This window comes from Planococcus citri, chromosome 2, assembly GCF_950023065.1.
Source record: "Planococcus citri chromosome 2, ihPlaCitr1.1, whole genome shotgun sequence".
Taxonomy (NCBI): domain Eukaryota; kingdom Metazoa; phylum Arthropoda; class Insecta; order Hemiptera; family Pseudococcidae; genus Planococcus; species Planococcus citri.
In genome coordinates this window covers 67,071,421-67,210,775 of record NC_088678.1, presented here as the reverse complement: position 1 = coordinate 67,210,775, position 139,355 = coordinate 67,071,421, and the positions used below count along the sequence as shown (strand labels likewise).

Genomic DNA, 139,355 nt, shown 5'->3' with positions numbered 1-139,355 from the left:
CCATCAAAACCCTGCGAATTAATTTCATACGATCATTTTCGATCTGAAGAAGATAAACGTCTAGCCCAACAATGCAAATCCGCATTTCTGCCAATGATACGCGTCAAGTTTCTGGAACATGGCAAAACACTCGTCGATAGTTTACGTTTGAAAACCGCCCAGTTATTTTTTTCGAATCGCCCGAATCCACTAGCTACATACTCAATATCAACATTTCCTTACTTTTGCTTCAATTTAAGAAACATAACTATTCGAGGGCTAGTAAATTACCAAGTGCTTAACAAAACCGCCGAACCATTCGTTTATACCCTGTGGATAAAAGATATTCTAGGAATTATGATTTTGGATTATAATTCAACAGTTGAAACTCCGATGCAGATGAATTTCGTTGCGGAACACATTTCCATATCGATCGACTTGAAAAAAAATCTTATCAATGTACAGGCTCAAAATTATTGGGTGGTTCGAGCCGCAGAACAGGCATTGTTAACTGACCATCGTTCGGAAATAATAATGCAACATGTGGAATCAGCAATCGCAACGACGTTGATGCCATCGATGAAATGTAAGAAACACTTCACGGAACTTGATAATTATTTGTACTACCAACGCATAAGTGAACGCAATAATGAAATCAAATTCCTCAAAATTTTGCAACAGACAATTATTGAGGGTAGAAAGTAACTATTCGACTGAAAATGTAGAAAGAGAGAGGGTCTTCAAAAAACCATTACATATCATTAAAAAACAAAAAAACAACCCCCTAAGAGAATTTCCTGCATTCAATTATTCCTTTGCATCTCAGCTTCAAAATCATCACATTAAAGCCATAAACGGGACAATATTTTGAAGCAGGACAAAAACAAGGCTTTTGGACAAAATATATCTCAATGTTTGAATTGGGAAAGGGTTTAAAATTCAAGTCAGAATTTTTTTAGCTAAAATTCTCAAAAAAAAAACTGAAAAATGAAGAAAAAAGGAATTCTTGAAAATTTAGGTAAAATAACTGGACTTTTTTTGCCAATTTCGAAAAAAATTATGGACTTTTTTTGTCAATTTTGAAAAAAATGGAACTTTTTTGGCAAATTTAACAACAAATTACGCCTTTATGACAATTTTAACAAAAACACGACTATTCTTTTCAGTTTTTTAAAAAAAATGTTTTTCAAAAATTTTGACAAAAGCAGAATTTTTTTGAGACTTTTGATAAAAGACAGACAATGACATTTATTGAAAATTTTTTCAAAACAGGACTTCCTTGACGATTTTGGAAAAAATTTGACTTTTTCGAAATCTTTGACGGAAAATAAGCCTTTCTAGTAAATTTTGATTTAAAAAAAGCAACACTTCTTCGATCATTTAAAAAAAAAAAAAAAAAACCGGGCATTTTTAGACAATTTTTCCGAAAACCGGACTTTTTTGAGAATTTTGGCAGAAACGGGACTTTTTTTTACAATTTTTGGCAGAAAACAGAGAACTTTGTTCACAATTTGGTCCAAAAAGCAGGATTTTTTATGGAAATTTTGACAAAAGTTGTGACTCTGATGATATGTCATTTTGGCAGAAATGGGACTTTTTGACAATTTTGAAAAAAATGAAACTTTTTTGCCAAATTTAACAACAAATAACGCCTTTTTGACAATTTTAACAAAAACAAAACTTTTCTTTTTCAATTTTGAAAAAAAAAAATTTCAAGAATTTCGACAAAAGCAGAATTTTTTTGGCATTTTTTGAGAATTCTGCAAAAACAGGACTTCCTTGATGATTTTGGCAAAAATTTGACTTTTTCGATAACTTTAAAATAAAAAACAAGCTTTTCTAGTAAATTTTGATTTAAAAAAAGCAAGACTTCTTCGATAATTTTCAGAAAAAATAGGTCATTTTCAGACAATTTTTTCTAAAAACCAGGACTTTTTTGAATATGTTGGCAGAAACGGGACTTTTTTCACAATTTTGGCATAAAACAGAACTTTTTTCACAATTTGATCCAAAAAGCAAGATTTTTATGAAAATGTTGACAAAAGTTGTGACTCTTTGATAATAATTTTGGCAGAAATGGAACTTTTTCGATAGCTTTGGCAAATAAAACTTGACTTTTTGACAATTTGGAAAAACAACCCAGCTTACAACCAAATTTATTTAAGATTTTGACAAAACCAGGATTTTTTCGACATTTTTGACAAGAGAAAAGAACTTTCCTGACTATTTATAGGCCAAAAAGCAGGATAACGAGCAGAATAGCAGGACACGCGAGTAAAATGCAGGACAAAAGTAACGAAAGCAGGAAAAGCAGATGATTTGAGCAGCCGTATCTGTCCAATAAAATTTCTCAGCAATCAAAATGGTGTCTAAAAAAATTTTAGAAATAAAAAAAAATTTGGCTAATCAAACAAAACTACATAACACAATAGGGAAAAAAAGAGGTTAGGGAGAAGTTTTCCAGTGGGTGTATCAAAAAACAAAAACTTCAAATTAAAGGTGATAAAAATTGGTAAAAACACATTTACTTTACATCTAGAGCTTTCCTCAAGTTTTCAACAGTCATCTTCGCTTCTTCAGTGGAAGAATAAATCTATGATTGGATTTAAAAAATTACCTGCTAAATTAATTAACTCAAAAGATCAACTAATTTTTTTAAAACAAAACTCTCACGTTTTCCTGCAAATGCAAAACTTCCTACAAATCATCCCCCTCCCCCCATCACCATCAAACCTTTCAATTGCACTACAAAACTTGGCAAGCTAGAAAAACTTGGATTTTCGGGATTAGAAAGATCAATTTCTTGGCCAAAATTCTAGCTCAGCGTCGAAAATGGATAATTATTTATTTATAAAGTACTAACTAGCCAAGTTCATAGTGACCTATGCATTTACATGGTAATTCTTTTATGTCGACAGTTGGGTTGATCAAAAACCAAACATATAAAATTTATGACATGGAATCACCGACAGGAAAAATGCTCGATAAAATCGCGCAGAAATCTGACTGGAAAACAATAAAGGAGATGCTCAGCGAATGGGTGCCATTCAACGACGAACACATCAGCAATCAGACAGAACCATACGAGTATCATGTTTCATTTCCAAACGTAACAATCAATCTGATTTCGAGAAGACCTTATCCAGAGACAATTCAATGTCAATTCCCCAACAACCTGACTGTAAGTTCAATCTCACCTATACCTTCAAAAAGACCCTTATCATTGGATTAAAATTACTCTTGCAATTAAAAATGCATTACAGATGAGACATGAAATGAGGGTTGCTCCAATAAGCAAATTTCGTTTGAGTAATAAACGAGGGAACGGAATCGATATAAATTTCCATGCTAATTTCACATCCATAAGTTTTTCTCAAATTACTCCAAATGCATCTAGTGACAGTGACAGCTGCGAATATTATTTACATAATAATGAAGATATCAAAGTAAGTATAGGTAACATGAGAAGCAATAAACTTGTTGACTTTCAAAGACAATTAATCGAGAAAAAAATCATTTCAGGTTGAATTTTCACCAATAAAAAATACCAGTCGAGACACAGATGAGCTCAAACTGAAGAGAAAAATCGATACTGCGTTGATCTCAATGGCTAAGGAAAGAATTACTCAAAATATCAAGCCACTGGTTTGTGTTCCATTCAGAGTATGTTCTCAAGTAGTACAAACAGTCGATGATTTTTTCCAACGCTTCCTCGATAATGTTTTGGAAAAATGTTCGTTGCGAAAAAAGACGAAATCAAGATGAACCATGGCCATTGGAATAATAATCATTTGCCTGCTCGTATCTCACTCTTAATCTTATTAGTGATGATGAAAACGATCAAATTAAAACCTATCGATGGTTGATTTTTCGAAATAGATATTTTAAAAATACTATTCAAGTTTAAGATTTGAATTCAAAGTTGAGTTAATATGTATAATTTATTGTAAATATGTACATAGATAAAGTAATATGGGCAAGTTTAATATTTATAAGTAAGTACTTTGATTTGTACATATTTTGATTCAATAGACAGTAAATTGTCAACTTTTTTTTCAAAAAAAAAAATAAAATAAAAAATTACTCTTAATTTTTACCTTTTAATATTTTATACCGAGTTCCCCAACCCAAGACTGATGGAAAGTACTAAGCCTGGTAATCCAACAATTCAAACTGCGTAAAAGTTAGTAGGGTTGCCAACCCTTAAAATAGAAGGGGAATTCAGGATGGGCAAAACATGAACACAAACTTTTCTGGACAATAAATTGCTCTTCAATTTCAATATTTCAATTTTATTCTATTTTACAGATACGTATTTGGCATCAGCTGATACAATAATGCAATTGAACTCGACTGAGACCATACGCAATTCCATAATCGACATATTTCAAATCTTCGAAACGACAAAAATTTCAAAATTATTCGACGAGAATGAAAATCTCAACACAACTGTACATTTTACACTCAAAAATACGACTCAAAATGTTCATCTTCACCAGCTGCATGTTCACAAGCAACGATTCCCATTCCTGAACATGTATTGTAATTTCTCCAACGGTAATTTGGTAAATTCAGCCTCGCAAAATATTCTTAGAATCGTCATAAATCACTCAGCACAACTATATATATCACACTGACACATTGATTTCAGCACTTCACCGCAGAGGAACTCACCATCTCTATTAATGGAACCATGCAGAACCCAGACAACTCATCAAAAAACCATTTCAGTTTAAACTGGACAGCAACTTTGAAGGCAGTCCTCATCAAAATTACTGGATTATTCACAAACCTTTCGAATGAAGAATTGCCAATTGATGTTTCCTTTCGTAAATTCTGCGAGGTCAGTACAACACATCAAATCATCAAATTCTAGTCGAGTATACCTTTTTTTTATCTCATCACATTTTAGGACTTCCCCTACGAAATTTACAACGAATCATTGCACAGTTCCAAACCAGCAATCGCAGACCAAAAACTCATGGAAAAATCTCTGACACCTAAAATGATATCCCTTGTACGTAAATACCTTATTACACGAGGCAGAAAACTCTTAAACGAATATTTTAGACAAAACCTTCGAACGAATTACTTTTCAAACCATTCGAATCTTTTGGAAAATCACCATCGATACGAGTATTTCATACCGAACGTATCCTCCATCTGGTTCGACTTGACCAACATCACGATCTTCGGACTGGCGAATTTTAAATCATTCAACGCTGTCGTTAAGAAAGATGACTCTTTTATTGGTGCTTTGTTAATGAGAGATATCGAGGGAACCATGATTTTAGATTACGGATCTTTAATCGAAGCACCGATCGAGTTGAATTTCAATGCGAGTTGCATCGAGATATTGATCAAAAGGAGTGGTGATCGAGTCTATGTGGAAGCTCAAAATTACAAAATCACTCCGACCATGAGCGATCATCGATCTGCTGTTACAATGCAACGTATTGAGTATGCAATAGCAGCGTCGATGTGGCCATCGATGAATGGTAAGTAAGTGATAACTGATTATTTTTTTTATTAAATAGGTATGTACTACCTATCAGAACTCTAGATAGGTACTAATATGTAGATTTCTTCAAAAATGTATACAGTTTTCTGGAAAGAACACCAGTTAAGAAGAATATATGATCCAGAATCTCCACATCGAAAAACCGACTGGAACACGATCGCACAATTATTCAACAAATCAATCCCATTTGACTACAATCCTCCGACTAACATAACAACCACTGTTGTTTCCAACTGCATCGAGCAAAAAGCACAGAAATTCGACATTTCATTTCATAATATGACCGTTAAGCTCACTTTGGGCAATCATTATCCAAAAGAAATCGACTGTGAATTTCTCCACAGTCTGAAAGTAAGTTCAACTTCAATTTGCATAACATTTATATAGGAAATGTTTTCGTTAACGATTAAAATACTCGTAATTATGTGTTACAGGTGAATTACGAAATGAAAGCAAATCCTACTGAAAACATAAGTCTCCATAATAATGGCAACATTATCAGTATCAATTTTCACGCCAATTTTACTTCGATAATTTTTTCAACCACAGGATCAAACAATTCGAGGATAAATAACACCTGCGAAGTATATAACATACCAATTCAAGATGATATTGAATAAGATCCCTTGTTAACAAATTAATAATGAAATCATTTCGAAAGTCATTGAACTGCCTTAGCTCATTCAAAAAATGAGATAGGTAGGTATTAGACTTCGAAATTTCTTAGACATTTGGCCGAAATAAATATTTGTGAGGGTATGCGACATCAAAATTTTTACCATTCGGGACTAAAATTTAACATGTTTCGTTCAAAAGAGGTGACCAGACCAAGCTGCTCTTCTACTTCCTCCTCCCCCGCCAACAAAAGTTCTACTTTTATGAGGAAGATACACAAACATTCCTCAACAATTTTCAAAAAAGGAATTCCTCTTGAGCCATATAGCATAGTTTTTTAAAATTAAAAAGCATGAAAATTTCATCAACGTTCAACGATGGTGTTCTCAAAAAAAATTTCTACATTTTTCAACCCTTTGCGAAGTTGTGTTAAAATTTCTGCATCAAATTGGTCATTATAATTTTTTTCTCTTGAAAAGTTCATAGTTTTTTTATAGTTTGAAAAAAAAACTTTCGAAATTTAAAGCATTTTTTGAAAAATTTGTTCAAAAAAGTTTCGAAAAAATGTTTGCTTTTTATAAAAATATAATAAGTATGTGTATTTTCTCTCAATAAATTTTCAGTCCTAAATTTTTCACTTTTCTTCAAATAAAATTTTTGAACGTAAATATCAAACAAAACGTCTCCAGAAATTTATGAAAAAAATTTCATGCAGCAACTAGAAAAATCCAACCCACAATAAACAAAATTATACTAAACTACTGAGAATTCTACGCAAATGTTTCAATCTATTTTTATTTGTGGTAATTTTAAGAATGTTCCCAATAATATTTATGGTACATAGAAAGGGAAAGAGAATAAAAACAACTTTTTCTTCAAATAATTTTCTCAAAGGACACGAAAAATCTAGGAGCAAATTGATCAAAAATTTACTTTTGAATTGACACCCTTGTAATTTCATCAAATTAACCATCTAACATTATCAAAAATTTCAATAAGTCCCAACTAAAATATTGGTGCCCAAAGTTCACTCTATACAAAATTTCTGGACGAAACTGAATATTTTCTAGAAGTTTCAGAGTGGTCTAAAAGTGATTGTGGGCGTCGTTTGATGGAGTTTGAGTACTTCGAATTGGAGTTGAGAGGTATACTTCGTGAGACTATTAACCAATCTTTTTTAGGACCCGTTGGAACATAATTCTCTTTCAATCCTCGTCAAAAAGCATCACTTGTTTAAGATTTCTGACATAATAACGGATTTTAAGCATTTTGAGTCATTAAAACAAGTTTTTTAAATCTTTTTTTTTGAAACCAAAAGCAGTTGTTTTTGGTCTTTAAAAACAATTTTTCAAGTCATAAGAACAGGTTTAACAATTTTTCAAGTCTTGAGAACAGGTTTATAGTAAAATAGAGGAAAGATTTTAGTCGTATAAACAGGTTTTGAAATGTACAAACAGGTTTTATTAGCATAAAAATAGGGTTTTCAAGTCAAAAAACAGGGTTTTTTTGCAATCATAGACCTAATTTTTGCAGTGAAAATAATTTTTCAGGCATGAAAAAAAAAAGTTTTTCAAATCATAAAAACTGGGTTTCAGTCATTAAGAAATGGTTTTTAGACATTAAAAATGGGATTTTAGTCATTAAAAATTGGTTCTTTTCATCATAAAAACCATTTTTCAAAGATTTGTCAAAACTCCATAAACGGATTTTATAACATGTTACGTACATCCAAAGAGGCCAATTTGGAGGATTCTCTAGTTGGAAATAAAAATGCACTTCCTTGCAGCTGAAAAAGTATGAGGACCTGAAGAGTAAAAAAATCACTAAAACTTGGTTTTCTCCCCTCAAAAATTCTCTAAAGCATTCATTTTTGAATAATAATAAACCAAATAAATCTCTGTATAACTTTCGATTTCTTATCGATTTATTTCTATTCAGTTCATCTCCTCTACTCCCCCCCTCCCTCCTCCCTAAAATTTGTACACAATCTCATGCGAATTTCGGGTCAATGACATTCATTCCTTCTCAAACACTTCAAATCGAACACCAAATCAAGTCCAGGGAGAGGGGATTATCAGCACACAACACTTCATTCAGCTGATACGAGTAGAATATTTTATACATTCACAATTCAATAACACTCTGAATAAAATTTCAACAGCTCATCCGTATACCTCACATTCCACGCACATTTCACTTATCTCCCTCCTTTCCTGCCCTCAAAACACCTTAATACCATACATAACTTCACTTCGAAGAAAAAAACAAGCCAGGTCCGGGGGGACTTGGCAAGTGGGTTCCCCACATTTGGATTTAAAAAAATCCTCTTTTGTTCGAAGAATTTTCTATGCAACCAAAGTGATTAATTTTTTTCAGATTAAAATTAAAGTTAAAAAAACCAAGTATACTATAATGGGAAACAATTAAGTGAAACATAATGGATAAATTGAGTGCTCAGAATATTTTTGTTCGACTTGATATTATTTTTGCAGCAATGTTATGGCTATTTCTCTGTTTTACCCTACACAGGAATAAATACAAATCCAAAATCGTTAATTCGTTAATAAGAGGTTTTTAAAAATTCAAAAATTTGAAAACAAAAACTCAAAAAATTAATACCTATTTAATTCGGACTGGTTTTCTTTTCTATAACATCGTGGGAAAGAAAAGAAAAGAAAAATGAGATGTTATTGTGAATATTTGAATTTATTTTCCAAATTTTTAGGGTCCATAATTTACAACTTTTTCATAAAATGTTTAGGTACATAAATAAAAATATCGACGAAACAAGTATTCGCAAATTGTAGTAGGTTTTCGAATTATTTAACCTTAAACAAACGTTCAAGACAATAAAAATTAAAAATCTTACAGTGTCTTCGATTTTAATCGAAGGAACAAATTGTTGGCTGATAAAACCGAAGTTGAAAATGCTTATCAAAGAGCTTTGTTGAAAAAACTGAAAGTGACTCGGCAAGTATAAAGGTGTCTTATGTGTAGCGTAATACGCAACACTTAAGACACCTTTCTAAATAACGTGGCGCGTCAAGGAATTCTCCATAGCGATTTTAATAGGATTCCCTTTGGTGGGGGAACCTTAAAAATCTGTTTATTTTGTACCGCAATCACATGCAAATCACATTCACAACCGAGACCGAAGAACTCACGAGTCATTAACATTTCGTAAAAACTATAATCTCGTTAATCTCGAACAAGTAAGCCGATTCAATTTCAAAACTACGACCTATAAGGATACCCAACGATCCGAATCCGATAAATATATTGATATGTTTAGGCGAAATTTCGATCTAAATATTTCTCCGAGGCGATTAAACGCATATGTCGAGTCGAGTGATCGCAATGATTTAAAGTTGAGCATCATGAATTGCAAAACAACGATTTTATTTTTTCTATTATACACCTTCAAAAGTACGTACCTAATTATAAAATTCATTTTCCATTTTTTCAATTTCATAATCATTTTTATCTCTGTTTAATAAAATGCAGATGGGTGCTCTTCATTGTCAACCCAAACATTGCCCAAATATGACATGACCGAAACCCTAAGGAGCTCTATTAACGCGTTATTTGAAAATGTTGGGACCGTGGCTGCGGGAAAATTCATCAAACAGATGGAAACTCGTCATACTCGACTCGACTATCCACTGGAACATGGAATCCTGCTAAAAGAAATTCACGCTTCGGTGATGGGTTCGGTGGGCCGGAAGTTTGATTGCAATTTCCTCGATGAAGATTTGGTAAAAATAAGTGATCAATTTTCCAATAAATAATTCGAGAATTTGGCTTCAATTTTAAAACATGAACGATTCATTTCAGCGCATAAAAATCGACCATCTTCATACAGAAGTAATCGGATTTATACGTAAAGATGGCCACTCAGGTAGTTTACCACCGATGACGGTGAATTTCGATGACTTTTCAATACACATGAGCGATCAACTTTTTATCAATATTTCATACTCGAAAGCAGAAATGAATTTCAACGTAAGTATAGTTCAAAAATGGAAATACGTATATCGAATAACTCCTAATAAACTGCTCTAAAAATATTATAATTTCAGGAAAGACAAGAAACAAGAGGAAGTTTCTGGCACGGAAATTCGCTCACAGACGAACAAAAAGAGCAATTGAAAAAATCAATCAAATCAGTCCTTCCAACGCTGGTCATCGATACGATTAGAAATGACGATCAATACGCTGAGACATTGAACAAAAGCATATTTCGTTGGCCCAAAAAGGATCTCGAATCGACAGTGCCCGATTTCCAAGACTCCGAATCACAATATTACTATCTTATTCGTGAAGTCCCATTCCCATTATTCAATCTGAAGAATATTGTGATTCGAGGTTTATCGAATTTCGAATCGCTTAAATCCGATGACCAATTAGACGATCTCGCCCACGTTTTGACCATCGCAAATGTTCGAGGAAGTTTAATGGTAGATTATAAAGCTGTGAATAAGACATCGTCCAAGTCTTCCAAGTTGGACTTTACAGCAGATCGTTTGGTCATAACGGTAAGCTCGAATAAAGATCGTGTTAACGTCGAAGCTCGAGATTATAGGATTACTCGGAGTGAATCTGATGTTCCGTTGAGTTTTGATCAATCTGCGATGATGGTGCATAATATCGAATCGGCCATTGCGTCTTCTTTGATGCGATTCAAGAAAGGTGAGTCATTTCCAACACTCGTTTCATGTTCTAATTTCCAAAATAAATGAAGCAAAAATCAAAATAAGTTCAAAATTTCCATCAATTTTACTAATTTTCTCTTAATTTTATAAGTTTTTGAAAAAAGGTAATCCTGCCCTAATTTCTCTCGACCTCATCGGTTCGTTCTGTAACCCTATTTTATGAATTAATATCCCTTTCATTGGGTTCACGAATTTTCGAACAACCTCAGCACTTAACAGAACTACCTCTCCCCCCCATCTCTATACATTCGTTTCATTTTAAATCAAGTACTTAATCAATTTATTAATTTTGCGATGTTTTTTTTCGCCTTATCAAAACAGTTTGGTGGAAAGAATCCCAATCGTTGAAAAAATACGATAACGAAGCCCGAGTAAGACACTCACTGGACGGAATCGTGGGCAAAAAAGGACAATACGACTACCAAATTTCATTCCACAACATCACCGTAAAACTGGTCTCTGGTACTCCTTACCCTCAACAGATCCACTGCGAATTTCCAAACAGTTTGAACGTAATTAATTATCAATTTCACCTAAAACCTGAACTTAGATACTTTTAAGCTTTTATTTGGAATTTTGTCAAATCTCCCATTGTATGTTTACTCATCAGATAACGCATCGAATCAACGCCAAACCGATGGGACACCTGCGTTTAAATAACGAACAAGATAGCACGATTGATATCAATTTCCACGCCAATTTCACATCCATAAATTTCATCGTTGCCAATCCTAATAACTCGAAGGAAACTGACACTTGCGAATTTCAAATACATCCTAATGAAGATATCAAAGTAAGCACATTTTTTTTTCAGAGAAGCTCAACTCAAGAAAGGGAAACTTCTCAATGCGATTGATCATCCTGTACCTTATTCAATTTCAGGTCGAATTGCCTCCTAAAAATGCAGATGAAATTAACAACAACGAGTACAAACTGAAGACTAAACTCGACCAGACATTGACTTCAATGACGTCAGAAGGTTTTACTCGCCGTATAAAACCTGCGGTTTGTTCGCCGTTCAACTTTTGCACAAAATCAGCCAACGTATTCAACGATTATTTGCAGAGTTTTATTAAAAACGTGATGAAAAAATGTTGGCTCATAGGAAATCCTAAACAATGAACGGAATCTGCGACCAAAAACCAATAATGTACGTTGAGCCTATAAACGTTGAATACATTTTGAAATGGTCGGAATTTTAGACGAATAACTTATTCATTGTATGGTAAACCGACCCGACCCTACATGTCTAATTGTCTAGTGAGATATTATTTTTATGGTATGTTAATTTAATATTTTTAAGAACGTATTTTGCAAGATGAAGATTAAATTCCGGTCTGATGAATTTTATCGCATGATTAAACCGATCAAAACAAAAATGAAAATAAATCTCTTGGAATTTGAACATGTGTTGGAGAAAAATACAAGGTGGGGGAAAGAGCACAAATTATTAAATCTTGAAAAAAAAAAAAAGGTCCTCAACCCGAACATTTCCAAAAAAATTCTCTTCTGTCACTCTGAGATTTGAAGAATTACAAGTAGAATAAAAATTACGTCTTTCTGAGAATTTGAGCTAATATTATGATAACAAGATTATTACTTGCAATATCAGCTCTTCATGATTAATAGACGGGTGATTAAAAAGACCAATACGTAATTTACTTACTTGTTTGTAATTCATTTGAGCACTCTTATGGTATGGAAAATTCAACACTCACCTGAAACAGAAAAATGATAAAAATTGTCAATTAGTTCATGGAAGAGTTAAAAACAGCTGTGAAAATAATTGTCAAATAATGAACGTAGATACCTATTATGTTTTTGGGTTTTAAATAAAAATAAAAAATAGATTGTGCTTAAATAATTTGTATCCATTTATTACACGAATTTAAGGAACACAAACATCAAAAATAAATAACTTAAAAAAAACGCAGGTACATCTTTTCGAGAAAAAAATACATATAAGACAAAAGTAAGTAGGTAACTAATAAGGAAGCCACCAAAAATTGTACAGAGGAATGAGGGGGCGAGAGGGAGAGAAAAATGTTGGGTTTTTCAACACTTGAGATTTTTCAAGAGGGGGCGAGGTGAGCGAGGCAAAATTTTGTATTCAAATTTTTCGCTTTATCAACGATTTTTTTCAAGCAAGCGGATGTTGAAAATTTAATTTCATCGTTTCAGTTTTGATTTTATTTTCACCTTCAAGGTTCTTGCTAATGGGATGAAATTGGGCAAATAAAGAACTTTTTTCAACATGATATTTTTTCAAAAATGTAAAAAAATTCAATGGAAAATTTGAACGACATTTGAAAAAAATAATACGTATACCAATTTTTCGAAATAAGACGACGAGTTTTAAAGTAAAATAAGTAAGAGATAAAAAACCCAATTTTGTCATTTAAATATTTTCGGATTTAAACTTTGACATTTCTTGAATTTGAACAAAAAGGTTTCTATTCGAAAAGAGCAAATGGCCCGAGCGAAGCGAGACCAAAAGCTCTCAAAAATGTGTAATTCAGGTTCTAAAAAAGTCGATAAAAAACGAGCCCATTTCTACAATTCCAGAAAAAGGATAAATAAATTCGATAATTTTGAGTCTGATAGAAAAAAAAGCATTTTATCAGAACACAAAAATTCTGCTTGTTTGGATACCCAAGTCCTTTCTTTTAGGAACCTACAATAAAATTATGGGAACTTTGCGGAAAAAAACCATACATTTTGAGAGCTTAGTTGTTGACTAAAAGACAGTAAATTAATCATACCTACTGTAGAGAGAAAATTCATATTTCCTCGTCCTCCTTCTGATTCCATTTCTATTCAAAAGTTAAGCTGTTTTTGTAAATTTTTCTCCAAATCTTTTTCCAATAGGTACCCCTCCCTCCTTGCTCTAAAAATAATCAAAACAAAAAAATACGCCAATGCTGAAAATTTCAAAAAAAAAATTCTACTGTTTGAAGGTTTGATTTCGAGGAAATTTTCTTGACGATATAGGGTCAGAGAAAACAAATGGAAAGGCCAATTTTTAATCACAAATGTATGTATTCAGTCTGAAAAACGTGAGTTTCAACATTATTTTTCCACGATATTTTTGAGGCATTTTCGTGAAATATTAAAAGAACAAATTGGTTCGATGAATTTTTGTTACTGGTATTTAATTTATTTAGTTTTGGTCTAAACTTTGGGAAACTATTCCAGTGTCCAATTTACATTATCTTTCAAAAATTACTGAAAATGTGGAAAGTGCAATAGAAAAGATTTTCAGCATTCTTGTATGAAAAGAGCAAAGATTTTGTATTTTTTTTTGTTTGAATTTTCACAATAAAAACAAGTTTATGAACTTTCAAAAAAAAAAAAAGTCAGAAAAAAACGAAAATACAAATTTTTGCTGTTAAAAATGTGACCGTCGACCACATAATTTATTGTGACCAGTGATGGGTAAAATTTCAATACTTACTCATTTTCTGAGTTTTGTCTTGGACTTTAAATTCAACCCAAAAAGACCTAAAAGACAAGGATCTCGAAAGAAAAATTCGTTTTACTCGTATTTCAAGACATGGCAAAATGAAAATATGACTTTTGAAGAAAATGAATGCTTTTGAAAAATGGATTCGACGATTGACAACAATACAAGGAAATATTAAAGTGATGCATGCCAAAAAATACTTCTGTACCTCCCTTTACTTCTCTTGCACTACATTCTTCAAAGAAAGAAAACTTCCACATTTCTACAACTTGAATCCTGTACAATAAAAAAATTTCAAGAACACTGCAGAAAAAACGAACAAACTGAAAAATTATTGTGAGTTTTTTCACTTACAAAATCGTTAACTTACTTAGTACATTTCACGATCCAATGAAGAAATACTACACAATCATGCGAGAAAAAAAAATTAATAAAATAATGATTTTAGGAAAAAAATTGAAAAAATTACAAATATACTCAAACTATTTAATCGACACTGCTGGTATTTCAATTTTTCGGAGGCTTTTAATTCATCAAAACTTTTTGGCTGTTCACGATTAAATCGTGGATTTTTTTTCTTTTTTGAGTGAGAGATGGAGGAGGGCATTCTGGCCAGATCAAGCAAATGATCTCATACATTTGGTCTACTGTAGAATACTTTTTTTTGAGATGCGCCATTATTTGTCTGAAAACTTTTTTTTTTTATATACCTACTTATAAAATATAATCCTTCAACTTCATACGGAACATCATTTACATTATTAAAAAAAAAGTCTCGTTCAGAACAAATCGGAGATTTCCAAGAATATACTCTGTTGCACCTCATTTATAAATCGATCAATGATTTGAGATATAAGATTAATACTGATTTCCGGTACAATATCTATCAAATGTTTTAAAATACTTTTCAGCGAATACGAGTACATTCAAAATGAAAAATATTCATCAAGTAACCACGCTCGTGTTTCTTTTCATTCTCCACTTCTGAACAACATGATATGCAATATAAAATTGTGGTTTTTTGTTCTATTTCTAACCAAAGGTAATGTAATTTCGTACGCATAATTTAATCTTCTAAAATGTTTCCAACTTATCAAATTTAACTTTACACTTTTCAGAAATAACTTCGATACGAGCCTCGTATTCGGCATCTGAGAAAAGCGATATCACAAAATATTTGAATTCAACTATCCATAAAATATTTCGAAGCGCTAAAGGCGTGGCTGTGACCTTTTTGTTGAAGAAAATAACAAATCTTCAGCCGAAGACTTACGAATATAATTTGACTCGCAAAGTACAAGGGTTTCGAGATCAGATTATTTTTCGTAATGTTACGTTTCCAAGTTTGAGTTTTGGCAGTTGGTCGAGGTCATCTAATCGTAAATATATCGAATACGATTTTCTCAACAATAAAATAGTACGCATCAATATCTCTACCTAGCACCATAATTTTACAGCTATTGCTATATTGTAATATATACTAATGTAAAAAAATTAATATTCATCATCAGCAAATAGGATCGCTTCATGTTTACATCGAATTCCACAGCGATATATATTCGGACAAGGATACATTTTACAGCAGTTTTCAAGAAGAGGCGACTTTTGACTATCCATCAAGTTGGCCCTGTTTCATAAACGTGACAAAATTACCAAAAACTAATCTCGAAAATATATTCCAAATCGATATGCCATTGCCCAAGTCGGCTGTGTTCAGATATAGCTCTAATTACAAGCAATATGAGGCAGTGGTAGGTAAGGAGCTCTTTCTCAATGCGGTAAAACAGTTTTGCGCACAAGTAAACTAACCTTTAACTCAATCATTCATTTCAGAGACGAAACAATGATCTGATGGAAGAAATCAAATCCAAGCTTCCATCGATGATGATCGAAAATATGAATCATAATGAAAAGCTGATACGAGCTCTGAACAAAAGTTACGGTTTGCATCCAAAAAGACATCTCTTAGCAAAACGAAAAAATTTCTCGCACAACGAATATCAATATCACTATCGGATACCGACAGCAAAATATTTCTGTTTCAAATTGATCAACATCTCCATCTCGGGATTGTCAAACTTTCAATCATTGAAGCAACATTATTCCCCCGATATGAAACCCATTCACACTTTGTGGATTAAAGACATCCGAGGAAAAGCGACTTTGGATTACGGACGTGAACCGGAGTCTCCTTTGGAGCTGAATTTCTACGCAGATTATCTCTCAATATCGAAGGATAGGTTTACCGAAACTTATTATGGCAGAGGATTCAAAGTAGCTGCACATTGGGCTTCGGTCAGTCGTGCAAAAGAAGACATTCCATTGACCATCGTTCAATCAGAGTGTATATGGCGGAGTATTGAATCGGCCCTCGCCTTTTCGTTGAAGCCAGAATCGATAGGTACGTCATTCATCAGAATTGTTCAAATATATGTCTCGTATATTCCATGATGTTTCAACATCCTCCTTTCTCCTCCTCCTACTTCATCTTTTCGTATCTTTCTGAAGATCAAAATGAAGGATGTGTTTCCAAGTCCAAAAAAATATTGATAAGAAATTCATGGTACACAGTACAGTTTGGAAACGTAGAAATGGCCCAAATTGTCTGATTTTTATGCTAGATGGCCCTGCAACCTCAGAATCTTTGAAAATGGACTTAGTGCGTTTTGGAAACACATGCTTCAAATATATAGCTAGAATCTCATTTTCATCTTTCTGAACAAATTAATTATCACCGATTAATAATTCAGTATATTTTTTTGCGATACGTAACAACCCTTTCCCTTTCATTTTGGTACGATACTTTCAGAAATAGAATTGCATTTTGCTCAATACGACTACAATAAGTGGTATTTTCTCTTTTTTTCATGGTACGAACGAAACAAATCGAAAAGTGGATGAAATGGAAACTCCACTGAAACAGAAGTGCGCTGAAATACCATCATCATGGAGCTGGGAAGACATGAAGCAATCGTACGACAAATGGATCCCATTCAATGATGACTAGTCAATTTCTTAACCCAAAGTACTCTTTTGAGGGTTGTTTTTTATTATGATGAGAATATATTTTTTAAACGAGCAAAGAATTTGCAGAAAATCATAATCCTGATACATACTCGAATTGAAAATGGGAAAAAATCTTGTTGAACTTGAGATAAAAAAATAAAAGGTTTCGTGAAGAATAAATTGTCAAAAAAAACGGACAAGCCCCTGTAGTGTCCACCTTTGATTTGAACAGGATCGAGATTTTTGAAAAGAACGTGGCCTGAAACCGGCTTAATCAAAATTTCAGCAATCCAAATTGATTTAAAAATTTTTGAATTTTCAAAATTGACCAAGTATATTTTCAGCAAGTTTATATATGCTTTTTAAAATACGTATAATTATTCAGTAAAAATGACAGAAATTTTTCCAGAAATTAATGCCAATTCTCTCGAATCGAATTTCATCATTTCTGGCTTTCCTGGAGAGCTTCCAGCGTGGATTTTGATTTCTCTAGAATGACGTGGAAATCCATTTGGATAGCAATAAATCAAGTAGTGGCTCATTTTCGACCTACATAACGGGTTTATCCACATTTAGCCCGATTTTCAGGCGAACACTTCGAGTGCATTTTTTGACAACGATATCTAGGTACTCATTTATAAGGAAGTATTCAAAAAATCAAACTGTTCTGTTCACAGGAAAATTGATGAAATTAATTGCACGAATGGCTTTGACTCGTCTTAAACCAATCCTCTAAAATCTAAATTTCACTGTTTCGGGACATTCCGGATCCTCCAGCACGGTTTTCGATTTGTCCATAATTTTAAAATTTCTCCAGAAGGTGTCAAAATCAACTTGGGAAGCTAAACATCGAGTTATGGCTTACCTATTTTCGTCCCATATTTGACGATTTTATCAAAACGTTTTCAAGAGAATAAACACCCTATTCAAAATTTGAAGGAAGACTGGGATATATTTAAAAGGAAAAAATTTGCCTAATCAAGTAAATGATCTCATATATGTATTTTGGTCCTTTGTGGAACATTTGTCTTCGTAATGAGCTTTTACTTTTTCTGAAACCGATTTTTTTTTCTTTCATGGTGTGCGACAACGAGATATTTCTCAAACGTTTCCGAACATCTTACATTTTGAAAAAATATCTTTCACAACAAATCAGAGTTTTCCAAGAAACTAGTCTCTGCTGCACCTCATTTACATTAATCGATCGATAATTTACGATACCAGATTAATACACTGATTTCCGGTACAACGTCTATCAAATATTTAAATACTTTTCAGCGAATAAGTAAGTACCTACATCCAATTCAAAATAAAAATTATTCTTCAAGAAACCGCGCTAGTGTTTATTTTCATTCTGTACTTTTGAACAACATGAAATGCAACATAAAATTTTTGTTTTGTGTTTTATTTCTAACGAAAGGTAATTTAATTTCGCATGCGTAATTTATTATTCGAAACTGTTTCCAATTCATAAAATTTGGCTTCATTTACACTTTACAGAAATAACTTCGATACGAGCCTCGTATTCGACATCTAAGAAAAGCGACATCACAAAATATTTGAATTCAACTATCCATAAAATATTTCGAAGTGCTAAAAGCGTGGCTTTGACTTGCTTGTTGAAGAAAATACAAAATCATGAGCCGAAGACTTACGAATATAATTTAACTCGCAAAGTACAAGGGTTTCGAGATCAGATTGTTTTTCGTAATGTTACGTTTCCAAGTTTGTGGTCAGACGAACTGGCAACTAAATACATGGAATACGATTTTCTCAACAATAGAATAGTACGTATCAATAGCTTTCCCTATAGCTCCACAATTTCACATCTATTGCACTGCTATACTGCCATATATGTAGATGTACTAACGAGAAAAAAACATTAATATCCAATATCCATCAGCAAATAGGATTGGATAGAGTTCACATCGAATGCCATTGCGATATATACGTATTTTCTGACAATGGTACAACATATCGCAGCATTTTTTGGACAGGCATAGTGTTTGGCGATTACGAATTTTGGAAGCCCCGAGTTGACAACACCTGTATTATAAACCTGACAAAATTGCCAAAAACTAATCTCGAAAATACTTTCACAATCGATATGCGAATCCCCGATTCGAGTAACATAGGATACCGCTTTCATTACTCGTGGAACCATAATAAGGCAGTGGTAGGTAAGGTGTAGGTGTAACATGCTGAAAAAAAAACAACCTGGATATCATCAAGTGGGTAAACTAACCTAATCCAATCGTACATTTCAGGCACAAAACAACGATCTGATGGAAGAAATCAAATCCAAACTTCCATCAGTATTGCTCGAAAATATGAATCATAATGAAAAACTGATACAAGCTTTAAACAACAGTTACGGTTTCCGTCCAAAAAGACATCTCTTAGCAAAACGAAAAAATTTCTCGCACAACGAATATCAATATCACTATCGGATACCGACTGCTAAATATTTCTGTTTTAAATTGATCAACATCTCCATCTCGGGAATGTCAAATTTTCAATCATTGAAGCACTACCGTTCCCCTGATAAGAAGCCCATTCATACTTTGTGGATTAAAGACATCCGAGGAAATGCGACTTTGGATTACGGACGTGAATCGGAGTCTCCTTTAGAGCTGAATTTCCACGCCGAATATCTCTCAATATCGAGGGATAGGTTTACCGGGGGTTATTATGGCAGAGGATTCAAAGTAGCTACACATTGGGCTTCTGTCAGTCGTGCAAAAGAAGACATTCCATTGACCATCGTTCATTCAGAGTGTATATGGCGGAGTATTGAATCGGCCCTCGCCTTTTCGTTGAAGCCAGAATCGATAGGTAGGTCATCAGAATTGTTCAAATATATGTCTCGTATATTCCATGATGTTTCAACATCCTCCTTTCTCCTCCTCCAACTTCATCTTTTCGCATCTTTCTGAAGATCAAATGAAGGATGTATAGTTCCAAGTCCAAAAAAATATTGATAAGAAATTCATGGTACACAGTACAGTTTGGAAACGTAGAAATGGCCCAAATTGTCTGATTTTTTGATATGTTGTAGCCAAGACCCTCGGGCACAACGTATCAAAAAATCAGTCATTTTGGGCCGAAATTTTATGCTAGATGGCCTTGTAATCTAAGAATCTTTGAAAATGGACTTAGTGCGTTTTGGAAACACATGCTTCAAATATAGCTAGAATCTCACTTTCATCTTTCTGAACAAATTAATTATCGCCGATTAATAATTCAGTATTTTTTTTTTTTTTTTTGCGATACGTAACAACCCTCTCCTTTTCATTTTGGTACGATACTTTCAGAAATAGAATTGCATTTTGCTCAATACGACTACAATAAGTGGTATTTTCTCTTTTTTTCATGGTACGAACGAAACAAATCGAAAAGTGGATGAAATGGAAACTCCACTGAAACCGAAGTGCTCTGAAATACCATCATCATTGAGCTGGGAAGACATGAAGCAATCGTACGAAAAATGGATTCCATTCAATGATGACTAGTCAATTTCTTAACCTAAAGTACCCTTTTGTGTGCTGTTTTTTCTTACGATGAAAATATATTTTTTAAACGAGCAAAGAATTTGCAGAAAATCATAATCCTGATACATACCTACTCGAATTGAAAATGGGAAAAAATCTTGTTGAACTTGTGATAAAAAAAATAAAAGGTTTCGTGAAGAATAAGCTGTCAAAAAAAACGGAAAAGGCCCCTGAAGTGTCCACCTTTGATTTGAACAGGATCGAGATTTTTGAAAAGAACGTGGCCTGAAACCGGCATAATCAAAATTTCAGCAATCCAAATTGATTTTAAAATTTTTGAATTTTCAAAATTGACCAAGTATATTTTCAGCAAGTTTATGCTTTTTAAAATAAGGTTACGTATAATTATTCAGTAAAAATGACAGAAATTTGTCCTGAAATTAATGCCAATTATCTCGAATCGAATTTCATCATTTCTGGCTATCCTGGAGAGCTTCCAGCGTGGATTTTGATTTCTCTAGAATGACGTGGAAATTAATTTGGATAGCAATAAATCAAGTAGTGGCTCATTTTCGAACTACAAAACGGGTTTATCCACATTTAGCCCGATATTCAGGCGAACACTTCGAGTGCTTTTTTTGACAAGGATATCTAGGTGGTACTTATTTATAAGGAAGTATTCAAAAAATCAAACTGTTCTGTTCACAGGAAAATTGATGAAATTAATTGCACGAATACCTTTGACTCGTCTTAAACCAATCCTCTAAAATCTGAATTTCACTGTTTCAAGACATTCTGGAGCCTCCAGCACGATTTTCGATTTGTCCAGGATTTTAAAATTTCTCCAGAAGGTGTCAAAATTAACTTGAGAAGCTAAACATCGAGTTATGGCTTACCTATTTTCGTCCCATACTTGTCGATTTTATCTGAAACGTTTTCAAGAGAATAGACACCCTATTTAAAATTTCAAGGAAAGCTTGCTTCAAAATTCAAAATTCGACTTGGAATGACTTTTGAGCGAAAATTGAATAAATTGCAAATGTCTTTTTTGGAATGCTTCAAGATTCATGAAAACATTATACATTTTTGGGAGAAGGATGGGATGATTTTTGCTATTATTTGGTCAATTGCGGAACACATATTGAAATCGTTTAAAAATATGCCAGACTATACTTTGGAGTTTTTCAAATTTTCTAGATATCATACTATATCAATAACAAATTCAACTGATAATTCACGATACGAGATTATTACTGATTTCCGGCACTAAATACGATTATTTTCACAGAATACATTTGAAACACAAATTATTCTTCCAGAAACAACGTTCATGAGCGGTTTTTCTCATTTAATACTCAAACGACATGAAGTGCCAGATAAAACTGTTATTTTTTGTTCTAGTATTTCTGACCAAAGGTAAATAATCCAATTTCTCGTACATGATTTTATCACCACCGATGCTTTTGCCAGTTCATAAACATTTTGCTTTATGCTTTACAGAAATCATTCCGATACGAGGATCGCATTCGGCATCGAAAGAAAATGACATTACAAAACACCTGAGTCCAACTATTAGCAATATATTTAAAAGCGTTAGAAATACGGCTGTGACTAATTTTTTGGATAAAATACGCGTAGCAACTCATGATGAAGCGGCAAGGAGTCGTGCAGCGTACAGGATACGTTGGGTGGCTACTGTACGTTTCACTTGACTCGCAGATAAAATCTGTAGACGGCGCAAATATATACTCGCGCCGGCTACGTTGGTCGTTGACTTTGACGAATTTTCTGTCCAGAATAATGGCTTCTTCGAATACGACACGCGTGCTTATATTTATATAAGTGAAATTTATATTTTTGAAATACTATTTATAAATTATGTTGGTAAAATACAGAACTACAAACCCCCCCCCTCTCGTCTCATTTAATTACTCTCCGACTGGGCAATAGACATGGTCGACCGTGGCAACCCTCCAATAAACCGATCATTCTTTTCAGGTACGGTACAACAAGGAATACAGAACAAAGAACTGGAAAAAGAAATTGAATCCAAGCTGCCATCGATATTAGTCGATAATATGAATCATAATGAACTACTGAAACAAGCTCTAAACGAAAGCTACAGTTTCTGGTCAAAGCAACACCTCAAAGCAAAACGTCCAGATTTCTTGAATAACGAGCAACAGTATCAAGTATCACTACATGATACCCACCGCAGAATATTTCTGTTTCAAGCTAATCAATATCACCATATCTGGGGATTGTCAAATTTTCATTCGATGAAACACCACCATTCCCCTGATAGAAAGTTGATTTACACGTTGTGGATTAAGGATATTTGAGGCGATGCAATTTTGGATTACGGACGCGAATCTGAACCTCCTTTAGAACTGCATTTCCAAATGGATCGTATTTCAATGCCGGAGCATACTTAAGTTTTAACCGAACCCGGTACAGGAGTGAAAGTAAAAGCTCATTGGTATTCAGCCAGAAGACAAGGAGAAAAGGAAGACATTCAATTGACCAATATTCAATCACAGGGCATAATACAGAGTATTGAATCGGCCATTGCGTTTTCATTGATACCACATCCGGACTGTAAGTCATCAGAATGTTCAAATATTTACTGAATTCTAGTTACACATTCTCAACTGTTTGGTATACTTAGTTTTAACATTTAGCTCGACACGATTAAAATAATCGCCATTTTTTTATTTTTTTCAACCAGTTCGGAAAGTGCACGAAATGATAACACCGCTGAAACAAAAATGCTCCGAAATATCACCATCACTCAGCTGGGAAGAAATGAAGGAATCATACGGAAAATGGATTCCATTCAATGACAACTAATCAATCTTCTCATTATTACAAGAAAATGGATTTCATTCAAGGACAACGAATAAATTTTCTTATTACTTACCTACTAGCTTAATGAATTACCTAAGTATATCTAATGTAGATGAACGTTGAACTGAACTTATTAAATAGTAAAATTCACAACCAATAATTACGATTGGTTTTTTTACGCTTCAGTATACTTACCTACATTGCAATGGGTTGTCAACTGTCGCGGGAGTTTCAATTGTTATTTTGGAATATTTGAAAACTGGGTTGCAATCCAGGTGATGGGAGGTTGCCAAAATACACCACCTTGTCAAAATTTCAAGCGCTGAAATTCATTGTTCGATTTTTTGCGAATTTTTTGAAATTCCTTGGACTTGGACTGACGGGTGATGATTTTGAAGTGTTGCAGAGCCTCCAGTAGTTATTCGTATCTCTCACTTCCCTAGTATTCGAAGAAACGTTGTAAGTATAGGATGAAAATGAAATCGAGCACCACCAATAAATTCGGTATTTACCAATTTTGTGACTCTTTTGATCGATTCGAGCACATATTTTCGAAATATTTTTATGCTGGTTCAAATCCAGAACTCTTCAAAAAAATATGTATATTTTAAGACAAAAAAAAAATGAAAATCCGCCAACGGCCTCAGAACTGTTTGAAACCATCATTAATCGAATCGGGAGATCAAAAATAGGGTACAGACCAAATTTTAGCTTTTTTCGCTTATGTGTTTTTGAACGATGATTGAAAAAAAATAAATAAATAATCACTGGAGAAAATTTTTAATTTGAACTGGTACAAAAAGATATACTTATGTGCCTAAATCGATTAAAAGGGTCGAAAAATGATGAAAAAAACGAGTATATTTACGCATACATATTTGTCTAAGCACGTCTCCGAAGGGGCGGTATGCTGTATTTAATTTTTACTTTGCTTACACAGGGTGTCTAACAAAACTCGCTGACAAAAAATCATGACTTTTTCATGGCCTATTTTGTCACGTTTTTACTGCCCGAAAATACCCCCCTCCCCACAAAAAAATGACGTGACTTGAAACTGCAAGGAATTTTTTTCAAGTTTTTTCATTTTTTTAATTTTTTGAAAAAATTTGTTCATTTTTTTTTTTTCATTTTATGGGCTTTTTAAAAAATTTAATTTCATATGATCGGAAAATGAGTAGTTTCCTAGACAGTTTTGTGGTTGGAAAATACGTCTTTAACGCATCTATCAAAACAAGTGCGGAAAGTAGTTATTTTCCTCCCTAGGGAGGAAAGTAACTGTTTTCCGCACATGTTTACAAATTCAAAATTAGCCATTTTTTAAAATTTCAGCATTTATTTTCCTCTCATATGAAATTAAAATAGTATACGCGACAGGATTGGACAGTAACGCGATTAACTTGTGCGATTTAAGTCACTCGGCTTCGCCTCGCTCCTTAAACTTCGCACTCGTTAATCGCATACTTTCCGCTCCTGTCACGTAATATACTATTATTTTTCAAGTGTGTTTCGAGCAAAATTGACGATTTTTTTCATGACTTTTCATGACTTTCATAATCGTTAGACACCCAAATACGTACAGCAATTTTTTTAAAATTGGAGAGTTTGAAAATTAGCTGGAGGCTCCAAATTGATTCGGGAGATAGAAAATAGCGTACAAATCGAATTTCAACTTTCTAGGTCAATTTAGTGAAATTTGGATTTTTTCCTCATTTCTGGCCCAGATTTGAAATTTTGAAAATTCGCTAAAAATCAAAAAATGAATCCCAACACTTGAAATTTTGTCTGATGGTGTATTTCAAAGTTCTCTATCCATTCTTCTCTTCCGGGTCAAAAATATTTGTGCCAGCTGAAACACTTCTCTTGAGTATACGTGAGCACAAAAACTTATAACAGTTCTAATTTGAGCTCAACTTTCATACTAAACTTTCGGTTATAACGAAAAAAATACCAAAAAAATTCACGACCCAACTCTTTTCATGAACGAAAACGAAAAAAAATTCACCCATGCTTCAAAAAAAATATTAGAAATATTTTCAAATTTCGAATAAATGTTGATAGACTCATGTTCCTGCATATATTTTGAGTGAATTTAAAATTTTTTATTCAAAATTCGTTGAAGTATGATTATTCTCCTGACAAAACTCGTTTTTTTGGCCATTGCGGGCAAGAGAGGTGGGGTGGGGGAAATTTTTTTAGCTACAACATTTTTTTCAAGGCACCCAACAATATTTCATCAAAATTTCAAAAATCCGAGGACAGGGGCATTTCACCTATTTTACCTGGGAATACCTTTTGGAAAAACTTTTCAATCAAAATTAAAAATTGAAAAAAATTGTTTTTCAACAAATTTTATTGATAGTTCTAAAATTTAGAAAAGCTTCCTAATTGCTTACTTATCTCCTTTTCAAAAATCTTTCTACGTGAAGGAATGGAGTGAGTGAGGGAGGGAGGGCTTCACGAAAAACGAATTTATTTGCAACGTTCTGAACTTATACATTGAAATTCGAATCTGGTCATACTTCACACGTTTTTGAATCTGTTTTGCCACAATTTGCAACCACGTCCAAGAAAAAAAAACAGCCCAACAAATTACTTTGTTGCGCCCTATTTAGATTCGATATGAGTTTACTGATTAGTTACGATAAACGATTGATACTGATTTCCAATTCCATATTGAAAATATTGCAAGTAAAACTTTTCATCGTATACCTACTTAATAAAATACACCAGCTACTTGTCCAAAAACCGCGCCAAGAAGTGTTTTCTTATTTTTATTTTCAAACGATATGAGATGCAAGATGAAATCACTGGTTTTTGTTTTATTTCTAATGAAAGGTAATTTAATTTCATATTAACTTTTAGATCTTGTACCCATTTTACAAAATTTCGCTCTACACTTTACAGAAATCACTTCGATACGATCATCGACTCGTGAATCGAGAAAACACGACTTGACCATACATTTGAACAGAACTATTAACAAACTGTTTCAAAGCGTTAAAACGGTGATTGTGACCCATTTATTGAAAAAAATACAAAATCTCGAACCGCAGACATACGAGTATAATTTAACCCATCCGATAGACGGATTTCAAGATCGGATCATTTTTCGTGATACGTCGATTCAAGATTTCTGTTTGTACATGTCATCGAAACACATCGACTATGATTTCATCAATGACAAAATAGTAAGTAGCTTATAATAATGCGTAACTAAATTAATGGAGTCCAGTATTCGGCATATCCCCAGTTCCCACCTATTATAATGAGTAACTTAACACAAATGTCTCTAGCAAATAGTACTTCACGAAGCTGACGTACATTTTGGGGCAGATGTACATTCTGCAGAGGATACCTACTACGGCAGTTTTTTCGCAGTGATGGAAATCGAATCCAAATGTCTCATAAACGTGGTCAAATTACCAGAAACTGATCCCGGTTATAAAATATTTCAAATTGATATGCAATTCTTCGACTTGAACAACATCACGTATCGTATTTTCAACGAAAGTGTGGTAGGTAAGGAGTATTGTATAAGTTTAAAAGACCATTTATCTTAAAATTACCTATATCATATTTATGTACTTGAGCCAAACATTCATTTCAGACAAATAACACAAAACTAGTCAAAGAAATCGAATCCAGGCTACCATCGATATTACTCGATAACATGAATAATAACGAAATACTGACCCAAGCTTTATACGACAGTTACGGTTTCCAGCCAAAAAAACACCTCATAGCGAAACGTAAAAATTTCTCGAATAACGAACCGCAATACTACTACCGGATACCCACCGCTCAATACTTTTGTTTCAACTTGAAAAACATTACAATCAAAGGGCTGTCAAATTTTCAATCATTAAAATACCATCGTTTTCCTAGAACGGCGATTCACACTCTGCTGATAAAAGACGTTCGAGGAAATGCAACTTTGGATTACGGACGCGAATCGGACCCTCCTTTGAGATTGCATTTCTACATAGATTATCTTACAATATCACAGGATGGATTTGCAGATCGTTATGGAAGAGGATTCAAAGTCGGTGGGCATTGGTGTTCGGTTAGGAGAGTAAGAGGGAATACTTCATTGACCAATGTTCAAACAGAAGGCGTAATACGGAGTATTGAATCAGCCTTTGCGTTTTCGTTGACGCCACAATTGGATGGTACGTATTGGATGATCGAAAAGAGTTGAATTTTGTACCAAAAGTTTCGGCTCACATCATTTAACTGGGGTGCTTCTGCTATTTTTCCATTCACTCCAATCCATTCATTTGCATTTTCTTAAAAAAAAAGATAATACTTGATTTTTTTTACTTTTTTTCATGGAACCAGTTTGGAAAGCGCACGAAATGGAGAATCCAATAGGGCAGAAATGTTCCGAATTATTAGCATCGTTGAGCTGGGAAGAGATGAAGGAATCGTTTAAAAAATGGATTCCGTTCAATGAAGACTAGTCAATTTGAGATCAAATACATATAAGTTCCTACCGTACCTAACTAACTAATCATAAATTTGTTTTTTTTTTATATAATGAAGAAATAAATCAGATTGAAGATTATTATAAAAGTTACAAAATGGTTTCGTACACTACAGAAAGAACGAATACTTATTCACAAATTATTTTTAGCATCAAACCAACTGATCCATCAAAATAAGCAGAAATTGAGAGAAATTGAGAATCTTACCTACTCATTAAAAAAACGTGTCTAGAGTGAGCAAGAAAGGTCAACAAGTGATCAAAATTCAGCAAAACATTCCAAGAAATGTTTAGGTATTTTTTTTTGAAAAGGGTATTATTAAAAAATTAATAAAAGCAAGAGATTGAGATTTGAAAAAAATAAGCATCGAAGGCCTTTAAAGAGGGGAGAAAATATCGTTTAGGGAAGGTGTCGAGGGAGGTGGTTGGGTACATAGAAAATTTTATACATTTTGAAAATTTTAGTTTTACTTGGTTTCTTTGACTAAAAATGAAAAATGTAAAAAACTATCTTTAATGATCTCACATTTTTTTTTTGATTTTTTTCAAACGGAGAAGGGGTGGTCAAAAAAGGGATCAGAAGGATTTTGACACAAAAATGAGGAATTTTCAAAATTTTCAATTGGCTATTTTGATCAAAAATGAAAGATCAAAGATGTAGAAAAAAAATATGTTCAATATATGTCCTCACAATTTCTTTTCAAATTTTTTCAAACGGAGGGGGCTAAAAACAGGATCAGAAGAATTTTGACACAAAAATAAGGAATTTTCAACAAAAAAAAAATTATGTATCAATTTCCATGACTTTTTTCAAGCTAAAAACAGGATCAGAAGAATTTTGACACAAAAATTCGGTATTTTCAACCAAAAAAAGAGTATTGATTTCCATTTATTTAATTTTTTCAGACTTTTTCAGGTGGCTAGTTGAAGAGGGAGGGCTTCATACTAGAAAAACAGTGTAGCTCGAATAAGAACCAGGGAAATAATATTTTGGTCAAAAAGGGAATATTTACATATCTGGAAAAATTCTGCCATAATGAAAAATTATAGCATAAGTTGGATTTTTTCATTTTTTTTTCAACTTTGGGAAACGAATCCAAAAAAGCAAAAAATTCAAACCAACAATCACGATTTTCAAAACGTCTTCAATTATGAAGGAAGAGGCAAGCAATAAGAGAATAAGAGAAATCAAATCAATGACTCTAATTTTGAACTCCTGACTATAAAACATTAGGAACGATAATATCGAACAACATTTCCATTTGTTTCATCTCTTGTCCAAATGGAAGGATACAGAGAGAGACTTCTGCTGTGTGCTAGGAGAGAGAGGGGGTGGAAGTGTCAGATTCAAAAACACATGTTGATATTCGGATTCGGGGGGGGGGGAAGTATTTTAACCTCTGGTTTAAATTCCTTCTCCAACAATTTTTGAAATAAAAGGACAATCTTTCCTTTTATTTCTGTTTCACGAAATACTTTGATTCTAAAATGGATCAGGGTTGCTAGTTGGATTGGTAATTCGTGGATCGTTCAAATAAAATCAATTTTTTACATCATTACTATCGAGATCATGGAGAATTTTTCAGAATTTTTTCTCACTCAGCGATAACTTTCCTCCTTCTTCCTTCATCTCTCGCCATCGATGACTACTTGAAAAAATTCCAAAATGAAACATGCTTTCCTTTAAATTTTCTGTAACGTTTGTTTGAACTTTAAATTGTTCTATCGAGTTTTCCATTTTAAAGGACTTTACAATTTTCAAAGAGAGAGCTTCAGTTTCACCCCTCCTACTATTTCATGATCGGTGACTCGGGGTGATTTGCAAATTGAAAATAACTTGTCAGAAAATTGCCCTAGTCTAGTTTTATAAATTTTTGAACGTTAGTAGAAAGATGCAATTTTTTTCCAAACCCTTTACCTCTTCTTTCTAAGCCCATACAAAGAAATTTGTATAATAAAAAATCTTTCTTATTCTATGCTCTACAACTTTTGTTCGAACATTATTTTTTTTGTGCAATTTGATTGCCGAAAAATCAAAATTTTGGTCTCCTTTTTAGGAAATCAAAAGGTGTTCTGCAAAATGAGTGTAAAGTCCCTTCATTCAACTTGTGGAATTATGAAATATCAATTTCAGGAACTGATCAATTTTTTTCTGTTTCTAAACGTGCGATTTCGAGTTCTTAAAAGTGTGATTTAAAATTATTCGTAATTTTTTTTCAAGTTCTTGAAAATCAGACAAAATGAAAATAAACGACATTGAAGTTTCAACATTTTCAAGAAAAAATTAGTAAGATTTTAACTTCATTGGATATACATATTTTTACGATTTTTTTTTTTCAATTCTTTATGATATTTTCCCAAGAGTTGAATAGGCACAATCTCAATTTTTATGTGAATTTTACACTCACTTAGATATCTTCTTTCTTTCTGCAATGAATGAAAATGAATCTAGCATCTCTACTTTGTTGTATCATGATCGCATTTGATTACTGATTAATCACGCGATAAAAGATTATTACTAATTTCCGGCCCAGTATCAAATTGTGAAAAACTCTTCAACAAATTAATACATTTAAAATACAAGTCATTTATGAACAAAATCGTGCCACAAAGTGTTTTTTTTTTTTCGCTTTTAAACGACATGAAATGCGAGATAAAATTGATGGTTTTCGTTTTATTTCTAATGAAAGGTAATTCAATGCGACAATTTTTTACTAAGTGTTGAAAATACTAAAAAATACTGTAAGTACAAATACTTGAGTGTAATTTAAGCAAATACTCGAGAGCCCTCGCGTTTAGTCAGCCATCATTTTTACAATTTGAGAAAACGTGAGGCAAGTGTCATTCAATAGACAAAATCATCAAGTGCCAGTATCATCGAGCGTCAAATTTTAATACAGTGTGATCAAAAAGTTTCACGAGTGTCACAATTTGACACACGAAGGCCAAAATCTGACCACTTGGAGTCGGAATTTGGAACGTCTCTGCTAAATCCTCACTAAAAGTCTCACGAATGACACCGAGTGCCCAAATTTGCCATTCGAGAGTCAAATTTTTGCTGTTTCTTGTGGCACCGCATTATTTCCTAACTTCACATCTACTCATCAAAACGAACAAAAAAATTAACCATTCTACAAAATTCTGCTTCATAATGTTACAGAATTCACTTCAACACGAGCAATAGCGTATCCATCATGGAAAAGAAACGACATAACGATACATATGAATAAAACCATTTTTAAGCTATTTCAAAGCGTTAAAACAGTAGTGGTGAGCAACTTGTTGAGAAGAATACAGAATCTCGAACCAAACACGTACGAATACAATTTAAGTCGACCAATAGAAGGATTTCAAGATAGGATTATTTTCTGCGATGTCACTATTCAAGACATCTGGTTGTACAAGAGATCCAAGCACATCGATTATGATTTTTTAAACAATAAAATTGTACGTAGGTATAGGTACATATACGACGAGGTAAAAATACTCGAATCTACCGAGTGATTATTTAATTAAATCGATACGTATTTTTCTAGAAAATAGAATTGGATGAAACCGATATACATTTCGGAGCAGATGTGTACTCAGCCAGAGATACTTATTACGGCAGCTTTTACGCAGTCATGGAGATTAAACATGGATGTCTCATAAACGTGGCGAAATTACCGGGAAATGATCTCGACAAAGTATTTCAAATTGACATGGAATTCTCCAATTCGAGTAACATCACGTATAACATTTTCAACGAAAGTGTGGTAGGTAAGGTATACCTAACTAAGCTTTCAAAAACTCCTAATCTTGTGTAAAACCACTCATTCAAAACATGTACTAATTGTAGACACGTAACAGCGACCTAGTCAAAGAAATCGAATCCAAACTGCCATCTATATTGCTCGATAACATGAAAAACAATCAAATCTTCTTACAATCTTTAAACAACAGCTACGGTTTCCATCCAAAAAGACATCTGCTAGCCCAACGTCGAGGATACATGAATCGCGAACAACTCTACAACTACCGGATACCCACTGCTCCACACTTTTGTTTCAAATTAATCAACATCACCATCAGAGGAATGTCGAATTTTCATTCTCTCAAATTCCACCAGTTTCCTAAAACCTACGTTCACACTTTGCTGATAAAAGATATCCGAGGAAACGTGATTTTGGATTATGGGCGCGAATCTGAGCCTTATTTGAAATTCAATTTCCACGCGGATTATCTTTCAATTTCGAAGGATAGGTTTACAGAACGTTATGGCATTGGATTAAAAGTAGGTGCGCATTGGTGTACGGTTAATACAGCTGAAGGGAATATTCCAGTGACCAGTATTCAATCAGAGGGCATAGTGAGGAGTATCGAATCAGCCATTGCGTTTTCGTTTATGCCACGATTCAATGGTACGTATAGTTCGTAGTTTCCTACCATTTGACCAAACAATGCCCAACATTGAGCTGCAGAAAAATGAAAATCCTATACCAATAGTGTGTCTATAAAAAGCAGGACATTATACAAAACTATATGAATAAAAACAGGAATTTCGGAAGGGAATTTTTTCCAAAAGTAGAGCAACGTCGGTCAAAATTTATTCAAGTCAAAACTCTTCATCTTTCAATTAGAGCCACAAAAATGAACAGGCAGACATGGTGGTGTTGAACTGTTGATATATTGAAATTTACTTCAATATATCGATATTGAAATATAAATATCGATATTTTCAAGGTGGAAAATTGGAAAAATTGAGATATTTCTGATAAGAAAACCCATCACTTGAACAAAAAATTACTTCAAATCTAGTCATTTTAATATAAACACCCTAAAAAAAAAATTCAATGAAATAATTCAGCTCCTTCCGCCTTCAAAGGGTGAAAACATAAAAAATTTTATTTATGAATAAAAATTTAGAATCCCCCCCCTCACAAAAAAAACCATTTAACATGCACCATTGCATTAAATTGCTGCAGTTTCTGTAATTTTGTGGAAAATGTCGAATAGGAAAAGGGAAAGGACGGGAGGAGGAGAGGATTAAAACGCGTTCAAATCAAAAATTTTCTATAAAAAAAAGTTGTAAAATTTTCAAGTACCTATGTACGTAGTTAAGTATGTTGAAAAAAACATGAAAAATGCAGCAACTTCTTGGAAAATTAGAAAAAATACAATTTTTTGGTGATCAAAAACAAGAAATTTTTGCAATTTTGATTATAAAAAAAAAACTTCTTTGCAATTTACTTAGTTATTTGAAAAAAAAATTAAAAAAAATAAGACTTCTGAATTCCGATTTAAATACGACTTTTTTGAAATTCAAGCTAAAACATGATTTTACTGCAATTTTGGCCAAAATAGTCATTTTTGTCATTTTGATCAAAAAAAGCATGAATTTTTTCTGTTGTTAATTTTGGCTAAAGCAATAGTTACTATTGTTGCTTTTTTGGCAGGAAAAAACATGATTTTTTCAACAATTTTGAAATCGACTGTTCCTCACAATTTTGAAGGAAACTTCCAGCAATTTTTGACAAAAAAAAAAAAACAGAGTTCTTTGCAGTTTTGAAAAAAAAAACAGGGTTCTTTGAAATTATGGTAAGAAGGATTTTGGTGGGAAAACGGATTGTTTGGCAACTTTGACAAAAAAGAACTATTTTACAACATTGGCAAAACAAGATTTTTCACAATTATTACCTAACAAGAACATGATTTCTTTGCAATTAAGTAGATACCTATCTAAGAAAAAAAAACAGGAAGTTTTTGCAATTTTGGTAAAGAAAAAAAAATGGCTAAAACAAGAACATTTTTGCTATTTTGGTAAAAAGAAGGATTTTTTGCAACTTTGACACAAAACTGAACTTTTTTCAACACTGACAAAACAGGATTTATCACAATTCTGACAAGTACAGGATTTCTTTGCAATTAAGTAGATACTTAGGACAAAAAACAGGGAATTTTTGCAATTTTGGTAAAAAAAAAAAAATGAAACAAAGATAATTTTGCTATTTTGGTGGAAAGATGGTTTTTTTTTGCAACTTCGATAGAACACAAAACTTTTCAACAATTTTGACACAAACAGAACTTCTTTGCAGTTATGCCAAAAAAGGAGACTTTTTTTTGGAATTTTGGTAAAAATTATAATCATTTTACAGTTTTGGCTAGATTTGGATTTTTGCAAAATTTTGAAAATAGCAGAAACCTTCTTACAAAATTGACAAAAACAGGTCTTTTTTTGCAATTTTGACAAAAATATGACGATTTTTCGAAATTTTTACAATAACAGATCTCTTTTTTTATAATTCAGGAAAAATTGTAACAAAATCGTACTGTTTTGTAACCATTGTAAAATCATGGCTTTTTCGAGACCTCAACAAAATTGAAACAAAGGGCCGGACTTTTATTTCTTGATAAGTTTGACAAAAAAAATCTTGAAAAATGAATCCATACCAGATTCGTTTGCAGAAACATTTTCGTTCAAATCATTACTCAGTAAAGAAAATGAAATTCTCAACTTACGCATAAAAACTTTCTCAATTATTCACGACGAACTCACCTGCAACATAAAAACAAAAAAAATATCGATTAGTCGATTAATTAAATGGCAAGATGTACAAATAAATAATAATACGAAATGGGTTAGTAAGTCAAGAAGTATTGCTAAACTTGAAAATTTTTAAACACGTTGGATTGTTATCTTGAAGAATTTCAATCAATATAGTCTGCTAGTACCAAACTACAACAATGCAATATTTTATCTTTCTGTTTTTCAATTAAACCAGTTTGGAAAGCGCATGAAATTGACGATCCAATGGAACAGAAATGCTCAGAAATATCCTCAGAATTGGATTGGAACAAGACGAAGGAATTATGCAAGAAGTGGATTCCATTCAATGAAGACTATAGTCAATTTATTACCGAAGATACTATTGCTACTAAAATTTTTAAAAGGAATGTAGCCCGGAAAATTGCGAATAATTCTACAAGAACGTACATAAAAAACAAAACGAAGATTCAAAATTATTTATAGAATATACAACTGAATTCAACAACTCTAGGTATTCATCTCCTCATCAGTAAACTAAGAGAGAAAAGATCTCTTTCTTCAGCAAACATTTTTTAAAACTTCCAAAAGGTTGTTATTTACATTTTTTCTTTTGGTACCTAATAAGTAGGTATGTACAACTTGACGATTTTCATTTTTCAACAATATTTTATACATTTTTTCTAATAAATTATTACATTTTTTACGTCATGAAGTTTTCATTTGAGCATAATTCAGCAGTTATCTTTCGAGGTTGGAATAATCGCTCCTTGAACTAGATAGCAATTTCACCACAATTCATATCCAAAAATGGTCAAAAACCAACCCAAGCAAAAATTCATCAACATATCTGATCGAGTATCGCAATAAGCCTACGTTTATTTTGATCATTTTCAAAATATAAATTACTCGGAACATATTAAACGATAGTAGATCTACATCGCTCCATTTAAATTCGTACAGTAACTTATATTCGTATAAAATTTCAATATAGATCGCCCCACCACAGCGATAATGTATTGAAAAAAACTTCCAACGTATCGATAAAGTCAAATTACATAAAGAATATGGAGCAATCGAGTAGACAGTGAGTTTTTTATTCTTCAAATAAGGTATTTGTAACATGAACTCGACAAAAAATATAATTTTTTTCGTGCTGTTTGCATTGAAAGGTAGGTAAATAACTTCAAATAATTTATCAATATAACTAATCAGGTCAAATAAATTCCAAGATACTTGAATTTTCAGAATTCACCTCAGGCATAGAAACCAATTCCGGCGAAGAAAATGAAACCGACATAACCATCCCTCTAAACGAAGCCATCATAAAAACATTCCACAGCGTTCATCCAACTTCAACGATGAATCTAGTCAGTTACATGGAAAGTCGCGACAGCGATTTTGATCTTCCTTTAGGCACGAGAATCGCTCCATTCACCAAAAATATATTTTGTCATCATATAAACGTATCTATTTGGGAACCCCTATCGTCGCCTCAAATCTACTGCGAATTCCCTAAGAATAAAACGGTAATAGGAAAATCATCGGAAATGAAAATTAATTAATCGCGAATATTTTATCGATAATGGTTTCGTTATTTCACGTATGTTATGGCAGCATTTATTCAACGACGAGCTCATCTTCAAAGTCCTAGGGTTCATGGATACGTCACCAGGAAGAACACATGCTAGTTTCAAAACACATGCAAAATTCAGAGATATCGTCATCACAGGTACGAAAACTTCGAAGAGATTCCAAGTCCATATCGTACACAATCATATTTCCAATTACGTAAGTTGATATTTCATTTCATTTCTAATTCATCAAGTTTGAAAACAAACCACCTCTGTGCCTATAAACTACCTACCAATAATTTCAGGTAACTGTACCCTGGAGTCGTACAGAAATACCTCGCAACACGCTGGCCAAACTGATTAAAAAAATTAGATCCGGAATACCATCGATGATCCACGATAATGTAAATTCCAATGAAAAATTCCTACACGCTTTCAGCTCCAGCTTTTGCCACAATCCGAAACAAAACATCACCTTAGCCTATCCAGATTTCCCTCTAAACGAACAAAAATACTATTATTTCATCCCAACCGTATCGTTCGTCGGAATAGATTTAGTAGACATTAAAATTAAAGGATTATCGAACTTCGAAACACTTAAACCCAACACGACGTTTGGTAAATCTGCTTACACTCTGATTGTGAAAAATATCTGCGGAACCATGAAGTTGGACAATACGGAATTCAATAACTTCAAGTTTTACGAGATGGATTTCAGTATCGATAATCTTTACATTACTGCGGATTTTGAGACTAAACGATTAGTGGTCGAGGCACGAGACTATAATGTGACGCATGTCAGCTCGATGTCTTCGAGACCGCCCAAGGCGTCCATATTTTCCGAATTAATCATGAAGAATATCGAAAGAGCCATTGGCAGTCAGTTGATGCCGTCCTTGGAAGGTAAGTCGAAGCATTTATCTTTCAATTTTCCGAATTCAATACACAATTTTTTTCAAATTTTTCAATACCAAAAGTATAATTATTTGGAAAAAAATGTCAAACAAAATTGAATTTTCATAACAAAGTAAGTATGCAAGTACAAAAAAAATCAATGCGAGAAACACCTTCTTTCATACACACGTGGCAATTTATTCAATCGGCTAAGCTACAAAAATTTGCTTAAGTCCACTTGGAAGAATTGGAGGGGATTTGGAAGGGCAGTCAAAAGAAGATCTTTGAATGAGAAAAATTCAAAAATTGAAATATTCTGAAAAACATTTTAATCCAGAATCATGTGAAATAATATTTTAGATTAGAAAATCTTACTTCGGAAAAGAACGCTTTTCCTTCGTTTTCTCACTGAGATATCGGATATTTCAAGAAATGGAAAATTGTAAGGAGTATGCGCGAAATACTGACCCCCCCCCCCCTTCTAAAGAGGAGGCGGGAAATGAAAAAAAATTTGAACTAGTGGGAAAAGTGATATGGTATGTGAATCAAAGTACAAGTTTTCACATGGCGCAAATTCTGATTCTGGACCTGAAAATAGAAATTGAGCCCTCCAGAGCCTCAGAGGATGATTTGGAGCACATAATTTTTAAAAATCCAATATGGATATTGAAATACAAAGTTTTCGAGGATTCTGATTCCAATTTTGAAACTCTATTGTTCTCCCCCCCTTCTCAAACCGAAATTGAGCTTCCTGTATAAAAAATTCAGGTCCAAGACTACAAAATAAAATACCTAAACCTATGAATATTGAAATGAGTATACCTAGGTTTTTGAGAACGCAGATCTTGATTCTGAAACCTCGTTTACAATGAAACCAAAATTAAATCGCCAGCAAGAAAACTTGGGGATCAGAATTTTGAAAAATAATTGTAATATTGGTATTGAAATGTAGGCTTTCGAGGGCCCTTATATCGATTTTTAGACCCAAATAATCCCAAAAACTAAGTAGAGCCTCCTACAGAAGGGCCATGAGGCTTAAAATTGTGAGAAATGGAACATAGATATTGAATTCTAGATTTTTAAATGTTTTGATTCATATATTTATTATGTACTTATTTATTTGCTCATTTGAATGAACAAAAAGAAAAACAACTCGTACAACAATACTGTTGACGTCAACATTTGCATCGACTACATTTCTTATATCGATTTTTAGACCCAAATAATTCCAAAAACTAAACTGAGCCTCCTAGAGAAGGGCTACGAGACTTAAAATTGTGAGAAATGGAACATAGATATTGAATTCCAGATTTTTAAATGTTTTGATTCATATTTATTATGTACTTATTTATTTGCTTATTTGAATGAACAAAAAGAAAAACAACTCGTACAGCAATACTGTTGACGTCAACATTTGCATCGACTACATTTTTACCCAACATAATGGTGGAAAAGTGACCAATCAGTTATTTAGTAGGAATCTTCTGTCCATAAAGAAGTCGGGTTAATGAAAATTTCCAAAAAAATTTTATTATTTCTGATACCTCGACATACCATCTCGACATGTACATGTTAATTTCAATGCTCAAAATTTGCATCTACAACTATGTCGATCAATTTTTCAGAATTGAAACTTCTGTTTTAGTGTTTAAAAATTTGGTAAACATTTAAAAATATTATCTTGTTTAAAGAGGAAAACAATTTTTTAATGGCATTGATAAAAATATTCACTTTTCCATAGTTTGGAGTTGTCAATGTTATGTCGATGTGAAAGTTGATAGTCCACAAATACATCAACACCAACATCGACCAAATTTTCAAAGATTTCTCAAATTTGGAAAATTTTGTTGATATTGTGGATGTAATTGTCGATGTCGAATTTCACATCAACATTAACATCGACATGTTGACATGAAAATGTATTAGTTTAGTACTCTTAGATAAAGTATTGCACCGTTCTCAATATAAAGATTTTATAATCAGTAGGTACAGAATTCCTGATCTGTATTTCCCAGAGGTCGCCTCTACGGGCTCTGCGTCAATGCTGCTTCAGCATGAGCAATGGCTACTGAAGAGAAATCATTTTTGGAAAAAAAGTTTCAATTTTGAAACTAAAATTTCATAACTTTATGTACCTACTTAGTAGAAGGTCGATGTAAATTTTGATGCCAATGTCGATCCATCCACATCCGTCACATTTGGATCCTACATGTAGATGTGAATTTAGACCCTATGTAGAGCCAATTGTTGACATGAATGCCAATCAGCATTGGTCAACAATTGCATCGACATTTGGCTCGACATAGGGTCGAAATTCACATCGACATGTGGCATCCAAAAGTGACTGTTGACATTCACATCAAAATTAACATGGTCATTGTTGTACTGGAATCTGTTACAAAAAGTAACATTTAGCTTGCGCAAGCTATTAAAATTGAAATCTCACTGGTAGGTTCAATATGTGACATCTACGCAGACAGTATAATTCTTCATCACAATTCAAAAGATTTTTTTTACTAATACATTGTCGTGGTTAGAAATTCCTTCTTGATAGATGTTACTTCTTATGGATATCGTTGATTTCACTCTAGGTATTTCCAAATCTTCAAGAATTGTGTTGTTCTTCACATATTACGGTGCATTTATAAGTTTTCTTAGAATTTTGTTCTGGAATCTTTCTACATATAATCAGGATATTGGATTCACTAGCCAAATCCCATAGTTCAATACCATAGGACCAAATTGGTTAGAATAAACATTTGTACATTAAGATCTTGTTTTGTTGGCTCAGCATATTAGTTCCAAGAAGCTAATAAAACAATTTGAGTTTTTTGTCAAGTTGAGTTCTCTTCTTCAGAATAATTACCCTATGATCTCTCTATGTGAAATGGTTATCAAGATGTAATCCCAGATATTTGACAACACTTGTTCAAAATATTTCATCGTTATTAAACATTAGTGATCAAGTTGTTTCAACTTTTCTAGTGGTAAAAAGGATGTAGCTCGATTTCTCACTATTGATTTTGATTCTCTAAGTTTGACACCATTCTGTTATTGTGTTCAAGTTGCTTTGTAATTTGTTCATTGCAACATCTGGATCAAAATCTTGTGTGGTAATTGCAGTGTTGTCAGCAAATGTCGCCATCGTGATGACTGAATAACTCCAAAACCAACATTGAACTCCTTGGGGGAGGGTTTGGGGTCTGAAATATTGAAAAATGCAATGTGGGTACTGAAATATAGGTTTTTGAGGACGTTGATTCTGATTTTGAAACCGGGTCAACTCCAAAACCAAAATCAAGTTCTTTAGAGGAGGCTTACAGCCCAAAATTGTAAAAAATGCAACATTGGCATTGAATTCTCTGTTTTAGAATGCACTGATTCAGACAACAAATCTGATCTGATCAGAATTCTGATCTTACCAGAGCAGATTCAGATCTGATTAAATCCAATCAGGTCCCTGCAGCTGGATCTAATCAGGTCTGGACAAATCAAATCCAACCAAAACTTTGATCCTGATCAGTTCCAATCCGTTTCTGACGGACTGGCAGAAGTTTCAAGAATTTGGCAAGTGGGGGGAATGCTTTTCAAAATTCAATTCGCTGGACAAAAAATTTGACAAAATTCAAAATTTTAGATTTACTTACTTTTGAGAATTTTTGCCCAGTAGGTATTTCAGATTTGGCATCTGATTTTCGACCCTATTCTATCGCCCCCCCCCCCCATTCCTTCCTGTAACAGATCAATAATTATTCATGTGAACCCGAAAATCCGCAGCAAAGTCCAAAATGACTTGAAATTGACAAATGAAAATAACATTTTAGCTCTTTATTCTAATCAGATGAAATTTTTATAGAAATGCATGATGCACTTTTCACACTCCACTTTCGAATCTTTATTGACTTAAATGCTAAAAATTGGGAAAAAATTCCATTAAATTTCTTAAAATACTCAATAATATTCCTGATTAATATTGCATAGAGATATTTTGAAACTTCGGTCACAGAATTCGATGAACTAATCAAAAAAATGAATGAGCCAAGAAAACACCAGCCAAAAACTTTAATAAATTTCTGAAAAAATTTCTCATCCCCAAATTAATTTATCTAATAATCAATTTCAATAAAGTTCCAGAAACGAACAAGCTCGATGATACTTCCACCCCAAGTCATCTGGAAAGTGCACCACCGGTTAGTCAAGTTGCTACAGAAACCTCGCCAAAATCCGATTCGAAATCATATTCTACGAAGAGCCCAATTCCTCTTACACAAGGATGGTACACTGAACTGACTTCAGCAGATAAAGAACTCTATCATGGAAGACTTTTCAAAAAAACGTCGCCACCTCATCGCCCTCTTTTCCAAAAAAAAGTTGAACTTACTTCTCCAAAAACTGACCGTCCAAGTTCAACTACTACTACACGAGTGACCACTCAAACATCTAAGCTCGAGGTCAAAACATCAACTGCCATACAAAAGACAGATCCTTCACAAAGTCAGCACGTTATATTGACTTTAGCATCTAGACGATCCAATAATAAAAAAATTTATGAGACGTCGCCATCTGATTCGACAATTCGTTCTACGTTGAGCTCAACTATCGCAGGCAAGACTAGTCGATCATTATCTACTCGAGGAACAAAAATCTCCGCCAGACAAACGCCGAAACCTGATTCACCAGAAGTTGGCGAAACTGCAATCGAATCAGCAGCAGATGAAGAAGACGATGGTTACGAGTACGATATTGTATTCCACAATGTGAGCATTAAACTGGTACCAGGAACTCCTTATCCGAAACAAATTCAATGCGGATTTGCCAACTCTATAAAGGTACCTTATCAAATAAATTTATAACTCAAATATTTCACAAGTCTCTTCTTCTTTTTTTTCTATTTTTTTTTTTTTTTTTTTTTGGTTAGTGTTTATTTAGAGACATTTTTCATCAAATTTTTTGTACTGTTATAGATCAATCATCAAGTAAAGGCCATACCTTCTGGAGACATTCATCTCAGCAATAAAGGCAACTCGATCAATATTCGTTTCCACGTCAACTTCACCTCGATCAAAATTTCAGTCATGAAACCGAATAATTCCAAAGAGAACGAGTCTTGCGAATTTCAAATCCATAACAATCAAGATATCAAGGTAACATAATCTTATTAATGAATATCATCGATCTCAACAAATATGTAGGTAGAAATGACTAATGAGTTGAAATATCATTTTAAATTTCAGGTCGCTGTACCATCGAACAAAAACACGAGTAAATCGAACACGGATTTGCTAATAAAAAAGAAAATCGATAATACGCTGATGTCGATGATGACAGAACGAATTTCTCAGCATTTGAAACCACTGGTTTGCTTGCCATTCGATATTTGCTCGCAATCTCTTCAAATGGTCGATCAATTTTTCGGAAATTTTGTGGATAACGTGCTGAACAAGTGCTCGCTTCGAAGGGATACTAATACAACGATTTCAACGTGAAAAAAAAATCGTCGAAACAAATTTTCCATCGTCTCAAGTCAAACATCTTATGATACTGCAAAGATCGTTGAAATTAGCAATGAAGGAAACGAGAAGCCAACAAATTTAGCTGACCAAATTATCCAACCATTCACTTCATCCTCAGACAGATATTAGGCTCACCATCTAATCAAAAAACATTGTATTTGTATTGAATTTCATTGCAATTCTTTGAATAGGTACTTATCTGATAACCTACCTATTTGTATAAAACTTCCCGAAATTTCTCAATATTTTTCCAAGTTCAAATTAACCAAATTGGAATATTTTTTCATTGTAACGCAAGGAACCAATCTAAAAATATATTGTATTAAGGTTCATTTAGAATAAGAAAATACCTTTCTTTCTCATTCATTTTATATCATAAATTAAAAATATACAAACACATAACTTGAGTATGTTTATTGACTAATTAAAGTGCTTATTGGTTTACATACAAACAATTTAGGTAAATTGAAAGGCATCTTTTGTATTCAAAAAGCTTCAATCAAAAGTTCAACTTTTTTATGGGTCCAAATTGTTATCTTCAAAAAAAAACTTGATTAGGGTGACGACGGTTGAATGGATCTCTCTCATCCCAAAAATTACATCTACGTAAAAATTTCCGTTGTTTGTCGGAAAAAAGTAGAAAATTCGCCAACGACTTCATTAATTTGATGAAAAATGAAACATCAAAAGCCCAAGATGATGATAAATTGTAGACAAAGCAGAAACAAAAACAAGAGAATGAATGCTTCATTAGGTAATACTATTACTAATTTATGCATTCGAAATGCACGAAATAATAATTTTAACTCTCATTAGAAAGAAAGAAATCAACGCAATTCCCATTAAGAATGATTGGCAAAGTTCACTTTTGATTAGAAAATAAACAAATTATTCATTAATTGAAATTATCCACATTAAAGGGAATTTTTACAACCGTCAACTCCGATCGAGCTGAAATTTGGCTCATTGAAAGAGGGTGTTTAGTGAATTTTTGAAAAAGCAGGCGAATCACGAATCCGAAGAAACGAGTTGATAATTATAATATTTTTTAATAAGTAAATCAAAAAATCCCAAATTTTTAAGTAAACAATCCAAAATCGTCAATTTTTGTCAAAAAATTACTCTAAAATTCCTCTCTCTTCTAAAGTCAACTTCTCGAACCGACTGAAACTACTTTTGAATTGATCTGAAGCCTCCAGCAAGAGTTCACTTTTCTCCAGCAATTTCCAAGAGCTCCAGAAGGCGTTTGAGGCAACTTTGGAAGCTGAAAATTCAATCTTAACTTCAGAATATTTTCCAATCTCACCTTAATTTTTCCTCTAAAAATTGTGCATTTCGAGAATTAAATTACTCTTCGCTTAATACGGTGATAGGAAGTACAATAATTAGAAGGAAAAAAAGAGATAAACTTGTATTTATAGTCTACCATCTACCTATCGAGGGTAATTAAGGCATTATCAACTTGAATAGCATAGAATTATCAAAAAAAAAATTTTAATCGATACACGAATTTCACAAATGAAATGCACGAAACAGTTGAATTTAACAAACGAATAGGAATACTTCGTCTAATACCTTGTTTTAACGTTTAGTTGAAAAAAATTGAGTATTCATTTCATTTTTATAAAACCTATGTAGTTGGAATGGAAAAATGTGTCCGTATCTGTGAAAGGCTTTCTTCGTCAATTCAATGATTCCATTGCAACGGAATCATTCCTTTCTTACTTCATCGCTTCCGCATCAAAACGGTCAAATGAAACATCCCTCGATTATTCTGATTTAGACCAACAAAACGTAAGTATTACTCGTATAACAAACAAATAACCTATAGACTTCTAATCAAAAATCAATTCAAGCCACACGAATTTTCCAATTCACGATACCATGCTTTATATTCCAGATCACCCTAATACCCAACGGTCATAAGTACGAACCTAGCGCAGAAAACCAGATAAAAACTGAATTAAAATGGTACCTTAAAGCAACATTAGCCGAATTGCCGGCTAGTAAACACCATTTCAGAAACGTAAAATATATTTTTCTCGTAAAGCCAGGTCTTAATAGTTTATTGCAACATGTGCAAAAACATTATTACTTCATAAACACCATCCCGTCGACTGACTACACTTTGAGCAATGTGACCATCAGAGGATTCTGGAGCATGGAAAACTTTACAATTCAACATATCAACCAAGCTTATTTCTTCACTACGCGAATGAGTAGCGTAGAAGTCACAATGGTGCAGAATTTCGTCTCGAAGAATTCAAAACCTATCAAGTTGAGTTTCAACGCTGATCATATTGCCGTTTTATCGGATGAGAAAGCTGATGAGATTTATTTCAAATTTGAAGGGTATTCGGTAAAGGAAACTGAATCCAATAAGACGTTGACCAACGACCAGTCGAAATTAATTGTCGAAAGAATTGAATCGGTTATTACGGCTTCGCTGAGAGCTTCGGCGAAAAACACCACTCTCTTAGCGAAATACGAAAAAATTGATGGATTAGTTCCAATAGAATAGAAAAGTACATATTCTTTTTCGTATCTAGAATATTATGTTATTTTTGTAATTATTCTTCTGTATATAAAATGCAACTCTTTCAACATGAAATTGTTTATTGCTTAAAAAGCAACCTTGAGTACCTAATCGATTTACAGAGCAGGGAGATCCGGAGGGTACCTTCTAAAAAAAAAATCAAAATAAAAAAAAACACTCACGCAAACAGCGTGAGAGAACCGGCTTTTCGTAATGATAAAACAAAAAAAAATCATCACAACCCATCGAGTTCCTAACAAGAAATAAACTGAGAAATCGTTTGGGTATTAAGACAGGCATTGGTGATTATTGCTAAGCAAAACATTTATACTTTTAAAAGAATAGGTATACCAAAAACAAAACTGATGAGGAAGTCTGCAAAAGTCTGTAAAAATGCCACCAAAAATCAATAAGGCCTACCTAAGCTGAACTGTCAAAGGAACACGTGAACCGATTTTCCATCGAGTTCCTAACAAGAAATAAACTGAGAAACCGTTTGGGCATCAAGACAGACGTTACTGATTATTGCTAAGCAAAATATTTATATATAGATATATAAACTTATCTCGTTTTGCGTCATACGTCTTATCGTGATCAGCACACTTCAATTCGTCAAGAAAACCCACCCCCACCCAAATCCTCAACCATCATGACAAATACAATACCTTACTTTTCCGTTTCACGGCAAAGACGGTAAAAAATTGAAAAAATTTTCTGCAGGAGGTCTCAATCGATCTGCGTACCTTCCGCACAGTAATCCAATATCAACGCCATAAAAGAACGACTTTGCACAAACATACTTGTACTAGCAAAATTTCAAAACTTTGAGAACACCTGAAATTGGTTTTTAAGAAGCGCAAGTGGTATTTAAAGAAGCAGGTTTGGAAAAGCGCATCTGGTCAAAAAAAATTGTAGGAAAAGCGCAAGTGGAAATCACCGGAAAAGGTCCTCTATAATTGTCGGAAAAAAGTACAGTAGAAAATTCGCCAACGACTTCATTAATTTGATGAAATGAAACATCAAGCCCAAGATGATGATAAATTGTAGAGAACGCAGAAACAAAACAAGCGAATGAATGCTTCATTAAGTAATACTTACTACTAATTTATGAGTTCGAAATGCACAAAATAATAATTTTAACTCTCATTAGAAGAAAAAAATCAACGAAATTTCCATTAAGTATAATTAGCAAAGTTCACTTTTGATTAGTAGGTAAATAAACAAATTATTCATTAACGTGAAATTATCCACACTGAAGGGAATTTTTACAACCGTCAACTCCGATCGAGCTGAAATTTGGCTCATTGAAAGAGGGTGTTTAGTGAATTTTTGAAAGAGCAGGCGAATCACAAGTCCGAGGAAACGAGTTAATATTTTTTAATAAATCAAAAAATCTCAAATTTTCAAGTAAGTAAACAATCCAAAATTGTCAATTTTCGTCAAAAAATTCCTCAAAAATTCCTCTCCCTTCCAAAGTCAACTCCCCGAACCGACTGAAACTACTTTTGAATTAATCTGAAGCCTCCAGCAAGAATTAGCTTTCTCCAGCAATTTCTCAGAGCTCCAGAAGGCTTTCAAGTTAACTTCGGCAGCTGAAAATTCAATTTCGACAAACGTACGGAACTTTCAGAATATTCTCCAATCTCAGCTTAATTTTTCCTCTAAAAAATTGTGCATTTCGAGAATCAAATTAGGTATTCTTCGTTTAATACGGTGATAGGAAGTAATTGGAAAAAAAAAGATAAACACGTATTTATAGTCTACCTATCGAGTGTAATTAAGGCATTATCAACTTAAATAGATACGTAGCACAGAATTAAGTATCAAAAAAAAATTTCAATGAAATGCACGAAACAGTTGAATTTAACAAACGAATTATTAATCAAGTTCATTTCACGGTGGAAAGTTTTATTTTTTCATACTCGTCATGAATCTCATCAAGTGCATTTGTTTAATACTTTTATTCGTATGTGCAGGTAATATAATTTCTTAATTCGCGCATCTCATGTTACCTAACTAACATTATAATTAATTTCAATGTACGTAATACTCTGCACAGAAAATGCACCTACGAGCACCACCACAAGTACTATAAGCCCGTCAACTACTTCTTCATATGAAGAACACGACGTTACCGAAGCGATAAACGGTCAATTTTCAGTCATATTTAAAGAAATCGAAAAGAATAATCTATTAACCGTAGATCAACAGAATAATGTACCAGTCCCAGCCAATGCCCAAAAAAATGACGGATTGCTTCAGAATATCGCAATCGAACTTCGAATAGTTCAATCGTCATCTTTGGTAACTCGAATCATACACGGTGACGATTTAAAGGTAAGTGAAGTCTTCTCGAAGTTGAAAAATATGGTACGAGTACCTACCTATTTACTTGAAATCGTAGTTTAGAAAATAAAAATTAATGGAGTCGTTTGATAAATGATAAATTAACAGAAGCTTACAAGAAACCTACTAGACAAAAAGAGCATGCCCTAAAACTTCGTAATGATAATGAAAATACTTGTATCAAGGTGCTGAAATTCATTTTTAGATTTTTGGCGACTTTTTGAAAATGAAAAAAATTGAAGAAGCTGTTTTTAAGGCGATTTCTTGACTTATTATTTACAAAATAATTTCTTCAAACAAATTAAAACATGGCAAAAAAAATAGAAACGAGTTCTCACTCATGAAAATAGTCCTAATTTCATAAGAAAAAAAGCTTCAATTTTCAATAGTCATTCAGCCATTCAAATAGCTTCTTTTTGGGGAGAGGGGGAGAGGTTATGAAAAATGTTTTGAAGCAATCCTATTTTCCACTAGTCAAATTTCAAGTTTCAAAATCTGCTGAAGGCTCTATAGGAATTTCCAAAAATACCCTGGAGGCTCCAAAATGACTCAAACCCACTAGCAGCATGGATCACTTAGGTACCAGCATGTTGAAGTTGGAGTGCAGCGTGAATTTCGAACTTCATTCGATGAAATTTTGTGGAAATTTCAAGTTTCAAAAATCTTCTGGAGGCTCCAGAGCTGCTCAAACGATTTGAAGTCGTTTCCAATCGATTTGACAGGTCAAATTTCAGCTCTCTAGATCAATTTGGTCAAATGTTGATAATTTCGATTATTTTTTCATTTTTAGTCTAAATTTGATTTTCAAAAATTCACTAAAAATCGAAAAAAGCACTTTAAATTTTGGCTGACGTTGAATTTTTGCAAGCTCTTTCGATCTACTTTTGTCCATCTGCGATTTCGGCTGACTTGTCAATTAAAATGGCCGCCATCATCTACCTTGCTTCAACGTCTAGTTGGGAAATAATGAGTACTTATTCATTTTTATGAAACCACCTATGTACTTATGTATGTACTTAGATGGAATGGAAAAATATGCTCGTATCTGTGAACGGCTCTCTTCGTCAATTCAATGACTCTATCGCAACGGAACCATTCCTTTTAAGCTTAATCGTTTCCTTACCAAAACTGTCAAATAAAGCATCCGTCGATTATCCTTATTTAGACCAACAAAACGTAAGTACCTATTTCTCGTACAACAAACAAACCTACGAGTGAATTTCTATTTAAAAATCAATTCAAGCCACACGAATTTTCCAATTCGCGATAACACTTTTCTATTGCAGATCACATTACGGCCCAACGGTCATCAGTACGAACCCAGCGCAGAAAACCAGATCAAAACTGAATTAAAATGGGCTCTAAAAGCAACATTTTCCGAATCCGCGCCAGACAGTCAAGTCGCAGATATAAAAGCTTATTATCTCGAGAAGCCAGGTTTTGGTAGTTTTTCGCAACATGTGCAAAAACATTATTACTTCATAAACACCATCCCGTCGACTGACTACACTTTGAGCAATGTGACCATCAGAGGATTGTGGAATATAGAAACCATTACAGCTCAACGTTTAAACCCAGCATATTTCTTCAATATCCAAATGAGTGGCGTAGAAGGGACATTGGTGCAGAATTTCGCCATGAAGAATTTGAAACCGATCAAGTTGAGCTTCAACGCTGATCATATTTCCGTTTTGTCGGATGATAAAGCTGATAAAATTTATTTCAAATTCGAAGAGTATTCGGTAACGGAAACTGAATCCAATAAGACGTTGACGAACGACCAGTCGAAATTGATTGTCGAAAGAATTGAATCGGTTATTACGACTTCGCTGAGAGCTTCGGCGAAGAACACCGCTCTCAGAGCGAAATACGAAAAAATCTATGGATTAGTTCCAAGAGAATAGAAAAGTAAAGTATTCTTAAATATCTAGAATATTATTTATTCTTGTATTTTTTCAGTATATAAAATGCAACTCTTTCAGCATGAAATTTTTTGTTTTCTCGTACCCAGGTATTGTTTAAAAAAATACCTACCTTAAGTGATCAATTTCCAGGTTTTTTTTTCACCAGAATAGGGAGACTTGGAGGGTGCCTTCCAAAAAAAAAATTGGGCTAGATACACAAATCAAAAATTGGGAGTCCTATGGGACTTTGAATTTTCCAAAATATGAATCCAAAATTTTTTCCTTAGTCTACTGAAAACTATGCCACTTGAAATGATACGAAAACATGTCGATATTGAGAGCATCGATAAACGCCTGTATCAAAAATTTGACACCATTAGACCTACATAAGTACTAAAAAAAAAGCACAACCGAATCTACCGGCCTCCGGAAGTATTTTCCTTATCGTTCGAACAGTGATTCATGAATTTAATCTACTTATCTAGCAAACGAATCATTCATCGAGTTAACTCGATGATGAAAAATGTGTTTTTTTTTCAATGTGCTATGAATTCTATCATTTTCATTTGTACATCGCTTTTGTTTGTATTCGCAGGTAAGTAATAAATAATTGCTTTTCTATCTGCACTAAGAAACGAATACGCAACTTGATTCACTATTTCAATGCATTATTTGACGCAGAAAATGCGCCCACGAGCACAAGCACGAGTGATTCGAATTCATGTCAAGAACGCGACGTTACAGAAGCGATAAATGGCTACTTTTCAGTTATTTTTAAAGTCCTTAGCGAAACCATACAAAACAGTTCGAATCCTCCGAATAATGTAAATTACTACCCCATGATACAAAGTGAAAATGGATTACTTCATAACGTAACAGCACGAGTACAGCAATCGTCACCAGCGAAATTTCAATTCATATATGGCGACGTTTTCGAAGTAAGTGAAAACTCTTCGACATTAAAACACTGTTTCAGATTCAGAGACTACTCCATGTAAGCTCGTACTCATTATTTTTTTCAAAAAAAAGGTAACTTCAGTAACCAAAAACGCTCGAAAAATTAACAAAAAAAGTGTCAAAACATTCTACTTGATTCTGGAAAAAAAATACCTAATACCTACCTAAAAAACAAGAACTTTTTGTTCAGATCTAAAAATCAAACTCGATAGAAACTTGAACCATTCCAGAAAAAAGCAGGACCATTTGGCAATCTCAGTGACAAATAAATTATACTTTTTCGCAATTTTTGCTAAAAAAATTTATTTTGCAACTTTTTGACTTAAAAAAACAAGATTTTTTGAAAATTTGGGAAAACAAAGTGAAAATTTTGCAATTTCTGGCAAAAAGCGAAACTTTAGTCCATGTCAGAAAAAGAAAAGGCGACGTATTAAGACAATTTGAAAAAGAAAGAGACTTTGGATTTTTTTGCAGAAAAACACAACTTTTAGCTATTTTTGGCAATAAAATGAAACTTCTTGGAAATTTATTTGCTAAAAAAGCGGGATTTTTGACAGTAAATCTGCAAAATGAAAAACTGGAATTTTTAGAAAAATGCAAGACATTGACAATTTTTGCAGGATTCTTTGCGAATTATCGGCAAATAAAGTAATATTTTTACAAAATTTTCTGCAAAAAAGCGAGCCTTGTTTTGTTGAGAAAAAAAAAGATCGACATTTCACCAAAACACAAGACTTTTTGGTAATATTGGTAAAAAAGTAAATATTTTTTCGCAAATTTTGCCAAAAAAGTTGGATTAGGGTTATTCATTTTGCAACTATGTACCTACTTATTTGGTAAGAAGCAGGACGTTTTGGTGGTGTTCAACTTTAGAGAGCTCAATTTTTGAGAAAAAACATGCGATTTTTCAGCAATTTTGCTAAACAGGGAGATGTTTGGTCAACTTTTTTGCAAAAAAGCAAGACATTTCACAATTTTAGCAAAAAGCAAGATTTTTTGGCAACTAATAATAACAAAAAAAAACTTTTTTGCTATTTCTGATAATTCCTGCAATAAAAGTGAGATTTTTGGAAAAAATCAACACCTTTTGGAATTTTTTGCAAGAAACCAGGCTTTTGGACAACTTTGAAAAGGCAAACCTAATTTTGTTATTAGAATACTTAACAAAAAGCAAGACATTTTTTCTTGTTTTCTTGACAAAGTAGAGCTGAGATTTGGAAAAACTAGATTTTGAAAAATTTTTCAAAAAGTAACCTGATCCAAGTTCTGTAAATATGTAGCAATAAATTTTATAAAAAAATAAAAAACAAAACAAGAAAAATCAGCACAGTTTGGTGGGTTTGAAAATATTTTACTCAAAAAGTAGGTACCTACCTACGTATTTCAATCGGTAGAGAACTTTTTGCTCGGGAGAGCTTGATTCAAGTTTACAATTTTTGGAGAATTTTTGACAAAGTTACCAAAATACCCATTTCAAATGGAAAATATAAAAATTTAAAAAAAATATGCTGTCTAGAGAACTGAAAACTATAACTCGTTTTCGACTTTTCAAATCGATTGATGGCATCTAAACGCCATCAATGAATTTTTGGAGTTTTCAGCTTTTAAAAAAATTAGTAATGGATTACCCATCAATCATTTCTATCGTTTTAGGTACGCATAAATTTTCAAAAATCAACTTTGCCAATAATACAAATCCAAAATTTTCTCCACCTGACTATATTTGATTAAAAATAAACCCGCCTAAAATTCACTTCATATCCTAATTTAAACATTCTGAGTCCACTGGACATGGTTCCAAGTCATTCTTAATCCTCCAGAAATATTTTGGAATTTTCAGTTTTTCAAGTGGATTTGGTCAGATTTCAAAAACTGGAATACTCAGAATATCTCTGAAGGCTTCAAAACGGCTTGAAACCATCTTCAGTCGATTCATCGAATTGAAATCAGGATACTATCAAGAGAGTTTCATCTTTAAATGTAAATTTTGCAACATTTTGGTTTTTTTCTCCATTTTTGGCACAACTTTGATTTTCAAAAATTCACTAAAAAGCCTCAAAATGGACTCAAGCACTTAAAATGTAGCTGAAGATTGTATTTCTGCTTGATTTAGCTCTGCCTGATTGAAAAATGTTATGGTTGTCGGGATATACCTTTCTGTTATGGTATTCATTTTACTTATTTAATGCACTCGTAGGTACGTACAGTTTTCGAGAACGCATTAGTAACTGTGAAAGGCTACCTTCGATCATCAAATAATTCAATTGCAACTGAATCGTTCCTCTTGAATTTATACGAAACTGCATCAGAAGGGCCCAACAACTCGACCATAGATTACCACGATATAGATCAACAAAACGTAAGTACATACAACAATCGATCACCCGAACTTGCCTCAAGAAAATAATTTCTTCATCAAAATAAATGTTTCGAATTCAAATCAACGATATAATTTTCCATTCTGCAGATCAAACTACTCACCAATGACCACACACTCGAACCAAGCACAGAAAACCAACTCGTAAAAGAATTCAAATCACTCCTGAAATCATCACTCCTCAAACTTTCATCTGGCACAAATGAAACAGCGGTCAAAATGAAGGAAGTTTTTTCAAAAACACCCGGTTTCAATACTTTTTTACAACACAATACGCAAAAGCATTATTACTTTATAAACAGTATTCCATCTATTGACTTGAGAAATGTAAGCATCAAAGGATTATGGAATATACATAACATCACTGCTGAACCTTACAATCCGGAACCTCTCGTCAATATTCAAATGAGCGGTGTGCAAGGAACCATGATGCAGACCATTTCCTCGAAGAATGGGAAACCTACCCGATTGAGTTTCAACGCCGACAGTATTAGCGTTTTGGGTTATCAGAATCCTGACAAAAACAGTTTCAAATTAGAAAGGTATTCGGTTGCGGAGACTGAATCCAACAAGCCTTTATCCAATGACCAGTCCGAATTGATTATCGAGAGAATTGAATCAGTTATTATGATTTCAATAAGAGAATCAGCGAAAAACGCCACTGTAGTAGAAAAATATTCGCAAATTTGTGGATTATAATTCACATCGAGAAAATAAAAAACAAAAAACATCAATATCAATCTCCAATCGATTATTTTTAAAAATCTATTCGGTGTTTCAAAGGTAGATAAGGTTATGAAAATTTTTCTACGTTATTTCCTATACTTACTCGTGTTGTTGAGAAATTGTTAAAGTTTCCAATAAAAATTAATGGATTTGCCAAATATCTCATTAATCGATAAAAAAAAGTTACAAACTACGTTCTTAGCCTACACCTACAGCGATAAATTATAGATAGATAACGAAAAAAAAAAAAAAAAACGAATGTTCTCACTAACATGAGAAGCAATTACGATAATGCCTAATTTAATGTGCTTGTTTCATGATTCAAACAAATGCCCATTTCGATAGATAACGTTATTTAGAAATTTTCGCACTGAAAAGTAGGTACATAAATAAGTACGTGATCTCCTTTACCTGACGAAACATTCAAAAAGTTTCTTTCAAAAGGTGTAAATTTTTCTAATTTTCAACGTGAAAAAAACATGAAGTTTATAATAGTGCACATCTTTTGCGCTATACTGCTGTTCGTATGCACAGGTAATATCACATAATTGATGTAATTTTCTTTGATTTATCTCAACTAATCCATACCTACATTATATATACAGCAAGTAACGAATCTCCGTTTAAACATACAAATTAACCAACATGTTTTTTATTTTTTTTTTAAATTATATCAACTGATTGTCTTAAAATCCAGAAAATGCACCTACGAACACGAGTCAACCCACATCTCTTCAGGATAACGATGTCACACAAGATATAAATATTTACATTTCGACAATTCTTCAACACGCCAGCAATTTCAATATATCAGATTACAATACGACCGAACTGTTTGAGAAAAATAGCAAGGACGAATTATTACACAACGTTACAATAATAATCGAAAAGTTGCCATCGACACAATTTCGAGTCAAATATGAGTACGCCAGTGACGTTTTCGAGGTAGGTGAAAATAGTATTTGCCCAACATCTCACGTCAGAAATTTTACATATAAACTTATCACTGATAAGAAAACACTCGAATCTTTGAGCTGGGGGTTTTCAACTTGACACTTCGAATTTTTTTTCGTTTTGTTCCACATTCCAAGGTCAAAAATATTTTTTCTGTATGGTCAAAGTATACAGCTCGTACTTAACACCCCCCCCCCCCCCCCAGAAAAAAAAACAACTTCAGAAACCAAAACCGTTCAAAACGTGAGCAAAGCATTTTAATGTAAAAAAAAATCACAAAAAAACCAAAAGATGTAAAAAAAATTATGAAACAATGAAAATTCAAATTCTTTAATAATGAAACTCGATTGAAATTTTGACAATTAGACTTTTGAGCAATTAAACTTGAAAAAAATATGATATTTTTTCAAAATTTTTGTCAGGAAATTGAAAGTATTTCGCAATTTGTTGGCAATAAAGCAACACTTTTTGGCAATTTTTTATACAATGTCAGGCGTGAAAGCAAGATTTTGACAATTTTAACAAAAGGCAGATCGAGTTTTTTGGTAATTTTTGGAAAAAAAACACGAGAATTTAGAATATTATTGAAAAAAATTGATAGGTACTTTATGAAATTATTATCAAAAAAGCGACAATTTTCAGTTATTTTTGGGAAATAAGGGAAATTTTACAGCAATATTTAATATTTTAAGACCAAAAAAAGAGCTTTTTTAGTAATTTGGTGACAAGTGAGGTTTGTCAATTTTTTGGCAAAAAGCAAGACTTTTTGGAAATAGAGATTTTTTGCAATTTTTTGTTTGGAAAAATGATTTTTTTTTTTTGAAAAATTTTGACAAAAAGCGATAGACCGAAACAGAGCGAGAATTTTATACTTGATAATATTGAGAGATGAGAAGTTCCATGGAAAAGAGGCCTTGGTCAGTTTTTTTGTTTTTCTGGTTTTTACAGTTCTGAATATTATAAGTAGGTATTCAATTCAATGATACCTATTAAAGTGTTCTTCGATGAAAAAAAAAAAAAACGAACTGGAAAATTTTTGCTTATAGAAAAAAAATTCGTCTATTTGAACTTGTAAAATTCAGTAAAAAAAAATTTGACTAAGGCCCCTTTTCCATTTAATCTCTCAATTTTAGCCAAAGGTAGGAGTTTGTAACCGTAACGCTGAAAGGGCAGTGTAACCAGTTTGAAAAGAATAAAAATGTAATTACAATTGCATATTTATTTTCAAATTCACATAATTGTGATCTGTCACGAGAAAACCAGGTTAGTGTCCAAAAAATCGATTTGTTTTTTTTTATGGATGTTGGTAGTATGTACTCAGTGTGCAGATTTCGCCAGTGGTGGTTAAAACGTTCGCGAACGATTCTTTTGACCCTAAATTCAAGGTTAAAAAAATAGAGCAACTACAAAAAAAGTTTAAAAAAATTTTTTTTTGTGATTTTCTTGAAAAGTATGTTTTAGGGAGTCAATATGCAAATTCTTGGGGCAATCGGCCCACATTTTGAGGATTAGTGCCATTTTATTGAAATTTGAATGAGGCTTAAGCTGGAAAAATCAACTCTTTTCAACTTGAACAAAATTTTTGAAAAAATTTAAAAACTCAATAAATAACTTTATTTTATATTAATAATTCATTCTGAGTAGTTTTCGCGAAATTTTCGGCGCGAAATTTACGAAAAAACGAAAAAATCGATTTGGGGAAATTTCGATTATCGGCCTTTGCCAACCCTGATTTTGAAAAAAAATGTCAGGTCATGTTGGCACCCCTTGTGGCCAAAAGTGGTCCAAGTTTCACGGACCTACGAATCATAGATCGCCGAACACATAGCTTCAAAACTTCAAATGCCCGCCCTGTAAAATTTACGTTTTGGACACTAACCTGGTTTTCTCGTGACAGATCACAATTATGTAATTATTTACTTACTGCTGATTTTATTAACATTATTTTTCTTCAAAAAAATTAGCCAAAATTGGGAAAAAATGAATTTTTGAAAATTTTTTATGAAAAAAAGGTAGGTAAGTACCTGATTTTAGTACCTAAAATTTTGAAAATGTTTTTTTCAAGAATTTGATTGGGTCGGTAGGGGCCCCTGGCGAATGCACCGAATGGAGCCCTCAAAAATTTTACCTCTCCCTTCCAGAATCTTTTTCCTCCTGTTTTTTCTCATGTTCGGATACTTATGTAAATGCAAGTTGTGCAATTGATTTTTGTTTTTGCTTTTTTATGCAATTTTGCACAAATAAAAGTCAACCTTACAGGAACAGAACTAGAAGTTTCTTCAACGAGGGGGGGGGGGTGACTGAAAATTCGCCATCACAGGCCAGTTCGTTCTTGAATTTTTTGAAGAATTTTGTTGAAAAGTTTTCTTACACAAATTTTTTAAAAAAATATGTCCTACATTTATGTAGGCACTTATAACTTTTTATTCAATAGCTACGCTGCATATTGATCTATACTTATTTGTATTTCAGATGATATGGGAAAATGTAGCGGTATCTTTTGAAGGCTGTCTTCAAAATTCAAATGATTGTTTCGCAACTGAACAGTTTCTCTTAAATTCAACTTTTTTTGCACCAAAATGGTCAAATAACGCGACCACTGACCACTACATCAACCAACAAAACGTAAGCATACATAACAAAAAAAAAAAAATAGCAGACTAGGTAATTTTATTCACACGAATCTGAACTCGTTGATCAACGATGATTTCTATGTAATTTCAGATCAAACTAATCACCAAAGACCATAAATATGAACCAGATAAAGAACTCCAGATAAAAGAAAAAATCAAACAACACATGAAGACAACATTCGAACTCAGAACAAGAACTCAAAATGACGATGCATTTAAAACCATATTTTTCAAACCTTTCGGTTTCGGTGTGTTTCCACAACACACCCAAAACCATTTTTACTCCATAAAAGAGATCTCAATCCTATCAAATGAATCCTTCTTGAGAAAAGTAAACATCGCAGGATTATGGAACATAGAGAACTTCACGATAGACGTTTTCAACACATCCGGCGATTTTCTCAAAATGCAAATGAGCCCAGTGCACGGAACCATGGTACAGACTTTCTCGGAAAAAGGTTCATCTCGAAGGGAATTGAGTTTCGACGCAGAAAACGTCAGTGTTTCGACGGATTACAAAAGTGACAAGATTAATTTTAAATTTGGACGTTATTCGGTTACGAATACCGAATCCAATCAGACGTTATCGAATAATGAGTCTGAAATTATTATCCGAGCAATTGAATCGGATATCGCGAAATCGCTTGAATTATATTCCAAGTGTTTGCGTTTATTAGTCGAGAAGAAAATACCGATGCTCAAAACAGGTACTCTCAAGGAGCAAGTTTTAGACCATACAGAAGGTACAATGTCTAAGGAACAAACACATTTAAATACATGCAAAACATTGTATCTCACAAAGCCATAACATGCACTGGCCAATAGACATACACACGATAATTGAGCAGTTTTCGATTCTCCTGATGTGGAACGCTTTCTTCAAAGAAGAAAAAAATTAATATTGATTCAGTTGACAATGCTCTTGTTTTAGATGACTCATTCTGTAATGAAATAAAAACCTTCGTGAAATGCGATTGATTATTTTATTTGTAAATTTTTAAATACGCTCCTTGAAATCGACCCAGACACCTCAAATGATTCCATTATTAACAGTAAAATTAATCAAACCAAACTACCATTTTGCTCTCGATTAATTACATCATAATTAAATTCACATTGAATTTCTAAATATTTGTTCTTGACGCAGGCGCGTAAAAAATGATAACAGCGATTTACTAAACCAACACAGAAAAATTGAATGAAACTATTTTCAAAAATAAATTGGGCATTTATTATCAAAACCATGAACTGTGTACCTTTTCATACTGATGATAAGAAAAAAAACAACATTGAAATTAAAACACGCGCGTGAAATATCAGCTCAGCCTCATTCGTTAAGATCATTTTGTTGTGAAAAGTGTGCATTTTAGGTGCAGTTGCTATGAATTTCACACCGTGGATAATTTTTATGATCTGGTTTTCATTCGCAGGTAATGTTTTCATTTCTAAAATGTAAGCACCTACCTCACTTTTTGTCAATCCTAATGACAAAAGCATAATTAGGGTAGCACCAAATTTGGTGATAATGGGTCATTGAGCAACGTAAATAACTAAATTGAAGTTTTCATTGAATTCGAGCTAGGAAGAGTTCACTAAAATAATTTGTAAAAGGAAAGAATCGATCGAAAAGTAATTATTTCATGTGGCGAATTAGTTTGTTTAGAATTTTTACTCAAAATATACATAGCTATCTAATTTCAAAGATTTCACAGATCCAGAATTTTCGTCCGAAAATGCACCTTTTAAACTTCTAAAAAATTTTCAAAAAACCAAAAATCAATTCAAGAAGCTAAAATTTAGCATTACAGATAGGTCTTGACATGTTCTAGGTAAATCAGTAATCAAAATTTCATCCAATTTTAATTTAACGAAGACCAAATGCTACGAAGAAAATATAATTATGTATATTGAACACTTTTCAAACCCCTTAGCAAAGCTCTGAACTTTTTCAATGAATTTGTTACAGAAAATACTCCCATAATCGAAACCATTTCTCCTGAACAAGGCATCGATATAACGACAAATGTGACAAAATATTTAACCGAAACCTTGGCCAAGTTGAAGACAAATTACTTCGAACCTGAAGGTGAACCAGCATGGCCAATGAATACGAAGGATCGCCAATACACTCATATTCATACACATACTTTCGATGATGTTCGAGAAACTCCTGTTCAAAATATTACAATGGAATTCAATTTGTTGCAATTTCCAAAATTCCAGATACTCTTCACACCTGTCAATAGTCCATCAGTAAGTGAAGCTTTTTCATACACATTTTCAAAATAAACCCAGCAATTTAGTGATTGAATAAACATTAAACACGATATTTGTGTGTTACAGGAAATGGATATTTTTTTCGAAGTAGGATCAATATCATTAAAAGCATATCTGGGCCATTCTGATCAATACATTGCAAGTGAAGTCAATCCATTCAACGTCAAGATCAAGACATCACTATACGAGCCTCGTAATTACAGAACAGAAATTCAAAATCTCGACCAAATTGAGGTATAATAATATGGACTTGAATTTTTATAAATTAATAAAATCTTCATCCAATCGAAAATATCTACTAATAAAATATTCTAAATTCCAGTTCAAACCACTCAATCCACAATACCAATTAAAACCAGCCGAAGAAACCCGAGCAAAACAGATAATCACAACTTACATGAAGAAATCAGCCTACGACATGGTTAACAGACCAGTGATGAAAGCTTACATATACGTATACTTGGAAAATATGATTACCACCAAGAGTTACAGGCAATATAACTCGAACAAAGCCATCGCCCTCGCAAATTACAACTCATTTCACTCCATCACATCGGAAAAAACTCAACAGGACGTATTCTACTACTACACAGGCAACGTTTCATCGACAGAAGGCACATTGACCAACATAACTATCACCAGTTCGTGGAACATACGCGGTATTTCGATGGATAGCTCAAATTTGACGAAATTTTTCACAATACAATTCGCCAATGTGCGAGGAACATTGACGAAATGTTGCTCTTGTTCGCGAAATAAAATTCGTTCGGAGCTGGTTTTCGAGGCAGATCGTGTTAACGCCGTAGCAGACATGAAGGTTGGCAAAATGAAGATTAAATTTGAAGATTATTCGCTAACTGATGCGAAATCCAATACGAGGTTGGATGAAGAGCAATCTAAATCGATCGTGGAGAGCATCGAATCGGCCATTGAGACTTTAATTGCAGGAAGTCCGTGTACTGAAAGACTGTCTGAAGAAAAGAAGATTACGATGCCCGAGATTGATTTCGAGAAAATTTTTAATTTTTCTACCAAACTCATTACGAAATTTTTCACAGGAATTGGATTTTTTTTACCATGATTAATATGTATTTACTATGTATGTATTTGTACAATACAAGAAGTAGAATTATTTTTAAAATGGATATTTTTTTTCAATACAGCTTGATAATTCATAGGTAATAGGTACATTATCGTTTGGAAAATTTATGGCTAAAATACAAGGTCACAGTTGCAAGCTCATTTTTTCAAATTTTCTTCATAAGCTGCATACCTAATATGTAATTCATCATAGGTAATTGAAAGTAAAACACATTCAAAAAACCACTCTTACGATAACAGGGCTCGTACTTATTCAATTTTTTCCAAAAAAAGTAACTTCAGTAAGGTAACCAAAAAAGCTCAAAAAAGTAGCCAAAAAGAAAAAAAACAAAACATTGTCATTATAGTTAAATTGAAATGTTCTGGTTTTTAATCCCAATAAGTTCAATTGGTATTTTAAAACTTTTTGATTAAAAAAGGCAACGCTTTTGGGCAATTTGTGGCAGCAAAGTGAGAATTTTTGCGATTTTTAACGAACAGCGAGACTTTGATAATTCTAACAGATAAAAGAGCTTTTGGCAATTTCTGAAAAAACATTGAAACTTTTTAGAATTTTTCGCAAAAAATCAAAAAATCAACAATTTTTAAGAATTTAGTTAAAAATTGAGAAATTTTGAATTTTCTTGACAAGAAGCAAGACTTTGGCAATTTCAGCAAAAAGCAGTACCTAAGTACTTTTTGGAGATTATCAGCAAAAAAGTGATACTTTTTGGCAACTTCTGACAGAAAAGAAAAACTTGGGAAAATTTTTGGAAAAAGTGAAAATTTCCATCAATTTTGATAAGAACCACGAATTTTTGTTTTAAAACGAAAAATTGGAAACTTTAGAAAATAGCAAGCAATTTTTTAGTTTTATTGATAAAAAAAAATCATATTTTTTCGTTATTTGTCTAAATATGGAGATTTTTTGAAAATTTTTGGCAAAAAAAACGGTACTTCTGAACAATGCTTGGAAAAAAGTAAAAATGAAATTTTTTAACAATTTTGCTAGAAAAACAAAATTTTTTGTCAATTCTTGAAAAAGCGAGAATTTTAGAACATTTTTGGCAAAAAGCAAGACTGACAAATTTAGCAAACACCAGGACTTTTGCTCAATTATTGGGGGGGGGGGGGAGATTGCACCTTTTCGTAATCTTTCTTGAAAAAGTGAGACTTTTGAGCAATAGAAATCTTTTGCAGAAAAAGCGACAATTTTCAGCATGAAACGAGACTACATTTACATATTTGGTTGCAATTTTAGCACTAAAAATGCAATGTAGCGAGTTGAGAAAGAGTAAAAAAGTGTATACTTTCGCGAATTATTCATTTCATGAATGTTATTGTCATTTTTCTTGCTCCAAGGTTTATGAAAAAAATAAACTTTTGAAAATTAAGTATCTATAACTTCAATTAGTGCTTATCATACCGAGAAATCCACTCGTAATAAACCAACCTTCTTTGAGAATCTGACCCCTTTTTTTTACTTTTTCTAAAAATTACAAAATCGATCAAAAATTTACTTTTGAACTAGCAACTGGCACTTCTGAAATTTCACGATAAGCAGCTAAAACGGTCGAGAAGGGCCCAATAAGCATCGACCAGAGTTACAGATCCTAAAGTAGGTACATTTTTAGCATTTCTGAATGATTTGAAATTTCTACAGATAACTTCAAAAATTGCTGGAGGCTGCAAAATGTTCCAAAACTAGTAATTCTCGATGTGTGGTAATCGAATTGAAGGAACAATTCACATTGGTTCCCTTTGTTCAAAAAAAATTTTTAAATTTACATTTCACAAAAAAAATTGAAAAATTTTCCTCAAAACAACTGTTGGCAAAATTGATACCGTAACCGTAACGTTTATGCTCGGTAATTTTAGTTTTTATTTTTAAATAAAAAATAAAATTCGTTTCGCGAATTCTAAATATCGCTGGTTATGTTTTTAATGAAATTTTGTTCTTTTCGTAAAATCGCGTAAACTGTTGGCTGTTAAATTATCGTTTATTTTTCGTTGTTTTCGTTATGTATATAAGTTCGTCGTGTTAATATTGATTCAATCGTCGAGTTATAAAGTTGTCGAGCTTCTGCTCAATTTTGTTTTTGTTTTGGTTCATTGACTTAGGTCATTGACCGAGTAAATAAATATTTCTATTTATTTTGAGTCGTTATGTTTTAGTATGTCGAATTGTTTGATTAAAAGTCAATATTCTTTGAGTCAGATTTATCGATTTTGATCGATTTATCGTACATGGTAGCGTGAGCGTAGTTGGTGAAACGCTCTGTAGTTCGACGACGATTTGGTATCCTGTGTGGAATTGCTCGTTCGTGTATCCGGCTTGTGTAGCTGTCTGATTTCTTTGAATTCGACGACGAGTTGTAAATGCTGTCCTATCTCCGATCAGGGAAATCTGTGACGAGAGACGATTCAGAATCCGACGACGGTAGTAGTAGTAGTAAACGTAGTTCAGGTCCTTTTCTAGGCTTCGAACCTGAAAGTCAAAGTCAACAACAAAGTACCGTGGCTAATTCAGCTACGATTAATTCGAAAAGTGGTGACTTATCTGAGTCAAATCAAAGTTCCGGCGACGCTAACGCAGCTGGTACGAGTAGTTCTGGTTCTGGTGAACAAGCTGATCCTATCGATCCCGTTCTTCCTTCATCAAATCTACCATCCGGTCCTCCACCTCCTCCACCTCCTGGTCCATCCGACGACGAGTCCGAAGGTAGTGAAAGTAGCGACGACGAGTCTGACGACGTAGCTGTAGAATCCGATTCGAGTAGTTCGTCGAGTGAAAATATGTTTGGTGCCGGTGATAATCGTGTAATGGAGTCGATGGTCTTTCGCGGTACGGGCTTCGTGTCCTGGAAAAGAAAAATCAAAGTTATTTTGGCAGCCAAAGGACTTCAGACCGCAATTTTAGAAGTAAATTCGTTATCGTCGCGTAAAAAAGCGAAAGCTTTAGAAATTTTAATTAGGCACGTAGCTGAGAACGTTTTCCGACTGGTCAAGGAGACAGAGGATCCGTACGTATTCTGGACGGAGCTCAACTCCTTGTACCAGGCGGAAAACCAAGCAGCAATTATCGACTGTCGAACTCGTATTTCGAAGATTGTCATCGATATGTACAAAGGTCCGAAGGAGTTCTTGGAGGCATTTTATACGTTAATCAATGATATGGAGAGTTTGGACGTGAAGTTGACTCCATCGGAGATCTATACGTATCTGATCAATGCGTTAGGCAATTCGCCGAAGTATGAATCAGTGCGTATGACTGCTCGAGGACTGGTTCACGTCACAGCTGGAGACCCAAATCCAAAGTTAATTTCATCGTTGCTTTTGAGTTTGGAAGATACCTCGAAGAACTCCTCGACTTCGAAGAGTTCGACAAGTACTGGTTCAGCAATGGCCGCATCCGATCAATCCGGTAATAATAATAAACGTAATCGTAATCGTAATAAATCGCGTAGTAGTAATTCGAACTCGTCCGGTAATTCGTCGAACGGTAACGGTGATTGTAGTGGTAATAATGGCTTCGTACAAGCCAAAGATCGTACCTGCTATAAGTGTCATAAACGGGGCCACATGGCCAAGTCTTGTCGATCCGCCGGAGGGAATTATAGAAACGATACCAACCCTCGGGGAAGTATCGTTTGCTATCGATGCAATCTAACCGGGCATATAGGTCGTAATTGTCCGCAGAACGGTGATTCGTCGCGTAATAACGGTGGTAACGGTTCGTCGAGTGGTACGTCGGGTACGTCTGGTACTGCAGGTTCGTCCGGTTCGTCAGGTCCTCGTCCGTCGATCGCGTTAGGTCTTTTTCCGTCGACTTCTGAAAAAAAGAAAAATTTTTCGTTAGAAGACAGTCGTAGTGGTAATATCGTAGATGATTTCGTTAAAAATAGAGTCGGTCGTAGCAGTTTCGGTGATAGTATCGCGATTTCAAATTTCGGAAATTCGCGTAACGTAAATATCGGTTCGAATTATTTTTTAGGTGACTCGACTGCTTTGAATCTCGGTGAAGAAAATGCATACGTCGAGACAAACGACGACGACGGCGTCGATTTTATCACGTTTGTCGTCGACAGTGGCGCGACGTCGCATTTTCTGAAACATCGTGGAGTCTTGCATGATGAGAGGAAAATAAACGAAAGTTTACAATCCGCTCATTGTGAAGTCTCTTTGATCAAAGAAGGAGTAGGTCGATTGAGAGTTCTAGCCGATGACGGAAACGTCTATTGGTTGAACGAGGTATACTACGTACCTAGTCTTTCTTTTAGTCTTCTGTCCGTGTCGAAAATCGTAGCGAATGGTTATCGTTTCTTCTTCGATGAAGATCCTCGTTTGGTCGATCCTGCGGGAAACATCGTGTCTAGATTAGTACTTAACGATAATGGATTGTATACGATTCAGTTTATGATTAATATACCTCCTATGTTGTACTCTTGTTCTGATTATTCATCTGCGTTGATTACAAATGATGTTAGCGACTCGACAAATGTAGGTAATACTTCGACGACGATAGGTAATGATTCTGGTATTGGAAATTTGAATGTTTCAAGTGTAGGTATAGGAAATACCGGTACGTGCAGTGACAGTGATGTAAATCTGAAAAACAAAAAACAGATAAATAAATTAAAAGGTGAAGGCGACATCTGGCATCGTAGGTTGGCTCATACGAGCAAGACGGTGTTGGATAAGATTCCTGAGTTACGTGGATGTGATTGTCCACCTTTTAATCAATGTCAAATTTGTTGCAAAGCTAAACAGAAAAAACATACCTATGATTCGAGTAGGTATAGGTATCCAAATCCACTCGATCTTGTTCATATTGACGTAATGGGTCCTATTACAGAAGGACTAGAAGGCGAGCGATATTTGATTGGCTTCGTAGATGACTGTACGAGATGGGGAGTAACGTTCGGAATGAGAAGTAAAGCTGAAGTAGGTACCTACCTAAAAAAGTATGTCAATATTAGTGAAACGTTATGGAATACGAAGGTTAAGCGTATAAGGTGCGACAACGCTAGCGAGTTTATCAGAGGTACCTTCAAAGAGTTTGTCGATGAGAAAGGCATATTGATGCAGAACAGTGAGCCGTATGAGAAGCAGCATAATGGCACCGTCGAGCGTTTTTTCCGAACCATACAGGAAAAAATGAGAGCTCTGTTATACGAAGGCGGGTTAACGAATAAATTTTGGCTTTACGCTGCATACACGGCGAACTACGTGTACAATCGTTTACCGCATTCTGCCTTGAACGATCTGTCACCGTACGAGCTGTGGAATCGCCGAAAGCCGGATTTATCGAGAGTGAGATTGTTTGGAAGCGTTGCACGAGTTCTGGTACCGCCTGAAAAGAGAAAGAAAACTGATGAGAAGTCGATCGATATGGTTTTACTCGGTTTTACAGAGACAGGTTATGTATTGTACGATGTTTTACGAAATAAATTTACGAATTCGAGTTGCGTAGAAGTCGATGAAACGCGTAAGATACACGATATCATCAACGATCATTTGATCAAAACGTCTGTAACTGTAAGTATAAATGACGTAGATATCATACCTACGAATCAGCAAGATGTACGTAGTTCGGTAGAGTCAGCTCCTGGGTGCTCATCTTGGGTAAACCCAGATGAGTTGAGCGAAGCCGAATGTAGCGGTGAAATCAACGTTGATCGTAGTATGATTGATACTTCAGCTACCGACGATCGATCCGATGATTTTGCTTGTTTTGCACTCGCTGGGGTCGATGACCTTACGTATGAAGAAGCGTTAAACGGTCCTGAGTCGAAATTTTGGCGTGTAGCGATAGATGAAGAGTTAAAGGCGATGGAGATCAAGGACGTTTGGTATTCAGCATCTGAAAAAAGCGTAAATAAAGAGAATTATTCGAAAGTAGACAGTAAGTGGGTTCTAAAGAAAAAAATCAACTCGAATGGTGGGGTGAAATTTAAGGCGAGATTGGTGTTGCGTGGTTTCAAAGACAATCATTTCTATGAATTGGATGAAATTTACGCTCCAACACCTAATCAACCGATAATACGCTCGATGCTTAATCTAGCTATGGTCAACAAGTGGCAGTTGAGACAGCTAGATGTAAGTACTGCATTTCTCAATGGAGATATAAACCGAGGTATTATGTTCAACCCACCGAAAGGGACTAACGAAGAAAAAGGTGTCGTATATATTCTCAAACGTTCGTTATATGGGTTAAAAACGAGTCCCAAGTCGTGGAACGCTAAATTGAACGAGTACTTACTTTCGCTCGGTTTCGTAAGGAGCAAAGTTGATCCGTGTGTCTACTTCGATGCCGAAAATCCTCTACGTTGCGTGTTTGTCGTTTACGTAGACGATTTTCTAATTACAGGTTGCGATGATCGTCTAATTGAGTGGTTGGTCAAGCGATTGAATGAGCGTTTTGGAATCAGAGACCTGGAACAATGCAAAAAGTTCATTGGAATGGAAATTAATCGTAGTAAAGAAAAGTTAGAAATACATCAAAATTCATATATCGAGCAGTTAGTTAATGATTACGGTTTATCTAATTCGAATAGTATCTCAACTCCAATCGAACCGGGCTTGAAGATTACCAATCTCAAGCTCGATAAAAGTTATGAAACCAAAGTGCGTGGTCTCTTAGGAAGTTTAAGTTACATAGCAAGGGGAACACGTCCCGATATCGCTTTTGCTGTAAACTTTCTAAGCAGATACCAGCACTTGGCAAACAAGGAGCTATTCGAATATAGTAAGCGTATTCTCAGGTATTTACGTAGTACGTTGAACGTGAAACTTACCTACGTAATACCTGAAGTCGTTGATAAATACTCTGTAAGAGTATACGTAGATTCGGACTTCGCTGGTGATTGTTTAGACAGGAAGTCAACGTCTGGAATTTTCGTGTTACATTATGGCAACGTTATTGACTGGGTAGTCAAGAAACAAAATTGTGTTAGTCTTTCGTCGTGTGAAGCGGAGTACGTTGCTTTAAGTTCATCTGGTAAGGAAGTTTTGGCTTGGCGAAATTTATTTCTTGAATTGGAAGTTCGTATAGATACCGTACCGGTGTACTGCGATTCGAACGCAGCGATTGCTGTAGCGAACACGGTCGAATCCAAACGTACCAGACATATAGATGTCTGTTACCATCATATACGCGATTTAGTCACGAAACAGATTATATACTTGCAAAAGATATCTTCGGCAGATCAACTTGCCGATATTTTGACCAAAGCCACGACACGTACCATATTCGACAGACTCTGTGAGTCATTGTTTAACACTTAAATTATGTTTTCGAGTAGATTTTTGTATAATATAAGTATAGTTTTAACTGAAATTTTGCTGTAAAAATATTTTTTTTTATCGTAGTGTTTACAAACACCGGTAATGATAAGAAGCAACAAGTTTTACGTTTATTTAAGTGGTACGCGTGTTAGGTAAAATATTTTTATGGTGGGGTGTTGGCAAAATTGATACCGTAACCGTAACGTTTATGCTCGGTAATTTTAGTTTTTATTTTTAAATAAAAAATAAAATTCGTTTCGCGAATTCTAAATATCGCTGGTTATGTTTTTAATGAAATTTTGTTCTTTTCGTAAAATCGCGTAAACTGTTGGCTGTTAAATTATCGTTTATTTTTCGTTGTTTTCGTTATGTATATAAGTTCGACGTGTTAATATTGATTCAATCGTCGAGTTATAAAGTTGTCGAGCTTCTGCTCAATTTTGTTTTTGTTTTGGTTCATTGACTTAGGTCATTGACCGAGTAAATAAATATTTCTATTTATTTTGAGTCGTTATGTTTTAGTATGTCGAATTGTTTGATTAAAAGTCAATATTCTTTGAGTCAGATTTATCGATTTTGATCGATTTATCGTACAACAACTTCTTTGAATTTTTAAAAATTCATCAAAAATGAATTTTCTGGATCTGAAATTTCGGTTCTGAGGATTTTAAGACATGCTCTATCGATCTAGCTTAGTTTCATTCGAATCGGAGAGTCCACTTCGAAAAGTTCCCCTCTCAAGATAATTTGTCCATGTTACTGATAAAATATAGGGGATATTCTGTGGCAGGACACCCTGTATACTCGTATGATTATACGAGTATATCATACCTGATACAAGTAAATTCATTCATTCTGCGGCTGATTCTCACCTAATATTTTCAACGAACTATGAACCCTTTTATTGATAACAGTAGCAACATAAAAATTGAAATACATAAACAAATGAATGTATCTGCTCAGCATCATTCGTTCCGAAAATTCCGTTCAGTAAAAAGTGTCTGTTTTACTCATTTGCTATGAATTTCGTAACGTGTATTATTTTTATAGTCTGGTTTTCATTCGCAGGTAATAATTATTTCATTAGTACCTACAATATATCACATATTTTTGTAAATTTTTAGTGACATCTCCATAGTAAAGTAGTGCTCAATTTATTAATGCTGGATTATTGAGTATGTAAAAAAAAAAAAAAAAAACGAAGTGCAAGTGAACTCGATAATAATTTAGAAAAGGGGTCAAACAAGTTCAAATGGTTACTCTTCAGTAAACATAATTTTTTCTTTAAACTTCCACTCAAAAACTAGGAAATGTATACCCACCTTTCAATATGAATTTGGGACATTACACTCATTCTAAAAATATTCCAAGTCCAAAAATCAATTTGGGAAGCTATAACCATTAACCAGGTATTCGTAAAACGTTTCGACACATTTGAGGTAATCAATAGCGGAATTCAACTTCACATTTTAATCTAATCAAGTCCAAAGGTTCTTTTGTATCACAATATAGGTATAAAAAGAAATCAACATTGGCCTATTTATACCTCCGAATACTTCTCAAAACTCTGCGCACCACCCAATAAAAATTTCTCAATTGTTACAGAAAATGTACCAGTCAATGAAACAAGTTCTTCCAAACAGAGCATCGACATAACGGAAAATTTAACGAAATTTTTGAACGAAACCTTCGGTGAGTGGATGTCAAACTACCATCCAAGACGATATATGAAAAAGACAGAGTTTAAGCCTCGTCCAAATGAAATTCGTATAATGTCGCATGAATTCGCTGACGCGAGGGAAAGACCTGTTCACAATATTACAATGTATGTAAATATGTCAGCAGATACAAAATTTCAGATATTCTTCGCACCTACTACTATTTGCCCAACAGTGAGTACCTGGAGTTCTATCGCAAACGTTAATTGGTAAAAATATCTTAAAGTAATATAATAAATGAAAAACTTGCATTTTACAGGACATCAACATACATTACGAATTGGGATCGGCATCATTGAAAGCATATTTGGGCAGCAATCAATACGTTAAAGGCGACATCAATCCTTTACATGTCAACATCACGAGATCATCACCTCAGCCCGGGCCGGGTAATTTGAGCGCAGTTATTCAAAATCTCGATCAAATACAGGTAAATACACAGTCAAATTACTTGGGAAAAAAACCTGTCAGATGAAAACCATCCATTTTAAATTACAGTTCAAACCACTCGATCCCGAGTACGTATACTGGCCGAGCGAAGACACCCGAGTAAAACAAGCAATCACAAAATACTTGAGTGCACTCGCCAACGAATCTGTCAACGAATCCATCGTGAGACTTTATTTGTCCATGCTTGTCCAAGGCATTATTGTAAAAGAGAGTTTCAAGCGATATTACGAATTCAAACAATGCGACTCGACACCAGAAAATCAACAACAGAATTGGTACTATTCCATAGCTAAGGTTTCGTCGACAGAGGACACATTGAGCAACGTAACCATCACCGGATCGTGGGATTTACACAGCATCTCAGCAGATAGCTCGAATCAAGAAAACTTCCTCACGATACAATTTACCAATGTGCGAGGAACAATGCAGAAATTTATCCCTGGTTCGCCAACAAAGAATCCTACGGAATTGAGTTTCACAGCTGAACGTGTTAAGGCCATAGCAGATGTCGAAGCTGGTAAAATGAACATCAAGTTTGAAGATTATTCGGTATATGATGCCAAATCGAGTACCAAGTTGGATAAGGTTGAATCGAAATCGATCGTGGAGAGAATCGAAGCGGCTATTGCGTCTACAATTCCGACACGTCCTCCACGTCCTGAGACACCTCGGACGACTGCTGCGCCGCTGCCTGCTGCGGAGAATACCGATACGAACTCGATAAACGTGGGGAAAACGGTTAAACAGTATTTCTCGACTGTATTTTCGGGATTCTTTTTCTAAATGATGATAACTATGTAGGTATGGGATAGAAATAAAAATAAAAATGAAAATAATAGTTTTAAAAAAATAATGAGTTGATATTTTATTGTGAAAAATTCAATTTTAAAGAACAAGACCATCGATCGTAATAATATTTGTATTTTAGACTGATTTTTGCTTGAAAAATCGGGCTGGTAGGCTCCAAACTCTCGCCTGAATTGAGGGACGGCTAAAGAAAGATCTTTTCAAATTTTTTTGGAATACTGGAGGAAATTGATCGAAAGAAAAATCAAAAGTTGTGTAACAAATGAAAAAATCAGAGTTCAGATTCAATGAAAACGAGCCATGACAGAAAGCCACTATCCCCCTTCCAACAAAAAAGTGTCTCGAGGAGCTCAAATTCGGTAAAAATATTAGGAGAGTGCTCTGTGAGAATCTTTCGATAGTATCGAATCAGCAATCTATTACACCATGTTTTTCAACAACTCAAAGATGAACGAAAAATTCGTGTTCAGAGACCAATAATCGAACCTGAACTCTCCTCTCTAACTAGGGAATCTTCTCACCCAGTAAACTGAGATTGAGCTGAAATTTGGTTCACTGAAAGAGCACATCACTCAGACTGACATGAGACATCATAACCAAATTTTCAGCTACCGAAGTTGATTTTTCGATTTTTGGCGAATTTTTGAAACCCTTATTTTCTGTAAAAAGAGTAAATATAGAGATACTGATACAATTCTAACTATAGGTTTATCCAATACTAAAGTCAACCTCCTCGAATGGACTGGCACCATTTTTGAATTGAACTGGAGCCTCCAGCAAGAGCTGATTTGTTTCCAGCAAATTCCAAATCGCCCCAGAAGGCGTTGTGATCGATTTTGGCGGTTGAAAATATAATCCTGTCAATAAATTCGACATTTCGAATCGATCAAGGGAGGTAAATCGCTAATTCAAGGATACAGGTTGAAATATGTAGATGTTTTTAATCTCAAATTTCAAAAAAAAATCTCAAATCGTCAATTTCTGTAATAAATTAGGTACTCAAAATCTGTTCCATCCTCTAAAGTCGACCGCCTCCTCCCCCGCCCCCCAAATTGATTTCCATCATTTTCCAGCTGATTTGGAACCTCCAGCAAAAATTGACTTTCCTCAAGCAACTTTAAATCGCTCCAGAAGAAGCTGTAATCAACTTCGGCATCTGAAAATTTAATCCTGTCATAAGTTCGACATCATTTTTCTATCGATTAGGGCAGTTGAATTGCAAATTGTTAATGATTTTTTGCAAGTTGAAAATAAAAATCTCAAGTGAAAAAAAAATCCAAAATCTTACATTTTTTACAACAAATCACTCAAAACATCTTGAACTCCTGTGAAATTAACGACTAAATTCGATCGTCACCATTTCGAGCCGATTTGGAGCTTCAAAAACAAAATTGACTTTTTTTAGCAACTTCAAATCGCTCTAGAGAGCGCTGTAATCAACCCTATTAGCAGCTGAAAATTTAATCCTGACATAAATTCGAACTTTGAAATCAATCAGAGCAGGTGAATTGCAAATTTCGAGAGATGGGTTGACAAGTGTAGTTGAAAATCTCAAGTTTGAAACAAAAAATCCAAAATTTTCAATTTTTTACAACAAATCATAAACATTTTGAACACCTCTGCAATCAACCTTTGAATTCGATTGCCACCATTTTCGAGCCAATTTGGAACTTCCAGAACAAAATTGACTTTCTTCCAGAAACTTCAAATCGCTCTAGAAGGCGTGGCTGTATTCAACTCTAGCAGCCGAAAATTTAATCGTGACATAAATTCGACCTTTCAAATCGATCAAGGCAGGTGAATTGCAAATTTCTAGAGATGGGTTGAAAAGTGTACTTTTTTTACAAATTAAAAATCTCAAGTTTGAAAAAAAAAATCCAAAATTTGAAATTTATACAATAAATTACTCAAAACATCTTGAACGCCTATGAAATCATAATCAACCACTAAATTCGATTGTCAGCATTTTCGAGCCAATTTGGAGCTTCCAGAACAAAATTGACTTTTTTCCAGCAACTTCAAATCGCTCTAGAGAGCGCTGTAGTCAACTCTAGCAGCTGAAAATTAAATCCTGACATATGAATTCGACCTTTCAAATCAATCTGGGCAGGTGAATTAATTGCAAACTTCTAGAGATGGGTTGAAAAGTGTACTTTTTTTGCAAGTTGAAAACCTCAAGTTTAAAAAAAATTAAAAATTTAACATTTTTTACAACAAATCACTTAAAACATCTTGAACTCCTCTGAAATCAACCACTGAACTCGATTGCCACCATTTTCGAACCGATTTCCAACTTCCAGAACAAAATAGACTTTTTTCCAGCAACTTCAAATCGCTCTGGAGGGCGCTGTAATCAAACTCTAGCAGCTGAAAATTCAATTCTGACATGTAAAATTCAACCTTTCAAATCGATTAGAGCAGGTTACTTGCAAATTACCAGCGATTGGTTGAAAAGTTTAGCATACTTTTTTTACAAGTTGGAAATCTCAATTCTTGAAAAAATTTCAAAATCACTAATTTTTGCAATAAATTATTCAAAAATGTTTCTACCACGTAAAAAATGATTCGCAAAACTGATCACTGCCATTTTCAAACAGATCTTCAGCCTCCAGCAGAAGTTGAATTTTCTCCACCGATTTGAAATTACCTACCTACTGGAGAAAAGTCAACTCCTTCTAAGGGCTCTAAATCGGCTCGAAAATGGTGGGAATTGATTGGGGGGGGGGGTCGACTTTAGCATTTGAACCAAGTTTCAGATTTTTATTTCTATTTACTTCTTTGTAGGAAATAATTGATATAAGAAGGTGTTATTTATTTTCTGCTATTTTCAAAAATTCAAAAAATCAACTTCGACAGCACAAAATTTGGTTTTGAGGTCTGGGGCGACATGCTCTTTCATGTGGACCAAACATGGGTCATGAGTTCTCAAACATCATCTCCCTACTCAGCCCTTTATTCCCCTCATCTTTTCATTTTTTCCTCGTATCAAAAAATTGATCTTATCAAATACTTTACCACGTTGTCCAAAACTGCTAGTTCAAATGTATTTTTCTCGTTTCTCACGATAAATTTCCAATCGACCGGAAAGGCATATCACATTATAATTTACGATTTCACGATGAACATAAATGTAATTCACGTACCTGAAACAGGAAAATTGAAAACAAAAATGTTAATTACGAGTATAGGTAAAACAATGGAAAGATTACAAACTATGTCATCAGAAAATATTAGGTACTTCGATTTATTAAATAATTTTACTAGGTACAATAATTGGAATGTTAACGACATCTTCGAACCTCCTAGGCTCCTAATGGTCTTAATGTCAACCGGAAGATCTTCAATAATATGCCAATTTCTAGTTACCTAACAGAAGTAGGTATAGAATGAGTACTAGGCAGATGATAGTTATTAATTGTTATTCAAGAAACAAACGACATAACTTTTTTTTCGATGACTTATGACGTCAAAGATTGAAATAAGACGTGATATTGACGATAATATGAAAAAAACCATTCAATATCAAATAGTTAGGTACACTAAAATCATCATTGTTCCAGAACAACTGTTGGCAATGAAATACCCACCTAAAATAATTAGGTATTGTTTTCAGACAAACTGGAAAAGATAAGTACAGATCTTCGGATCACACACCTCCCACTCCAAAAAAAAATAAGCTCGATCACTCAATTAAAAATTTGACCGAATCACTCTGCTCTGAAACAAAATCCTTTTTCAATGGCTTCCATCAATGGACAAATTGTACAGTTTTTCACAAAATGATTTTTTCACAGATTTTTCATGATCAACGAATATTGATAGGAAAAGGTTTAGATTTGAAATAACCCAAAAAAAACCATACTTAAAATTTACGTCAATGGAACTTGGCCTTGACTTTGACCCGTCAGCAACCAGGAAACAACCTTGAAAAGTCACCATCTCTCGCTCTCCCCTCACTATTACGAAACAACTAAAAAATAATTTTTATAATCACTAATTTGATAACTGTGTAAAAATCGGGAAACGTGATAGGTGTACAATTATTTCGAAACAATTTTGGGGAAAACGATGCGTAGGTAAATTGCTTAAATTACACCATTTAAGCCTGCGAGATCAATTAGTTTAACTAAGGTACTTATTTTCATAGACATTACATGAGTTGATAAGCAATGTATAAATAAATTACTCTCATTCAGTCATTCTTACTCCAATACTCATTATCGGGAACCAAATATTCAATAAGATGTACAAGATAAATAGTAGTAACTACGAATAAAGTTCACCTTTGACTTGAGATTCACCGAACAGACCTTTTCTAATCAAGTAATCATCTAGTAGGTATATTGTTTCCAATCCACATTACTTACTTTCTTGAAAAACCCAACTCGTCAAGTTCATTTGTACAACGAACCGTTTTCATGATTGTGTCGCCATGACTAAGTTTAGGTTTCAGACTTGGATTATTTTCACCATTATATTCGCTTTCGCAGGTAATAATTTTCAATTTTTTACATACTCGTATTGAATTTTCTCGCGTTTCGTTTGATTTTTAACATCATGATTCTTGAAATCGGTCAAATCCAAATCAAACATTGAGAAATTCCTATATTTAAAATTCTCGTGTTTTGCTTTTGTGTAGAAAATGTGCCAACGACAAAGCCTCGGATTTCACACAACTACGATGTAACCGAACATGTGGCAAATGTCATAGCAAAAACATTTGAAGTCTTCGATTCTATGTTTCATGAGAATAGTGAAAACAATACCAAGAATGACTCCACAACGATAACGAGAAGTGACTGGATAAAGTTGCCAAGTGGATTGACGAATTCTTACAACATTACGATGAAAGTTGAATCTTCGCCAAAATTCAAGGGTCGAATACTCGTTCGAGAAAACGCAACAGTAAGTGAATAAGATTTTCGTAGATAACGTTTCAATAATCATGATATTCTGAAAATGTTTGGAGAGCAAAATGACCCTCATAACTTTCAGTTTTGATAAAAATTGTATTTTAAAGAATTTTGATAGAGTGGCAAGGCGTAGCAAATCGATTATTATTATACCTCGATGATGATGAGTTCGAAAGTCAGTTCATTTTTTTCGATCCGATCCCCTAAAGTTGAAAATCTAGTAATAAATAATTAAGAGAATAATAATCATCGAAAAAAATGAAAATAAAATCGATATCTGAAAACTGAAAATGAAAATATTTGAATAATAAAAATCAACTTGAAATTTAAGACTCCATTCTTATTTCATTAAATTTGAAGATCAATTTGAATTCTTTTATCCACAGGTATATTAAATGTTACCTATACTAAAAATAAAATGATCCGTTGAATGATAAAAATACCTTACTTTTCCGTTTCACGGCAAAGTCGGTAAAATTGAAAAAATTCCAAACGTTAAATCGAAAATGTAAAATAAAACTTGAAATAATCAAATTGAAAATTGAAATTTGAAATTTGAAATTGAAAATTCATAAAATGAAATCAACCAAAAACTGGAATGAAGTTGAAAACTCAAAATATTGAAATCAAAAACATAAAATGAAATCGAAAACGTTCAAAATACAATAAAAAACTGAAAATAAAACTGTACCTAAACTATGAAAATATAACGAAATAGAATATTCTGCAATTGAAATCAGACAGTCTAAATTTCAAATCAAGAACTAAAGTTTGAAAAACTCTGAAAAAGAAATCAAAAATTGAAAATAAAGATGTAAATTTCAAAATAACTAAATATTTAAATCAAAAACATAAAATTAAATTGAAAGCTTTCAGAATCAATCAAACGCAAACTTGATTTGATTTGATTTGAAACTCTGATAATGAAACAGAATATTCTGTGAATAAAATCAAAAACTGAAAGTGAAAGTCGAAAACTCTGAAAACTTGATCAAAAACCAAAATTAAAATCATACACCGTAAATAAAATTGAAGAAAAAAAAATCGATAATTTGAAAATTAAGTACGTAGATACGTAAAAATCTGAAAATGAAATCAAAATTGAAAGTTCTGAAAATAAAACCGTAGGTATGCTAAAAATGACATGAAAAAAAATAAAATTGTACTTAATCAAAAACTATAAATATGTAAATCAAAAACTAAAAATGAACTTAAGAATTCTGTTCTGGCAATAAAATCGAACGTGACATGAAAAATTAAAACTGATATAAAATAAAATCATGAACTAAAAATTAAATCGAAATTCGAATAATTATTTCAAGAATTAAAATTGATAGTGGAAAAACTAAAAACTAAAGAAATGAAATCAGAAACTGGAAAAGGAATTTGAAATTTTAAAGCAGGTAAAAAAACTGAGGATAAAATCAGAAACCAAAAATGGAGTTGGAAACTGAAAACGAAATTAAGAATTCTGGAAATAAAATCAAACGCTAAAAGTTGAATGAAAAACAAAAATCAAAAATAAAATCAAAAACCAAAAATAAAATTGAAAAATATGAAAATTTGATCAAAAACTGAAAATAAAGTCAAAAAATATGCAAACAATGAAAACAAACTTAAAAATTAAATTAAAAACCGAAAACGAAATTGAAATTTTAAATATAAAACAATATTATGCTGAAACTTGCATAAAAAACGAAAGCTAAAAACAAAATCAAAATCCAAAAATCAAATCAGAAATTTTGAAAACGGTTTCGAGAACTGAAAATACATTGTGAGTACGATAGGTAGGTAAAACTATAAACTCTGGAAATGAAATATCAAAAAATGAAAAATTAAATTGAAATTTGAAAATGAAATTAAAAACTGAAAATAAAATGAACTAACTCGAAGTTAGAAATTCTAGAAATGAAATCAAACGCAGAAAAATGAAATGAAAAACTGAAACTGAAATAAAAACCCAAAAATGGAATTGAAAACTGAAAATGAAATTTAAAGTTCTGGAAATAGAATTTCGAACTCTTCAAGTTGTATGAAAAATTAAAACTGAAAATTGAAATCATCCCATATTAGTTCAAGACATACATAAGTCCCTTTTTAACCTGCAATATTATGATAACTCAATTAGCTTCATGTATGTTCCCAGCCACATGGAGGTATCACTGGAAACGAAACTGTTGATAGATTAGCAAAAACAGCTGCTGCCCCCTCCCCTCTTACCTCTCTCACTCCTGATGACATTAAATCTCTAATCACTCACAACACATTTACTAACTGGCAGAACTTTTGGTCACAACAAACTTGAAACAAACTCTTCCAACATAAAAAAACAACCCTCCCCTGGAAAAATCTAGGCCACCTGAACAGAAAAGAAGAAATCCTTATTACTAGACTAAGAATAGGCCACACAAAAATTACTCATAACCACTTATACCAAAAAGAACCAAAACCCTCATGCCAATTTTTCAGAAACGAACCCATATCTATCCAACACATACTTTTCAACTGCCCCCAACTAAAACAAAACAGACTTACACTACAGATAAAATAAAACCCACCTACTATCCCTGACGAACCCTCGAAAATACAAAAATTCATCTCCCTAATAAAAAACATCAACCTCACAAACCAAATATACCCCCCCACTTACGGGTGTAATAATCTTGTAATTATAAACACACCCCCCCCCAAAAAAAAAAAAATTTGAAAATAATGGAAATAGAATTTCGAACTCTTCAAGTTGTATGAAAAATTAAAACTGAAAATTGAAATCAAATACCAAAAATTATTTTGAAAATTCTGAAAATTGGAACAAAAAGTGACAATGAAATTGAAAAATGAAAACATACATCGAAAACTCCTAAAGTAAAATCAAACCTCAAAAATGAAATGATAAACTGAAAATAAAATGAAAAATTCTGCGAATCAGATCAAAATTTAAAAAACTAAAAACAGAAGCAAAATCGTAGAAAACTCCAGGGAAAAATCGAAAAGTGAAAAAATGACCCAAAACTGAAAATGTAATAAAAAATGGATCTTGAAAATTGAAATTGAAAAATTGTTTTAATTTTTTTTCGTAGTTTTTGTTTTTTAAAAATTTTTTGGTTGTGTTTTGATGTTTTTTTTCTTGTTTTCATTTTTTCGCTGAGTTTTTGTTCTTCAGTTTTGTCTTCGAAATATCACTTGAAAAATTTTTGTCATTCTTTCACCGAGTTCATCAACATTCAAACAAGAACAAAAATATTATTCATAACTCATAAGCATAAATATCATTATTCATCATCGTATCATCGCCATTGCTTCACATTTTTGTACCTACAAATTGAACGATACCTATAGGTACGTATTTGAACTGCAGATAATTTGTGAAATGATATCCATAGTCCTGAAAGCCTATCCGCTTCCGCTCGAGAACGATCTTTACATCGCCACTGAAGAAATCTATTTAAATCTCACGCTAAGTATCCCAATGAATATGAAAAAATCCAATCGCCCAGGCGATGAAATGTTAATCAGCGTAGATTACCACGATCTAGACAACTATAACGTAAGTTTTAACAAAAAACACTCTCTTTCACTTTAAAAAAAAACACCATTTACCTACTTACTTATCAGGTATATATTAATGCAATCGTTGAATTTCAGATCGACCTGTACAGCAACTATTACCACTTCAAAAAGAACGAAAGGGACGAACTAAAACACGAATTTAAATCTCGCATCAAAAAAATGATTTACGAAGAATCCAACGGAGACTGGAAACATGTCATAATGTTAATCGTTTTTGGGTATTACGAAGCGTTTAGCGAAAAGAAATTTATGACTGCGACTCACGGCGACTTCTTAGAACATGAACAAAAATACTATTGGTTCATGAAAACTATCGCTTCGGAAAATTTCACTTTACGTAATGTAACCATTAAAGGATTATGGAATTTCCACAGCATGTCTGTAGATTACACCAACCCTGAAGATTTCCTAGTGTTGGTCAGTAGCGATGTACATGGAACCGTGACGCAGATTTTCACACCAGAATTAGCAGCTGAGCAAATCGTACCGTTGAGATTCAAGGCGAATAATCTTTACATCTCCAAGGATCGGAATGCTAATAAGACACATGTCAAAGCTGAAGAGTATTCGGTTATCAATACAGTATCGAAAAATTCGCTCAGCAGGGAACAGTCCAGATTAGTTATTGAAGCCATCGAATGGGCTATAGCGACTAGAATTCCAAAGATTGCGAAGAAGTTAAAACCGTAAATAGAGAAAGACAAATTGTGCGATTTTTATTGCAAAATGTTCGATAATTTATGTACATATTAATTAGTGAAATTGTAATAAAATCTTTTTCTTTAAATTTTCGCTCGTTAGAATTTTTCCAAGGTTTTCATCTCCCTTTTTAAAAGTACCTAAGTTATGCCTAAGTTAAATGTTTTTTGAAAAATATTTTGCTGGAAATTACAAATCTTCGGCTGCCAAATAAAAATTACGAGTTTAGATCATTTTCATATAAATATTCGGCTACTGTTCCTCAATCTCAAGTTTTGTTTTCGAACTTCATATGTGTATGAAATAGACGTAGGTAGTTACTAATAAGTAAATAAAAAAAAAAGAGAAAGTATTTCAGAAATTATGAGAAAGAAGGATGAAACTAGTCAAGAAAATACGAAAACTGAGACTAATCCAGCTCCCGCCACAGAAGCCGATGACTCGAATAAAAAAGTGAGTTTTTAGAATTTATTTTAAAAATAAAATTCTTTGGCGATTCAACGCTCTTTATTCGACTATCACATCGTATTCGTATTTTCCTCGTTCTTTTCCCTCGAATATGATATAATATTCTGTTCTTATCTTTTCTAAACAAAACCTTCGTTCACGAGCCTTTACACGAATTCATTTCAATTTAATGAACTCGATTTTTCTGGTAAATTTCGTCGTAGATGATATATTTTTTTTTAATCCGTTCGGTAAATTTATATTGAAACTAAGGGCTTCATTTTACTTTTTCAACACGTGAAATCAGTTATCTGTCTACTTGAGGGTCTAATTATTCCATTCAAGTAAAAAATTCCTCAAAAAATTAGTAAATTCGCGCATCTATCCATAATCCATATGTAACTTTTATTTGCTGTATTCTTTCAAGTTTATTTGTTCCTTTTACGATGATAAATTTATTCTACTATAAAATTGTAGACGCGTGTTCTTATCTGCAATAGCCTACAGATGAGACGACAAAACCGAAATGGAGGCTGTTCGGACTAAGTAATAAAATGATTATGATCATAGCTGCGGCAGTTATCATCAGTGTAATCATCATCATCGTCGTAATAAGTACGTAGTTTCATAAAATCAAAAATAATCGGCTTTGACGTAAGAATATATTTATTTGAATTTCAAACTAGGTAAATCATCAGCAAAATTGTTATCTGAACATTTTCATTAATTTTAAAAAAGAATTTTATTCGTAAGGCCCTACCCTGCTTAACCAAAATTTATGCAAACATTTTCAATGTTTTCTTCAAACTGTTATGAAAAAAGTTCAAGCTTTTTCCGTCAATATTTCAACGTTTTCGTCCCTTCCTTCTGAAAAGGCACAGTCTTGAAATTTCAAAATTTCGAATTTTTTCAAATTTATTTTCAAATTGTATTCTTTAGTAAGATTGGTGCAATGCCTCTGCTCTTGAATTTGGGAAATAATAATGGATTATTGTTGGGTTCTTTTAAAAAAAAACTTAGATCAAAAAATCCTTCCCCGCCCCACCACCTTGGCCGATATACCTAGTTGAAAATCCTTTTTTTTTTTTTGCTAAAAAAAAATCTGCATCCATGAATATTTGAAGTAAAATTTAGATAGACATTTCGACATCATTTTTTTCAGATTTTTTTATCGCAGAGGTGGGGGTAAAACCGACAAAAGAAAACTTTGAACCGCCATTGCTCCGGACAGAAAAGAGCTACACAGAAAATTTTTCCGCCAAAATGTGTATTTTGAAGATTAGGCAGTCACTCCCAACATTATGAGTTGAATAAAAAAATTGTCTGCAATGTGCTCATTTTTTCAAAAAACCTCTCGAAATATCAATTTTTTTGCATTTTTTTGGACAGAAATATGCAAAATGCATACTTTGAAGAACAAAAGTTTTTAAGGGCAAAATTTGAGCCCCAAAAATATAGTTAATTGAAAAAATGTGGAGTGGCATGTTGATGTACTTAATAATTTCGAAACGTCAAGTTACAAAATCGATTAAATTTTCACAGGGTGTCTACAGGACTTTTTCATGCGAAAATAATAACTTTTTCATTACCATTCAAGCAATATTTTCAGACAACGTCCTTTCATTACTTCTTCCTTTTTTTTTGGGGGGGGGGGTGAGGGGGCTGATTCAGAGTTTGTTTTATGTATTTGTGCACAACGAGCAATGTTACCAATCAACTCTTTACAGATAGGTATTTACTCCTCACCTACTCGATTTTCATTTCAATTTTTGCAGGCTAAAAATAAAATTGCCAGAAATCATCGTTTACTTTCAAAATCAATACTTTTTCACTACTCCTACCACTCAGTTAAATCGTTCCTTGGCCATCTCTAAGCAACATAAGTTTGTTACAGATTTTTTCCTCAACTCACACTCAAGATACTGAGTTGGGAACACGTATGTGTCGTATGTCCCAGTTGTGGACTTTGAAAATTTGTCCCGGGACAGCGTATGTCCCATCAGTGCTTAAAATTTGCAAAAATTGCTAGGACAAGTGGGACAATACCAATAATATCATTCCAGTATGCAAAAAGTCATGTGAAAAATTTGTATTTTGGGTGCAAATGATAAAAAATGTCAAAAAAAAACACTTTTGCTATAATATAATCTTAAAATTTCAAAAAATTGACATTTTTATGAAATTTTACCAAAATTGAGACATCAATTTCCTTTGACAGAGGATTTCTCTCTGAGTAATGCATCAAATTCCATGAAATTTGGACATAATATGCAGAAAAACATTCCTGACAGACTGAAATCGTCCTTTTTTCGATTTCTTGAAAAAATAACACCCGAAACACGTTTTTGGTTTTGAATTTGCTCCCTCAAAAATCAATCAAAATTGTTTTTTTTTTTTTATACCAAAATGTGTAGCTTATTCTATCTATTTTCAAATATAAATTCGTTGCTGGGCACAATCACTCCCTGTGTTTGCAATAAATTTTCAATTACTACCAACTACATAGTTGCTCAGATTTCACATTTTTACTGAAAAACACGTTTTTGCGGAAAAAATAATTCACAGTGTTGTTATAACACGAGCGAAAAAATTGTGAGTGGTCTCAATCGATTCCTGACACTTTACTCTACTGATGGGACCCAGTCCGCGGGAAAAATGTGTCCCAGAAGTTCCCAGCAGATTTGTTCAAAGTTGCTGGGACATGTTTGTTCCAAATTTTGGATGAGCAAGGGACATGGGAGAAGTTTGGTTCATATTAACCCTTAAACACCCAAGCAAATCCTGAGATGTTATGAAAAAATGCTTTCAATTTCGTGAATAAAATCATCACAAGTTTCACTTTTACTCACAGTTCAGCCCCCAGCCCCTTGAAGCCACCTCAATAATGATAGACTTATTTATTTGATCATCGTCAAAAATTATTGAGGAAGCAAAAAACCCGATTGGGTCAATCTTGGAACTGAATGTTATAGTTTCATTAGATGTAATGAATGAGTGAAAGGATAATTCCAAAGAACACCTCACCCCTTTTTGGGGGGCAAACATTGATAAAAGTTGGGATAAAATACAGGGACCCATGTCCCATTTTTGGATGAACATATTGATGGTTGAGCTTTCACAAAATGAAATCAAGAATCGTACCACTAACCTTTGTGGAATGTAACTATTTGTTGACAAATATCGAGAAAGAATATCGACTTCAGCAGGAATTTCTCAAAACTTTCAAAAGCTCAGAGTTGTGGTTGAACAGCAGTTGAAAGCTTTTTATTGAATCTCAAATCCCCTGAATCCAGTAGTCAAAAGCTAGACACAATCTCATGATTGTAAACTACGACTTCTGCTCATGCAATTTTCATGATGTAGAACTACATTATATATGATCAAGGAGGGATAGTGACCTCTTCATGAATGCTTGAACATTATGAAATGTCAGGGAGTGCTGCAATTTGACTGTGTAAAGCTTTTCAAAGTGGTAGATAAACCTATTTCGATATTTCTGCAGAAAAACAATTGTACTGCTAACCTTTGTGGGATGTAACTATTTGGTGACAAATATCGAGAAAGAATATCCATGGTTGTGACAAACAGATTTGATGGGTGGATTGTAGATTTTCTGAACTTATATGCCGTTAAGAGCATTTGTGCTCCTTTCAATTCTTGTTTCTGTCATTTCAAGCCTACTTGATAATATTTCCATATTATGTCCTCTGCGTATTCATGCTCAGTTTTTTCGGGTTTTTATCAAGACAAGCATATCAAATTTTTAAAAAATCGCTCTGGTCCACCATTTACACACCTTTCTTAATTTCATTTTGTGAAAGCTGAACCATCAATATGTTCATCCAAAAATTGGACATTGGCCCCTTTATTTTATACCAACTTTTATAAATGTTTGCTCCCCCAAAAAGGGGTGAGGTGTTCTTTGGAATTATCCTTTCACTCATTCATTACATCTAATGAAACTATATCATTCAGTTCCAAGATTGACCCAATAGGGTTTTTTGCTTCCTCGATTTTTGACAATAATCAAATAAATAAGTCTATCATTATCAAGGTGGCTTCAAGGGGCTGGGTGGGGGGTGAACTGTGAGTAAAAGTGATACTTGTGATGATCTTATTCAAGAAATTGAAAGCATTTTTTCATAACATCTCAGGATTTGCTTGGGTGTTTAAAGGTTAAGGCACTATAGCTTCACTCAGGTAAAATCGGTCGGCCATCTTTGGTGCAAGATGAATGATTTCAGCCAATCACAGCACAGCACTGCTGTCCGTGAAGTGACGTCACTGTGACGTTTCATGAAATTCAATTGTTATTTTGCACCAAAGATGGCCGAGCGATTTCACCTGAGTGAAGCTATAGTGCCTTAATCTGTATGTAACTTTCAGGGTACATACTTACTTATATTGAAGTACATATTTCGTACAACCACAACATATCAGAAGGAGACTACTCCACAATTTTTCGAGATGGAATACGAATCGATTCAATTTTTAAAATTTTGCATTTCGCATTTTTGTCCCTGCCTTGGATATTTGCAAAATTTGAGGTCATTCTTTTGAAAAATAGACTTTTTGTATTTTCTGCGTAAAATGTTTATTTCTTAGAACATTACCTACATCCATTTTAATAGTCAAGCCACCAAAAATGCGAAAATATTGACAAATTATGGTACTTTCAAAAAAAAAAAAAATACTTGAAATTGAAAATTATCAAAATCTGATTTTCTACATTTTCAACTAAAAAATTGTTTTCTGGCACTTTCCATTGGAATTATTATATATCTGATTATGTTGTTTTCAAGTATATCAAACAATTTTTGTTCGAATTTTTATAATAATACTACTTGGAAAATTGCGAAATTGGATTCAAAAAAAATGGGTCATTTTTCCTAAAACAGGTTGAGTATAGAAGCAGTAGGATTTTTTTGGAAATTTCCCCACTTTGAAGAAGGTCACTGCTGAATTGAGTCGAAATTCGCCCATTTTTTTGAGGGGGGGGGGGTCACCCGAATGATAACCATTCAATTCTTTAGTCCAACCTTTCGCATGGGAATGTTTGAAATACACCCGCTGACCTTCTTCGGGACATCGAAGAGTTCATTTTTTCTGCACTCCGAATTCATGCTTAGTTAACTAATTGCTATAAGCATAATATTATATGTTTTTCAATTTTCTTATAATACGTACACGAGTAATACATAAATAAATACTCGCATCAATGTATCATTTCAGTAATCGTTGCTTCGCTCGTAAAGGAAAAGGATTTGAAAAAACCAATAACAAAAGTCGAAGCAAGTAAAGTCCGCTCATTTTGTTCATTAATTTGAATCGATTATATCGTTTGGCATTCCAATAATGATAATTCAAACACTCAACACAATTCTCTGCATTTACAGAATGCGAGGAATACGCACAACTCGCCTGCACACGAGAATCAGAAAAACCTCAACCCGATAAATTAAATCGTATATGGTACGGAAGAGAAGCTTCTTCAGACATACTTCCCTACATGGTAAATATATTTCAATATTTCAATTTCTATGGTTACAAGTGTAGATATACGAATCCTTGAACATGATTTCAAACACAAGCGAGGAAGTGTCATACCATTATTTCTTCAAGGTGTACATACGGAGTACAAAAACAACTTCTGGGTCTAACGAATGTACCGGTACGCTAATAAGTGAATGGTTTGTGCTTACCGCAGCTCACTGCTTTAAGGAACGCCACCCGTAAGTGATCGACCTGTTCAATCATTAATGATATAATTTCTGCGTATTATTAGCTAAATTTAATCCGTAGAACGGTTCCAGTATATTTGTACATGGCAAAACAGCTTAGACCCGATATCATTAACAATAAGAAGCATGATTATGCTTCTAGTGAAATCTATATTCATGAGAAGTATAGTACAGGTAATATAGATGCAGACATTGCTCTGTTGAAAACGTTAATGAAAGTGTCTCTCAGCGCATCTGTCAGACCAATATGTTTGAACATGAAACTTGAAAACACTGCGGGTGATTTTATTTCAGCGGGATACGGCGTAATTGAAGGTAACTCGTCTCTTTTTTAAAATACGAATCTATAAAAGAATGATAACAATGTCTACAATTAGATATTTTCCAAAATCGCGTCATCTGAAACTACAAAATAAATATTTTTTCAGGCCACCAGGATTCGGACCGATTCAAAATGGTGGAGATAAGAATGGATGGAAAAGTGCTAAAGAAGTGTCAGGAAGCAGGCGTCAATAACGACAATTTCACGGAAAAAATTATTTGCGTCGCCCACCCCACCGAAAAAAGAGGAGGAGATGTTGTACGAATGTAACAAAGCAAACAGTGCTTTATTTCCATTACCTCCCATACTGAATTATTTTGACGATAAACCCCGCATGTTTTGGATTAATTGCAACTATAAAATTACTACACGTTAGGGTGGTCCTTATTTTCGAAGTTGGGATTTTTTCTCCCCCCCCCCAAGTTGCTCCATTTCATGAAAAAATAAATCCTACAAAGTTTCAACCCCCTACGTAAAAAAAAAGTGGTGCCAGAATGCCCCCCAATTTTTCAAAAAATTGAAAAATAGAAAACGATGCAATTTTTTTAAATTTTTGATTGTTTTCAATCTATTGCATCCCAATATTCCCCATTTGAACCGAAACAGCCCCCAGAAATTTTTTATCCCCTCCCCTGTGAGAAAACAATGATTCGCTATTTTGCTATACTGGTGGAGCGGAAAAATTCATGGTCTCAATTTCGCTGAAATTGAAGCATGTTGGAGATTGTGCGTTAAAATTACCCCAAAAAAATTTTCAGGCCCCCACGTGCACCTGCGGTGGAACTGTGGCCCCCCAAAGTAGAGTCATTTTGGAGGAAACGCTGTTTTTTGAATTTAAAAGTACAAATACCCATTTTTTCCGAAAACGAGTAGCACTGAAAAGGTGCGATTTGAGATTATGAATCGAATAGCGTGATCGATTTTTTGATTTGACCCCAGCTAACCCCTCCAAAAAACTCTTGAAAAGTCGCGAATCGGCGTTTTTTTTGCTATTTCAATTGAAAATATACTTAGTCGATTTAGACTTTTAACGTGATTTTATGGCTGATTATTACTTTTCACATCGAAACAAGTGAATTCGGCTCGTATTCCAATCTCTACTTCTCTCCCTTTCCTGAGGGCGCCCTCGCCTCACATTCCAAACTTCGCTACCACCTTAAATTCCAACAAGAAAAATCATGAAATAAAAGTTGTTTCTTGGAGAATTTTTTAAATTTTGGTTCTTACAAAAATTTCATTTGGCGCTACCCTTGTGCCCCACATTGCCAAAAATAATTTCCAAAAAAAGTCAAAGAATGATGTTTTTTCATTTTTTATTTTAAGCTGCCATAAAATCTTGCCTTTGGCCAAAATGGCCAAAACTATTTCCCCTTATTTGCCAGAATTGTCTAAAATTCTCGCTTGATTTGCGAAAATTCTCAAAAATCCTGCTTTTCTGACAGAACACCCATAACATTTTACCTTTGGTCAAGATTCCTGTTCTTTTGCCAGAATCTTGAAAAAATTTCACGCAATGTTGAAATTATTGCAAAAAAATCCTGCTTTTTTGGCAAAATTACTCGTAGGCTACCATAAAATATGTTATTTTTTCAAAGAGCCACAATTTCTTTTGCCAAAATTATGTGCCTTCAAAAAAAAGTTATAATTTGTTCCCAAAAATGAAACAAGGAGCCGATTTTTTTTTCATTGAATTTTCAAATTTTTCTTCTATTTTTTCTCAGTCAGAGTTTTGTTTTTCCGCAATTTTTTCCAGTTGTCTCTGAAAATGAGGATATGCAGACCAGAAAAATTCCAACTTGAAGTAATTCTAATCCCCTTCCTCGCCCCCCGTCCTTCCTCATCTAACTATCGAAATATTTGAAGAAAGATCTCTTCTTCTGCTTATTAAAAGTACCCTGTCCAGAAATGAAATAATTCCAAAAAATCAGATACCAATATTTTCAATTAAAATAGCGAAAAAAACGCCGATCCTTTTCAGTGCTACTCGTTTTCGGAAAAAATGGGTATTGGTACTTTTAAATTCGAAAAACAGCGTTTCCCCCAAACTGACCCTACTTTGGGGGGCCACAGTTCCACCGCAGGTGCACGTGGGGGCCTGGAAATTTTTTTGGGGTCATTTTAACGCACAATCTCTAACATATGTACTTCAATTTCAGCGAAATTGAGACCATGAATTTTTCCGCTCCATCGGTATAGCAAAATAGCGAATCATTGTTTTCTCACAGGGGATGGGATAAAAAATTTCTGGGGGCTGTTTTGGTTGAAATGGGGAATATTGGAGTACGATAGATTGAAAACAATCAAAAATTTTAAAAAATTGCATCGTTTTCTATTTTTTAATTTTTTGAAAAATTGGGGGGCATTCTGGCACCACTTTTTTTTACGTAGGGGGTTGAAACTTCGTAGGATTTATTTTTTCATCAAATGGAGCAACTTTGGGGGGGGGGGTGGGAGCAGAAAAAATCGAGGAAAAATAATTCCACTAGGTATATCACTATATCGGTGTAAATAAGAACCACCCTAATACACGTGTCAAAAGCCCAAAATATGTACTTCACGTTTTTTACAAAAGAAAATTCAGTACAGGATTACTCCTTTTTTACTAGATATGACAACGCATCGATAATGAATAATTTTCTCATTAATCTTTTTCACACAGGGTTATTCTGGAGGACCACTGATGCATCGTATGAAACACAAGTGCCCAATACACGAAGAAATCGCTGTTTTGTCACAATCAAACGATCATGACCAATACGAGCTGCCAGTGCTTCTTTTTTACGTCAAAATAGAACCCTACATTTCTTGGATTGCAAATATCGTTTGGCCAGACCATGAACCTATATCATCAACCGAGACGAATCCCAGTACGACTACTACCAAAACACCTGCTGTAGTTTGAAAATACATGTTTCAATAAAAATGTCAAATTGATTTCAAAAATATTGAAAAGAAATACTCGTCATCAAAAGATGATTGACGAGATAAGGAGGAAGGATCAAACATATTCTGAAGACTGCTGACTGATATCTAAAAGATAGGCAACTTCAAGCGAATCTATTTCAAAGGGGATTGAAAAATAAATATTTACATTCTATTGAAACAAGATTTCAAAATCCCTGGAAAAGAACAAGAGCTGCCAGGTTTTGTCATCATTATTAAATGTTGGCTTGGTAGAGACTAAAAAGTTCAACATGTTTGAAGCTTCCAATTATATAGCCACAATTTTTTATTTAAATCGCTCAAATTTATGGGTTTAGATAATTTTTAAAGAAATATTCGGCTACTGTTCCTCGACTTTAAGTTTTGTTTTCGAACTTCACATGTGTTTATTATTCAGATGATTATAATTATCACACGAATATGTGTAATAAAAAAAAAGGAGAGAAATTATCTCAGAAATAATGAGCGACGATGAACAAAATGTTTCGAACGAAGAAGAGAAGAATGAAACTAATCAAGAAAATACGGAAACTGAGACTGATCCAGTTCCCGCCACAGAAGCCGATGACTCGAGTGAAAAAGTGAGTTTTCAGAATTTACTTATTTGAAAATAAAATAGTGAAATATTCCCAAAATACGTTGACGATTCAATGCTCTTTATTCGACTATCAAATCATATTATATTTATTTATCATTTCTAAACAAAACGTTCGTTCACAAACCTTTACAATTACACGAATTCAATTCAATTTATTGATTTATTGATCTCATTTGTCTGATAAATTTCGTTGTAAGTTTCGTGACCCATCATCGTAGTAAGTAAGCTGAAAGGTAATTTTTTTTTCATTCGATCGGAAAATTGTTATCAAAACCAAGGACTCAATAATACTGAGCACTTTTCAACACGTGAAATCAGTTATCATTCCATTCAAGTAAAAAATTCCCCAAAAAATTCTGAATACCTATTCAAAATTACGACTTTTGCATTCAACAGCCGTTTTTATTATACATACACATTATTCATATGTAACTTTTATTTGCTGTATTCTTTCAAGTTATTTGTTTCTTTTACGACGATAAATTTATTCTACTATAAAATTGTAGACGCGTGTTCTTATCTGCAATAGACTACAGATGAGACGACAAAACCGAAATGGAGACCGTTTGGCCTAAGTAATAAAATGATCGTGATCATAGCTGCGACAGTTTTCATCAGTATAATCATCATCATCATCATCATTATAATAATAATAATAATAAGTACGTATAACTAAAATAATCTGCTTTGATGTAAGAATATTTATTTGAATTTCAAACCAAATCATCTACGAGATTGATATCTAAACATTTTCATTAATTTAAAAAAAAAAATATTGGCAAAGTAAGCCCCTGCCCCTACCCCTTACCAAAATCTATTCAAATAATTTCAATTTTACCTTCAAACCGTAACGGAAAAATTCAAGCTTTTCCACTCAATACTTCAACGTTTTCATGCCTTTGTTCTAATTTCAAAATTTTGAATTTTTTTTCAAATCTATTTTCAAATAATACTTTCTGGTAAGATAGGTGCAATGCCCCTTTTCTTGAATTTGTGAAATAATGATGGATTACTGTTAAGTTTGCGCACTTTAAAAGAAAATTACAGATCCATAAATTCGTCCTCATCCCACCACCCTGGCCGATATATGTACACAGTTAAAAATCGTGTTTTTTGCTAAAAAAAAAATCTATAGTTATTCATGAACATTAGAAGTAAAATTTAGGTACCACCCGGAATGTACGAAGCCTAGACCTCTCGACATCATGTTTTTTTCAGAATTTTTTATCGCAGAGGTGGACGTAAAACTGATAAAAGTAAAATTTGTACCGCCATTGCTCCAGACAGAAAAAATTTACACAAAAAATTTTTACGTCAAAATGTGTATTTTGAAGAGTACTAGTCTTTCTCCCAACATATGAGTTGAATAAAAAAATTGTCTGCAACGTGCTCATTTTTTCAAAAAACATCTCAAAATAATCATTTTTTGAGTTTTTTTCGGCAAAAATAATTATGCAAAATGCATACTTTGTAGAACAAACTTTTTCACTTGCCATTCAAACTATATATTTCCAGACAACACCCTTTCCTTACTGCTTACACTGGGGGGAGGGGGCTCAATCAGAGTTCGTCATATGTGTTTAAATACTACGAGCAATTTTATGATCAAATTAACACTTCAATAATAGATATTTACTCACCTACTCGATTTTCATTTCAATTTTTGCAGGCTAAAAATCAGTTTTTCCTATTTTTTTCGAAATATTTACAACTTTTTAGTCAGAATTTCCAGAAATTACCATTTACTTTCAAAATCACAACTTTTTCACCACTTCTACCACTCAGTGACGTGAACACCTTGTCTTTGACATGTACATGGCTCTCATTCTCCATCCATCGACAATTTTTGTTCGAAGTTTTGCAAGCTAGAAAGGCACCCACCACCCAGGTCCCAGAGGTCGTATCTAAAAAACAATTAATACAACATTTTCGTAATTTTTTGTGATTTGTACGAAATGTTGGAAGAGCAAAGAACATGGGGGAAGTTTGTTTCATATTAGAAAAGTAAGTGAACATTCGAAATATATTATGAACTCTCGAAAACTCACGAAGTCAATTTTTGAAATAAGTAGGTATGTGATATGATCCCTGAAATTTAGTGAAAATTCTTGTAAAAATTGTAAAATTTCTGTACGTTTTTTTCTTTATTTTTCTCGATTTTTTCAAGTTGGCAATAATTATAAGAAGCCGACAGTGCGTTCCAAAATATTTCTTCAGTTTCAAGAATGATAAGTTATATATCGTTCAACATTTTGGCATACCTAATTAATTACAAAATATCTACGAAGAGAAAATTTTAAAAACACGAATTCATCCAAAAATAGGTCAGTAGAACCCCAAAAGTGGGCTTGAGTATGTTGTGGCAATTTTTTATGTGTGATAAGGGGGAGGGGGGTTCGAATTTCAAAATTTCCGAGATAAAAATTGAAATTAATCTGCCATTAGCACACCCTGCATCGTCTGTTTTGACGGCGATAACATAAATCGATGCAGAATATCAAATAAGGAACAGTGGGATAAGGGATAATTGCAAAATTTGAGGTCACCTTTTTGGATAATATCTAGACTTTTTGTATTTTTTGCGCAATATTGGTATTTCTTAGAACATTACATTCATTTTAATATGTTGTCATAACACCAAAAAATACAAAAATGTTGCCGAATTGGTATTATTTGAAAAAAAATTCGTCGTCGTCGTCGTAGACACGCTCCTTTACAGGAGATAGCGTATTTATGTCCATCTATATTAGCCGGTATCTAGCGTCTCTGATCGTTTCTTTCAGGGTCTTACAGGGAGAGTTGGCTGGTGAGTTTGTTGTTAACAGCTCCGATCGTTTCCTCCCTCTCGTCGATCTTCCTTGGATTTTCCCCTGTACTGCTAGCATGAAAATACCGTTTTCTCGTATTTTATGAGCTAAATACTTTAGCTTTCTAGTTTTGATATCTTCAACTACGACTTTCCACTCCTCTCTCCTATTCTTGCTAATACTTCCTTGTTGGTAATGAAGTCCTTCCATGAGATTTGTAGTAGCCTTTGATAGCACCACATCTCGAAAGCGGATACTTTGTTCTCACAATCTGCACTCATGGTCCATGTTTCACAGGAATATTTCAGAACGGTCCATACGTAGCATCGCATAATTCTCTTCCTCAGATCTATACTCATCGTTCGATTTCCCAGCACATTGGCAAGGTTGTTGAAAGCGGTTTTTGCCATTCCAATCCGTGATTTAATTTCTTTATTATCTCTGCCATCGTTGTTTCTGCTGTTGGCGCATACACTTGAATTATCACAATCGGTTTTGGCTTGACCTCCAATCTCACGAGTAGTATCCTCTCTGATTTTGGAATTATGGCACTGATTTTATCGCTGATTCTAGTATGTATTAATATACTCACACCTTGTTCGTGTGTGTCTTTCCCAGCGTAGATCATTTCATATTCTTCATCTACGCAGTTTCTACCATTTCCAGTCCATTGGGTCTCACTTATTCCTAACACGTCAATTTGCAACCTCCTGGCTTCTTTAATTACATTAGCAAGTTGTCCAATTTTATACAAAGTGCGTACATTCCAGGTTGCGACGTTGATGTTGTTCCGCCTTGTTTTGACTCCGCGTATTCTTAGCACCCTATCCGGCTGCCTTGGCGGATGAGGATCAGCCTGACTGAGACTTAGGGACGTTGCTAAATTGATGTCCATATAATTCTAGGGAAATGTAATGGTGTTGGTTTCCCGTTGCCTTCCACCATGATTTTCTGTTGGGGTTTACTCCCTTAGCCGAATTTGCCAGTTTTTAGGCGCTGGTATTCACCTACTCACTCTGAAGCTCTTGCACTTCCCTGGGGCTGGAACGAGTGAGTTGTGGGTGTTCTGCAGATCTTATGCATTCTTGATTGTAATCCGTATTTATGTAGAGGCTTGGCTTTCGACTTGCCACTCCTCCCCATCGTTCCACCAACTGGAGAATTCTGCTTTAGCCATGTTTATCAATTCCGAGTCCATCGAACAGCAACATGTTACCACTCCGCACGACGTGGACGCGCAGAATACCCCTGGTGTTGTCTTCGCCTTCTCATCTGTCCTGGGGGACTGGCTCCTCTTGATGATCCGAGCTACTACCTAGAGACTACCTCTAGCGACAACAACCTGTGCCCTCGCAGAGCGAAAAAAATTACTCGAAATAAAAAATTATTGAAATCAGATTTTCTGAATTTTTAACTAAAAAATTGTTTTTTTGGCATTTTCAATTAAAATTTTTATAAAATAATGTTGTTTTCGTGTGTTTTAAACAATTTTTGTTCAAATTTTTACACTTAATAATACTCAGAAAATTGAAAAATTTGATACAAAAAAATTATTATTGCATAAAAATAAAAACTACATACCTAATATTCATGGAGGATGAAAACAAGTCGTCAATCAAGTTTTTCTCCACTTCCAATGGATATTATTTTTATACCAAGATTGGTTTACCAACTTCAACTTTGTAATTTTCCAAGATGACATCAAAATATGAAGGAAAAAAATTCCAAATCAATTTTCATTGGGAATTGGTTCATTTTTCCCAAAACAAGTTGAGTAGCAGCATGCATTGGCGAAAAAACAAGCTTTTTTCGAAAATTTCCTCACTTTGAAGACATTTAATTTCTCCTCTTCGGAGCTAAACATTTCTCTGAGTAAACTTTCAACTTAAAATGAAGGTCTCTGCTGAATTGAGTCAAAATTCACTTGGTGGGGGGGGGGGATTCACCCTAATAACCATTCAATTAGTCCAACTTGTTAAAAATACACCCGCTACCTTCTTCGGGACATCGAAGGGTTTATTTATTTTTTCTACACTCCTAATTTATTTCGTTAACTCGTTATGCATGAATTTTTTCAATTTTCTTATAATACTTACACGAGTAATATGTGCATAAATAAATACTCGCATCTATAATTTATACATTTCAGTTAACGTTAATCCGCTCGCAAAGGAAAAAGATTCGAAACCGGATCTGAATTTAGAAAAATCAATAGCAAAAGTCAAAGCAAGTAAAGTCCGCTCATTTTGTTCATTAATTTTACGCGATTATATCGTTGACAAATTTTTTGCATTTACAGAATGCGAAAAATACGCAGAACTCGCCTGTCCGCCAGAATCAGAAAAACCTCAATCCGATAAATTAAATCGTATATGGCATGGAAGAGATGCTTCTTCTGACATACTTCCCTATATGGTAAATATATTTCAATTTCAATGGTTACACGTGTAGATATAGAATACGAATCCTTTAACATGATTTCAAACTCAAGCAAGGAAGTGTCATGCCATTATTTTTTCAAGGTGTATATCGTGGTTGAATATAATGTAACCAACACTAACAAAACAAATCGAAACGAATGCACCGGTACTCTAATAAGTGAACGGTTTGTGCTTACCGCAGCTCACTGCTTTAAGGGACGCGACGACCCGTAAGTGATCGACCTATTCAATCATTGATGATTTCATTTTCATTCTTGCGTATTATTTGCTAAATTTAATCTGTAGAACGAGTTACGTATTTATGTACATGGCAGAACAGCTCAAACTCGATTTGAATAAAAACAGACCTGAATTCGCTTCTAAAGAAATCTATATTCATAAAAACTATGGTACAGGTAATATAGAGGCAGACATTGCTCTGATGAAAACGTTAGTGAAAGTGTCTCTCAGCGCATATGTCAGACCAATATGCTTGAACACGAAACTCGAAAACACTGCGGGTGATTTTATTTCAGCGGGATACGGCCTAATTGAAGGTAACTCGTCTGTTATTTGAAATACGAATCTATAAAAGAATGATAACATAATATTATCTCCGATTATTTTCGAAAATCGCGTCATCTGAAACTACAAAACGAATATTTTTTCAGGCCACAAGAATACGGACCGACTCAAAATGGTGGAGATAAGAATGGATGGAGAAGTGCAAAAGAAGTGTCAGATAGGAGTAGCAGAAGCAGGCAAAAATTACGACGATTTCACGAAAACAATGATTTGCGCTGCCCACCCAACCGAAAAAAAAGGAGGAGACGTGGTACGAACGTAACACAGCAACAGTGTTTTTGCATTACCTCCCATACTGAATTATTTTGGCGATAATGCCTCATTTTAAAATTTACATTATTCTCAATCTGAAAACTCCACTCGAAACATGCAAATCCAAAACACTCAAGGGTAATATACAGGTGTCCAAAGTTCAAAATACCACACGTTTTTTGGCAAAAAAGAATTCAGTACAGAGTCTCTTCTCTTTTGTCATTACAACTCATCGATAATAAATAAATTTTCACTAAACCTTTTCACACAGGGTGATTCTGGAGGACCATTGATGTATCGTATGAAACACAAGTGTTCAATACACGAACAAATTGCTCTTTTGTCACAATCAAGGGATTATAACATAACCGAGCCGCCAGTGATTCTTATGTACGTCAAAATAGAACCCTACATTTCTTGGATTGCAGATACCGTTTGGCCAGACCCTAAACCAAAGAAACCATCAAACAATACGAATCTTAATACTACCAAAACGCCTACTGCGTAGTTTGAAAATACTTACATGTTTCAACAAATGTGGAATTGATTTCAAAAAATATATTTAAAAGAAATACTCATTAAAAGACTATTGACGTCACGGGGTGGGAAGATTAAAAACATTCTGAAGATTGCTGACTGATATCTTAAAGGTAGGTAGACAACTTCAAGCGAATCTGTTTCAAAAGGGTTTAAAAAATAAATAATTATTTACATTCTCGAAGAGTTCAACATGTTTGGAGCCTATTTATAGCCACAATTTTTTGTTTAATCGCTCAATTTGATAGTTTCGAGAGATGGGGAATTTATTAATTAAATTGATTCAGCAAATTTTTATTAATTAATTAAATTCTTATTTATATCATTAACCAAAATATACACATTCTATATATTCTTGACAATTTATTCCGACTCTTACAAGCAGTTAAGGTTTAGTGAGTCGTGAAAATTACAATTTCTCATCAACTTCATTGGTTCAGGAAATGTCGTTGCTCTTGTCAGCAAAATTTTCATTGCAGGAATATCTTTATGAGGTCCATAGAAGTAAAATCACACAACTTCCCCCACTCGAACAGGCTTGGGTTCTCCCCCAAATGGATCAGGTTCAAGAGTCGGGGTTCGGATTCAGGGTTTGAAGGTTCAGGTTCAGTTCTGCGAGTAGTTTGGGATCTAAGAAAAATCGAGATCATAAGTGATCGGATCGGGATCGAGTTCAATTTTTTTCTCAGCCTCTTTGTGATGATTTTGGCATACATTTTTGCTGGCTACAGAAATTGAAAAACACAGAATACATGCAGAATTTAACACAATTTTTCATGAAAAATTTTCATTTCTTTTTTGGGGGGGGGGGGTCGAGAAATTTATAACAGATCACTGATCAGTATAAAAAATACTATAATTACTCGTATTTTATCCTAAAAGTATTTAATTCTGGAATTTCAACTTGCAATACAACAGAAAAGATCGCAGTATTCCCCCCTTAAGTATTTTTAAATTAGAAAAATCCAAATTTTATGTGGCCAAATAGCCTCGAATAAACAAGCCGAAATTTCAAACCTTAAACTTTTAAAGATCTGAGATCTACTCCACAGCTTACCGATACTTTCAATTTTTTCTAAATTTTTCAAATCGTATTTCCGAATAATGATCGTGATCACGGATTAGGAATCGGAATAAGAGTTTCGAGATTCAGATTTAATAAGGGATCAGGTCTGGTTCGGTTCGGTTCAGGATCAGTGTGAATAATCGGGATCCCTCGAGGTCAGGGATCAGGACCTGGTTTACTGACAGGCACTTTCAGAGAGTACCTACTCTAAATGTGCCTTGTAAAGGATTCAACTTTCAGGGATTATGCTCGATTTGTTTTATTAAAAAAAAAAAAAAAAAAAAAAAATGAAGGAAGTAACTTTAGCAACCGTAAAAGTGCAAAAAATAACCAAAAAATGGCGATACCAACTCAAGAAGAACCTAACAGGACATTACAAATTGAAACGTTCTGGTTTTTAAGTTGAAAAACCCCTTTATCACTCAATAAAACGAATCCATCACAAAAAAAATCAAAATTCAAAAAAATTCAAAAAATAAACTATTTAGTTTTTTTGCTATGAGTGCGATTTTTTCAACTTTTTCATGAAAAACGCCAGAAAGAGGTCAAAATAAGGCAGCTGAACAAGTTTAAACTTTTTTTGATGTTTGGAATTGAAAATTGAATTTTTTCAAATTTTATTTTTTTGTGATGGGTTCATTTCATCGAGTGAAGGGGTTTTTTCAACTTTCTCAGCGGATAAGGATGAATAGGAGTCAAATGGGTCAACTTCACCAGTCAGAACTTTTTTGCATGTTTTAAATAAAAAAATCGCATTTTTTCGCAAACTTTCAATTTTTTTAAATCGACTTCACGAAATAATGCCATCCCAATTTTTTAATATGTTGTTCAGCATGAAAAGTTGTCCATAATATATTTTTTTCATGATTTTTTAGAGTCGTAACAATATGAAAACTACGTTTTGAAACTTTTCCAGCTAATTTTTCAGACGAAAAAATGTGGCAACACTGATTTTTATATCATCTAAAGAGCTTTAATATCATCGAAAAGCCTTTCAAACCCCCTAACCATGGGAAAAAGTCCTATTTTGGTAGGTATCCCGGTTATCGAGTAATCCACTGCTGAAATGGATGATATTTCAAGTTCACTGAAAACTTTAACACTCCCTAGCAGCCTTTTAAAAAAGAGCTAGAGGGCTGCGATTTGCGCCATTGGTCATCCCTTCGGAAGGTCTTTCCACAGGAAAAATTTCAAAAAAAATCGCCGACCCCTCTTACCACTTCTTGATTGAATCGACGTGGAATCATCCTAAATTGACTGTATAGACTGGGGATTACATTTTAGTTGCACTAAACGCGAATTTGCACATGTCGAGGTTTTACCTACCACACTTATTTTTAAACTTTTTGATGAAAAAGTGACATTTGTTTGGAAATTTTTGGAAATAAAATAAAAATTTTTGGAAATAAAATAAGAATTTTTGAAATTTCTATCAAAAAAAAAAAGGCAAAATAAATCAACATTCTTACAACAAAAAGAAGTACTTTTCGAGAAATTTCTGGCAAAAAAACGAGTTTTACAATTCTTTTCAAAAAAACGACAACTATTGCCAATGTTGAGTGAAAAACGGCATAAAAAAACTACCTACCTAAACGGAGACAAAAACTTTCAATAAATTGAATGAAAATCAAAAGATTTTTTTTCCTTTACAGAACATCGATAGTGAGGGTGATGTAAAAGAACGTGGGTATGTGTAAGCAAAATAATATTGCACAAATATTCAAAGATTACAACAAGCAATTTTCTTGGTCAATATTTAGGTGTGTCACAAAAAAATGGCATTAGTATGTACATTTAAGTATATGTACCTACTTGAATGAAACGTTTAGTTTCTTACGCGACACAATGGCAAACACACTGATTGCTCTTTCACGTACACTTATAAGCTTGTGGATTGGAATACAAGGTAAGAAATTCATTTTGCATTTTCATAATCATAAACATCGTTAAGTACGAAAGTTTAATTTGACGAACGTAAAATATTGTAATCAAAAATAATGTCTACCTCTCCATTTCCGAATTGAAAATCTTCTAATACCAAACTCCTCACCTCATATGTCATCTTTCAGTCTACACGCCTCAGGTGACATCTTTGAGTTCGTTGCGGAACAACTATATAATGGCTTATGAGAACAAAACTTGGGCAGATCATCAACTAAGAAAAGTTCAAAATAGTAATACTTTCAATAATTTCAATGTGTAGTATCTACTGCTTTGCAACTCATTTGAGATACTGCGTTTCTTTCAAACCTTCGGTAATGTTCATAAAATTCGTTGAATGCTATTCACAGAATGCAGAGAATATACACAATACGCCTGCCAGTATCAAACACCTGATGTAGAAGATTCCCATATGGATCGGGTACTGAATGGAGAAAATGTTCCTGAAGGGATGCTTCCTCATATGGTATGTTTTATTTACAATAAATACTATCACTAAATTCTGATCGTACAAACCTACAAAATTTTAAATTTTGTAAAGGCATTTCTATTCGGTGAACTTGGGAATTGCTCTGGTACGTTGATCAGCGAAAAATTTGTGATGACTGCTGCTCATTGTACTTTTGATGCGGTTTGTCCAGAGTAAGTGAATGAACCTGGCAACATATACCTACTTACATAATATGTAGTCGTATTTTGGGAATTTAATATCTAGGCTATCTATTAAGTGGAACATTAGCTGACAATGAAACCACACGAGGTGTTCGCCTCTGATTCGAAATGGGTGTCTAGTGATTTTTGTGTAGAAATCACATTTTTTTTAAATCGCGAGAATTTTCAAAATATTTGTGAAAAATCAATTAACGTAGTGTTTTTGACCACGCTCTTTTAAAAATTGTGTGGTAGTATTAAAACCACGAAGGCGGATACCTCGAGTAGTTCCTCTGTTAACTCTTCTTTATTTCACACTAAAACAGGAGACAAATTAAAATCAAACTAGGAAGTTTAGACAACACTAACGATGGGACTGGTCGATGGTATGGTGTTGATCGCATCTACAACCACCCGTATTTCAAGAATTCAGAAACAGATTTGAAAAGCTGGCCTCACGATATTGCCCTAATAGAGCTATCTGAAACAGTGCATTTTAATCGAAACATCAGACCGATATGTTTGAACACTAATTACGAGATTAACATGTACAGTAGTGTTATTGCCGCAGGATGGGGTCGTACTGAACGTATGTACTTAGTCTATTTCCAAGGATAAATCATATTCGAAATTTCTTCTACTATGGACAAGTGTAATTGAATATTTTTTACAAACCGCGGTTCAACATCAAACTGAATAAAAATTGAAGATGGACGGACCAACTTTCTCAAAATGGTTGAATTAGGATTGAAAGAATCGCACTGTGATCTTGCTTACCGAATTCATTTCTACTACATCGACATAGTCAAATCATACACCTTTTGTGCCGCAGCGGACCAAAAAAATGTTTGTCCAGTAAGTACAATCATACAAGTTGATGAATGATTAGACAATGAAGATTCACGATTTAACTGATTTTATTTTATTCGCAGTAAAATGTAAATCAACTTCAAACATTTTTTCAATTTTTTTTTTTTTTTAGGGTGATTCCGGAGGACCTCTACATGTTCTGATGAATGATACATGTCCAAACATGTATGAACAAATTGGGGTAGCTACGAATGCAGGTTTCGAATGTTCGTTAGATTGCCATTACAGTTACGCGATATTCCAAAAAGTTGCACTTTACGTTCCTTGGATTGCTAGCATTGTTTGGCCCGAAGGAGACGAACCATGAAAATGTAATAATAATTGAGGAGGTGGATAGCAAAACGCAATAACTCCATTTTTGTTTTTTTTGGGAAATTAGGAAAAATTGTCAGGAGGGGAAGGGTGGGGGGTCGAGTTCCGAAATTGGTGTCAAATGAAAGGGGAAGGTGCCACAAATAAAATTTCCACTCAATTTCAAAATTTCGGTCACCTGGGTAAGCACAGTGAGGAAAAGAAAAAAAAGTTATTGCGTTTTGAACGCAAAATTTTTTTTTTTGGTGTTTTTCTGCAAAAAAACGTATTTTTTATTTGAAAAAATTGATGTTTAATCGAGAATTTTCGATAAAAAACAATTAAAAAAATGGAATGTGAAATTCAAACAATTCCTGTGTGTGATATGACATTCAGAGAGTGGCAACGAAAGCACCATTTTTTTAAGTAACTCCTACCCAACGATTTTCAGTACCCACCCGATGAAAAAAAACAGTGTTACCACATCTGCGCAACTGAAATGTATAAAAAGTAGTGGAGTTATTGCGTTTTGCAAACAAAATCTCATTTTTCAATGCATTTAGCTCTAAAATCAGACTTGTTTTCCTCGATTGCGCTATGATATTCAACTGATGGACAAAATCTGACACCGGGAATGGATTCCCCGTTGAATTTTACATAAGGATAGATATCAAACTCAATTTTCGTAATTTTGGAGTTATTGCGTTTTGCTATCCACCTCCTCAATTTATAACTATCGCCGAAGAATGTCACCGATCATCAAATTTTATTTGATGCAGATGTCGTATCACTGTAAAGGAAAAAAACCATTTCTCGATTGATGAAATATGTATTATTAATATCCGATTGTCACATACACAATCTAAATATACCATATATGTACATTCAATAACAATTTTCTACCATTCATTCTGACTCTTACCAGCAGTTAAGGACTAGTGAGTCGTGAAAATTACAATTTCTCATCAACTGTATTAGTCCAGGAAGTGCCGTTGCATTTATCAGCAAAATTTTTATTGTTGGAATAAGTTTATGAGGTCTATAGAAGTCAAATCACACAACTTCCTCACCCGAACGCGCTTGCGTTCTCCCACAGTGTGGATCAGGATCAAGGGTCGGGGTTCGGATTCAAGGTTTAAAGGTACAGGTTCAGTTCCAGTTCGGGATCATAAAGAATCGGATAGGGATTAAGTTCAAATTTTTCTCTGCCTCTTTGTGAAGATTTTGGCATTTTTGTTGGCTACAGAAATCGAGACATACAAAATGGGTGCAGAATCAAACAGACAGTTTCATTTTTCAAGGAAAGTTTTTTTGCCTTCGAGCCTGTTCGAGGAATGTGAAATTGTGAATTTTTATCAAATGTTTATTTGCCTTTGAGGATCGTGAAATTGTGGACAAATCAGCCTAAAAAATACCAAAATGTTACCCTTAATTTACATGTTTAGCATATTTACTTGTGAAATCCTGACTTGTACTCAAAAATAAAAGATCGTACTTCCCCCTTTTTTTTTAAAATTGAAAAAATCCACATTTCAATGAGGTCAAATAGGGTTGAATAAACAAGCCGAAAATTCCAAACCTTCAATTTTTAAAGATCGAAGACCCACTCCACAGCTTCCCGACATTAAAATTTTATAAATTTTCCAAATCTTTTTTAGAATTTAGAAGTACCCTTCAACCTTTAAAAGTCGTAACAATTCGAAAAGCTGCATTCAGTGGTTCCAATATAACGCCTAGATATTAATGTTTTGGGAACACCTCATTATTATTTTTAAACGCAATTGTCTTTTTCGAAACTATTTCCGAAAAAAAAGTGAAAATGACCCACCCTGTTCAAAAAAAAATGCTGAAAATTGTTCTATGAAGTTGTACCATTTTCATCAACTACATAATTCGTTTCCTGCAGCCCTGGTCTTGAACCCGAACACCCCGAATAATGATCAATAGGGCAACCCAAAATATGCTCTCATTCAAGGTAAAATATTCAATATAATTATATTCGATTTTTTGAGGTGAAATATTCGACAAAAATATTCAATTAGCCCTAAAATATTCGAAAATATTCTAAATCAAATTTGGTATCGTTTCACTCGCCTTTACACGCACATTACAAAAAAGGCTACATCGTCGTTGGGTTTTGTTTCCTAAATTACATGCCCTATTCGCAATTTCGCAAAATGGAACAAAATTGTTGAATTAAAATTCTATTTTGATCGTCAAAAAAAAAAAAAAATCGAAGCTTGAATTTAAAAATTCAATCTTCATCATCATTTCATCAATCATCAATATAATAATAATAATAATAATAATAATAGCCTTTATTTTACAGCAGTATTAACAATCTTAAATTATAACACTGCCATGGCCCTAAGTAAGAGCATAGGCCTCCCCCAACCGTATCCATTCTCTTCTGTTCTCAGCTATTCTGTGGAAGTGGCTGTGTTGAAGAAGTTTGCATATGTCGTCTCTCCATCTCATTTTCTGTCTGCCCTGATTTCTTTTCCCATACATCTGCCAAAAGGTCACCCGATGGGTCCATCTCAGTGAGCTGCTCCTTGCAACATGGCCAGCCCATTTCCATTTTTTCTTTCTGACCTCTTTGGCCAAATCTTTATTGTATTTTAGTCTGGATTTAATAAATTTCAACTTTACCCTATCCCTCAATTTTAAGTTCAAAATACGATCGTTCCATTCGATTTTGTGTGGTCCGAATTCTGTTCAGAGATTTTTTATCAACTGCCCACGTTTGTGCTCCATAAGTCATAACTGGTTCAATACATGAGTTAAAGATTATACTTTTTTGGTTTTCTGTAAAGGGCCCCTTGAAGATGTGTTTTAATGACCAAAATTTATTCCATGATAGTGTTATTCTTCTTTGGATCTCCCTCCCTTCACTAAAACCTCCTATGTTTATCTGTTGTCCTAGATAAATAATTTCTTTTTCACCTTCTATTTTTTGACCATCAATCTGTAAGGTAGTGTTATTTTTTGAATTGGTTAATAGTTTTGTTTTGCCAAAATTTATATGTAGACCAGCTTTTTTCCCCTCATTATTGAGTTCTTCAACCATACATTGTAGTTGGGATATGCTACTTGCAAAAAGAACAACATCATCTGCAAATCTCAACTCACTCAGGTAGGACCCATCTATAACAATTCCTTTTTTCTCCCAGTTTAATTTGCGAAAAATTTCTTCCAAAGAGGAGATAAATAACAGTGACGAGAGAGGATCCCCTTGTTTTACTCCTTTTCCCACATCAAAATATTCCCCTTCCATTTCTGTAATTATTCTTGCCTTCAGTTCTGAGTAAAGTTCTATAATCATTTTCACATACATGATAGGCACACCTTGATTAATTAGTGCTTCAATCATGAACTCGTGTTCTAGAGAATCAAAGGCTTTTATATAGTCTATAAATAGTAGGTAAATTTCTAGTTGGTACTCATTACTCTTTTCAATGATATGGTTTAAAACATGTAAATGGTCAGTGGTTGAAAAACCCTTTCTAAAACCTGCCTGTTCCATAGGTTGTTGACTTTCTAGGATATTTTTGAGCCTATTATTTAAAACTGATGAGAATATGAATGGTGCCTTTCAAGAAGGTCCTATCGACCGATAGGACCTTTTTGAGGAGTTCATGAAATTTGAATCTCTGACGTTTTCTACATAAGATGGTGCAAACCGCAGCGCTCCATGTGGTGTTGTTCACAAACAGCAGCTATATGAAGTTGGCTAGGAAACGCAACTGGAAAATGCACGCATTACCTTCTTCTCCGAAATGGTTGATCACAACTGAGGAGGTGGATAGCAAAACGCAATAACTCCAAAATTACGAAAATTGAGTTTGATATCTATCCTTATGTAAAATTCAACGGGGAATCCATTCCCGGTGTCAGATTTTGTCCATCAGTTGAATATCATAGCGCAATCGAGGAAAACAAGTCTGATTTTAGAGCTAAATGCATTGAAAAATGAGATTTTGTTTGCAAAACGCAATAACTCCACTACTTCTTATACATTTCAGTTGCGCAGATGTGGTAACACTGTTTTTTTTTCATCGGGTGGGTACTGAAAATCGTTGGGTAGGAGTTACTTAAAAAAATGGTGCTTTCGTTGCCACTCTCTGAATGCCATATCACACACAGGAATTGTTTGAATTTGACATTCCAGTTTTTTAATTGTTTTTTATCGAAAATTCTCGATTAAACATCAATTTTTTCAAATAAAAAATACGTTTTTTTGCAGAAAAACACTAAAAAAAAATTTTGCGTTCAAAACGCAATAACTTTTTTTTCTTTTCCTCACTGTGTTTACCCAGGTGACCGAAATTTTGAAATTGAGTGGAAATTTTATTTGTGGCACCTTCCCCTTTCATTTGACACCAATTTCGGAACTCGACCCCCAACCCTTCCCCTCCTGACAATTTTTCCTAATTTCCCAAAAAAACCAAAAATGGAGTTATTGCGTTTTGCTATCCACCTCCTCAACTATACCAGAAGGCAGTCTTGAGTAGTAATTTTCAACGCAGAATTCAAATTTTGAGTCAATTTTGCCCCTCGACCCCAAGGGGGGGTGGTACCAAATGAAAATTTGGGAAAAATGTGAAAAAATCGAGTATAGTGTCGAAATCTTGATACTTTGGGTTAAAAACAACGATTTTTGAGTCAATTTCCCTCGTAGCCCCCCAGGGGGGGTGGTATCAAATAAAAATACGAAAAAATCGAGTATAGTGTCGAAATCTTGGTACATTTGGGCTGAAAACCCGATTTTCGAGCCAATTTTGTCCTTCGCACGCCAGGGAGGAAGGGGGTGGTACCAAATCGAAATTTGGGGAAAACAGTGAAAAAATCGAGTGCGCACTCACACATGCATGGCTAAAGTATGAGATGATAGCAGGTTTCCGCAGGTAAATCGATCGCAGTTGTTTTACATACACTAAAATGCATAATTTTTCATATTCGTCGTTTTGGGGAATGCTGGCGGAAGAAACTTCTGCCCTACAGTATTAAAGATATTACATTAAAGTACTCAATTTTTTCACTTTTATCCTAAATTTTGATTAGGTACCACACCCCTCCCCCCGGAAGCCGAGGGACAAAATTGACTCGAAAATCGGGTTTTCAGCCCAAATGTACCAAGATTTCGACACTATACTCGATTTTTTCGCATTTTTATTTGGTACCACCCCCCTGGGGGCCTACGAGGGAAATTGACTCAAAAATCGTTGTTTTTAACCCAAAGTATCAAGATTTTGACACTATACTCGATTTTTTCACATTTTCCCCAAATTTTCATTTGGTACCACCCCCCCCTGGGGGTCGAGGGGCAAAATTGACTCAAAATTTGAATTCTGCGTTGAAAATTACTTCTCAAGAGTGACTATTTCATGTTTTTGGTGGGTTTGAGAAGGAATAAAATCGATTTTTAGGTGAATAACCGCAAGAAGGTCCTGTCGTTTCAAGAAGGTCCTATCGAGGTCTCTTTTGTAAAGCGCTCCCATGGAAATGTTGGTGGTGGAAAAAAAATTACTACGCAGGAATTAATTAGTGGAAAGATGCTTCTATTCAACAAAAAAAAACGGAGCTCGCTATATCATTTTAAACCAAAATGACAAAACACTGAAATATAAAAATGCGTTTTTCTCAAAACTAGTTTTTTGTCGATAGGACCTTCTTGAAAAGCACCATTCATATTTTTCCTATGGTATTGCTAATGCTTATTGGTCTGTAGTTTTCAATTTTCTAAGAAAGAAAGAGAAAGAAATCATCAATATCATCATCATTAAAAAGAACCATTTTTTTCATCTTCAACATTCTGTGAAAATGATGTTACCTGTGTTGCGATTCTCAAAATGCAAAAATTTCCAAAATATTCGATAAATTGCGAAATATGTGGTAATTTTAGCCAAAAATATTCAAATAGCAATCAAATATGTGAAAATATTCATTTTAAGGCAAAATATTCGAAAATATTCTAAATGAAGTAGGTCTTAAATGAAAGGCAATTTTCTAAAACGTAAAATGATTTTGTTACATTTGTAATCGGAGTGCAACAAAAAAACATTCAAAAAAATATATTGGGTTGCCCTAATGATCAAGATCAGGGATCAGAGTTTCGAAGTTCAGGGTTTCTAGTTTAAGGAGTAGGGTTTTGTTTCGATTCAGGTTCATTAAAAATAATCGGGATTTTTAAGATAAGGGATCAGGATGGGTTTGGACCACTATCCCTGTTGAGGAGCTAACATTTGGCATGCATTTTCTAAGAGAGCCCTACATGTACCTTGTGAAGGTTGCAACTTTCAGGACTTACCTAGGCTCAATTTTTTTCAAAGGAAAACATTAGCAAATGTAAAAGTGCAAAAAATAACCAAAAAAATAATGATTAGCGAGAAGAACTTGATGTAGTAAAAAAAAAATCAAAAAAACACAGAACGTAACGAGTTAAAACGTTAACGTTCTGGTTCTCAATTTTGAAAACGTTGAACTATTTTGAAATTTTTATACGAAAAAGTGAAATTTGTCAGCAATATTTTCGGCAGTTAAAGTACCTACATAAGCATTTTTGTAAATTTATTCTAGCGGGAAAAAAATGGTAAAATAAAGCAACACTCCTACACTTTTACAAAAGGAAGGGCTTTTTGGAAACTTTCTGGCAAAACGATACTTTTGGACAATCATTGAAAAAAAATTAGACTTGTTGGCATTTTTCCCACAAAAAAAAGTTTCAGCAATTTCGAGTGGAAAAACCCATTGAAAGAACACCTCAAATAATGAGGGTGATGTAAAAGATGAGATTAGTGTAATGTAGGTGATGCGTAAGTTAAGTACCAGTAATATTACACAACTCTTTCAAGATTACTGTAATCGATTTCCTTAGTCAATACGCCACGAAAACAATGGCATAGTACACTTACCTACTTGAATGAAATGTTCAGTTTTTTACGCGACACGATGGTAAATACACCGATTGCTCTTTCACGCACAATTATAAGCTTGTGGATTGGAATACAAGGTAAGAAATTCATTTGGCATTTTCATAATCATAAACTTCTTCAACGTACGAGAGGTGAATTTGAAAAACGTACGTAAAATATTATAATGAAAAATTACTGTCCACCTTTCCATTTCCGAATTGAAAATCTTCTAATACCAAACCACTCGCTGCATATTTCATCTTTCAGTCTACAAGCCTCAGGTGACATCGTTGAGTTCGTTGAGGAACAACTATATAATGGCTTATGAGAACAAAACATGGGCTGATAATCAAATGAAGAAAGCTCAAAATAGTAATAATTTCAATTTCCATTTGTACAATATTACTCACTAGTGATACTACGTTTCTTTCAAACCTTCGGTAATGTTCATAAAACTCGTTGAATACTATTCACAGAATGCAAAGAATATACACAATACGCCTGCCAGTATCAAACACCTGATGTAGAAGATTCCCATATGGATCGGATACTGAATGGAGAATATGTTTCTGCAGGGATGCTTCCTCATATGGTATGTTCTATCTATTATCACCAAATTCTCATTCACAACCGTGTCGTACGGACTTTCGGGCACACCATTCAGTACAAACCTACAAAATTTTAAATATTTTGTAAAGGCATTTATATTTACTCCACTTTGGAATTGCTCTGCTTCGTTGATCAGCGAAAAATTTGTGATGGCAGCTGCTCATTGTACTTCTGACATCGTTTGTGCAGAGTAAGTAAATGAATCTGGACACATATACTAGATACTTACATAATATTATGTAGGTAGTCGTATTTTGGGAATTTAATATCTAGCCTATACATATATTGATTGAAATATCAACCGACAATGGAACCACTCGAGGTGTTCGCTTCTGACTCGAAAGTGTGCCTACTGCCTAGTGATTTTTGAAAAGAAAGCGCTATTTTTTTTAAAATCAGGATACCTAGTTGGTGTTTTCAAAAGAATTGTTAAAAATCCACTAACGCAGTACATATTTCTGTCCATGCTGTTTTCAAAACTTGGGAATGCATTGAATGGTTCCTTTGTAAGCTCTTCCTCATTACACACTAAAACAGGGGAAAAGTTAAAATCAAACTGGGAAGCTTAGACAAGACCAACGATGGAACCGGTCGATGGTATGGTGTTGATCACATCTACGAACACCCGTATTTCAAGTACGTAGGAAGCTTGCCTCATGACATTGCCTTAATAGAGCTATCCGAAACAGTGCGTTTTAATCGAAACATCAGACCGATATGTTTGAACACAAATCACGATATTAGCAAGTACAATAGTGCTATTGCCGCAGGATGGGGTCGTACTGAGCGTACGTAGTCTATTTCTAAGGATAAATCAAATTCGAAATTTCTTCTACTATGGACAAGACTAATTGGATTTATTTTTTACAAACCGCGGTTCAACATCAAACTGAATAAAAATTGAAGATGGAAAGACCAACTTTCTCAAAATGGTTGAGTTACGATTGAAGGATTCGCACTGTGATGAGTTTCTCCAAGATATTGAATACTTGGACGCAGCCAAATCATACACCATTCGTATCTCAGAATACCAAAAAAACACTTGTGGAGTAAGTACCTACCACTAATAGTAACTATACAAAAGTTGCTTCAATAGATTTTCAGAAACAAATACAGGCGAAATTAACATCCCAAATCTGTTGGTGATGTTTGGCCATTAGATTATTAGCTTAGTTCACAAAAACAGGTAAATTATTGGCAAAGTATCGTCCATTCTACATAAATTGAGAATGAAGATTCGCGATTCAACTGTTTTATAAGCAATTAAATGTAAATGTACTTAATATCAAAAAATTCCAAGAATTCAATTGTTTTTTTTTCTTTATACTTAGGGTGACTCTGGAGGATCTCTACAGGTTCTGATCAATGATACATGTCCAAACATGTATGAACAAATTGGGGTAAATACGCAATCAAGTAATTCCGAATGTTCGTTAAATTCCGATGCCAATTGCGGCGTATACGCAAAAGTTGCGCGTTATGTTCCATGGATTGCTAGCATCGTTTGGCCTGAAGAAGAGGGACCATGAAGATGTAATAATAATTATTAACTGTCGCCGAAGAATCTCATATATCAACAAATTTTATTTGATGCAAATGTATCACTGTACCTAAAGGAAAAGAACCATTTCTTAATTGACGAAATAATATAATTATTATAAATTTCAGATTATCAAATACACTACCCAAATATACTCATTCAATATATTTACGACAATTTATTCTAAGTCTTACAAGCAGTTAAGGACTAGTGGGTCGTGAACATTACAATTTCTCATCATCTTCATAAGTCCAGGAAATGTCGTAGCTTTTGTCAGCAAAATTTCCATTGTTGGAATATGTTTATGAGGTCCGTAGAAGTAAAACCACACAACTTTGCCCACTCGAACGGGCTGGCGTTCTCCCCCAAGTGGATCTGGTTTAAGGGTTGGGGTTCGGATTCAGCGTTTTAAGGTTCAGGTTCAGGTTCAGTTCTATAGTTTGGGATCTAAGAACAATCGAGATCAGGATCGGGATCGAGTTCAATTTTTTTCTCTGCCTCTTTGTAATGATTTTGGCATAAATTTTGCTGGTTACAGAAATTGAGAAATACAGAATACATGCAGAATTTAACAAAATGTTTCATGAAAATTTTTCTTTTCTTTTGGGGGTCGTGAAATTCTGAACAGATCAGTATAAAAAATACTATAATTATTCTTTTGGGGGTTGTGAAATTCTGAACAGATCAGTATAAGAAATACTATATTTCACCCTCAATGTATTTACTTCTGGAATTTCAACTACAACAGAAAACATCGCAGTATTTCCCCCCTTTTTTTAAATTGGAAACATCCAAATTTTGATGTGGCCAAATAGCCTCGAATAAACAAACCAAATCTTCAACATTTAAATATCTGAGATCTACTCCACAGCTTACGGATACTTTCAATTTTTTCTCAGTTTTTAAAATCGTATAAGTATCCGAATAATGATCGTGATCATGGATCAGAGCTTCGAGGTTCAGGTTTAAGAGATCAGGTTTGATTCGGTTCAGGATCAAGTAATTACATAAACACCCCCCAGAAAAAACATTACAAATTGAAATGCTCAAGTTCTTGATTTTGAGTTGGAAACTTTTTGAATGAAAAAGTGAGATTTTTTGGCAATTTTTTCGGCAATAAGACAAGACTTTTTGCAATTATTAAAAACCAAAAAAAAAAAAAAAAAAAAAAAATACAACGTGAAGCAACTTGGTAATTTTGAGAGAGAAAATGCATTGAAAGAAGTTCCTTCCTAGCTGAACGAAGACAACAATTTCTCCTGAAATTTAATTAAAAATCAAAGAAACTTTTTTTCCTTTAATGAGGGTTATGTGAAACATGAGATTAGTATAATGTACCTATAATGTGCAAGTACCAATAATATTGCACAAATCTTTCAAGGTTACTGTAATCGATTTCCTTGCTCAATACGCCACGAAAACAATGGCATAGTACACAATGTATACCTACTTGAATAAAATGTTCAGTTTTTTACGCGACACGATGGCAAATACACCGATTGCTCTTTCACGTACGATTATAAGCTTGTGGATTGGAATACAAGGTAGGAAATTCATTTTGCATTTTCATAAACTTCGTCAACGTACTAGAGTTGAATTTGACGAACGTAAAATATTGTAATAAAAATTATGTATGTACTATCCACCTCTCCATTTTCAAATTGAAAATCTTCTAATATCAAACCCCTCACCTCATATGTCATCTTTCAGTCTACAGGCCTCAGGTGACATCGTTGAGTTCGTTGCGGAACAACTATATAATGGCTTATGAGAACAAAACATGGGCAGATAATCAAATAAAGAAAGCTCAAAATAGTAATACTTTCAATTTTAATGTGTAGTATATGTATATTACTCATTTAAGGTACTGCGTTTCTTTCAAACTTTCGGTAATGTTTATAAAACTCGTTGAATGATATTCACAGAATGCAAAGAATATACACAATACGCCTGCCAGTATCAAACACCTGATGTAGAAGATTCCCATAAGGATCGGATACAGAATGGAGAATATGTTTCTGAAGGGATGCTTCCTCATATGGTATGTTGTATATGTATGTGCATTATTATCACTGAATTCCCATTCACAACCCTCGTGCAGATTTTCCAATACATCATTATCAATATTTTGTAAAGGCGTATCTAATAATAATTCTTGCAAGAGATATAGGGAAGGCTTGCTCTGGTACGTTGATCAGCGAAAAATTTGTGATGACTGCTGCTCATTGTACGTTTGGCATCGTTTGTGCAGGGTAAGTGAATGAACCTGACAACATACATACAATACAACTCATACTTACATATTATGTAGTCGTATTTTGGAAATTTCATATCTAAGCTATCTATTAAGTGAAACATTAACTGACAATGGAACCACTCGAGGTGTTCGCCTCCGATTCGAAATGGTGCCTAGTAATTTTTGTGAAGAAGACGCTTTTTTTTTTTAAATCGCAGTTGAACTTGCAAAAAATTCGTGAAAAATCAATTAACGTAGTGTTTTTGAGTACATACTTTTAAAAATTTTGTGGTAGCATAAAACCACTAAGGCGGATAGCTCGAGCAGTTTCTATGTGAGCTCGTCTTTATTTCAAACTAAAACAGGCAACAAATTCACATCAAACTGGGAAGTTTAAACAAAAATAACGATGAGACCGGCCGTTGGTATGGTGTCGATCACATCTACGACCACCCGTATTTCAAGGATACAGATAGGAGTAAAAAAGTCTGGCCTCACGATATTGCCCTAATAGAGCTATCCGAAACAGTGCATTTTAGTCGAAACATCAGACCGATATGTTTGAACACTAATTACGAGATCAACATGTACAATAGTGCTATTGCTGCAGGATGGGGTCTTACTGAGCGTATGTAGTCTATTTCCGAGGATAAATCAAATTAAAAATTTTTTCTACTATGGACAAGACTAATTGAATTTATTTTTTACAAACCGCGGTTCATCATCAAACTGAATAAAAATTAAAGATGGATGGACCAACTTTCTCAAAATGGTTGAATTACAATTGAAGGAATCGCACTGTGATCGTAGTTACCAAGAAGATTTTGAATACTCCGACATAGCCAAATCATACGCCATTTGTGCCGCAGAGGACCAAAAAAACACTTGTGGAGTAAGTACAAGTATACAAGTTGATGATATTTTGCTGTTAGATTATTTAGCTTGGTCCACTAAAAGCAGATATAAATTATCACCAACGCATCGTCCATTCTAAATGATTTGACAATGAAGATTCGTGATTCAACTGATTTATTCGCAGAGAAATGTACCTAAAATAATTTTAAAAGATTTTTTTTAATTGTTTTTTTTTTTTACTTTTCTTTAGGGTGACTCCGGTGGACCTCTACATGTTCTGATGAATGATACATGTCCAAACATGTATGAACAAATTGGGGTAGCAGCGAATTCAGTAGGAGAGTGTTCGTTAGATTGTACTTACAGTTGGGCGATATTCACAAAAGTTTCACTTTATATTCCTTGGATTGCTAGCATTGTTTGGCCCGAAGAAGGCGGAACATGAAAGTATAACAACATTAAGTACCTACTACCTATCGCCGAAGAATTTCATCGATCAATAAATTTTATTAGATGCAAAATTGCAAATGCATCACTGTAAAGGAAGAGAACCATTTCTTAATTGATGAAATATTATTAATTTTAGATTGTCAAATACACAACTAAAATATACTATACACATTCAATATATTTTCGACTATTTATTCTGACTCTTACTACGAGCATCGTAGTAATTACATTTTCTCATCATCTTTATTAGTCCAGGAAGTGTCATTGTTGAAGTATACCTGGGTTTTTGAGTTTCAAGTTTTAAATTTTTTTATCTAATTTAGTAGAGTAAAGAAATTTGATGACATTGTCTATGTAAGTGGGGTCATTAGAATGGAGGACTTGAAGTTGGTTGGAATTTAGAAGTCTGGAGCGTTCACTTTGGTAGGAAGGACAGTCTATTAGTAGATGAGCAATGTTTAAGGGGATGTTGCATTCTGAGCATGATGAGGGAGGCTGTTTGAGGAACATGAATTGGTGAGTAAGAAGAGAGTGACCAGTTCTGAGTCTGGTGAGAAGAACCTCAGATCTACGCTGAAGTTGTTCAGAAGTTTTCCATAAAGATGTAGTATTTTTTATTCTTTTTAGTTTATTTGAGCTTGGGATTAGAGACCATGAAGATTGAAACACTTCATGCATTAAAGTTTTTGAATGGAGCTTTAGGTCTGATAGAGGGATTGGAATGTTGGAAAGGGGGAGGTGCAGGTGTGCTTGCTTAGCTATTTTATCAGCCAACTCATTACCATGAATCTGGGAGTGTGAAGGTATCCAGCATAGTATGGGTGTGCTGTTTTGGAAGAGTTGCAGGAGTTCAATAATTTCAAGTGATATAGGATGTGAATATTTTGATCTATAGTTTTTTATTCGCACTTGACAGCAAAGTAGTCGCCATCTAGCAGTCAAAACAGAACTACAACGAAACTAGGATATAATTTTTCGTTACATGTATTCTTATGGGAGATTTGCGATTTTCAAAAATTAATTAAAAATCGTGTAATTATCGTAGGAGTGTAATTTTTACTTCAAATGAATGTTTAATTCTTCTACTTTTTGAGAAAATTTATTACAATCTCTTAAACATAGTTTTTCTTGCGAAAAAATTGCACCGCATTTACAACGTATTTGCATTGTTTATTGTATCCTGAAATGCTGAAAAACATAGGAAGTGCAAAGCAATTTTTTCACAAGAAAAACAATGTTTAAGAAATTGTAATAAATTTTCTCAAAAAGTAGAAGAATTAAACATTCATTTGAAGTAAAAATTATATTCCTACGATAATTACACAATTTTTAATTAATTTTTGAAAATCACAAATCTCCCATAAGAATACATGTAATGAAAAATGTTATCCTAGTTTCATTGCTCGTAGCAGCGCCATCTATTGGGACTGTCAACTGCGAATTGATAAAAGAGCTGATAGTGAGTCAGTAAAAACTGTAACTTTATTTAATGAAAAATCAAGGGAATATGTTATTGCAGATTTAATTGCATATAATTCAGCAGAGAGAATGGTGCAAAGGGAGGGGAGAGCAGTGGGAATAGAGATATCGCCATGAATGATAGCACATCCAGTGAATTGTTTGGTTTTTGAGCCATCAGTATATATGTGACTGTGTTCTTTATACTTGTCAAGAAGAAGAAGAAAATGTCTTTCAAGTATGATGGGGTTAGTGAGATTTTTATCAAATTCTGTCAAAGATAGGTCAATGATAGGGTTAAAAGATTGCCAAGATGGGGTAGGGTTTACTAGCAAATGGTGTATTTTGATGTTATTTTCTTCTACTTGTTGTAGAAAAGATTGGAATTTTACAGATAGTGAATGCATAGGAATCATATATTCCAACTTCAAGTTGAAACAATAAATCACATAACTAACACTTGTGTTGAATGTGTGTATTGATTTGGTAATTTAGAATGATTAATGTGAAGAGTATTTGGTATTGATTGGAACCTTTCCTATGATCTGAGCTATCCACGGCAAGGTAATTATTCCTTCCATAAGGAATACTTATTGACTCTACTACGTAAATAGGAAGTATAATAATTTCCCTCTATCCCAATCATGCACAGTCTCACTCTATCAACTTTTTTTCCCTTACCTACAACACTTCAATATTGAGGGTGATGTAAAAGTTGAGATTGGTATCTGTAATGTAGGTATGTGTAAGTAGGAGTAATATTACACAAATATTTCAAAATAACCATAGGCGATTTCTTTGCACAATATGCCAAGAAAAAAACGATACAGTAGACTCACCTCCTTGAATGATTTGTTCAGTTTCTTACTTATGCATCACGATGGCAAATACACCGATTGCTCTTTCACGTACGATTATAAGCTTGTGGATTGGAATACAAGGTAAGAAATTCATTTTGCATTTTCATAATCATAATCATAATCATCGTCAACGTACGAGAGCTGAATTTGAAAAACGTAAAATATTATAATCGACAATTATAACCAACCTCTCTGGTTCCGAATTGAAAATTTTCTAATACCAAACCACTCACAGAATATTTCATCTTTCAGCCTACAGGCCTCAGGTGACATCGTTCAGTTCGTTGAGGGACAACTATGTAATGGCTTATGAGAACAACACATGGGCTGATAATCAAATGAAGAAAGCACAAAATAGTAATGATTTCAATTTCCATGTGTAGTACAAATATATTACTCATTTGAGGTAATTCGTTTCTTACATTCGTTGAATACTATTCACAGAATGCAGAGAATATACACGATACGCCTGCCTGTATAAAACACCTAATGCAAAAAATGTCCATATGGATCGAATACTGAATGGAGAATATGTTTCTGAAGGGATGCTTCCTCACATGGTATGTTGTACTTATGTATGTGCATTATTATCACAGAATTCCCATTCACAACCTTCGTACAGATTTTCGCACACATCCTTGTCAATATTTTTTGTAAAGGCATTTCTACTATTCATTCTTGGAAGAAATAGGGGGAGGACTTGCTCTGGTACGTTGATCAGCGAAAAATTTGTGATGACAGCTGCTCATTGTACGTTTGGCACCGTTTGTGCAGGGTAAGTGAATGAACTTGACCACATACAACCTATACTTACATACAGAGGCGGATCGAATGCATGTTAGTTGGGGGGGGGGGGTGTATCATGTCATTTTGCCGACAAAAAATTGTGATTTTTCCGACAAAAATCGAAATTTTAACGACCTAGTGAAATCATGGAGGGGGTTTACATTTTTATTTGGAATGGTAGAGGGAGGAACAAAATCAAATTTTTGAGCATGAAAAATCGAAATTTTGAGTAACTTTCCGAAAAGCTTTTATGATGATTTGTGAGAGCAACAATTTTGGTTCGGGTAATACGAGTATTTCTGGAATTTTCTATTCAATTTTTGAATTCTTAAAATTACTCAAGGAATGATTTTGAATGGCCCGAGCGTAGCGAGGGCAAAAACTTTGGAAAATTTGTAATTCAAAAAGTAGAACAACATCAATTTTAATGAAAGGATTCACTTTTTCTGATCTCGATATTTGTATGTATTTTTTAAAATTAGTCAATGGTTTCTGAAATTTTAATTTTGAAAAAAAAATCTTGATTGGCCCGAGCGGAGCGAGGGCAAAAGTATTTTGAAATTTGCAAATTCGAAACGAATAACAGCAGTAATTTTGGCGTGAAAAATAAATTTTTCCACCCTTGACATTTTCAAAAGTTTAAAAAAATTTATAAGAATTTTCCAAGCACAATATTATGGTTAATTTGAGAAATAAAAAACAACAATTTAGCCCGAGCGAAGCGAGGGCGATTTTTTTTTTAAAAACGATAATCATTTTGTGAATAGATCAGTAATTTTGTCGGCAAATTGATCATTTTGCCGATGCCGACGAATGGACGATGTGTTGATTTCATTCTCGTTGATAATTTCCAAAAATAATAATTGTGTAGGCACCTACGTAAATGCAATGTTGGTGATGTTGTCGGCAAATTTACAATTTTGCCGACAGGCGACGATTTTGCCGACAAATCCGAATTTTTATAAATATTAGGGGGGTGTGACACCCCCCCCCCACCGTTAAATCCGCCTCTACTTACATATTATGTAGTCGTATTTTGGAAATTTCATTTCTATAGCCAATAGCCATAGCCAATCTATTAAGTGAAACATTAACTGACAATGGAACCACTCCAAGTTTTCGCCTCTGATTCGAAAGGGTGTCTAGTGATTTTTATGAAGAAAGCGTTTTTTTTTAAATCGCAGTTGAACTTGCAAAAAATTCGTGAAAAATCAATTAACGTAGTGTTTTTGAGCACATACTTTTAAAAATTGTGTGGTAGCATTAAAACCACGGAGGCGGATTACTCGGGCAGTTCCTTTGTTAGCTGTTCTCTATTTCACACCAAAACAGGAGACAAGTTAAAATCAAACTGGGAAGTTTGGACACCACTAACGATAGGACCGGCCGTTGGTATGGTGTTGATCACATCTACGACCACCCGTATTTCAAGGATGCAGATGCAGATAGGATTAGGAGTGCAAAAGCCTGGCCTCACGATATTGCCCTAATAGAACTATCCGAAACAGTGCATTTTAATCGAAACATCAGACCGATATGTTTGAACACTAATTACGAGATTAGCGAGTACAATAGTGCTATTGCCGCAGGGTGGGGTCATACTGAGCGTAGGTAGTCTACTTCTAAGCATAAATCAAATTCAAAATTTCTTCTACTACGGACAAGACTAATTGAATTTATTTTTTACAAACCGCGGTTCATCGTCAAACTGAATAAAAATTGAAGATGGACAAACCAACTTTCTCAAAATGGTTGAATTACAATTGAAGGAATCGCACTGTGATCTTGCTTACCAAGAACATATTGTATACTCTGACATAGCCAAATCATACACCATTTGTGCCGCAGAGGACCAAAAAAACATTTGTATGGTAAGTACATACATCATACAAGTTGATATTTTGCTGTTACATAGATTATTTAGCTTGGTCCACTAAAAGCAGATAAATCATCACCAACGCATCGTCCATTCTAAATGATTTGACAATGAAGATTCGTGATTCAACTGATTTATTCGCAGAGAAATGTACCTAAATAATTTTAAAAGATTTTTTTCAATTGTTTTTGTTTTACTTTTCTTTAGGGTGACTCCGGAGGACCTCTACATGTTCTGATGAATGATACATGTCCAAACATGTATGAACAAATTGGGGTAGCTGCGAATTCAGTAGGAGAGTGTTCGTTAAATTGTACTTACAGTTTAGCGATATTCACAAAAGTTTCACTTTATGTTCCTTGGATTGCTAGCATTGTTTGGCCTGAAGAAGGCGGAACATGAAAGTATAACATTAAGTATGTACCTTACCTACTACCTATCGTCGAAGAATTTCATCGATCAATAAATTTTATTAGATGCAAATGCATCACCGTAAAGGAAGAGAGCCATTTCTTAATTGATGAAATATTATCAATTTTAGATTGTCAAATACACAACCAAAGTATACTATACACATTCAATATATTTTCGACTACGTATTTATTCTGACTCTTACTACGAGAAGTTAAGGACTACTGAGTCGTGGTAATTACAATTTCTCATCATCTTTATTAGACCAGGAAATGTCGTTGCCTTTGTCAGAAAAAATTTTATTGTTGAAATATGTTCATCATGAGGTCCATACAAGTAAAACAACACAACTTTATCCACCCGAACACGCTTGCGTTCTCTCCCTGTGTGATTCCAGTTCGGGATCTAACAACGATCAAGATCAGGTTTTATTTTTTTCTCTTCCTTTTAGTAATGATTTTGGCATAAATTTTGCTGGCTACAGGAATCGAGACACACACAGAACAGAGGCATAATTCAACACACAATTTTTCAGAATAAATTTTTTTTCCTTCCGTGAAATTGTGAACAGATCAGTCTAAAAAATACTAAATTTTACCCTCAAAATATTTACTTCTGGAATTTCAATTTGCAATACAATGGAAAAGATCTCAGTTCCTCCCCCTTTCTTTTTAAAATTAGAAAAATCCAAGTCAGTGTTGCCACCTACTATACAAAAATAATCAGCCAGATTGACTAATGTCTGTGTAACTTATCACGATTTAAAGAAAATATGTGGCTGTGATCTATATTTTTTTCAATGTAGGTATGTAAGGTATTGGCGCCCTGATAGGATTAATCGAATGGAATTTTTTTCAATGGATCACTTGAAACACATATTTATACTTATTTCATCACCCACAGATGTCAGTTACAAGTACATATATTTTATGTCAGTGCTGTCAGTTATTCAAAAAATGCCCAAGTTGCCCAAATCATACTACATTGAGGTTTCCAGTTCCCTAAATCATACCAGAAAGAAACTACATGAAAATTGAATAAAAAGCTTTAAGACAAACATGTAGTATTTTTCTCATTTTACAAATCAAAATATGTGCTATAATGGATACAAATGAGAACCTTATGCTTTTTCTTGAATTTGTTTACCTCATTTCATTGTACTTCCTTCAAAATACGACTAACAAAATGACTGGGTAGTACAACTTGGGGAACTGGTGGTACAATTTAGAAGACTAGTTTCCCAAATCGTACCATTTGAAGACCTTCGCGGAAACTGAAATATCTGCTCTTGTTGAAGAATAAATTACTCTATTGATACATCATTTGATAGACCAAGGTTTCAAGCTACAATTTCAAAAAAAAAAAAATCAGTCAAAAAGATTGAAAATTGGGCTCTCTAGGTCCTAAAAACCAAGCAGTGGTACGATTTAGGCAACACCCTATGCCAATGTTGTGCAAAAACCAACATAAATTACCTTACAGCCCTGTAACGGACAAAATAATATTTTATTTTGATTTTATTCGCGATTCGCGACAAGGGAGAGATGAGGCGGCTCAAAATTTGGAAAATACTTTGGAAAAAAATATAGCATCAATTTTTTAGTCATAATTGTTAATTCCAAAACATCGTGAAATAAATACAGGCATTTTGAAGTTGGCAACCGTGGCCAATCACGTGACACCTCAGTGGCTTAACAAAGCAAGACATGTACACTTCAACTACAAGCATATTCAATTGAAAACTATCCAGTTTCAAATCAGCGCATTTCTTTTTTCATTGCAACATTCCAATCAATATATAAATTATGTAACGCAGTAAGTCTAGGAATGCGTAATGTAGGTGTAATATGTGGAGAATATTTCACAAACCTTCTATTCTGTAAGCACTAAAATACAAAATTATTGATCAATGTACCCAGAGACCACCGCAGTACCTACTTGAATACGAGTACGTGCAGTTTTATACGCGATGGCTAACACATTGATCGTACTTTTGTATGTAATTACAAACGTGTGGATGGGAACAGAAGGTAAGAAATTAATCGTATACGTTCGCAATCAAAATCTCTCAATACTTGACAACTCAATGCATATTTCATATTTCAGTCAACAGCATTAGTGTGGTCAACACCCGTAATCTGGTTTCGTTGGCGAAAAATTACATAATGGCTTCTGAGAACAAAACTTGGGCTGATATTCAAATAAAGAAAGCACAAAATAGTAATATAATTTCCATCTTATTATTGTATTACCTAATTCTAGTTCTGCGTTTGTTTCAAACCACCAAGTCACCAAGAATACGGTTTAAAACATAATAATAGGTAAGTATGTATCAAATATTATTCACAGAATGCGAAGAATATACACAGTACGCCTGCCAGTACCAAAAATCATGTAATGGAAAACATTTAGAAAAGGATGAGATGTTGAACGGAGAATATGTTTCTGAAGGGATGCTCCCTCATATGGTAAGCAAATGCATATTACTTATACTCACTCTATCGTGGAAATTGGACACATTTTTTTGTATAAGACGTTCATATTTTATTAAGGCGTTTCTACACATACGCATTGTAAGCAACGATACAATGAAGAAAAAGCCTGTGGTACTCAATTTGCAATGCACTGGCACGCTGATCAGCGAGAAATTCGTCATGACAGCTGGTCGTTGTACAACCTATAAAAATTCTCGGTAAATGAATAAGTAAATCTGACCATTTAAACTCATATTATATTTCGAGAATTTAATACCAAAATGGAACATTTTACAATCGGTTTTTTTTCAACGCCAACCCAGTACAAAAATCAAAGTCAAGCTGGGTAGCTCGGACATCACAGATGATGCCACTGGTGAATGGTATGACGTTGAACACATCTACGAACATCCGTACTACGTTTATCGTTATGAAGACTTACTTCACGATATTGCCTTAATACAACTATCTGAAACGGTGCGATTCAACGCTAACATGAGGCCGATATGTTTGAACACAAATTACAGGATTGGCGAGCACAAGAGCCTTACCACCGCAGCATGGGGTTACACTGAAGGTTTGCATAGCTCTACATACTCGTACCATTGAGAATGTCTCATAAAGACTGCTCGAGTGAGACAGAACATTCAAAATTTTCTTGTTTTAATATCTGAGACAATTTACTGGGTACTTGGCTGCAAATAAAGAAGAATCAATCAGAGCTCAGTATCTCATATGTGGTCTATTTGATTGTTTACTCAAACTTTATCTTAAGTATCGATCAATCCTTTTACTTTCCCAGCCATAAGTGCCCAATAGATGTGTCAGATATTAGGATCCTTCTGATCACTCGAGCCAGTCCATTGCAGCCTTTCGTCTTACAAGGGGACTTCTCGAGATATCAGTCTCCAATTTGTACAGGGTTGCGATTTTTGGGAGGACCATGGTTTAAAACCCTCTTTACTGAAATTCCAACAGTTCAAATTAATTTTTTGATTTATAGTAAATTTTTGACAATTTAATTAACCCTGGAACCGATACCACTCCTTTGAACAGAATTTCATCAATTTCAATCATTCTGGAAACTCCAACGAGATTATCAAAAATTCGATTTTCAGCTGCCAACATTAATTTCTGTGCCTTATAAAATAATTTTAGAATTCAGGGGGGGGGGGGTACATATCATGCCATTTCCAGAAATCGCGATCCTGATTCTCTTATTATTAGGATAAGTAGAGCTAAATTTTGTTATGGAATGTCGCTCATTTGATTTCTTTTTACGAACCATGTTTCAACATCCAACTGAATAAAAATTTGAAGATGGGAATACCGACCGTCTCAAGATGGCCAATTTACCAATGCATGAATCAGCATGTGACGAGTGGTTAGGAAACAATACTATGTACTACAAAATTGTCAAATTATATACCATTTGTGCTGGGGAAAAAAGAAATGGGACCTGTGATGTAAGTATTGCTAAGAAAAATCTTTATAAATGTACATACAAACATTTCCCTAATTCAAAGCAGTATAGGAATGGATTTTTACAAACCAGCAAAATTAACATCAGATTCGTTCGCAATAAGATGCGATTACCTAAAATACATAATTCACAAATGTCTCGATTGAATTTTTTCTTTATTTTTCAGGGTGACTCTGGAGGACCACTGCAAATTATGATGAAAACTACATGTCCAAATATGTACGAACAGATTGGGATAACTTCGTTGGGAAATGGCTACCAGTATTGGTTGGATTACGATTATCGTAAGGGTATATTCACAAAAGTTGCTCATTATGTTCCTTGGATTGCTAGCATCGTTTGGCCCGATTCTAATAATGATCAATCTGAAGAAGTAGTATTGATAGGAGTATAGTAAAAATGCACATACCTATTTGTTAAGATTTTAGATTACGTATATATTTTTACACTTGGTACTCGCCTACCCAGAGCCACTCCTCCAGGCACATGTCAAACATATACGATTATATTCATATTCTAAAATAAAAGTTAGTTCTCCAGTGATCGTCTACGTATTATTTTCTACTCATTTGAACTGATGTAAATGCATCTTTTTCGAGGAAAAATCAAACAACCATATCTGAAGTAATGAAACAAGAATCACTTAGAGTGAGGTTCATCTACGAGTACAAATCATGAAAATACTCACTCATCAAGTAGGTACCTATTATGTAGGCAATGGCACATATTTCATTGATTTCAAATCGAAAATTCGAACTCACCTGAAACAAAGAAACATTTAACCGTGAATTAGAATATTTTCATTCCAAAAAGTTGAAATATTTTGAAACCTTTTGATAAAAAAAACGAGACATTTGGACAACTTTTGAAAAAAAGTGAGTCATTTTAGATTTTGTCTTGAGAAAAAACAACTTTCAGTAATTTTATAAGTGTGAGAGAGGGAAGTTTTCACAATTTTTGGCAAAATGCTTTATTTGATAAATTTTTGTAAAAAAAAAAAACATGACTTTTTGGAAATTTTTGGCAAAAAACGAGGATTTGAATCGTTTGAAAAAAAAAAAAACGAAAATCTTTCGCAATTTTGCTTAAAAGGTTAGCATTTTTTTTTTTTTCAATGAAAAATTTGACATTTATAGCAAAAATAGACATTATTGAGAATTATTGGCCAAGAAATTACATTTTTGATCTCTTCACAATTTTTTTCGAAAAGCGAAACTTTTTTTAGTTTTAGACAAAAAAAATGCTTCTTGCTAATTATCGACAGAAAAGCAAGACTTGATGAATAATTTTTGGAGATGAATAAAATTTTTTGGAATTTTTGGTAAGAAGCAAGACTGAAAATTTTTAGGAAAAAGCGAGACTTTTTGACATACTTATTTCGACAAAAAATCATAATTTTTAGCAAGAAACGAGACTATTTTGCAATTATGACAAAAAGTGAGATTTTTCACTATTGTTGACCAAACTTGGCAAAAGATAGGGCTTTCTACGCAATTTTTCAAAATTCTCAAGAATCGAAAAATTAATTCGAGTAATTTCGTGGGAATTGGCTGGAAAAATCTATGAAGTGGAGGAGGAAGGGGGGACCTGAGGTAAAAAGTTGGGAAAATTTCAGTCTCACCTTCCTCCTCTCACACGATTCATCACTTTGTTCGGTCTCTGAGTACTTGAGCAATTTGAGCATTGAGCAATCAATGTCAGAATGTGCCAAGATAACTACAAATATACGCAACTAGTTCAACGAAATGTTCAGTTTCTAATACGATGGCTAACACAATGATTGTGCTTTCACACATAATTATAAACATGTGGATTGTAATACAAGGTAAGCAATTCATTTTGTATCACTTTTATGAACTTCGCGTTTATGCGAGATTTCAATTAACCTTATTTGAATTTGACAAAAAGTAAAATCTCACTACATCTACCTAATCGTTCAGTTCACAGTCCTTTGGTGACTTCGTTGCGTTCGATGCGAGACAACTATATAATGGCTTGTGGGAACAAGACTTGGGCAGATCAGCAAATAAAGAAGGCTCAAAACAGTAATATAATTTCCATGCGTAGATATATTAATTGTATTTCTATTGAAAACCTTCGACAAATGATTTTAAAGCATATTGAATTTTAATTACAGAATGCAAAGAATATACACAATATGCCTGCCAGTACCAAACATCTCGGAGTGAAAAAGATCGTATACTGAACGGAGAATATGTTTCTGAAGGGATGCTTCCTCATATGGTACACCCTATTCTATAGAACTTTCATTTCACAACCATTATTAGAATCTCCGGACTCGTTATTTTGCAAAAACATTGCGTTTTTTTTTTCATTTGTTAAGGCGTATGTAAGCATTCGTAGGAAAAAGATAACGGGGAAGGCTCATTTGGATCACTATCATTGCAGCGGTACGCTGATCAGCGAGAAATTTGTAATAACAGCAGCTCATTGTATGACGCGTGTTAATTATGAGTAAGTAAAGGAACTTGATCACTTGGACAACTCGTAATTCGCGAATTTAATGTCAACAAAGATCGTGATTTCTGTACAAAGCATGGTTTAAAAGCTATTTTCCTATTTCTGACGAATTTTTGAAAAAGAAAAGTTGTTAATTTTTGAAATTTACGCTTCTTCATAACCCCTGATTCACGAGACGTACGCTGCATTTTGAAATCATGGGGCTGAGATTTTGAGTAATATTGAAGCCGATTTTCAAATAAATTCGGGAAAAATCAATTTCGGTAGCTAGAATTTCGATTATGGGTGATTCACATCACGTTCTTCCTGAAAATCGCTCTCCTAGTCAAATCAGCTAACTGTAAGACAAACATCTCGACTGATTGCTTTATACGCTCATTTTTCTTTGGCACTAAAACAGCGGAGAAATTATGATCAAACTGGGAAGCTTAGACAGGACTGACGATGGCACAGGTCAATGGTACGGTGTGGAATTCATCTACAAACACCCCTATTTTAATCGTGCAGAGGGGCTTCTTCACGACATTGCTTTAGTAGAACTATCCAAAACAGTACATTTCACCGCTCACGTGAGACCTATATGTTTGAACACAAATTACAAGATCGAAATGTATAACAATGTTACTATCACTGCGGCAGGATATGGCTTCACTGAACGTACGTAGTCTTTTTTTAGAATACATGAAATTGAAAGTGTTTTAACATCTAACTGAATAAAAAAAAATTGAAGATGGACAGAACAACTATCTCAAAATGGTGACGTTACCATTGAAGGAATCGACATGTCTCCGTATATTCAAACTTTACCGCAATGTTGCCAAATTATACACCATTTGTGCCGGAGAAGCAAAAAAAGACACATGTAAGGTAAGTACAAAATGTCTCTCCGTTCTTTTTACATACCTTAACAACAGTGATTTAACCTAAAATTAGACCCATTCATAATAAAATGACAACCAAACTGAAATTAAGGAATTTCTTCATTTACTTAATAATTTTCTTTTCTCGTCACTCAGGGTGACTCCGGAGGACCTCTACAGATTCTAATAAATGATACATGTCCAAACATGTATGAACAAATTGGTGTAACATCGCTTGGACAGGGTGACTGTTCGTTAAGCTCCACTTTCAATGTCGGCACGTACGGAAAAGTTGCACCTTACGTTCCTTGGATTGCAAGCATTGTTTGGCCTGAACTCGAGGAATCGTAAAAATATAGTTATTTCTCAATCATTAATTTGATTATTTTAAAGATATGTCATTTTTGAGAAAAAAAATCAAAGATCCATTTTTTAATCGGAGAAACCGGTATAAGTTAACTAGTAATTTCAGATTGTCACATACACAATAAAAATTTGTACAAATACAAAATAGAGTCATGTTTTCGATGATCTGTTTTCACAAAGCTTTTCAAAATACATTACGTTCATTTACAGGATTAAAAATCAATAATGTGTATTGCCATGTTAAACTTTCAAAAATGATTTTCAGGCATTTGTCAGACTTGATGACATTTGTAGGTTGATTATTGATAATTTTGGTAAACTAGTTCTAGTCCATAATTTTTTTAACGCACCCCCCTCCCATTAACTAAAAGATCCAAAAAGAATTTTGTTTGCATTATCCAGGGATGAAAAGCTAGCCGAAAGCTGAAACCTGAGCAGATTTTCGCATTGAGCCAAAAGCTAAAAGTTTGCAAGTTTCATTTTTTCCAAGCCAAAAGCTAGCCAAAAGTTTCATTTTTTTGGGGCTTTTTCAAAGGCTTTTTTGCAGAATTGAATTCTCTAAATTCAGAAGAAACAAAAAAATGAAAAAAATTTCATTCAATTTTATTTTAATGCGATTTAATAAAATGAAAAAAAATAAAATAATTCTAGCAATGAATATTCTCCATAATATCACTAATTATGAAATCAATGTACATATATGATCTAATTTTTAATTCCCTTTTTTTGTAAATTGATGGGGTATATCAGCTAGAAATTTAAAGTCAAAAGCTCAAAGTCAAAAGTTTAAAGCTAAAAGCTTAATGAAATATAGCTGAAAGCTGTTGAATTGAAAATATAAGGGAAAGCCTTTGGAAGCCGAAAGTTTGGCTAAAGCAAGCCTTAAAAGTCGAGATAGCCAAAAGCTAAATCCAAGAGTTTCAATTTTGAAATTTCAAGCTAAAAGCCAAAAGCTGAAGTTTCATTTTAAGGCTTTTCATCCCTGGCATTATCCTGTTGAAAAAGTCATCTTTTTAGTTCCAAAATAACCAAACAAAAACCCTGTCTTTAGCCAAACTTGCGTATAAAATTATGTTTATTTGTGTTTTATTTTTGCCTGCAAATTTACTTACACAAGTCGAAAAATATTAATTTTTGGAAAAGTTGTTTAAAAACGTTGATTGTTGGCAAAGAAGTGTCAATTTTTCACACAATTGTCAAAAATGTCAAAAAGTGTCAGTTTTTGGTAAAATTGTCGATGTCAAAAAGAGCCAATTTTTTCCAAAATTGTCAAACAGTCCCGTTCTCGCCCAAAAAAATCCAGCTTTTCTCAAAATTGTCAGAGAAAGTCAATTTTCGGGCAGTTGACGTAAAGCTGTACCTACCAACCTATTTGTTTTTTTTGTCAAAATTCTCAGGAAGTAGTTTTTTGATGAAATAACCAAATGGGTGCAATTTTGCCAAGATTGCCAAGAAATTTGTACTTTTTTCACCAAAAACGTGTAAAAATCATTTATTTTTGCTTTGCCTGCCTAAAAAGTCCTCTTTTTGTTTCAAAGTTTGCCAAACAGAAGTGCTGTTTATTACAAAATGCATTATTAAGTAAAAGCTTCTTTTTTTTGTCAAATTTTTGAACCGGGGAATTTGTATATACCTACTCTCACAAATGTATTTTCACATCCCGTCAACTCGGATTGAGCTGAAATTTAGATCACAAAAAGAACATTGTATCCAGACCTCGGAACCAAATTTTCAGCTGCCAGAGTTCATTTTTTGATTTCTGGTGAATTTTTGAAAATGCTGGTGACAGATCAATTTTCCACAAGAAGAGCAAACAATTAGGTGAAACATGGATCAATATATACTTGACTAAAGTCGACCACTCGAATCGATTGGCACCATTTTTCAGCCGTTCCGCAGTTTCCAGCAAAATCTGATTTTTCTCCAGTAGGTACATAATTCCAAATCGCTCCAGAAGGTGTTTAATCAACTTCGGCAGCTGAAAATGAAATCCTGTCATAAGTTCGACACTTCAGATCGATTAAGGCGAGCGAGTCGCGAACTCGAGGTACCTAACGAATGGAAAATGTTACTTTTTAGTACTTAAGCTAATCTCGAATTCAAAAAAAAAAGAAGGAAAAATCGTCAATTTTGCAACAGATTTCTCAAAACTTTGTCTATGTCCCAAAGTCGATGCACTGAATCAATTACCACCATTTTCCAGTCGATCTAATAACAGTCGACTTTTTTCCAGCATGCTACAGAAAGCGTTGCAAACAAATTCAACAGCTGAAAATTGTATCCAATCATGAGTTCGGCATTCCAAATCGATTAGAACCGATGAATCGCAAATTCGAGATGGAGAAATGAAAAGCAAGTACATTTTTTACAAATTAAAAAATCTTAAATTATTTTTTAAAAAATCAACCTTATTGTCAATTTTGCAACAATTTTCGAAAAACTTTATCTACTCATTGAAGTCGACTCACCTCACCCCCCCCCCTCCCCGATCATAGCATACCATTACTGGAAGAGTAAGGACCCATTTTTACAGGATCAAAAAAATGATCTTCAAGCCAGACCTGAACAATCTCCTTGAATTTTGTTTAATCACAACAATTCTTTTCTTCACAACACCCAACAATACGTTATGTAATAAAATGTAAGAATTCAATGTAATATAAGTAGGCATGTAAGAATATTTTACAAAACTTCTACTCACGTGAGAAATGAAAAATATGAAAAGGTACTTGAGCAATCAATGTGCCAATGCCAAGAGAACTATGCAAAGTAGTTGAAAGTATTGTTCAGTTTCCAACGCGATGGCTGATACAATGATTATACTTTGGTATGTAACTCTAAGCATGTGGACCATAGTAAGAGGTAAGCAAATCCATTAATTCATTTCTTACTCTCATGAACTTCATCAACATGCGAGGATTAAATTTGACAAAATCTTTCAGTAAACAGCTTCCAAGCGACTTGGTGGCAACAAAACTATATAATGGCTTGTGAGGACAACAGGTGGGCTGATAATCAAATCAAGAAAGCAAAAAATAGTAATATCTATATAGCCTAATTTCCATATAATTATTCCTTGTATTTATACTTTTTTTTGAATACCTAATCATGAAACACATTGAATATTATCTTCACAGAATGTGAAGAATACAAACAGTATGCCTGCCAGTACCAAACACCCGATGAAGAAAATTCCGATAAAGCTCGAATATTGAACGGGGATTATGTTTTTAACGAAGGGACGCTTCCTCATATGGTAAGATAAAGTAGTCTATTATGATCCCACTACACATTTTCTGGCCTGAAGAGGCACCTTTGGGGTTGGAGAAATTCATAATCACAACCCTCGTAAGGATTTCCATGTGCACACATTCAGTACGTATAAAATTTCTATTATTTTTTGAAGGCGTTTATAATGATGAGCATAGAAAGAATAATGAATAAGAATGTTGTGATACATAAGTTGGAATGCACTGGTACGCTAATCAGCGATAAATTTGTGATGACAGCTGCTCATTGTGTTATGGATATTACAGATTATTAGTAAGTGAATGAACCTGACATGGAATTTAACGCAAAATGAAACATTTACTAGCTTTAAGCTTTACTTTTTCAACGCTAAAATAGCCAAGAAATTTTGATCAAGCTGGGAAGCGTAGACAGGGGCAGACACACGGACGGAGAATGGCACGGTGTTGATCGCATCTACAAACACCCGTACTATAATCATTACGAGGACTTACTTCACGATATTGCTTTAGTAGAACTATCTGAAACGGTGCAGTTCAACGCTCACATCAGGCCGATATGTTTGAACACAAATTACGAGATTATCAAGCACATCAGTGCCATTGCAGCAGGATGGGGTTACAACTATTATGGTACGTTCTAACGTAGGTAGCCTACTTCTCATAGCATGACTACTACTAGAACTGGAGAGGCTCATTGTATTTCCTCTTTCACGAACTATGTTTCAATATCAAAATGTACCTACTAAAAATTGAAGATGGAAGCACCTACCCACTCAAAATGGTTGAGTTACGAATAAACGACTCGGCATGTGACGATTGGTTAAGCGATCATAGTCCATATTTCAAAGTAGCCAAACAGTTCACTTTTTGTGCCGGAGAAATAGAAAATTACAGATGTGGTGTAAGTACAGCAACGAAAATTAGTTTTTATTGAAATATTTCTCTAAATTCGGAACGATAGATTTTCATAAAACTTAATGATAAGGCAAAATTTAAATCAGAAATGAATCCGAGATATTTCGCATGTTAGATCACTTTGAATGAAAATCACAAAAAATCTATGTCCATTCTGAATGATTTGACAACATGAAAGTCAGCCTATTTGTTCAAGTTCAAAATAAATAAAATGCGAACCAAATTTAAAACGTTATCAAACTAAATTTTTTTTCTTGTTGTTCTGCAGTTCGACTCAAGTGGCCCACTACAAATAATACTGATGAACAATACATGTCCAAACACTTATGAGCTAATTGGTGTACCTGCGTTTGGATATGACAGAAGCCCGCTGAATTGCAGTTTTAATAACGGTGTATACAGCAAAGTTGAACTTTATGTTCCTTGGATTGCTAGCATTGTTTGGACTGATTCGGACGATGAATGATTTTATCAATCAACAAATTTAATTCGATTAAACTAATTGTTTTAGGGAAAAATTGAACATTCGTAACTGAATTTATGAAATACCTACATACCAATTTGTACCTACATATTCAACTAAATACACCTTATTACATTTTCAACAATAATTTTCTTTTTTACAACTAGTCCGGCATATGACAATAGGAGTAATTGCACCCCCCCCCCCGCCGATCCTCCCGGACAACATTTTTCCTAAAGGGGACATCCTAAGGAACATTTTAAAGCAAATTTGCCCAAAAAAAAGTTGGCCTTACTTACAAAATGGCGGCCATTTTGACTGACAGGTCAGCCGAAATCGCAGATTTCGCGTTTCAACATAGGACTTGCACGAAATTTTTCAAACTTTATAAAGTAAATCGAAAGATTATGCAAAAGTTTATCACCTGTCCAAATTCAAAGTGCCAAAGTGCATTTTTCGATTTTTGATAAATTTTTGAAAATCGAATTTAGGCCAAAAAGGAGGGAAAAAATCAAAATTTTACGAAATTGACCAAGAAAGCTGAAATTTGGGATGTACCCTATTTTCGACATGCCAAATCGATTGGAAACGGTTTCAACCCGTTTTGAGCAGTTCTGGAACCTCCAGCAGATTTATCAAATTGTAGTTGTATAGCTGAAATTTATTTTAAAAACTAATTTCAATACGCTACGAAGTACTGCAGGTAAATTTCACGTCGTTTTGGAGCCTCCAGCGACTTTTTTGAAAATTACTGGAGCCTCCAGTAGATTTTTGAAACTTGAAATTTCCCCAAAATTTCATCAAACTGAGACAGAGAGTCGAAATTTATTCTGCAAACTAATTTTAACACACTCTGAAGACGACTTCAGGTGTGTTCAAGTCATTTTAGAGCCTCCAGCGACTTTTTTGAAAATTACTGGAGCCTCCAGTAGATTTTTAAAACTTGAAATTTCCCCAAAATTTCATCAAACTGAGATGGAGAGTCGAAATTCATTCTGCAAACCAATTTCAATACGCAACGAAGTTGACTGCTGGTGGATTTCAAGTCGTTTTGGAGCCTCCAGCGACTTTTTGAAAGGTTATAGGGCCTTTTTTTGGAAAATTGAAATTTCCTAAAAGTAGCTGGAAGCTTTAAAACAATTTGAAACCACCATGTAGTCTGCGAACTAAATTTCAGCTTGCCAACTCCATTTGATAAATTAATGTTGGGAAATTTCAAGTTTCAAAAATCTACTGGAGGCTCCAGTAATTTTCAAAAAAGTCGCTGGAGGCTCTAAAATGGCTCGAATCCACCTGAAGTCGTCTTCAGAGGGTGTTAAAATTGGAGTGTAGAGTAAATTTCAGCTTTCCATCTCAGTTTGATGAAATTTTGTGAAAATTTAAAGTTTCAAAAATCGGCTGGAGGCTCCAGTAATTTTCAAAAAAGTCGCTGGAGGCTCTAAAATGACTTGAACACACCTGAAGAGTGTGTTAAAATTAGTTTGCGGAATAAATTTCGACTCTCTGTCTCAGTTTGATGAAATTTTGGGGAAATTTCAAGTTTCAAAAATCTACTGGAGGCTTCAGGAATTTTCAAAAAAGTCGCTGGAGGATCCAAAACGACGTGAAATTCACCTGCAGTACTTCGTAGCGTATTGAAATTAGTTTTTAGAATAAATTTCAGCTTTACAGCTCCAATTTGATGGAATTTTGTGAGAATTTCGCGTTTCAAAAATCTGCTGGAGGTTCCAGAACTGCTCAAAACGGGTTGAAACCGTTTCCAATCGATTTGGCATGTCGAAAACAGGGTATGTCCCAAATTTCAGTTTTCTTGGTCAATTTCGTAAAATTTTGATTTTTTCCCTCCTTTTTGGCCTAAATTCGATTTTCAAAAATTTATCAATAATCGAAAAACGCACTTTAGCACTTTAAATTTGGACAGGTGATAAACTTTTGCATAATCTTTCGATTTACTTTGTAAAGTTTGAAAAATTTCGTCCAAGTCCTATGTTTAAACGCGAAATCTGCGATTTCGGCTGACCTGTCAATCAAAATGGCCGCCATTTTGTAAGTAAGGCCAATTTTTTTTTGGGCAAGTTTCCTTTAAAATGTTCCTTAGGATGTCCTCTTTAGGAAAAAAGTTGTCCCGGAGGATCGGCGGGGGGGGGGGGTGCAATCACTCCTATTGTCATATGCCGGACTAAACGCTAATCGTACAAATCATGAAAATAACTCACTTATTAAGTAACGCATGTGGACAATGGACACATATTTCATCATTTTTAAGTACAAATTCGAAAAATTTGAACTCACCTGAAACAAAGAAACATACCACCATGCATTAGTTTAGGTAGCTCATTTTTATTACAAATGAATTGACAAAAATATCACAAGTGAAATAAGAAAAAAATTCAAAAAAAAAAATCAAAAACTTCCTGTTCATCAGAAAATTTTCAAAATTTGCACGAATAAATGGGTAATTCTCAGAAAAAGGTAAAATTCGTGTACATGGCAAATTTCTCAACGGTTTTAGCATGAATTTTTTTTTTTTTTTTTGGTCCATTCAAGAATGACCCCGCACACATTTCACACATGGTATTGAGGTTTTTAGACCCTCCTTTCATTGGTGTACATTTGATTTTATACCCCAAATGTCCTTCGACTTGGCTGTCACACATCATGTTTTTGAAAATGAATGTTATAAAGTGTCATGAACTTCATTTTTTTTTGGAAAAATTGACATATTCTCATTATCATAGAACACGAAGGTCTCTTATTGTGCAAATTGCAATTGCAATAAGTCTATAGGAAGCTCACAATTCACATTTGAAAACTGTCACACACTTTTTGCGCAAATTTTCGAGCAATTTTCAATTATTTTTGGTAGCTTCCCAATCCAACATTTTTTTCTGGTGAGTGGCTGCACTGGTTCACTGTTCTCATAGAAATGTTACCCCGCACCGTTCTTTTTAAAAACTACATTACAGCTCGTTCTGATCGTACTTATCTGTGAAGTTTTGATATTTCGCAAAATCTGTGTCCTTCGGCTTGGTGTTTTCATTTACGCCAATGAACCCGCCAAAACCAATAATTGAGCACGGGAAGTTATTCTACATGATAAGTACACATTTATTACGTGTTAAAAATCGAATAATGTCCAGTAGGTAAGGCTAGAAACGAAAAAACGTTGAGATTGTCCTTCGGCTTGTCCAGCGCCCATTTGTCCTTCGACTTGGCCAAATTTCAGACAGCTGTACTTTTATCGCGCTAGTCGGCATATTACACGATAATACAAGCAAAATTTTACATTTTCTCCCTCCTTCACCTCTACCCCTACCAAAAAATAAGTCCAGATTCGAACTCTGCGGCCTGAAAAACATAAATCGACATATTACACGATAATATAAGCAAAATTTGACATTTTCCCCCTCCCCACGCCTCACCCTCCACCTCTACAAAAAAAATAACTCCAGATTCGAATTCTACCACCTTGAAAACATGTCAATCGACATATTACACATCGATGAGGGTCGAATTCTAATTATCGCCGTTTTAGGGGGGCCGGGGTCCACAGTGGGGGGGATTGAATTGAGGCCAACACTAGAAAAGGGATCTGGGACACATATACAAATGATTCCCACTTGAAATTTTCCAAAAAAATGATTTTCGTTTTTCAAAATTATGCATATCAAAATCGACCCTTTTTCTGAGAATTACCCAAATACATATAAACAATTTTTATTTTTTTTCCTCACAACACTGTACTTACAATTAGGAGATCGGCGCAATGTAGGTAAAGATATGCGTAGATAATGTTGCGAAAATCTTCTGTGATTACCGTAAGCATTGAAATGCAATTCTCTTGATCAAAATGCCAAGAGAACATCAGTTTCTTACGCGACACTTCATACAATGATAGTTCTTTCATACATAATTATAAACGTGTGGATCGTAATACAAGGTAGGCAATTCACTTCGTACTTTCATAAAATTACGTCAACGTGCTAGAATTGAATTTGATAAAAACTAATATTTTATAATCGATAATAATTATCTACCTTAACCACTCGCATCATATTGCATCTTCCAGTCCACAGGTCTACTGTGACTTCGTTAACGTCGTTGCAGAACAACTACATAATGGCTTATGAGAACAAAACTTGGGCTGATAATCAAATAAAAAAAGCTCAAAACAGTAATATAATTTCCATATACGCATTTTTTACATACTTGCTTTGATAGTATTTTAAGAAACATATTGAATTTCACTCACAGAATGCAATGAATATACACAGTACGCTTGCCAGCATCAAACTTCCGACGAAAAAAATTTCGATAAGGATGGTTTATTGAATGCAGAATATGTTTCTGAAGGGACGCTTCCTCACATAGTATGTACTGTCATTAAACTCCCATTCACAATCCTGGTAATATTTTTTACAAAATTTTCATCTTTTCATTAAGGCGTATCTATTGATTCATATAGAACCAATAGTGAGTGGGATTCCTTCGAAACAAACTTGGGACTGCGGTGGTTCACTGATCAGCGAGAAATTTGTGATGACAGCTGCTCATTGTACTTTCGGTATAGAATTTGTGTAAGTGAATAAACCTAACTACCCATACTCGTATTTTGAAACTTTATTATATCAAATGAAACGTTCACTGACGGTGACAAGCCTCCGATTTGCAAGAGATCGTGATTTTTATAAAAATTCTGTTTTTTTGGAACCCACATAACCAAAATCAATTTTTTGATTTCTTTCAAATTTTTGAAAATTTAGAAAATTCGAAATATCTGTTTCAAGGGCAATCTAGGAATTTTTTTCATTAAATACGATAATTTTTTGGGGCAAAAGGAATTAATGTACCTATTGTGAATAATTCTTTCAATTCAACTCCCACAAATATCAACAACTAGCAGTTTTGAGCCATTCTAGAGCCTCGAGAGTTTTTTAAATTTTTCTCTAAAAATTTAAAAATTGCTCTGGACTTTCCAAAAATGAACTTCACCATTTAAAAGTTCAATCGGTGCTTATTGGGCCAAAATTTGATTTTTTCACAATCTGGAATTAAAAAATTAGTCAAAAATTCACTTTCGAACTCACTTTCTTCAAATCTTGCGAATGCGATAACCGTCAAAGGATATCAACTGGAGTGGTTCCTTTGCAAGTTTTTTTTTCTCTGATACTGAAACAGGGGACAAATTACAATCAAACTGGGAAGCTTAGATATGAGGAACGATGGGACCGGCCAATGGTATGGTGTTGATCGCATCTACGAACACCCGTATTTCAAGTATGATGATGGCTTGCTTCATGATATTGCCTTGATAGAACTATCAGAAAGAGTGCATTTTAAGCCAAACATGAGACCGATATGTTTGAACACAAATTACGAGATTAACAAGTACACCAGTGCTATTGCCGCAGGATGGGGTGATACTGAACGTATGTGTAGTAGTCTATTCCTGAGAATAAATAAAACTAAAAATTTCTTCTGAATAATATTCGTTTGATTTTTTTTCCAAACCATGTTTTGACATCACACTGATGACTGAATAAAAATTCAAGATGGAGGGACCAATAACTATCTCAAAATGGCTGAGTTACCAATGAACGAATCGGCATGTGACTTTTTATTTATACGTGATGGTCAATTCTACGAGGTTGCCAAATCATATACCATTTGTACGAGTGAAGCAAAAAAAGGCCCATGTCCAGTAAGTAGAAGTTCATCTGCGAAAAATCACATGATGTACTAAATTACGAAATCTGAGTGATTTGACGAGGATTCACAATAAATTGTGAATGGAACCAACTCACTTCAAAAATTTCTCAAATTGAATTTGTTTTTTTGTTAATTAGGGTGACTCCGGATCACCCCTACAAGTTTTGCTGGAAAATACTACGTGCCCAAACATATACGAACAAATTGGAATAGCTTCGTTTGGATATGGCGCTTGTTCGTTAAATTCTACTTTTAATATTGGTCTGTACAGAAAAGTTGCACTTTACGTTCCTTGGATTGCTAGCATTGTTTGGCCGGAATGACGAATCGTAAAAATAAGAACATATACTTACATACGTTCATTGTGGCAAATTCTATTTGATGAAAATGCATCGTTTTGAAAGAAAAATCAATGAACCATTCTTCATCAATAATCAAAATATACAAATACAATCATGTGTTTCCATGAAGCCTTTTCAGATAGAGTAATGCATCAGTTTTTATAACCCCTAAAGACATTTTTCAAAATCTCTCACCTTATAGTAATTTTAGCCCGGAAAGTCTTATTTTGAGCCATCAAGCCATTTTCTCTTTCAATTTTTTTTAATTTGAAATTTAAAAAAAATCGACTTTATTTTGGATATGAATCTTGACCATTCAATTTTTGTGAAATTCCACCTGTAGTGAAGCCATTTTGGTGAGAATCTTATTCGAGGGACATCAATCAGCAATACTGTTTATCAAATCCAAATTTGGGATTTAATTTTCAATATTTTTTTTATTCGTGTACAAATGATCTTATTTACTTAGTTAAATCATGAAATGTTCTAACTTACGAGTTTGTCTTCATTTTATAAAAGTAGTAGGTCTAGGTACATTCTACTTTATAAATTATAAAAAAAGGTCGAGACATGAAAAATCAACTTCATGCTTCAAGTTGATATTTAAAAGTAAGCTTGGCAACTAATGCAACCATCGATCAACCAACATGGTGAAAGCAAATGCAAAAACTATCTTGCAATCAGCGAATAGCTGATGGCTTGTTTGAATGAAATGTAAATGTGTATTTCATCAAGTACTTCTGAATACCCCCTTTCAAGAAAAATTGCAATGTTGCCTTCTTAACCTTGAATGAGTTAGGTTTGGGTAGTTATTGGTACATATTTTCTTACACATTTTGATGGTTAGTTTACCATCGAAGCATTTTTTATGACTTTTTCAGGTATACCTGGTAAAAAATTAAGATAATTATTGATTGGAAACAGTAACATAATTTTTCTACCCAGTTAAAAAAAATGATAGAAAATTTTTTTATAGAAAACAACTAGTTCGTCAAATAGATGAAAGGCTCTAGAATCGAATGATGTATTTAGAAAAGTTGTTTGATTAGACATATTTTGGAAAAACCTTGGCAATGCAACTTAAGTTTTTTTACAAATTTCATAAGGAAACATGAAAAATTTGCCTAGGTCTGCAAAGTAAGTGTATTTTAATTATACCTATCAATTTGAGACAAATGTTATAAAGTTTTTTTTTTTTTTTCAAATTATTTATTTACGGAACTGATACAAGAATCAACAACCTAAAATTATCAGAGCTATTTACAACACTGTTTGAAAATTATTTTTAATTTACAGTAATTTGTGTAGTGCATTTAGAGGTTGATAAGGTCCAACGTGTGGAGTCTGCTCATCCTCCTAGTATCATCACTTGGGTCTAAAAGAACTACAGCCTCACAATTTGGGTGTTTATGGAGCCAGTTCACATATGCGTTTGCTTTTTGGTGTATAATTACGTCCACTGGTTCGAGCCAGAGGTCACTTCGAAGTTGCTCATTTGAGACAAACCAAGGAGCCTTAGTTATGGCTCTCATGAACTTATTTTGAAAATGATCAATGACAAGGCAATTTGACTTTTTCGTGACATCCCAAATTTCACATCCATATGACCATGCAGGAAGAAATATGGTTTTGTAAATTAACCTCTTGTTGGCTAAGCTCAATTTTGAGTAACTTCCAATCAGCTATTGAAA

General features: G+C 33.9%; 19 protein-coding genes across 35 annotated transcripts in view; all 19 read left to right on the top strand.

Annotated features, from left to right (window-relative positions):
- Positions 1-8,145, top strand: part of LOC135837291 (uncharacterized) — a 9,241-nt gene extending 1,096 nt beyond the window's left edge. The window contains exons 4-12 of one of the 5 annotated variants that reach the window (XR_010557166.1): positions 1-565; positions 2,898-3,160; positions 3,243-3,425; positions 3,502-3,974; positions 4,288-4,536; positions 4,631-4,822; positions 4,892-5,477; positions 5,583-5,851; positions 5,935-8,003. The exon at positions 1-565 is cut by the window's left edge and continues 9 nt beyond it. Coding sequence is in view for 2 of the 5 variants with exons in the window: in XM_065352514.1 (XP_065208586.1) it covers positions 3,932-3,974; positions 4,288-4,544; positions 4,631-4,822; positions 4,892-5,477; positions 5,583-5,851; positions 5,935-6,120 (1,533 nt within the window). In the remaining 3 variants the exon portion in view is untranslated. Of the gene's footprint in view, positions 566-2,897; positions 3,161-3,242; positions 3,426-3,501; positions 4,070-4,287; positions 4,545-4,630; positions 4,823-4,891; positions 5,482-5,582; positions 5,852-5,934 lie in introns of those variants that run through there. The other 4 variants (XR_010557164.1, XR_010557165.1, XM_065352514.1 and 1 more) reach the window with 4 other exon arrangements.
- Positions 8,146-9,407: 1,262 nt separating this feature from the next.
- Positions 9,408-12,300, top strand: LOC135837287 (uncharacterized). The gene is made up of 7 exons (XM_065352507.1): positions 9,408-9,541; positions 9,620-9,870; positions 9,950-10,117; positions 10,195-10,804; positions 11,149-11,339; positions 11,438-11,620; positions 11,710-12,300. Exons 1-7 carry the CDS (start codon positions 9,493-9,495, stop codon positions 11,947-11,949), a joined length of 1,692 nt encoding a protein of 563 aa, XP_065208579.1. The 5' UTR covers positions 9,408-9,492; the 3' UTR covers positions 11,950-12,300.
- A 2,835-nt stretch (positions 12,301-15,135) lies between these two features.
- On the top strand, positions 15,136-22,698 carry LOC135837285 (uncharacterized). 7 transcript variants are annotated; one of them, XM_065352502.1, is made up of 11 exons: positions 15,136-15,332; positions 15,409-15,707; positions 15,802-16,045; positions 16,124-16,691; positions 17,185-17,315; positions 17,706-18,716; positions 18,797-19,083; positions 19,200-19,472; positions 19,564-20,131; positions 20,696-22,203; positions 22,288-22,698. In XM_065352502.1, the coding sequence occupies exons 6-10, from the start codon at positions 18,668-18,670 to the stop codon at positions 20,806-20,808; spliced, it is 1,290 nt and encodes a 429-aa protein (XP_065208574.1). In that variant the 5' UTR covers positions 15,136-15,332; positions 15,409-15,707; positions 15,802-16,045; positions 16,124-16,691; positions 17,185-17,315; positions 17,706-18,667; the 3' UTR covers positions 20,809-22,203; positions 22,288-22,698. The 7 variants fall into 7 exon arrangements, with proteins under 7 accessions (XP_065208574.1, XP_065208572.1, XP_065208573.1 ...); XM_065352500.1 differs by having other exon boundaries at positions 15,139-15,332; positions 15,802-16,041; XM_065352501.1 differs by having other exon boundaries at positions 15,144-15,332; positions 15,802-16,041; positions 17,974-18,716.
- Positions 22,699-26,309: 3,611 nt separating this feature from the next.
- On the top strand, positions 26,310-28,198 carry LOC135837284 (uncharacterized). Its single transcript, XM_065352499.1, has 5 exons — positions 26,310-26,469; positions 26,539-26,822; positions 26,928-27,149; positions 27,242-27,803; positions 27,973-28,198. Exons 1-5 carry the CDS (start codon positions 26,421-26,423, stop codon positions 28,092-28,094), a joined length of 1,239 nt encoding a protein of 412 aa, XP_065208571.1. The 5' UTR covers positions 26,310-26,420; the 3' UTR covers positions 28,095-28,198.
- Positions 28,199-30,677: 2,479 nt separating this feature from the next.
- On the top strand, positions 30,678-35,339 carry LOC135837283 (uncharacterized). 2 transcript variants are annotated; one of them, XM_065352497.1, is made up of 5 exons: positions 30,678-30,807; positions 31,278-31,564; positions 31,654-31,872; positions 31,956-32,517; positions 34,879-35,339. In XM_065352497.1, the coding sequence occupies exons 1-5, from the start codon at positions 30,708-30,710 to the stop codon at positions 35,124-35,126; spliced, it is 1,416 nt and encodes a 471-aa protein (XP_065208569.1). In that variant the 5' UTR covers positions 30,678-30,707; the 3' UTR covers positions 35,127-35,339. The 2 variants fall into 2 exon arrangements, with proteins under 2 accessions (XP_065208569.1, XP_065208570.1); XM_065352498.1 differs by having other exon boundaries at positions 30,681-30,859.
- Positions 35,340-35,634: 295 nt separating this feature from the next.
- On the top strand, positions 35,635-43,028 carry LOC135837282 (uncharacterized). The gene is made up of 7 exons (XM_065352496.1): positions 35,635-35,812; positions 35,889-36,169; positions 36,258-36,431; positions 36,520-37,117; positions 41,237-41,937; positions 42,073-42,252; positions 42,343-43,028. The coding sequence occupies exons 1-7, from the start codon at positions 35,764-35,766 to the stop codon at positions 42,592-42,594; spliced, it is 2,235 nt and encodes a 744-aa protein (XP_065208568.1). The 5' UTR covers positions 35,635-35,763; the 3' UTR covers positions 42,595-43,028.
- Positions 43,029-44,144: 1,116 nt separating this feature from the next.
- Positions 44,145-45,232, top strand: LOC135834136 (uncharacterized). The gene is made up of 3 exons (XM_065347973.1): positions 44,145-44,156; positions 44,260-44,415; positions 44,522-45,232. Exons 1-3 carry the CDS (start codon positions 44,145-44,147, stop codon positions 45,140-45,142), a joined length of 789 nt encoding a protein of 262 aa, XP_065204045.1. The 3' UTR covers positions 45,143-45,232.
- Positions 45,233-46,975: 1,743 nt separating this feature from the next.
- On the top strand, positions 46,976-49,492 carry LOC135837281 (uncharacterized). The gene is made up of 4 exons (XM_065352495.1): positions 46,976-47,133; positions 47,217-47,494; positions 48,524-48,679; positions 48,790-49,492. Exons 1-4 carry the CDS (start codon positions 47,085-47,087, stop codon positions 49,405-49,407), a joined length of 1,101 nt encoding a protein of 366 aa, XP_065208567.1. The 5' UTR covers positions 46,976-47,084; the 3' UTR covers positions 49,408-49,492.
- Positions 49,493-49,620: 128 nt separating this feature from the next.
- LOC135837280 (uncharacterized) lies at positions 49,621-70,719 on the top strand. Of its 5 annotated transcripts, none has more exons than XR_010557162.1 (10): positions 49,621-50,002; positions 50,089-50,345; positions 52,562-52,723; positions 52,832-54,001; positions 54,165-54,412; positions 56,894-57,046; positions 57,146-58,484; positions 59,021-59,307; positions 59,398-59,565; positions 59,654-60,472. XR_010557162.1 is itself a non-coding variant. In XM_065352491.1 (4 exons), exons 1-4 carry the CDS (start codon positions 58,436-58,438, stop codon positions 60,410-60,412), a joined length of 1,263 nt encoding a protein of 420 aa, XP_065208563.1. In that variant the 5' UTR covers positions 58,330-58,435; the 3' UTR covers positions 60,413-60,472. The 5 variants fall into 5 exon arrangements, 3 of the variants coding, with proteins under 3 accessions (XP_065208563.1, XP_065208564.1, XP_065208566.1); XR_010557163.1 differs by having other exon boundaries at positions 49,795-50,002; XM_065352491.1 differs by lacking the exons at positions 49,621-50,002; positions 50,089-50,345; positions 52,562-52,723; ... (1 more) ...; positions 54,165-54,412; positions 56,894-57,046 and having other exon boundaries at positions 58,330-58,484.
- A 4,269-nt stretch (positions 70,720-74,988) lies between these two features.
- LOC135837279 (uncharacterized) lies at positions 74,989-79,943 on the top strand. Its single transcript, XM_065352490.1, has 4 exons — positions 74,989-75,163; positions 75,313-75,578; positions 78,945-79,133; positions 79,232-79,943. Exons 1-4 carry the CDS (start codon positions 75,106-75,108, stop codon positions 79,844-79,846), a joined length of 1,128 nt encoding a protein of 375 aa, XP_065208562.1. The 5' UTR covers positions 74,989-75,105; the 3' UTR covers positions 79,847-79,943.
- A 5,648-nt stretch (positions 79,944-85,591) lies between these two features.
- Positions 85,592-89,267, top strand: LOC135834238 (coagulation factor X-like). The gene is made up of 4 exons (XM_065348070.1): positions 85,592-86,034; positions 86,105-86,358; positions 86,472-86,623; positions 89,025-89,267. The coding sequence occupies exons 1-4, from the start codon at positions 85,877-85,879 to the stop codon at positions 89,265-89,267; spliced, it is 807 nt and encodes a 268-aa protein (XP_065204142.1). The 5' UTR covers positions 85,592-85,876.
- Positions 89,268-89,769: 502 nt separating this feature from the next.
- LOC135834135 (venom protease-like) lies at positions 89,770-95,980 on the top strand. Its single transcript, XM_065347972.1, has 6 exons — positions 89,770-89,889; positions 94,886-94,943; positions 95,013-95,128; positions 95,236-95,363; positions 95,440-95,690; positions 95,805-95,980. The coding sequence occupies exons 1-6, from the start codon at positions 89,770-89,772 to the stop codon at positions 95,978-95,980; spliced, it is 849 nt and encodes a 282-aa protein (XP_065204044.1).
- A 3,386-nt stretch (positions 95,981-99,366) lies between these two features.
- Positions 99,367-102,215, top strand: LOC135837277 (chymotrypsin-like elastase family member 1). Of its 2 annotated transcripts, XM_065352489.1 has the most exons (8): positions 99,367-99,479; positions 99,643-99,747; positions 99,865-99,980; positions 100,056-100,156; positions 100,492-100,754; positions 100,875-101,020; positions 101,148-101,346; positions 102,106-102,215. In XM_065352489.1, exons 1-7 carry the CDS (start codon positions 99,419-99,421, stop codon positions 101,340-101,342), a joined length of 987 nt encoding a protein of 328 aa, XP_065208561.1. In that variant the 5' UTR covers positions 99,367-99,418; the 3' UTR covers positions 101,343-101,346; positions 102,106-102,215. The 2 variants fall into 2 exon arrangements, with proteins under 2 accessions (XP_065208561.1, XP_065208560.1); XM_065352488.1 differs by having other exon boundaries at positions 101,148-102,215.
- A 6,012-nt stretch (positions 102,216-108,227) lies between these two features.
- Positions 108,228-110,556, top strand: LOC135837273 (CLIP domain-containing serine protease C9-like). The gene is made up of 7 exons (XM_065352484.1): positions 108,228-108,338; positions 108,508-108,612; positions 108,717-108,832; positions 108,939-109,039; positions 109,387-109,637; positions 109,756-109,898; positions 110,181-110,556. The coding sequence occupies exons 1-7, from the start codon at positions 108,254-108,256 to the stop codon at positions 110,376-110,378; spliced, it is 999 nt and encodes a 332-aa protein (XP_065208556.1). The 5' UTR covers positions 108,228-108,253; the 3' UTR covers positions 110,379-110,556.
- Positions 110,557-111,839: 1,283 nt separating this feature from the next.
- LOC135837269 (chymotrypsin-like elastase family member 1) lies at positions 111,840-114,110 on the top strand. The gene is made up of 7 exons (XM_065352481.1): positions 111,840-111,933; positions 112,100-112,204; positions 112,315-112,430; positions 112,526-112,641; positions 112,991-113,253; positions 113,372-113,517; positions 113,731-114,110. Exons 1-7 carry the CDS (start codon positions 111,849-111,851, stop codon positions 113,923-113,925), a joined length of 1,026 nt encoding a protein of 341 aa, XP_065208553.1. The 5' UTR covers positions 111,840-111,848; the 3' UTR covers positions 113,926-114,110.
- A 2,120-nt stretch (positions 114,111-116,230) lies between these two features.
- On the top strand, positions 116,231-119,509 carry LOC135837270 (chymotrypsin-like elastase family member 1). Its single transcript, XM_065352482.1, has 7 exons — positions 116,231-116,329; positions 116,501-116,605; positions 116,693-116,808; positions 116,908-117,023; positions 118,367-118,641; positions 118,760-118,905; positions 119,118-119,509. The coding sequence occupies exons 1-7, from the start codon at positions 116,236-116,238 to the stop codon at positions 119,310-119,312; spliced, it is 1,047 nt and encodes a 348-aa protein (XP_065208554.1). The 5' UTR covers positions 116,231-116,235; the 3' UTR covers positions 119,313-119,509.
- Positions 119,510-121,220: 1,711 nt separating this feature from the next.
- LOC135834134 (uncharacterized) lies at positions 121,221-127,130 on the top strand. The gene is made up of 14 exons (XM_065347970.1): positions 121,221-121,351; positions 121,428-121,541; positions 121,671-121,789; positions 121,874-122,013; positions 122,119-122,372; positions 123,116-123,261; positions 123,445-123,666; positions 124,995-125,103; positions 125,219-125,323; positions 125,416-125,522; positions 125,623-125,753; positions 126,160-126,416; positions 126,490-126,626; positions 126,776-127,130. Exons 1-14 carry the CDS (start codon positions 121,291-121,293, stop codon positions 126,968-126,970), a joined length of 2,097 nt encoding a protein of 698 aa, XP_065204042.1. The 5' UTR covers positions 121,221-121,290; the 3' UTR covers positions 126,971-127,130.
- Positions 127,131-129,741: 2,611 nt separating this feature from the next.
- On the top strand, positions 129,742-131,762 carry LOC135837272 (serine protease 48-like). Its single transcript, XM_065352483.1, has 7 exons — positions 129,742-129,847; positions 129,928-130,023; positions 130,123-130,241; positions 130,392-130,528; positions 130,613-130,866; positions 130,992-131,137; positions 131,420-131,762. The coding sequence occupies exons 1-7, from the start codon at positions 129,787-129,789 to the stop codon at positions 131,615-131,617; spliced, it is 1,011 nt and encodes a 336-aa protein (XP_065208555.1). The 5' UTR covers positions 129,742-129,786; the 3' UTR covers positions 131,618-131,762.
- Positions 131,763-135,441: 3,679 nt separating this feature from the next.
- Positions 135,442-137,787, top strand: LOC135837276 (serine protease 48-like). Its single transcript, XM_065352487.1, has 7 exons — positions 135,442-135,554; positions 135,684-135,788; positions 135,869-135,984; positions 136,058-136,191; positions 136,793-137,043; positions 137,167-137,315; positions 137,461-137,787. Exons 1-7 carry the CDS (start codon positions 135,506-135,508, stop codon positions 137,644-137,646), a joined length of 990 nt encoding a protein of 329 aa, XP_065208559.1. The 5' UTR covers positions 135,442-135,505; the 3' UTR covers positions 137,647-137,787.
- Positions 137,788-139,355: the final 1,568 nt, after the last annotated feature.

Bases quoted from the DNA above. Each gene is read 5' to 3' on its own strand.
- LOC135834136 (XM_065347973.1), top strand. The intron at 44,416-44,521 runs GTAAGTATTACT...TTTATATTCCAG, and splicing joins CTGATTTAGACCAACAAAAC to ATCACCCTAATACCCAACGG.
- LOC135837273 (XM_065352484.1), top strand. From the start codon at position 108,254: ATGTTCAGTTTTTTACGCGACACGATGGTAAATACACCGATTGCTCTT. The intron at 108,339-108,507 runs GTAAGAAATTCA...TTCATCTTTCAG, and splicing joins CTTGTGGATTGGAATACAAG to TCTACAAGCCTCAGGTGACA. The intron at 109,899-110,180 runs GTAAGTACCTAC...CTTTATACTTAG, and splicing joins ACCAAAAAAACACTTGTGGA to GGTGACTCTGGAGGATCTCT.
- LOC135837269 (XM_065352481.1), top strand. From the start codon at position 111,849: ATGTTCAGTTTTTTACGCGACACGATGGCAAATACACCGATTGCTCTT. The intron at 112,642-112,990 runs GTAAGTGAATGA...AAACTAAAACAG, and splicing joins TTTGGCATCGTTTGTGCAGG to GCAACAAATTCACATCAAAC. The intron at 113,518-113,730 runs GTAAGTACAAGT...ACTTTTCTTTAG, and splicing joins ACCAAAAAAACACTTGTGGA to GGTGACTCCGGTGGACCTCT.
- LOC135837279 (XM_065352490.1), top strand. From the start codon at position 75,106: ATGACTAAGTTTAGGTTTCAGACTTGGATTATTTTCACCATTATATTC. The intron at 75,164-75,312 runs GTAATAATTTTC...GCTTTTGTGTAG, and splicing joins CATTATATTCGCTTTCGCAG to AAAATGTGCCAACGACAAAG. The intron at 79,134-79,231 runs GTAAGTTTTAAC...GTTGAATTTCAG, and splicing joins ACGATCTAGACAACTATAAC to ATCGACCTGTACAGCAACTA.
- LOC135837283 (XM_065352497.1), top strand. From the start codon at position 30,708: ATGAACAAAATCGTGCCACAAAGTGTTTTTTTTTTTTCGCTTTTAAAC. The intron at 31,565-31,653 runs GTACGTAGGTAT...GTATTTTTCTAG, and splicing joins ATTTTTTAAACAATAAAATT to AAAATAGAATTGGATGAAAC. The intron at 32,518-34,878 runs GTACGTATAGTT...CAATTAAACCAG, and splicing joins GTTTATGCCACGATTCAATG to TTTGGAAAGCGCATGAAATT.
- LOC135837277 (XM_065352489.1), top strand. From the start codon at position 99,419: ATGGCAAACACACTGATTGCTCTTTCACGTACACTTATAAGCTTGTGG. The intron at 100,157-100,491 runs GTAAGTGAATGA...ACACTAAAACAG, and splicing joins TTTGATGCGGTTTGTCCAGA to GAGACAAATTAAAATCAAAC. The intron at 101,021-101,147 runs GTAAGTACAATC...TTTTTTTTTTAG, and splicing joins ACCAAAAAAATGTTTGTCCA to GGTGATTCCGGAGGACCTCT.
- LOC135834238 (XM_065348070.1), top strand. From the start codon at position 85,877: ATGATTTCAAACACAAGCGAGGAAGTGTCATACCATTATTTCTTCAAG. The intron at 86,035-86,104 runs GTAAGTGATCGA...TTTAATCCGTAG, and splicing joins TGCTTTAAGGAACGCCACCC to AACGGTTCCAGTATATTTGT. The intron at 86,359-86,471 runs GTAACTCGTCTC...ATATTTTTTCAG, and splicing joins GGGATACGGCGTAATTGAAG to GCCACCAGGATTCGGACCGA.
- LOC135837270 (XM_065352482.1), top strand. From the start codon at position 116,236: ATGATTTGTTCAGTTTCTTACTTATGCATCACGATGGCAAATACACCG. The intron at 116,330-116,500 runs GTAAGAAATTCA...TTCATCTTTCAG, and splicing joins CTTGTGGATTGGAATACAAG to CCTACAGGCCTCAGGTGACA. The intron at 117,024-118,366 runs GTAAGTGAATGA...ACACCAAAACAG, and splicing joins TTTGGCACCGTTTGTGCAGG to GAGACAAGTTAAAATCAAAC.
- LOC135837280 (XM_065352491.1), top strand. From the start codon at position 58,436: ATGAATTTCACACCGTGGATAATTTTTATGATCTGGTTTTCATTCGCA. The intron at 59,308-59,397 runs GTAAGTGAAGCT...TGTGTGTTACAG, and splicing joins CACCTGTCAATAGTCCATCA to GAAATGGATATTTTTTTCGA. The intron at 59,566-59,653 runs GTATAATAATAT...TCTAAATTCCAG, and splicing joins AAAATCTCGACCAAATTGAG to TTCAAACCACTCAATCCACA.
- LOC135837281 (XM_065352495.1), top strand. From the start codon at position 47,085: ATGAATCTCATCAAGTGCATTTGTTTAATACTTTTATTCGTATGTGCA. The intron at 47,134-47,216 runs GTAATATAATTT...TACTCTGCACAG, and splicing joins ACTTTTATTCGTATGTGCAG to AAAATGCACCTACGAGCACC. The intron at 48,680-48,789 runs GTAAGTACCTAT...TTTCTATTGCAG, and splicing joins CTTATTTAGACCAACAAAAC to ATCACATTACGGCCCAACGG.
- LOC135837284 (XM_065352499.1), top strand. From the start codon at position 26,421: ATGAGATGCAAGATGAAATCACTGGTTTTTGTTTTATTTCTAATGAAA. The intron at 27,150-27,241 runs GTAGGTAAGGAG...CATTCATTTCAG, and splicing joins GTATTTTCAACGAAAGTGTG to ACAAATAACACAAAACTAGT. The intron at 27,804-27,972 runs GTACGTATTGGA...TCATGGAACCAG, and splicing joins GTTGACGCCACAATTGGATG to TTTGGAAAGCGCACGAAATG.
- LOC135837285 (XM_065352502.1), top strand. From the start codon at position 18,668: ATGAAATGCAACATAAAATTTTTGTTTTGTGTTTTATTTCTAACGAAA. The intron at 19,084-19,199 runs GTACGTATCAAT...AATATCCATCAG, and splicing joins ATTTTCTCAACAATAGAATA to CAAATAGGATTGGATAGAGT. The intron at 19,473-19,563 runs GTAGGTAAGGTG...CGTACATTTCAG, and splicing joins GGAACCATAATAAGGCAGTG to GCACAAAACAACGATCTGAT.
- LOC135837276 (XM_065352487.1), top strand. From the start codon at position 135,506: ATGATAGTTCTTTCATACATAATTATAAACGTGTGGATCGTAATACAA. The intron at 135,985-136,057 runs GTATGTACTGTC...CTTTTCATTAAG, and splicing joins AAGGGACGCTTCCTCACATA to GCGTATCTATTGATTCATAT. The intron at 136,192-136,792 runs GTAAGTGAATAA...ATACTGAAACAG, and splicing joins ACTTTCGGTATAGAATTTGT to GGGACAAATTACAATCAAAC.
- LOC135837282 (XM_065352496.1), top strand. From the start codon at position 35,764: ATGAACTCGACAAAAAATATAATTTTTTTCGTGCTGTTTGCATTGAAA. The intron at 35,813-35,888 runs GTAGGTAAATAA...TTGAATTTTCAG, and splicing joins CGTGCTGTTTGCATTGAAAG to AATTCACCTCAGGCATAGAA. The intron at 36,170-36,257 runs GTAATAGGAAAA...ATGTTATGGCAG, and splicing joins AATTCCCTAAGAATAAAACG to CATTTATTCAACGACGAGCT.
- LOC135834135 (XM_065347972.1), top strand. From the start codon at position 89,770: ATGAGCGACGATGAACAAAATGTTTCGAACGAAGAAGAGAAGAATGAA. The intron at 95,364-95,439 runs GTAAGTGATCGA...TTTAATCTGTAG, and splicing joins TTTAAGGGACGCGACGACCC to AACGAGTTACGTATTTATGT. The intron at 95,691-95,804 runs GTAACTCGTCTG...ATATTTTTTCAG, and splicing joins GGGATACGGCCTAATTGAAG to GCCACAAGAATACGGACCGA.
- LOC135837272 (XM_065352483.1), top strand. From the start codon at position 129,787: ATGGCTGATACAATGATTATACTTTGGTATGTAACTCTAAGCATGTGG. The intron at 129,848-129,927 runs GTAAGCAAATCC...AAAATCTTTCAG, and splicing joins CATGTGGACCATAGTAAGAG to TAAACAGCTTCCAAGCGACT. The intron at 130,529-130,612 runs GTAAGTGAATGA...ACGCTAAAATAG, and splicing joins ATGGATATTACAGATTATTA to CCAAGAAATTTTGATCAAGC.
- LOC135834134 (XM_065347970.1), top strand. From the start codon at position 121,291: ATGGCTAACACATTGATCGTACTTTTGTATGTAATTACAAACGTGTGG. The intron at 125,104-125,218 runs GTAAGCAATTCA...CTAATCGTTCAG, and splicing joins CATGTGGATTGTAATACAAG to TTCACAGTCCTTTGGTGACT. The intron at 125,324-125,415 runs GTAATATAATTT...TTTTAATTACAG, and splicing joins AATAAAGAAGGCTCAAAACA to AATGCAAAGAATATACACAA.
- LOC135837287 (XM_065352507.1), top strand. From the start codon at position 9,493: ATGAATTGCAAAACAACGATTTTATTTTTTCTATTATACACCTTCAAA. The intron at 9,542-9,619 runs GTACGTACCTAA...AATAAAATGCAG, and splicing joins TCTATTATACACCTTCAAAA to ATGGGTGCTCTTCATTGTCA. The intron at 10,805-11,148 runs GTGAGTCATTTC...TTATCAAAACAG, and splicing joins TTTGATGCGATTCAAGAAAG to TTTGGTGGAAAGAATCCCAA.